At 43.7% G+C, this 144179-nt stretch overlaps 3 protein-coding genes across 4 annotated transcripts; 1 reads left to right on the top strand and 2 right to left on the bottom strand.

Moving 5' to 3' along the window:
- Positions 1–57311: 57311 nt before the first annotated feature.
- Positions 57312–69569, bottom strand: DYRK2 (dual specificity tyrosine phosphorylation regulated kinase 2). Its single transcript, XM_033952946.1, has 3 exons — positions 69225–69569; positions 68939–69060; positions 57312–62356 (listed from the first exon to the last, which is right to left on the bottom strand). The coding sequence occupies exons 1-3, from the start codon at positions 69271–69273 to the stop codon at positions 60755–60757; spliced, it is 1773 nt and encodes a 590-aa protein (XP_033808837.1). The 5' UTR covers positions 69274–69569; the 3' UTR covers positions 57312–60754.
- Positions 69570–85363: 15794 nt separating this feature from the next.
- On the top strand, positions 85364–135437 carry LOC117363360 (solute carrier family 23 member 1-like). 2 transcript variants are annotated; one of them, XM_033950942.1, is made up of 14 exons: positions 85364–85447; positions 85616–85681; positions 97987–98151; positions 101189–101346; positions 102951–103110; positions 105290–105471; positions 111668–111788; positions 114768–114924; positions 120390–120643; positions 125599–125763; positions 127202–127310; positions 128012–128107; positions 128339–128791; positions 135137–135437. In XM_033950942.1, exons 2-13 carry the CDS (start codon positions 85631–85633, stop codon positions 128539–128541), a joined length of 1821 nt encoding a protein of 606 aa, XP_033806833.1. In that variant the 5' UTR covers positions 85364–85447; positions 85616–85630; the 3' UTR covers positions 128542–128791; positions 135137–135437. The 2 variants fall into 2 exon arrangements, with proteins under 2 accessions (XP_033806833.1, XP_033806832.1); XM_033950941.1 differs by having other exon boundaries at positions 85440–85453; positions 135137–135436.
- A 5211-nt stretch (positions 135438–140648) lies between these two features.
- Positions 140649–143298, bottom strand: PPP1R3D (protein phosphatase 1 regulatory subunit 3D). The gene has a single exon (XM_033952708.1). It carries the CDS (start codon positions 142666–142668, stop codon positions 141928–141930), a length of 741 nt encoding a protein of 246 aa, XP_033808599.1. The 5' UTR covers positions 142669–143298; the 3' UTR covers positions 140649–141927.
- Positions 143299–144179: the final 881 nt, after the last annotated feature.

Raw genomic sequence — 144179 nt, 5'->3', positions numbered from 1 at the left:
ATTATCTGCTATGTAGCCTTTAGCGGACAGAAAGCTTGATTTAATATGATCGGCTATCTTTCAGTGAGAATATCTGCATTATTCTTTTTTTTTTTTTTTTTCCCAATTAACTGTTAATTCCAGGAGAAATACTGGAAACCGTGATGAAAGAGAAATTACTCGTACCACCAGGAGGCTAAAATTGATCCAAAACACTGTCGTCCGCCTCATATTCGGCCTAAAGAAATGGGACCACATCACTCCTTTCTACCATCAACTGCATTGGCTGCCTTTCGAATCCAGAGTCTTATTCAAATTCGCCTGCTTCTGCTACAAAACAGCTCTTGGCCTTTTACCTAACTACCTCAATCAGCATTTCACTTTGAATCCCACCAACAAGAATTCCTGCAGAACCCAGCTGTTCGTCTTCCCCTCCTTAAAATTATGTCATCTCAAAAGATTTCTTGACAAAACCTTTGCTTACCAGGCGGCTAAACTGAACCCCTGGCTAGCACAAATGGTACTCGAGGCCCCCACCTACCTCAGCTTCAGAAAATTACTCAAAACGCACCTTTTCCGAGAATAGGCCCTTTAACCCCTTTCCACATGCACCTACCCCCTTCCCCACTCTCCCCCGGCCCCCTTTGCTCCCCCCCTCCCCTTACTCGATCTCTCTCCTATCTTTCCTTTACCTTCCTTCCCTCCCTTTATTGCTGCTTGTACTTTTGATAAAACTCTGTATATCGCTCCCATGCTCCCTTTCTTTACTGCTGTAACTCTGTTCAAAATATTGTAAATCCGTGTGTCAGCACGGATCTTAATTAATGGATGTGAACCGCCGAGAACTTTTTGGGGTGTGGCGGTATACAAGAATAAATTATTATTATTATTATTATATAAAGAGGAGAAGGCGTGACCTCAGAAGCACCAGCCATTGCTGGATCAGTCGTAGGATTGTTAGAACTTTTTTTCAAAAGGGTTGTTTTATAGTGTGACTTAAAAAGGATGGGGCTGACGATAACAGGGGTCTTTTACTAAGGCGCGCCAGCCGATATGGCGCACGCTACATGCTAACGCGGCCATTATATTGTATGGACGTGTTAGCAATTAACGCACGCTAAATCAGCTAACACGTTTTAGTAAAAGACCCCCCAATGTTTGTAATTAACTGACTGAAGAGAATGCGCTGATGGGTTATAATTCCCAGTAGGGCAATGAGCGTCAGACCCCCACTTGGAATACTGCGTCCAACATGGGTCTCCCAACCTAAAGAAGGATATAAAACTGCTGGAGAGGGTGCAGAGACGAGCAACGAAGCTAGTAAAAGGTATGGAGAACTTGGAATACGAGGAACGACTTAAGAGACTGGGATTCTTCTCCCTTGAGAAGAGGAGACTGCGAGGGGATATGATCGAGACCTTCAAAATACTGAAAGGAATCGACAAAATAGAGCAGGGAAAAAAATTATTTACAATGTCCAAGGTGACACGGACAAGGGGGGACAAGTCCAGGACAAATGTCAGGAAGTTCTGCTTCACGCAACGAGTGGTGGACACCTGGAATGCTCTCCCAGAGGAGGTTATTGCGGAATCCACCGTTCTAGGATTTAAAAGCAAACTAGATGCACATCTCCTTACGAGAGGCATAGAGGGATATGGGTGACTAAAATTACGCCAGGTGTACACCTGGCAGGGCCTCCGCGTGTGCGGATCACCGGACTTGATGGACCGAAGGTCTGATCCAGAGATGGCGCTTCTTATGTTCTTATGAATAGCAAGATTCCGGAATCCCAGAGAGTAGCAACATTCCAGAGCTGAGATTGTGACATGGACAAGAAGACATGGACTGAAGCTAAGGGGGGGACAAGTCCAGGAAGTTCTGCTTCACGCATCGAGTGGTGGACACCTGGAATGCTCTCCCAGAAGAGGTTATTGCGGAATCCACCGTTCTAGGATTTAAAAGCAAACTAGATGCACATCTTCTTATGAGAGGCTTAGAGGGATATGGGTGACTTAAATTATGCCAGGTGTACACCTGGCTGGGCCTCCGCATGTGCGGATCACCGGACTTGATGGACCGAAGGTCTGATCCAGAGATGGCACTTTTTATGTTCTTATAATGCCTCATTCCACAATGCCTCAGAACCAACCTCATCAGTGATGTTAAAATGGAGTAGCAACATTCCAGAACCCAAAGAGTAGCAACATTCCAGAGCTCAGATTGTGACATGGACAAGAGGACATGGACTGAAGCTAAGAGGGGACAAGTCCAGGACAAATGTCAGGAAGTTCTGCTTTACGCAATGAGTGGTGGACACTTGGAATGCTCTCCCAGAAGAGGTTATTGCGGAATCCACCGTTCTAGGATTTAAAAGCAAACTAGACGCACATCTCCTTACGAGAGGCATAGAGGGATATGGGTGACTAAAATTACGCCAGGTGTACACCTGGCTGGGCCTCCGCGTGTGCGGATCGCTGGACTTGATGGACCGAAGGTCTGATCCGGAGATGGCAGTTCTTATGTTCTTGTTTTGGATGGCTTTTTCCCCGAGTTGTCTTTTGGCCCGAAATTAATTATACTTTCCACCTTGAATCTCATGTACTGACATAATGTATCTTTATTGTAACCCACCTGCACCCCATGTACTGACAAAACGTATCTTTATTGTAAGCCATGTACTGACTAATTGTATCTTTATGGTAACCCACCTGTATCCCATACACTGACAAAATGCACCTTGATAGTAAACCACTTGTATTGTAACCCACTTGCATCCCATGTACTGACAAAATATATCTTTACTGTAACCCACTTGTATCCCATGTACTGACAAAATGAATCTTTAATGTAAACCACTTGCATCCCATGTACTGACTAAACGTATCTTTATTGTAAACCGCTTCAAACTTCACGGTATAGCGGTATATAAGAAATAAATTATTATTATTATTTTGTTTGGGAGGAATTCACTTTGATTTAGTCTACTTTTTTAGCATGCTTTTTTAAATTTTAAATTATTAATTTATTTTTACAACAATAATTTATTATTTCTATAGTGCTAGCAGGCGCACACAGTGCAGTCCCTTCTCGGAAGAGCTTACAATCTAATTATGACAGACACACAGAGAGGAATAAAAGATGGTAGGGGACTATTGAGGGAAGGACAGACAGATATGTTGGTTGGATCAGTGTTTAAATGCAGCTCAGTGGCGTACCAAGGGGGGAGGCGGGAGGGAGGTCCGCCCCGGGAGCAGCCTTAGGGGGGTTGCACAGCTGGCCAGGGCCGAAAAATTCAGCGAATGGTGTTGAAACAGCTCCCTTTCTCCCTCCCTGCCCCTTACCTTTGTGGCGCTTTCCCACCTGCCCGACCGACCAACAGGCCCAGTCCGACAAACCTCCCTGCCCTGTGGCCACGAGTCTAAATTACCTTCTTATAGCAGCTGGAGTATTGAAGCAGCGTGTGGCTGCCGTAAAGGTCATCTCTGATGCAACCGGAAGTTGCATCAGAGACGACCTTTACAGCAGCCATATGCAACTACAATACTCGGCTGCTGTAAGAAGGTAATTTAGACTCGCGGCCACAGGGCAGGAATTTTTGTCGGACTGGACCTGTTGTCAGGAGGGGGGGGGGGGGGGGGGGAAGCACCACAAAGGTAAGGGGCAGGGAGGGAGAAAGGGAGGAAAGGTGGAGTGGAGAGGAAAAGACGCTTAAAGGAAATGGGTAAAACAGAGGGGGGGAGAAGGATGCTGAAAGCACATGGGGAAGACGGGGGGGGGGGAGAATGATGCTGAAAGGACATGGGGAAGACGGTGGGGGGAGAAGGATGCTGATAGGACATGGGGAAGACGAGAGAGAGAAGGACGCTGAAAGCACATGGGGAAGGCAGAGGGAGGAGAAGGACGCTGAGAGGACATGGGGAAGAGAGAGAGTGGAGAAGATGCTGAAGGGAAATGAGGAAGAGAGAGTGGGGAGAAGACGCTGAAGGGAAATGGGGAAGAGTGAGTGAGGAGAAGACGTTGCCAGCGAAGAAGATAGAGATGCCAGACTATGGGGGGAGCGGAGGGAAGAAGATGGGTGCCAGACCAATTTGGAAGGGGGGAGAAAGGGAGAGGCACAGTAACAGAGCAAATGGAAGACGCAGAGAGAAGAGAGACAGTGGATGGAAGGAATTGAATGAAAACATGAGGAAAGCAGAAAACAGGCAACAAAGGTAGAAAAAAAATTATATTTCTTTCTTTTTTTTTTTTTTTTGCTTCAGGATAAAGTAGTATATTTGTTGTGTTGATAAAAATTTATAAACAATGCTCTGCCAGCTGAACATCTCTTTCTCCAGTTCAGCAGCCAGAACTTTGATTTATAAGGAAGGAATAAGCTAAATATTGCAGTACTGAGGCTTGTATGGATGCTGCGGGGATGGTGACAGGGTGGTGAAGGGGACGGTGCAGTGACAGGGTCAGATTTTTTTCCCGTGTCATTCTCTAGTGCTCACATCAAAAGCTTCCCTCTGACTCAGCTTCCTGTTTCCGCTTTTGACTGAGCACTGCGTTGCCGATCTGAAGTTCTGTTGATGCCAGGGGTAGAAGGAGGCCCGTTCCCGATCTTAAGTGTCATCACGGCAGGGGGGGGAGGGGTTGCATATCTTGTTGCCAAAATTGGAAAGGTGAGGAAGGGAGAAAGATGGCCCTGTGGTGGATGGAGAGATTGAGAGAAGGAGGCAGATGATGGAAGTGGGGAGAAAGGGGAGAGAGAAGAGAGCAGATGATGGAAGTAGGGAGAAGGGGCAGATGATGGAAGTGGGGAGAGAGAGAAGAGGGCAGATGATGGAGGAAAAGGATTGAGTTAGGGAAATACTGGAGGGGGTGAGAGAAAGAGGTGGCAAGCTATAGGTAGACAGTAAAAAAAGGAAATTGATGAGAGGGTAGTAAGAACGTAATCTAGATGGATGCAGAAAATAAATTGAAAAGGAAAATGAGGGAAGAAAGGGATTGCAGAAGAGAGGTGTGGGAGAGGGAAGGAGAGGAGAGAGATGCCAGACCAATGGGGGTGAAAGGAGAGATGGAAGGGGGAGGCATACAGTTTCTGGAAGGGGCATAGAAGATGCCATATAGGGAGGGGCAGAGAGATGGCAGACAGTGGATGGAAGGAATTGAATGAGAAGAAGAGGAAAGCAGAAACCAGACAAAGGTAGAACAAAAATTTTCTATTTATTTATTGCTTTAGGAGACATGTGTCACTATTTCTGTGGTGTTGCATTATATGCAGAGTCCAGCTTCTTACTGGTTCAATTTAATCTTTGTCTATGTATTTCTATTTTATCACCCCCTTTTACATAACTGTGGAGAGTTTTAGCGCCAGCCGTGGTGGTAGCAGCTCTGATGCTCAGAATTCTATGAGCTTCAGAACTGTTACCACCGTGGCTAAAATCCACACTACAGTTTTGTAAAAGGGGGAGGGGTAAGTTTGTGATGACATTCCATACTAGGTGAAGGTGTTTTCTGTGTTCTGTGTGTTTGAAAGACATGGATTTCTGTTAAGATTGACTGCAGGATTGATCTGTACTAGTCTGGCTTGTTTAGTTTTACAATGGGTGTATTGATGTTGTACTGCTCACTGCAATATGTAAGATGCTGCCTTTTCCTAGATACTCATGTGTGACATTTGGCTTGTTACTAAAAATCATGTTTTTCGTACAGATGGGGGGGGGGGGGCAAAAAATGATGGGCCCGGGTGTCACATATGCTAGGTACGCCACTGACGCAGCTTCAAGCAAGTGGGCTTTTAGTCTGGCTTGGAATACTGCCAAAGACGTAGCCTGATGTAGCGAGCCAGGCAGGTTGTTCCAAGCATGCGGCACAGCAAAGTAGAAGGGACAGAGATAGGAGTTGGCGGTAGAGGAGAAGGGTACGGGGAGGAGGGACTTGTCTGACGAGCAGAGTTCCCGGAGGGGAGTATAGGGAGTAACAAGAGAGGAGAGATACTGAGGAACTGCAGAGCGATTTACAAATAACATAAGGCCCACACATTTTTCAATTTTTGGATATATTCATATAAACTTCCATTGATGCCTGCTTTTTGCTGCTTCTGTCCTGCTCAGTCTACCGGCATGTTTTGCCAGGCTGAAGGCGTAAATGCCATTTCGCAGTCCTTCATGCCTCGGATCAATCACCTGGCCTTGAGTGTGATTTCCTCTCTGATTTACGGGCCTGCACATACAGGGTCCTTGCTACCGCTACTAAGAAGTCTCGGACTCTGCTGGCCAGTCTGGATTCATTTCAGATTCCTATTGTGTCAGCTAGGGGGCCGTGATGTGGTTGACCGCTCTGTGCCTTGTAAAATTCTTGAGTGGTTGCCTTCTGTCCTCAGCTGGCCCCTGAGATTGTCGGCTAAGGACACTGCTCTCACTGTATCATCAGCTATGGATGCCGTGGTCATTATGTCAGCAGTCCGTTGAACACCTGTCTCTCTCTCTCTTTTTTTTTTTTTTTGTTTAACTTGTGTTAGGTCTCTATGTCTATGGGATAAGGCTTCAGTGATTTTTAATTTGTTCTCTGATTTCTCATTTGATGGGCTTTGTATCACCAAACCGTCACGATTTGTCCACCTGGATTTGCCTATTCTCATTGTCTGCATCTGAGCAAGGCTGCTTGAAGAGTAGAGGCCATCTTCCGCGAATTTTTAACTTAGTGTCTCTCTTCTATCAAATTGCGCTAGCAGTTTGTAGCATGGTGAGCCACGCTGCTCCTGATCTCATAGAGTTCCTATGAGCGTCGGGAGCAGCGCGGACCGTTCAGCGCGGCTCTCTCCACTAAAAATGGCTAGTGCAGTTTGATAGAAGAGGCCCTAAAGTCATGTGGAATTTCCTGTACTGCATTTTTAATTGTCAGTGCTTCCAGGGGCGTAGTAAGGGGAGGAGCAAGGGGGGGCGGTCTGCCCCAGGTACCATATTAGGGGGTGCCGACATCCTTCCTCCTCTTCACCTTGCCTCTTCCCATTCCTCCCTTCCACCATACTTCTAGTGGAAATTGTTCGCGGCGGTCGACATGCTCTTCGTGACCCCGTCGACTCTCCCGCTGATGTCGCTTCCGGGTGCCGCGCATAGGAAGAGCCGGCGGGGGTCACAAGGAGCACGTTGTTGACCGCTGCGAGCAACAACTTCAACTAGAGATACGGGGGAAGGGATCGGGGAAGGAGCAGTGAGGGGGCGGAGACAAAGGCCGGGGAGGACCACCGGCGCCTCAAGCGCTTCTCACCCTCGCTACGTCACTGGGTGCTGCCTTTTTCAATCTTGGAATCGATGGGGATCATTTTCACGAAAGAAAAGTATCTAGAAGGTGGCATAAACCGGCATTTGGACATTTTAATCGCCAAAACGTCCAAGTGCTGATGTTTGAAACTGACTTTTTAGACATCTTGCAGGTCATTTTCCCTCCAGTGCATTTAAATCTTAAGGGGGGAGGGTATGCTAGAGGCATGTTTTGGGTAGGATTAGTAATATAAATGTGAAAAATTATTCATAAAACGCCAATATATATATCGGGAGATTGTTGCTGTATCCCAATAGGGAAAGAAGAATAAATAAATAACAATTTAAATGTGAAATAAGGTCCTCAGTTAACACAAGCCCTGAAAATAGAGTTGAGAGCTGTTTAAAACCCAAACGGGTTAATCAAGCATGTTACATACCCGGACCTTTGTGCTCACGTGTTCAAACTGAAAGTGCAAAAATCACACACAATAGTTAAAACGGTGCTTATAATCTCTCCGATATATAATTTATGCAAAAAAGAATTGCTCCATGCTTTCTTATTAGGGCAGCCTAAGGACTTGGACATCTTGCAGGGATAATGAGGGCATTCGGAAAAATTGAGAGGGGACAGATTCAGAACCAATGCTAGGAAGTTCTTCTTCACCCAAAGGGTGGTGGACACCTGGAATGCGCTTCCAGAGGGTGTGATAGGACAGAGTACGGTTTTGGGGTTCAAGAAGGGATTAGATGATTTCCTGAAGGAAAAGGGGATAGAGGAGTATAGATAGAGGATTACTATACAGGTCCTGGACCTGATGGGCCGCCACGTGAGCGGACTGCTGGGCACAATGGACCTCTGGTCTGACCCAGCAGAGGCACTGCTTATGTTCGTATGTTCTTTTTGAAGATGTACAAGGCGTCATTTAGACGTTCAGAATTAGACCCGTTTTATAAGCACATAAGGGCCAAAAAGGTACCCGAACTCTCCCAATGGTCACTGACCCCTTCCCACCCCCAAAGAGGTGACAGAAACAGTACATACCAGTCTCTATGACAGCTGCTGATATTATGGGAAATCCTAGTACAGTAGCCTGGAGGGTGGTTTAGTGACGCAAAAACCAGGAGTTACCACCTACACAGACAGTGAAAGCAGAAAAATGACGAAGGTGACTGATCGATGTTCAATTTCCTTTGTTGAAAAAATGACTCGACACGGTCGTGTTTCGGCCCCAAAGGGCCTGCCTAAGAAGTCTATAATATGCAGACATGAAATATGAGTATGATAAATGAATGTACATATATATAAATTCATAATAATATGAAAACCCCAAAAATAAATAACATATATAAAACCATATGCATAAAATGTGTGGTTAATATGGACATAAAAGTACATGCGCAATATGTGACACATTCAAAGCGATTAGGTGACGAGTCATAAGCGCACGGGACAATCGCGCACTGACAAAGCTGACGTCCTGCATGCATTTGTCCGAGCGGCTATGTCGACGCGCCATTGTCCCGCGCGCTTTAGTCTATGTACCAAGCAATTAATACCATGAATATGCATCATCATATAAAAATATTTGAAACCAGTGGGATAAAATTAATAACATAAATATACCCAATCTTATGTAGAAACAAATTATTCAAAAATAGAGAATGGATGTGTATGAAAAGTATATCTATAAAACCATACATCTCTTTATTGATATTGAAATGTGTTAAAAGGAAAAAATACGATGCGAGTGAACAAACCACAAACATATTCCAAACTAGAGAATGACACGGTGACAAAATTCATCACCGTTCCCGTCCCCGCGGATAACCGCGGGAAACCATCTTCATGTCATTCTTTAAAGAGAGAGGGAAGAATCAGAGTATGAATGGCCACAACCACTGACCCGCAAGCTTTGCTTTGAAGAATGCTGGTGTAGAAGGACCGAGGTTGAAACAGACACTACAGAAGGACAGTCTCTGGTATCCAGAGCAGATCTTGTGATGTCATAATGCCTCATTCCACCAGTGCCTAAGAGCCAATCACATCAGTGATGTCACAATGGCTTCATTATCCTTGGCTCACATAAGAATCAGAGTATGAATGGCCACAACCACTGACCCGCAAGCTTTGCTCTGAAGAATGCTGATGTAGAAGGACCGAGATTGAAATAGACACTAGAAAATGACATGAGATTATTTCCCGCGGTTATCCACGGGGACGGGAACGGTGATGAATTTTGCCACCGTGTCATTCTGTATTCCAAACTTTCCACTTGATGTACCTGACTGACAGACTACAGCTGTTATCATGCTTAGTTATTTAAAATCTAAAAGCTTTATTTTGATCACAAAATCAAATGGGGTTTTTTTTTTTTGTATAAATCTTTATTAATTTTCAAATATTAACAGTGCAATACAATGAATTTAAACATAAACATTTCACTAAACGCACTTTAAATACACAAATAATTTGAAAACAATCATTTTCTCCCCCCTCCTCCCCATAACTAATAAAGTAGAAGCACATATTTCATTTCAATAATATAAATAGATTAAGTATAGCAAACAATAATACATTCCCCTCCCCCCACCCACCCACTCTGGATGTGTAAGGAAATCAGATAAAAGGAAAGATACATGACAGTCAATGGGCTCCACGCCATTTTGAATGCGTTACTATATCCCAAACATTCCGCGTTCATTCTTTCATACTTGCAACTAGAACATAAGTTTGCCCATCAGAAAGTGTAATTAAGTTGATCATAACTCTTCCAGTTACATGTTATCATCTGGATGGCTACTCCCGTCATTATTAAGAAAAGTCGGCTTTTATTGCGATCCAAAGATGGTTTAACATGTAATATAGTACCACAAATTATGGCTTCATAGGTCAGTGGTATCAGTGACCCAGGTACTACATTAATTTGACCCCCATATCGTCTTCCAAAAATTAAGTATCAATGGACAATCGAATATCAGATGATCCAAAGTCCCTATAACAAAATGACAATGCCAGCAACTGTCTAACTTTTGCAAACGAACTAGGGTTCAAAAAATCCTATGTAACAAGAAAAACCAAGTTTGTCTCATAGATGCTGACGCTGTACATTTCAACCTCCAAGTCCAAAATTGTGGCCATCGAGATGCAGAAATATACTGCTTAATCTCAATGCTCCAAATGTCTCTAAGACTATTTTTTTGGTTTCTTATTCAAAAATTCAGAAATTAATTTATACCACCGGGCGGCCTGATGTCCTAATAAATCTGTCTGAAAGCATAGGATCTGCAAGCTATAATAAGTTTTTAAGTTTTGCCCATCAGGGAATCCTTTCTGAATGTCCTGCTTCAACTGCAACCAGACTTTAAAATACCAAATGATTGTTGCAGTCGTGAAAAATCAAGCAGCCTTCCAATAGATATAACGTCATCTAATCTACGAATACCTGCCTGCATCCAGTTCTTCCATGAGATCCCAGCACTGCCTAGAAAATCAAATGTTTGTTGTTTTTTTTTTTTAAACTTAAATTATAAAAATATGTCAATTTATTAAAAGTTCTTATCAATTGTGATGAGCAATGAAGGCAAGGAAAATTAGAAACTGACAAAGAGCATAAAAACATGTTGCAAAAAACCAAAAGACAAAACACAAAAAAACCAACATACAATACCTGAATAAACAGAGAACTAAAGATCCATCAAATGGCGATTTACAACACCATGATCATATATTGTGTAAAAGACCATTATTGAAATATTAAACCAATGATAATAATCAAGGCAAATGTGTGTCACCAATATATTAATTACTCACAAGAAATTAGTACCTGGATTGTGTTTGACAATTTGTTACGTTCCGATGATGTCAACACGTTGCGACGGTAACTAGACTATATAAGGTTGTTGTTGCCATTTTGGCACTGTTTGAAAAGCTGTGACCGAATGCACTGATGTGAGTGCTGTACTATTTAAATTTTTAAAAAAAACAATGTTTCCTTTTGGGTTTTTGAATGTGAATATATTAATGTTTGTATTTATTTGTAGTGAGGATGTGTGTGGTAATGTCCAGGTGGCCCCGAGGCAGCGGATGCATGTAATTCCCGCGAAACGCTGGCCGCGTTGGCGAACGGACATGAATTGAGATTTTACTATTAAGACTCCAACAGTGAAGACTACTAAACCAATAAGATAAGTTTTTTTGGTCGAGTTTTTTTCAAATTTTGATATTACACACAGTATCTGATGCAGATTTTTTGAATAAGCAAATATTGAGTGGTGTAGGGTTTATAGTATAAAATAGCGATTAAAAAATAGTACTTAAAAAATAGTTTTAAAGGCCAATGATTGGAGCAGGAGTATTTCTACTACGCGGATTGTCTCAGTTTGTGACTGCATTGCTGTGCGTAGGCTCCATTTCTGAGGCCGTATAGGATGCCTTCTTAGATGAAGGCTTGACAATACTGTTGTGTATCGTTTGATATAGTGGTATTTTGTTATTATTTTTGTATTTGTGTTACATACCACTGGGTTATGCTACATTATGACAATTTAATGACCATAAAAGCACACAATCTTCTATTGCAGGTTCTCTAATGCAATCTAAAACATCTATAAAAACAACATGGATGAACCGTGTTGGGTCCAGCAATAAATTGTATTTGATTGTCGCTAACTTGAATGGGCCTTGGTGCTTTTTTGTTATCTAAATCTCAGTAACATAAGTACATAAGAATTGTCATACTGGGACAGACCAAAGGTCCATCAAGCCTAGTATCCTGTTTTCAACAGTGGTCAACCCAGGTCCAAAGTACCTAGCTAGATGCCAAGTAGTAAATCAGATTTACAGGACCACAGCGGAACATGATTTAGGAGTGATCATTAGTGATGATATGAAGGCTGCCAATCACGTGGAGAAGGCTTCCTCCAAGGCAAGACAAATGATTGGCTGCATCCGTAGGGGTTTTGTTAGCAGAAGACCTGAAGTCATAATGCCGCTGTACAGATCCATGGTAAGACCTCATCTGTTCAATTGTGTTCAATTCTGGAGACCACACTACCGGAAGGATGTGTTGCGAATTGAGTCGGTTCAGCGAATGGCCACCTGGATGGTCTTGGGGCTCAGGGATGCGGCGTTTTCATTGCCACCCCCGGCGTTATCTTCTGGCCGGCTCCCTCCTCCTCACTGCCGCAGTGTGCACAAAGCCACAAGCGGCGGCTCCTATACGCGTCCCCTGGCAACGGGGGAGATGCCTACTCCTTCCCGCTGCCATGCAATGCTCCATGACATCCCCCAGCAGCGGGAGAGATGCCCACTCCCTCCCGCCTCCATGCAACTCCCCCAACCCCCCTCATGCCTCCAATGACTCCCCCGCCCCTTCCCCCTTCCCTTGTTTTCGATGGATAGATGGAGGGATGCCTACTTCCTCTGGCCGGCAGGCCCGCCTCTTCAAAATGGTGGGCCTTCCCCTCCCCGGTGCATCTTGGGGCTTTGCTTAGCAGCAGGAGGGAGTGGGCATCACTTCTGGTGCTTGACTTCGGTGGCAGGTGGGAGTGGGCATCCCTCCTGCCAATCTATGATTTGGGGGCTTTTTTTGGTGCATTTATCCTGTGCATGTGCCGATCGCTATCACCAGCGATGGGCACATGCAAATTTAGCGAACCTTCGCTACTCTCCGGCATCTCCGCCAACCTCACTTGCATGCACATTTTATTCAGAAATGGCTTGCCTGTTTGAAATCGCTACAATAGCGGCTGTGACAGCAGCCCATCGGTTTATACCATGAAATTTTGAGAATTTAGCCTTCAGTCAGGTTTTCAGGATTTCCCTAGTTAATATGCAGGAGGCCTATTTGCATGCTGCCTCTATTGTATGCAAATAGATCTTATGCATATTCATTGAGGTTGCATACCTTAAGGATCGAGGTTACCCACACCTGAACTAAAGAGTGTGTCCCCCTAGGATTGCCAGTCATCTGGAAACATTTTTACCTGTGTTACACTAGTGAAAGTGTTTGCAGGTTGCACTGATTGCGTTTCTATTCAGTGCAAACAACTAATCCCCTAACATCAAGTCACATTCTCTTGAGCCCTATCTGGAATGTCATAATCAGCCATAACCACTGGCATTTTGTCAGCTCTCTTGATTTAGCTCCGGCACTAGGGAATGTCAAGTTGCTTTTCTCTCACTTGCTCCAACCCTCACATGCATTCTGCTAAAAATCTGAATGGAATTCAAGACCCTCGGAGCAAAGCACCATGCTATGTCCATGAGACAAGATAGAAATGTCCCCAGATACCTTTTCATTTGTTGCTAAGGGAACACAGGAACAAGTGCTATAAATATATTTACCAAAGAGATATAGAGAGAAACAGAGAGACATAGGGGAGGGAGAGAGAGAGGGGGGGAGGGAGGGAGGGAGAAACAGAAAGACAGAGGGGAAAAGAGAATGTTTGAGAGAAAAAGAAACACAAGGGCAGATGGGGGAGAGAGAGAATGAAAGAAAGAAGGAGAGAGGAGAAGAAACATGGAAAAACAGAGGGACAGAGAAAGAGATAGAGAAACATAAAAGATATAATGATAGAGGGAAGGGAGAGAATGAGAGTGAGAAATAAAATATAAAGACAGATGAAGATACAGAGAAAGAGAGAGAAACAAAGACAGCAAAAGAAACACAGAAATACAGAGGACAGTACAAATGATAGAGAGAAGGAGAACTACAAAGACAGGTGGAATGAGAGAAAGAGACAGAAAGTGACTGAGAGAAAAAGAGAAACATTAAAAGTCAGAGGGGAGAGAGAGAGAAAACAAATACAGATGGAGATAGAGAGAAAGAGTCTTTTTGACTTTTAAAACTGCTGTTATTTGTAAAAAGTAAACAGCCTGTTTCACTTTAAAGTTTCGAATATCATAAATTATTTTATACTTGAATTTTAATTTAATGCTTTAGACACTCAAGAAGTGGAAACAGCTCGAGCCAGACATTCTGTTCCCCCCGCCTGCTTTATAGAACGGTGAATTTACACTGTTCTAAAGGGAAATTTACAAGACACACAACATCCCTCTTTTAAAAGCGATACTAAATCATTCAGACAGTAGAGAAATCAATGGCAAATGCAGAAAATTGTTCTTTTTTTTTAATCAGAAAGAGAGGTTTAGCTGTAGGGTCATATGAAAGATGGTTTACCTATTTGAACAGAAAGGACGGGCCTCTAAAGCCTCAAGGTTCAGATGCTAGGACACCAGAGGGTTCTGGGACCAGACGGTTCACCCAGTGTTCTCCATGCTTGTGCGGGTCATAATGTTCAGCTTTTACAATAAATCAGTCCGTGTATGCAAGATGTTATCTCACAAATCTGCCTAACTCCATTCAAAAATCCTTAGTTAAGAGTTTTTTTAATTTTATATGTCCTCAGAGGGCCACCAAATAGTCTTCATTCAGGAAATACGATAATTAAGTGCTGAGGTCTTCATTATACAGCTTTTACAATAAGCATTTAAGGTTGTTTTTTTCATCAACAGACTCCTGCCCTACCAAGCTGCCACCAAAGATCCTGAATGGAACCCACTGGTCAGAGCATCTACTTCCTACATGCACTTCCACCCTAAAACCCCCAGGATGTCTTCTGCCACCTCCGTCGCACTTCAGTCCCATGTTGTAAGCTCTCCAACGATGACTCCCTCTTGAAAAGATTGCTTTTCTTACATCTGTCTGCATACTCGTTTAGATCGCTGACGCTACTCAGCCTGCCAATTTTGCGGTATATAAATAAAGATTTATGTTATGTTATGGTTTTGTTTTTGACTCTATCAAAAGAAAACTGAAATGTGTATTTTAAAATACGGAAGGCAATTTGATAACTGTGTGCGTGGGTACAAGGAAAGGAAACAGAAAATTAACGGACGCAAAGAAGAGTTGTGGAGAGTTGATGTCCAAGACGAAGGCTTTATTAAAACAGATAAATAATCCACAAGGGCACTATCACTTCTTTTTTCCTGTTGGCCATTCCTCCCCCTATATACCTGAGCAATCACCCACATCATGCTACTTGTTCACACAGGTTAATTGGATCCAATTGGGATTTGGCGTGTGCATCTGGCTGCATGTGGGATCTCTTGGGTGGTGAAGTTAGGGGGTGGGTCATTAGAGTGGGCAGACTTGATGGGCCGAGGCCCTTTTCTGCTGTCATTTACTATGTTTCTATTCTACAGTATAATCCTATAGCATGCAATTCCAAAAGGGAGCGTGGCCACGGGAGGGACGTTCCAAAACGTTGCACGTGTTATTCATCTATTTACCATTACCCTCTGTCTTCTTCCACTTAACCAGTTTCTAAGCCAGTCACTTTAGGGCCCATAGCAAGGTCACTCGGTTTATTTCTCAGTCACTGATGTGAAATTGCTAACATCTAAGTACACCACATCTGGCATCTAGAGATTTGCATATAATGGAAGCAGTTTATGCAAATTATTTTAATGCATATTCATTATGGATATCCTGAAAACCTGACTGTCAAGCAGTGGCATGCTGTCAAGGCCTTCAGGGAATTCACCCTACCCTCTAAAGGCCCCGAGGGCACTGCTCTGAATTTGATTGGTCGAGCAGGCAACAGGCAGATGCTGCTCAGCCAATCAAATTCAGATCAGTGCTGTCAGGGCCTTCAGGGGGTTCGGAGAATCCCCAGTCCAAAAGCCCTGCTTTTTTTTTTTTTTTGTTTGATGCAGTTGGACTGGTTGAGCAGGCTACTTACTTAACAAATCAAACTACATCAAGCAAAAAGTAAACAGTTTTAGAGCTGGGGATTCACTGAACCCCCTGAATGCCCTCACCACATGCCACTGCTGGCAGAGGGTACTCCGGGACCGACTTGGGAAACACTGCATTACACTATACTGTCCATGTGCTGTGAAATCCAGTATTATGAATCTCATATCCAGTATGTTGATTATTTTTAAAACATTTTTCTGTGGCTACAGCTGAGAAGTCTGAGAAATTCTGAAGATACAGGAATTGCAAAGGATGGATCGAGAGGATTCCCTCCAAGCCTCCAGCTCTGCTTCTGAAATTGCTCTTGTTGTCGGGCCACGGTGATCTTTCGAGAGGGACAAAGTGCATAAGGATTAATTTTTATATTTTTTTTTATCAAAAACTAATGGTGGGTTGCGTCCCTATATAGGTAGTTGGGATCTCTTTGAAGCAGTGTCGGGTTCAAACATCGACCCACCTTGCTATGTTTGGAATACAGAGCCTGGGTGAGATATATTGGGAACAAGTCCAGAAATAATCACAAGGTCTCAGTGCTCACATGTGGGGACTCCACGTCTACTGGTTTTCGTAGTGCAAGTTCGAAGCAGAGCTTCAAATGGGATGCACATCTTTTCCCAGCTGCAATCTGTAACAGAGAACCTCTAAATCTGGGGTGTCAAACTCAGTCACATTAAGGGGCCAAAATCCAAAACACAGGCTAAGTTGCGGGCTAGACTCCGCCCATCTGCACCCAAACTCCGCCCCCGTAATAGTACTAATCGTAACACCATTTTTTCCATTCATTTTTCATATACACACACACACACACAATATAATCGTATTAAGAACACATAATGGTTAACCACAAAATTACACTACACAAAGCACACTGTGTGCTTCTCAACATTCATTCCTACCAGAACACCTGGCCTTGGTCACACATGCAGAACGCAGATAACCCCATGCAAATAAGGGACCAAAAACTAAAATATATACAAACGAAACCCTAAGATTCAAGATTGCATGCAGTACAACCCCAGAGGAAAAGAAACAATGCATTTCTTCCTGAACAGTGCAAAATAGAGACAGCAGATGAAAATTTTCAAAATTGACACAATTCAATCCCTAAATGTTGCGACGTCAGGTTCAGGCGCAGGACGCGTCTAGGAGCCGCCGCTTGTGGCTTTGAGCACACTGCGGCAGTGAGGAGCAGGGAGCCGGCCAGAAGATAACACTGGGAGTGGCAATGAAAACGCCGCATCGCCCAGTAGGCCGCATTCGGCCTGCGGGCCTTGAGTTTGACACCTGTGCTCTAAGGCAATTATAACTACTTCCAGTGGCTATGAAACAGATGTTTATAGCACTGCAATGATGTGAGCTGATACATTTATTAATGATTTCTCTCTGTCCAAAAGCTGACAGTGTGTCACGTAGCCATAACCTCTCTGAAGAGAACAGCAAGCAAAGTTGAGCCGTTCTACAAGTTTCCAAGTTTACTGATTTTTGAAATACCGTCTATTGAACATTGGCTAAATGGTTTACAATCCTATATAATAAAACCCTAGCCGCGCATGCGCACTCCTACCTGCGTGTTCCATTTTCCCTGTTCCGTGAGATGTAGGTCCGTGGTGGCAGGAGTGCACTTGTGCGGGTCCCCAGCCTTACAGCACCTATTTACACTCGCCGGCAGGACTGGCTGCCAGCGCTGGACTCTCTGCTCTGGTAAAAGTAAGTTCTTCGCCTTGCCGCCCCCTCCCCCTTTCCTTCCCGCGGTCCCGACTCCAAACCTGCCGACTTCAGCAGCGTCTGCATCACTCTACACACGCTGCTTCGGGGCCGTAGAAGGCCCCGAAGCAGCATGTGTACAGTGCTGCAGACGCTGCTGGAGTTGGGACCATGGAAAGGGAAGGGACTACGAGAGCCGATCAGACTTCTAGCACCCATTAATGTAACAGGCTAAAATACTAGTAAGGTTTATAAAATCAAAGGTATAGTATAATGAAATGAAGAAAAAGGGAATTTTTTGACAAACAGATCATAGATGAAAAGTAGGAATAAACACCAGGGAGTTAAATTACATCGAGATGAAAATAAAATAAAGGAGGAAGGGGGGAGGGGGGGGATCGTTTCTTAGGAAGCGTTTGTGGTTCTCTGCCAAACTGTTGATGAAGAAAGATTTCAAGCGCTAAAGGCGTCTTTAAAAAGAAATGTTTCGACTTTTGAACGGAATGCGTCTACAGATGGGTCTAATTTAGGGGGGTCTTTCACTATGGCGTGCCAGCCGACTTAGCAGACGCTAAATGCTATCGCGTCCATAGAATATAATTTAGCGCGCCCTACATCGGCTAAGGGAAGAGAGTTCAAAAGCTGTTCAGGTAACTGTGATTCCTTCCCCTATTACTGTTTTTATTGCACTTTGAAACCCATCATTCCATGCTACCCACTAGGAGAACGCCAAGCGATGCCCGAGGTCCCATGTGACTGTTCTTAAATATAGCCTTTGCTCTTCACTGACAGGCAAATTCCTGCTCCCAGAACCAGGCTCCCAGGCTTCCCTTCACACACTCCTATTATGGTCGGAAGCTGCAGCCAATCAGCAGCTGAGACATTATTATAGTGAGTAAATGAGGTCTGCAGCACTGGAGTGGTTTTTAAATTATCTGGTTCACAGGAAGCAGAATAGCAGCAAACGGAGACAGAGAGAGAGAGGGAGGGAGGGAGAGAGAAGGGTCAAAGACAGAAAGACATGAACAGTAAAGGGGATGAGGAAAGGAAAAAGGAAGGGGATGACTGAGAGAGAGAGAAAGACAAAGAGAGAGAGAAAAAGAGAGACAAAGAAAGAGAAAAAAGAGAGAGAGAAAGAGAAAAAAGAGAGAGAGAAAAAAGAGAAAGAAAGAAAGAGAGAGAGAGAGAGAAAGAGAGACAAAGAAAGAGAAAAAAGAGAAAAAGAGAGAGAGAAAGAAAGAAAGAAAGAGAGAGAGAGAGAGAAAAAAAGAGAGAAAAAGAGAAAGAAAGAGAGAGAGAAAAAAGAGAAAGAAAGAGAGAGAGAGAGAGAGAGAGAGAGAGAGAGAGAGAGAGAGAGAAAAGACAGACACAGTACTGAACATCACTGTGACTTGATATCTGGCTTGATTGTTATTGCTACAAGACATTCATTCCCAGCACTCCACAGGCACAGACTTAGCTGTTTCTGTACTCAGGGCAGTTGAGCAGAATTTCACTCCCCCTTGCTTTCTTTTTGGGTTTTACTTGAGCTTGTGAAGGTGGGGGGAGGGTAGTATGGAGCAGTCGTTCTCCTCAGTCAAGGTGGGGGGGGGGGGGGGAAGAGGCGGCCAGCAGGCCTGTGGAGTCTCTGGACAGATGTATTTGGGATGACAAGGGAGGGGGCAGCTCAAAGTAGCTTCTCTGTACATTTCTTGTAACTCTGTAAAGATGCGCCATATCGACACCAAGAATGCAAGTAAATAGCCAGAAGAGCGACATATATGTATGTACGGATGTGCTCTATCCACATGCAATTAATACAGTCCATGAAATGGCGCCTAAAAGCAATGGTTTGAAGGTGGGCGGGGCACGAGCAGATCACGCAGTTACATGCATAAATCAGGTAGTATAAAGAAAAAAACAGCCAAATTAAAAAAGGTGATATCCTTTCTATTGGACTAACTCAATGCATTTTGTGATGAGCTTTGGAAGGGCACCCTTCTTCTTCGGATCAGAAAAAAGCAGATATTCACAAATATCAGTATATCTAAGGAAAACAGGAAAGCATTTTGGGGATAGGAGGAGGGAGGGATGGGTAGAGCTGATTTAAATGTTTTTGTAGTGGGAAAGGAAGCCCAGATCTCTGTTAAGTCCTGTCTGGTAGGTGTCACCATACCGTATCGTTTTGATTTCAAAGGTTTTACGTTCTTGGATTGTCTTAAAGTTCCCTTTTAGTATTCTCACCATAAAATCACTGGCGCAGTGGTCAGTTTTCCCAAAGTGTCGGATAGAGGTTGGTATTGCAATTCTTAATATGATATTGATGTAGGTATGTATTATTTACATGTGTCTTGAGGCATTCGTGCAAGTTCTGGAGCTGGTACAAGTGGCTGCACACATCTGCCCTGTTCTTCTTCTATCTTGATTTTATAAAATTGTTAAAGAATCAACTTTTTGATAGGCTGGTATCTTAATGCATTCTGCTTCATTTTTTCAATCAAGTTCCTTAGATTCAACTTGATGTATTTTATCTGTTCTTTGTATTACTTCTTTCCCTGTGGAGTGACGATGTTCCTAAATGAACTTTATTTGAAAGTATCAAAGTTCCAAAGGTACACTAAAATCATCCACATAAAATAATTCCATCCACATAAAAGTAAATCATCTACATAAGAGCCTTAAAGGACCTAGTCCGCTACGGATACAGGACCCAACACAGTCTGCGTTTCGACAAAAAGTCTTCTTCAGGGGGTCCCTGGGGGGTCCTATAAGGGTGAGTATGTGGGAAACAATTGTGTGGTGAGACAGAAGTGAGACACTGCTTGCATTTGCTCACCACACAATTGTTTCCCACATACTCACCTTTATAGGACCCCCAGGGACCCCTGAAGAAGACTTTTTGTCGAAACGCAGACCGTGTTGGGCCCTGTATCCCTAGCGGACTAGGTCCTTTAAGGCTCTTATGTGGATGATTTATTTTTATGTGGATGGAATTATTTTATGTGGATGATTTCAGTGTACCTTTGGAACTTTGACACTTTCAAATAAAGTCCATTTAGGAACATCGTCACTCTACAGAGTTTTTTTGGTTTTCTCTGGATTTTCTTCTTTGTGGATATTTTGGGGTCAATTCCTTTTGTTTTTTGCTACTTAGGATTTTAAAGTGTTTGAGGCTTGCTCAGATGAGGACGGAGCTTAGGCATTGGTGGAATGAGGCATTATGACATCACAATCTGAGCTCTAGAATGTTGCAAACACAAGCAGTGTCTCACTTCCGGCTCACCACACAATTGTTTCCCACGTACACACCTTTATAGGACCCCCAGGGACCCCTGAAGAAGACTTTTTGTCGAAACGCGGACCGTGTTGGGTTCTGTATCCCTAGCGGACTAGGTCCTTTAAAGGCTCTTATGTGGATGATTTATTTTTATGTGGATGGAATTATTTTATGTGGATGATTTCAGTGTACCTTTGGAAATTTGACACTTTCAAATAAAGTCCATTTAGGAACATCGTCACTCCACAGAGCTTTTTTGGTTTTCTCTGGATTTTCTTCTCTGTGGATATTTTGGGGTCAATTTCTTTTGTTTTTTTACTTCTTTCCCTGCCATGCCTGTATTTTCAGCATTATATTGTAAATGCTTTCTGTCTTTATCTGTTTTTAAGTCCATTATTCTAATTTGTATTTTATCTGTATCCCATGTATTAGCTCACCTTATTGTGAACCGCTTAGAACTTTTTCAGTATGGCGGTATATAAGAATAAAATTATTATTATTATTGTACAGAAAGTGGATGCTTATTTCCCTTATAGAATGGGCTGCAAATAGGAGGCCCTTATAGAATCACCCTTCAAAGCACCTGACACCACATCACAGCCTCTCTCTCTGTCTTTACATGCACTATAAAAAGTCTCTGTATCTAAGAGAAGAATCATCCTTAATACGACTTTTTATTTCTAAAAAATTTTACCGCCTATAACTAAGCGGTTTACAATATGAAACATTCGGAAGACAAAATACATAACAATATTTCCAGTACATCGTATTTAGCTCACTAAAATAGCAGAAAAGAACCTGCAGGACAATTCTCAGTAATTCAAGGCACAGGCCACGAATCGATTCCTCTTGAGGTATCTCCATTCCACATAACATACAGTTGTGATTTTTAACATTTTCTTAAACTGTATTCGATCAGGTCCTCAGAGGCCAGGGAGGAGGTTCCATCATTTTACTCCTGCCACAGACATCATTACTAGTCTCGATTTAACATACTGTCGAGGTCAATCTCACAGTACTGGAACACCTCCCACAAAGACTGATGCACAACAGACGGCACTTTAAAGAGACCCTTTGCGCCACTGGGAGCCATGTCCTCTACGTGGGATTCCCAAGATCAACCTCGCATTTCTATTGTCCTTTTAAGGACGCTCCAGAAGCTTCTTTCAACTTTTAGGAACGCTTTGAAAGCATTTTTTTTAGGAACGCTTTGAAAGCATTTTTTTTAGGAACGCTTTGAAAGCATTTTTTTTTTAGGAACGCTTTGAAAGCATTTTTTTAACAGTATTTTAGAACCCACCCCCTTCTGTGTACCTTTCCTGTTATATAATGTACATCTTGCCCTCTACCTATTGTGTCAAGTTTGTATGTCTGTCTGAGTTCAGTGTTTACAGTGAATTGTATAAGTTTATAAAAACTTTGTTTAGGCGGTTTAAAATTTTTTGGGGGATTAACTTGGAAAGTTGGCAATTGAAGAAAAAGAACCAAAGGTCTTTGGTGTATAAAGAGCCACCCCTCCCCCCACAGCCGGGATCAGCCATCCAGTAAAACTGCTGCCGCAACTGAAGCATTATTCCATACGGGATTAAAGTTTGAATTCTATAGGTGCCAACTGTAACTCGCCTTGAGCTACTGCTGTAAAAGGTATGAACTACGATTTGAGAAAAACCTCCATATAAAGCCTGCACCTCCACTTCTGTGACATACTCTTCATCGCCCCATACAAAAATAAAAATTCAAAGTAACTCGGGGACACAAATCGCACAAAACACTGTACAGACATGTACAATGTTCAACATCAAACAGACCATTCTGAGGTCGATATTCAGCTGGCAGAATTTCAATGCCAGGTATCGTCTTTAAATTTTTGAGTTTGCAGAGCTGGCTAGCACACAAGTGGTTAACATCAGTGTGGTGCGGTGGTTAAAGCTACAGTCTCAGCACCCTGAGGTTGTGGGTTCAAACCCATGCTGCTCCTTGTGACCCTGGGCAAGTCACTTAATCCCCCCATTGCCCCAGGTGCGTTAAATAGATTGTGAGCCCACCAGGACAGACAGGGAAAAATGCTTGCGGACCTGAATAAATTCATGTAAACTGTTCTGAGCTCCCCTGCGAGAACAGTAGAGAAAACTGAATAAATAAATAGTGTGAACAGAGGGAAAATACTTGAGTACCTGATTGTAAAAACCGCTTAGATAACCTTGATAGGCAGTATATAAAATCCTAATAAACTATAAACTATAAACTAAACTATTCAGCCTCTGATAGCCAGAGTTGGTATTGTGACATCATAATGCCTCATTCCACCAATAAGAGCCAACCTCATTAGTGATGTCACAATGGCTTGATTGTCCTATAGGTGACTCACTTTAACTACATTTTCATTTCTAGAGTGGTGCAGTGGTTAAAGCTACAGCCTCAGCACCCTGAGGTTGTTGGTTCAATCCAGACTGCTCCTTGTGACCCTGGGCAAGTCGCTTAATCCCCCCCTTGCCCCAGGTACATTAGATAGACAGGAAAAAATGCTGGAGTATCTGAATAAATTCATGTAAACCGTTCTGAGCTCCCCTGGGAGAACGGCATAGGAAATTGACTAAATAAAACTGGCTATGGTGAACCACAAAATGACAGGACTGATTTTTATGCGATTACCCTGGCTACTATAAGTGAAATTTCCACCCCTGGAATGCCCCCATGAAAGACAGTTTTGAGGTTGGCGCTATCTAGTTATTTTTAGTCCTGAAAATGGCTGCTTTGCCCCCAAACAGGCAATTTAATTGGCCAAGAGCCTTTTCTGGTCAGTTAAATTGAGCTGAATATCGACCCTTCTGTGTCTAAGGCCCAATGTATCCCAAAGTGCTCTTCCTGTTTATTTTAAAGCAGCTTAGATCTTATTTCTAAATGAGCTGCAAAGATGCCTGGGCACAGTACAAAACTTCACATGGGAGGTGATAATTATATACACAATGTACAACTATTGTTTTGTTCATTACAATGAACTCTGTCATGCAGTAATGCAACCTCGGCCCAGCATGCTAGAAATCCATGGAGAAACAGTTATTCCCCCTCCGATCCTAGAAAGATAGAAATCTGGCATAACTACTTCAAAGAGAAATCTTTAAAAGAAGAAAAATCTCCTCCCACCCTCTTGCTTTCTCTTCTCTCCCCTCCCGTACAGTGAGAGATTGGAGAAACTGGGCCTCTTCTCCTTTGAAAAGAGGATACTGAGAGGAGACATGATCGAAACATTCAAGGTACTGAAGGGAATAGACTTGGTGGAAAAGGACAGGTTGTTCACTCTCTCCAAGGTAGGGAGAACGAGAGGGCACTCTCTAAAATCGAAAGGGGATAGATTCCGTACAAACATAAGGAAGTTCTTCTTCACCCAGAGAGTGGTGGAGAGCTGGAACGCACTTCCGGAGTCTGTTGTAGGGGAAAACACCCTCCAGGGTTTCAAGACTAAGCTTGACAAGTTCCTGCTAAACTGGGACGTACGCAGGTGAGGCTGGACTCATTTTAGAGCACTGGTCTTTGACCTGGGCGCTGCTGCGTGAGCAGACCGCTGGACGCGATGGACCACTGATCTGACACAGCAGCGGCAATTCTTATGTTCTTATGTTCTCACCATCCCTCTCTCTTTCTCTCTATCCCTCCTTCCTCTTTCCTGCTTGCTCTCCCTCCCTTTCAGAATCAGATGCATTTATTATATGTGTCCTAGCGGAGTATGGAAAAGGCAATCAGAAGTTGTGTACAAGAAACGCAAGTAAATATCATAAGGGAAGACACTGCCCCACCACGTAATGTGCAACTTGTGAGGCACTCTCAAAGAGGGCTTGAAAGTCAAAACCTGCAGAAGTCAGGCCATTTTAACCACCCATTATTTAGAATGTAAACTGATACAGATACCAGTCCAGCGGTCCACCCAATCTAGAGCAGCCATACTGAGTCAGACTGATAGATACAGGACGGCAGATAGAGGCCAAATGGCCCATGTAGTCTGCCCATCCATATTGGCTAAGGTTCTTAACATTTGCATCTCCTCTTCCTATAGGCTAAGGCTCTGGCACATGCATTGTGAGGTCATAGAGCTGCCCATCTGCAGTAACCATTATCTCCTCCTCTCCCTATTGGCTAAAGTTCTTAACATTTGCATCTCCTCTTCCTATAGGCTAAGGCTCTGTGCACCTGCATTGTGAGGTCACAGAGCTGCCCATCCGCAGTAACCATTATTTCTTTCTCTATCTGAGAGATCCCAAATGTCTATCCCACGCTTTCTTGAATTCAGACACAATCTCTGTCTCCACCACCTCTTCCGGGTGACTGCTCCACGCATCTACCACCCTTTCTGTAAAAACGTATTTCCTTAGATTACTCCTGAGCCTATCACTTCTTAACTTTATCCTATGCCCTCTCATTCCAGAGCTTCCTTTCAAATGAGACTCGACTCGTGCGCATTTACACCACATAGGTATTTAAACGTCTCTATCATATCTCCCCTCTCCCGCTTTTCCTCCAAACTATACAAATTGAGCTCAGTATTTTGCATCCAACAGTGGTCAATCTGGATCAGAAGTACCTGGCAGAATCCCAAAGAGTGGCAAGATTCCATGCCCATTTTTCTTCCTGCTTCAGCGCACATGCTCTGTTCCTCTCCCACGCACTTGGTACCCTTTTTTTTTTGGGGGGGGGGGAGAGAAATGTATTTTAGGTGCCTTTGAATGAATTTATAGTAAACCCTACTCTTAAGAGCAATGTACATTTATGTCAGAGAAATGTGATAGCATTTTAGTTGTAAATTGGAGTTTAACTCATCCGTGTGAAAGCTCTTTCCCACCTGGATAATCCAGGAACAGCCCATTAGCAGTCCATTAGGCCGACAGTTCTTCTAATGTCTATAAGAGTAGGAAGAAGAAAGGGAAAACTATAGTGAGCTGGCTTCAGGTCAAAGAACAAGACAACAACGGGTTTTAGAAAACATTTCAACATTAAATTCATCTCACACTGAGACATAAGTAAATGGTTTTCCAGCACATGAGGAAGGATTGGAGAGGCTGTCAATATTGGTGGGTGAGGGCAGTGGGGAAGTGGAAAGAAACAGGAATACGAGACAAATAATCACAGATTGTACGAAGTTATAAGGGACGAATGATGTAAATGCAGCCCCACGCAGGAAATAAGAGTCTAGTTGTCATTATTAATAATAATTATTTTATTTTTATAAACCGCAATACCACAAACAGTTCAGAGTGGTTTACAAAAAAAGAGACTGCCTACAAACAGCGATGTTACAGAAAACAATTCAATGATACATCAACTAGAATATGAAATCATACAAATTTATCAAAGAGATAGATTTTTACTGTTTTTCTACAAGTTTGGTAGAAAATGCATTTGAGATAAACTCACTCAGGCATTTATTCCATTGGACCTGCTTGAAATGATGTTGTCTTATCTAGGAACCTGTCTGGTATCTCTGGAGAATTCAAGCTTCATCCAGAAGATTAGAAGGTTTGAATGAATTTTCTTTTATATTTTTGGAGTTTTTCATCACACAGAAGAGTTTGGGATTTTTCCCACCATCGGACCCTTGTAATAGGAGAACATTTGGATATAGTGGGTGCGAGACTGCAAATTTGTAGCAATCAGCAGCTGGATATCCATCAACTTCGGACACCGAGAGAAGTGATTCTGCCATACTTTTTTAAACATCATAGGGTTTAGACTCCTGTTTAGTTCTGCTCGTTGGTTAAGGTTTCGCTTTAGGGTTTAGGTTTCAGGAGAACCCAGTGCTGCTATGATGGTTCTCTGATTCACTGGTCTCCTTTTTCAAGTGACCGAGGGGTGAGGGGGGAACTGAGCACACTCAACACATTATAAAAGTATAGTTTTTTTATTATTTTATATTTTCATATTTATTCAGGCATAAGCATCATTATTGAATATTGTATAGACTCAAGGTGTCCTATTATACATCAAATTCCCAAGAAGTTAGTATTTATTTATATGTTCTGTCATTTTGTTCTTTATAATAGTCTCTACCATTTTGCCCAGCACTGACATCAAACTCACTGGTCTATAATTTCCCGGATCACCTCTAGAACCCTTTTTAAAAATAGGCGTCACGTTGGCCATCCTCCAGTCTTCCGATTCTATGCTAGATTTTAGAGAAAATTTACAATAGCTCTGCAAGTTCATTTTTCAATTCTATCAGCACTCTGGGATTTATACCATCTGGTCCAGATGATTTGCTACTGTTCATTTTGTCAAATTGACCCATTACATCTTCCTCAGTGAAGATCTCTCCTCTATGGCCTTGTCTTTCCTGAGAGCCCCTTTTATTCCTTGATCATCTAGTAGTCTTCTTTCTAAATGTTGATGCCAGCAGCCTAGTTCCACACTGGTTAAGGTGGAGCTCATCTTTGTGGAATAGGTTCCTCTTTCTCCAGTTTGTCATCCAGTTCCTAACCAAAGTCTCTTCTTTCACCATCGCCTCACTCAAATATTGAGACTCTGACACTCTGCCTGTCTCTTAGGTCCTCTGCCTGGAACAGGGAGCACTTTTGAAAATGCTACCCTGGAGGTTCTGGGTTTTAATTTCCTACCTAAGAGCCTAAATTTGGCTTCTAGAACCTTCCTACCACATTTCTCTGTGTCATTGGTTCCCACATGTACTAAGGCAGCAGACTTCTCCCCAGCACTGTCTGCCATATGGGATCAGACCAAAGGCCCACCAGGCCAATTGAGGTCACAAGTACCTAGAATAATCCCAAAAGGCAGCAAGATTCCACGTCTACAGAGATAAGTAGTGGCTTCCAGGAGAGGTGATAGGACAGAGTACAATACTGGGGTTCAAAAAGGGACTGGATGACTTCCTGGAAGAGAAGGGGATTGCAGGGTACAGATAGAGAGTTACTTTACAGCAGGGATCTCAAAGTCCCTCCTTGAGGGCCGCAATCCAGTCAGGTTTTCAGGATTTCCCCAATGAATATGCATTGAAAGCAGTGCATGCACAAAGATCTCATGCATATTCATTGGGGAAATCCTGAAAACCCGACTGGATTGCGGCCCTCAAAGAGGGACTTTGAGACCCCTGCTTTACAGGATATTAAATGAATTGGGTATGAACATTTTAGGTTAGGAGCACTTACAGGTCATGGACCTAGAGAGCGGGCTGCCGGGCGCGATGGACCCCCTGGTCTGACCCGGCAGGGGCAATGCTTATGTTCTTGTGTACCTGGTTAATAACGATTTATGGATTTTTCCTCAGCTTGCCAAACCTTTTCTAAACCCAGCTACACTAACTGCGCTTGTCATATGCTCCAGCAAAGAGTTTCAGAGCTTAGCTGTGTGTCGAGTACATTTAAAAAATACTTTATTTTAAATGTGCTAGTTAGTGACTTATAACATAACATAACTTTATTCTTCTATACCGCCATAATCAAACAATTTCTAGGCGGTTTACACAGAAGGCTGGACAATCAGCGAAAATGCAATTAATTAAAATACAAGTTTCCTAAAATATTCAATGTTTTATCTAGGCACAAGTGCTCTCTTCCCCTATGTGACCCGAAAACTGTACAATCATTTAAACAGCTATAGAAACTCAAGCAATTGCTGCCGGACCATGAGGTCTTTGTTAGATCTGCTGTGTAGCCTGCCAGACAACCCCAGCTGCACAGTTCTGGGTTTCGATTACTCTGCCTTTTTTCTCAGCAGTTCCTCGCCTGTGGAATTCCCTCCCAGTCATAATTCGTTCCGAGTTAGCTTATGTAAAATTCAGATCAATGGTTTGGTTTAGCATTTTTATGAGAGGATCGGTGACTTGGGATCCTCTTTCTTTTTGGAAACAAGATTCATATTATTACTGATTTGTTATTCTTTATACACATCCAGGTGGGAGGGGGGGGGTCAGGGTTGAAAGTTTGAAAGTGTTGGTTGTTGATTTTTGTTGAGATATGTTTTTCACTTTCTATAAGATGTAAATAAAACCAATAAACAGTTTTAAAAAAAAAAATTGTTTTTTTAGGGATCTTTTTACGAAGCCGCGTCAGCGGCTTTATTGCACGTGACTTTTTATCACGCGATAACCCCTGCGCTAGCCAAAAAACTACCGCCTGCTCAAGAGGAGGCGGCAGTGGCTAGCGTGGCCGGCAGTTTAGCGCGCGCTATTAAACGCGTTAAAAACCGCTAACGCAGCTTCGTAAAAGGATCCCTTTGTTCTTAGTTTTTTAGAGTTATAGATTACTTGGACTTAATTTTTCGATTGCTTTGCCTTCTCTTTGCTTTCCTATTTTAAATGGCGTTCTTTTCATTTCTTGTTTTAAGATTTTGCGCACGGGCTGTTGGTAAATCGAAGTGCAATGAAAACTTTTAATAAGAGTCCAGTTGAAGATTCTCTCAATCGTACGGCGAATCTTAGACCACGTTTCCCCCAAGGGCACTAAAGGAGGTTTTTTGAAATCTATCAACCCAGAAAATGTTTGAGATCTGAAAATAGCATGAAGTTGAATTTGGAGGGGAAGACGTTAGTCTCTCATGTTAAGATTGGGGCAACAATGCCGCCTGTGGCAGGTGCCAAGCTTTGGAATGCGCTGCCTGGTATTCTGCGATTTTGTGATGGGAGACTGAACGTTAAGAAAACGTTGACAACACAATTATTTGTCAACGCCTTCATGCGCTAACGCTTTACCGTCCTGTAAATGCTTTTATGGGGTTTTGTCTTTCCATTTTGTTGGATGAATTTGAAAGAAGGTTTTAATAACGATACTGTTAATGTTTTTATTGTGTTTGTCCTGTCGAAACATGTTTTCGTATTTCTAATATCATGTCATTTTGTAAACCGCATAGTTTTTATGCGGTATATAAAATTTTTAGATAAATAAACTTCCAGCATTTCATGTTACCCACTTTGCAATTCATTCGAGCAGTCCCAACGCTTGTTGTTGAATCGTTCAAGTCTAATACCTGAAACACTTAGGGGCTCCTTTTACTCAGCTGCGCCTGCGTTTTTAGCATGCGTTCAGCGTGCGCTGCATTGCTGCAGGCGCTAGACACTAATGCCAGCATTGAGCTGGCGTTAGTTCTTGGCGCGTAGCACGGGGGTTAGCGTTGCGCGCTAAAAACGCTAGCGCACCTTAGCAAAACGCATCACACTAGGCTGCGCTTCTGTTGTCTCTTCACTTTCTGTGGCTGGGGATTCCCTCGCTTGAAGGATCATTATAGTCAGGGCACCCACTCCAGGTGCTGGTTATGGACCTATTTTGAGCCTATTCTAGACTGAAAATGCCAGCGATGCATGTCCATTAAGGCTAGAGTTAAGAACATAAGAACATAAGCAGTGCCTCTGCCGGGTCAGACCATAGGTCCATCTTGCCCGGCAGTCCGCTCCCGCGGCGGCCCAAACAGGTCACGACCTGTCTGAATCACCAGAAGGGGCTCCCTTGCCACCTTGGTTTCTCATTGAAGTCCTATCTTCCCATCGAAGTCCTAACCCTCCGGTCTTGCCCATGCACGACCTGGTTGGCTTTCTATACTTATTACCTGGTTAGCTTTCTATACTTGTGTTACATCCCAGCACCTCTCTCAGTATCCCACGATCCCTTTATCCCTCAGGAATCCATCCAATCCCAGTTACCATATTGTCTTCCGGAAAACCCCAGATTCATGACTCCACCCCGCTTCCCCTCCAGCCCCGCACTGCACTTTTTACGGCCTGCTAATTTGGAGTTAACGTGGCCACTGGGCAGCACTAAGGGCTCTTTTACGAAGGTGCGTTTAGGGCCTTAACGTGCAGAATAGCGCGTGCTAAAATGCCCCGTGTGCTAGCCGCTACCGCCTCCTCTTGAGCAGGCGGCAGTTTATCAGGTAGCACACGCTAATCCGGTACGTGCGCTAAAAACGCTAGCGTACCTTTGTAAAAGGAGCCCTAAGACACTATTGCAGGACCTGCAAAACAAACAACTGTGAACCGTCCTGTAGGTGACGTAAATTTGCGGCCACTATGTGGTAGAGTCCAATGTTAAGCCGCTGTTTAGTAAAAAGGCTTCTAGGCGTCATTTTCTTGTTGTAAATTCTGTAACTGGGTGCCAGATTCAAACACCACTTGTCCATGGAAATGTACAGAATGCCAGCTCTGTTGTGGGTAAGTTGTACACTTGTACATGTTGCAGGCAGTGGCATAGGAAGGGGTGGGGGAGGGGCAGACCGCCCCGGTTGTCATCTTGGCAGGGGCGCCGGCATCTATCTGCCTTCCCACGACATGCAATAAATATCACACATGGTGAACATATCCTGACCTATTGGGGAGCAGATGTGTGAATAATAACACAATAATAACATACAGTGAAATAATGGTAAAAAAACACAAAAGCTCAAATAACATCTTCCATCCTCGTGGGAATCCTGTGGCAACTTCTTCCATACCGGCAAGAATCCCGTGAGTTCTGTGGGATTCCCGCAATCCCCAATACCGTGCAGCTCTCGAGTTAGGCGTTCTCCTCATCTCTACGTACTTTGCATTTTCCTACAGCAAAATGGTTTCGTTACAAGCGTAGTAACATAACATAGTAGATGACAGCAGATAAAGACCCGAATGGTCCATCCAGTCTGCCCAACCTGATTCAATTTAAATTTTTTTCTTCTTAGCTATTTCTGGGCAAGAATCCAAAGCTTTAACTGGGTCTGTGCTTGGGTTCCAACTGCCGAAATCTCCGTCAAAACCTACCCCAGGCCCATCTACACCCTCCCAGGCATTGAAGCCCTCCCCAGCCCATCCTCCCCCAAATGGCCATATATAGACCGAGCAAGTCTGCCTTAGTTCAATTTTTAATATTATTTTCTGATTCTAGATCCTCTGTGTTCATCCCACGCTTCTTTTAACTCAGTCACCGTTTTCCTCTCCACCTGGTCCTAGGCCTCTTTTTGTTTCACGTGAGTAGAATCGGAACAATTTAATCTCCAACTTTTTATAACTCCTTTCAGAAGCATTTTTAATGCCATAAGAATTTAATTGGATTGGAGGATTTTACAGTGCTAATGATTTATTTTCTGCTCGATTCAACTTATATTACTGTAACTCCCCACCAAGACTGTGTTGACTCCCTGGCTATTGGCTGCCTCGAATGGGTTTATAGGAGAACAGAATAGAATCGAGCTCGTGGGGATATAATTACACTGGGCTATAATCTATTCAGGAAGGACGGGGTGGGAAGAAAGGGAGGAGGAGTGACACCGCATGTGAAAAAATAATATGAAAGAAGCAGAATTGCAGGGCTTACGAGGTAAGCAGGAGGCATTGTGGGTTAATCTTGAAGGAGGGAAAGAAAATCTATTTATAGCAGCGTGATACGCAGACCTCTGTTGCAAGCAAAAGATATCGAGACATTCTCAATATTGCTACGAAAGGGCAGCTGCTATTTCTAAATGATTTCAATTTACTAGATTCCCGGCCGCAGTGCCAAGCAGAAGTAGAGAGATCCCAGATTATGTAAAGAGAGCTCTTCCAGCCACTGTGATTCTGGACCTGGTCTGATGACGATGCCAAGTAGGAGTCTAATCGATAAAAGAACATTGGAACCTAGAGTCCTTTATAGAATACTAACTGAACTGGGTAGCCACGGGCCTAATATATATTATTTATTTATTCATTTTTATTGCCCGCCAAGAACGGGTTACAAAGATGCATACACAAAGTTTTCAGGAACAGAGATACGCACGCTACAGGGTCAAGACACAAAGCTATAGAACAGGCCTGCACAACTCTGGCCCTCGAGGGCCGAATCCAGTCGGGTTGTCAGGATTTCCTCAGTGAATTTGCATGAAATCCAGTCGGGTTTTCAGGATTTCCCCAGTGAATTTGCATGAGATCTATTTGCCTGCACTGCTTCCATTGTACGCATATTGATCTCATGCATATTCATTGGGGAAATCCTGAAAACCTGGCCTGGCGAGGGCCGAAGTTGGGCACCCCTGCTATAGAATCAATAACTTGCAACTTATAGAGAATGTGACTAAGAAACGCATGCTTTGCAGAATCTAAGAACATCAAACCATAGAGTCACGAATGGGTATTAACATATCTGCAGTGAACGGGAGAAGAGCCGGTTGGCAGGCGCAGGTGTTCTGCGCTAAGGTTCGCTGAAGCAAGGTCTGTCAACGTTTGAGGCCAGAATTGATCCGGTCCATGAAAAGAAGTGTCTTTACTGCTTTCCGGAAGTGCAGTAGGTTATCAATCAGGTATGATCACTTATGTCACCCATAGAGCTGGTGTGATTTTTTTAGTACCCGAGTACTGCAGATAAATACACAACTTATTCTATAAGTTCTGTGTGTAGGCCCCGCCCTGGCTCTGCCCCTGTATACACCTCTCTCACACTATGCAAGTTGTTACAGCATAATGAAACATAGAAATAGACGGCAGATAAGGGCCAAGGCCCATCAAGTCTGCCCACTCCAGTGATCCTCGCTATCTATCTTTGCGGATAGATCCCACATGTCTATCCCATCTGGCCTTAAAATCCGCCACACTGGTGGCCTCAATAACCCGAAGTGGAAGACTATTCCAGCGATCAACCACCCTTTCAGTGAAGAAGAACTTCCTAGTGTCACTGTGCAGTTTCCCGCCCCTGATTTTCCACGAATGCCCCCTTGTTGCCGCGGGACCCTTGAAGAAGAAGATGTCTTCTTCCACCTTGATGCGGCCCGTGAGATATTTGAATGTCTCGATCATATCTCCCCTCTCTCAACGCTCCTCGAGTGAGTAGAGCTGCAAATTCCCCAACCGCTCCTCGTACGGGAGCTCCCTGAGTCCCGAGACCATCCTGGTGGCCATTCTCTGGACCGACTCCAGTCTCAGCACATCCTTGCGGTAATGCGGCCTCCAGAATTGCACACAGTACTCCAGGTGCGGTCTCACCATGGATCTATATAGTGGCATAATGACTTCAGGTTTACGGCTGATGAAACTCCTGCGTATGCAACCTATGATTTGCCTTGCTTTGGATGAAGCTTGCTCCACTTGGTTTGCCGACTTCATGTCTTCCCTGACAATGTGTTTATAGGCCACGTAAGTGTCCACGTATGCAGGTGTATGCTAGTATTCTAACAATTTACACCTATAGGACTGGATTCAGTAAATGTGTGAATGAGTAGGCACGGGGGGAAAATGCATGCTTAGCGCTACTCTATAATGTGCGCTCTGGGCTGAGTGCTTGTTCTAGAATAGTGCTGATCTAATTGGCTTCACATGAATACAGAATCTAATAAACAATTTATTACTCGCACTATACCACAAAGGTTCAAGGCGATTTACATTCAAAGAGGCCACAAAATCTACAGGAAAGTATATAATAGAAGTGACAGGCATGCAAATCTGCTCCATGCATTTTCTTTGGGGCTATCCAGGGGGGGCCCGATTGACCTAGTGGTCCTCCGAGACAGGGTTGGGGGACCACTGCCGTAGGTGGACATTCAGTTGAGGACAGATTGGGGGAGGGCTTTGATGGCTGAAATGGTTAAGATGGGCTGGGGTGAGATGCGGCGCAGTGGTTGGATCTACAGCCTCAGCACCCTGGGGTTGTGGGTTCAAACCCCGCACTGCTCCTTGTGACCCTGGGCAAGTCACTTAATAATCCATAGCCCCAGGTACATTAGATAGATTGTGAGCCCACCGGGGCAGATAGGGAAAATGTTTGAGTACCTGATTGTAAAAACCGCTTAGATAACCTTGATAGGCGGTATATAAAAACCTAATAAACTTGAAACCTGAAACTTTGATGGAAACTCCAATAGATGGTACCTACGCACACTACCGGGAAGGGCTCTGGTTCAGAAATATCTAAGAAAAAGGACAATTTTAAGTAAATAATCGATTGATTTTTATGGAGCATGTAGGGTTGGGCGGACTGGATGGACCATTCGGGTCTTTATCTGCCGTCATTTACTATGTTACTATGTTTAATAATTAAAATATAATCATAACATGAATATTACAAGAAGTCATATAAAAGAGTTTTCGAATTTCTACGAAACCTTAAATAATTGATATCAGTCCTAATGTAAACAGGTAGATTATTCCAAATTGTAATGGCAGCGTACTCAAAAACGGAGTTGAGCTGTTGTTTATACCGTAATCTGTGGAAAATGTAGCAATAAAGCACCACATAATCTGGTGAGAGAAAAAAAAAAGCAAAATCAGATTATCTGAAGAATCATACGATGAACTATGCAAGCTGATCAATTCGCCTCTCAACTGATTCTTCTATGCTAATGCAACACTTCAAAAATTAATCTGGGTAACATTTAGGGCTGCTTTTACTAAGGAGCGCTAGTGTTTTCAGCGCACGCTAACCCCCGCACTACACGTAAAAACCAACGCCAGCTCAATGGTGGCGTTAGCGCCTAGCGAGCGCGCTAATCCCGCTGGCGCAGCTTAGTAAAAGGAGTCCTTAAGAGTTCTTGTGATCAAACCATCCCTGACAGAATTCTCAACGCCGCTTAGATGGTTTTTAAGACCTGCAGTTCTGGGCATTTGACTTTTTTATTTAACGCCAGATGAATCCAAGGGCTCTTAGTCCCAGTCACAGGCGGAGCCCATCTTAGCTTCCCTGGAGCCTTCGACTGTTGTGGTGGCGGCCCTGCCTAGCAACAAGAGAGTCCCAAGCATAGCCAGTGGCAACGTTTTCAGTGACACAGGATTTGCAGCCAGAACAAGAAAAGAGCTACGCGAGGCATGGTCTGAAGTGCTTGACACCTGGCTGAGTGAGCAAGATGAAAATCCCGAGCCTAGGTATTGCAACAACTTGTGAATCTTCCAAATAAATACACCAAAAAGTCTATAGAAGGGACTTGGTTGAAACAGCCATGGTAAAGTGTACTTCACTAGGTAGCAGGTGTGAGAGGGGCTAATTCTATACCGAGAAGCTGGTTATAATCCCTATTTTAAGCTTATTCTATAAGGAAAAGCTTTCCTATGTAGAAACTTGGGTACATTAGGGTTTGTTTATTTATATCCCGCCCTTACCCAGGGCGGGTTACAAAAAATACATACATATAAATCAACACCAAATAATACAATACAACACACTCTACTTACAACAAACTAGGTAGGCAACCAGCACTCCAATTTCAATACATGCTTCAAGATCATGCTCCATTAATTTAAGGTTACCAGATTTTACTGAAGTAAAATCCGGATCCATGGCCACGCCCACCAGGACCCGTCCATTTCTGCCCCGTTATGTCCCAGCCACGTTCCCCCTCAACCTGTTTCAAGTTTTATTATTAGTTTCAAGTTTATTAAGAGATTTTTTAGACTGCTAAATCAAATATCTAAGCGGTTTACAACGTAATAGTACATAAAAATAAAAAATAAAAATGTACATCTTTATAAAAACAAGGGGTTCTGGAAAAATCCAAATATAAGAAAACACAATCATACGGATCTATGCAAACAATAGGGAAGTGGGGAAGAACTACAGTTTTTATAGAAAAGGTAAACATAAAAAGAAAGTATGGTAGGCTTGGGTAAGATAGCAGTTTACTTTATAATTGAAATTTTCAAAGATTTTAAGAGTTTAAGATTTATGAAATTTTTAAAATATGCAAATATTAAAATATTGAAATATTAAGACCTTGAAATATTAAAAAAATATTAAAACATTAAAGTATGCCCTTAAAAGGACAGTTATTGTCCAAAGGCGTCTTGGAACAAAAAAGTTTTCAGTTTTACTTTGAATTGTTTTAAGTCTAGTTCACTACGCAAATAATTAGGCATCGAGTTCCAAAGAGTAGGGGCTGTGATGGCAAAATTCACTTGTTCGGAGTCTGTGCAGCCTCAATCTCCGTCAATCCGCGCAACTTTGCTTCTTACAGAATTTCTCTTCCGGCAGCTGACCCGGAAGCCTTCCCTTTGATGCAAAACACAAGCACATTAGAGGGAAGGCTTCCAGGTCAGCTGCTGTCAGCGTGTAGGAACCGCTGCCAGCAGTCCGTGAAGTCAAAGTTCTCCACCACTGGGTGGATGGGCCAGGCCTACCCCATGGCTATGCCCCTGGTTATCACCCTAATATTAATAGTGGTTAAGAGGTTGTATAAAAACATGAGGGGAGGGGGCTAGAGTTTATTTAAATATGGGAGCCTATGTGCTGTTCCACTCAAAGTGGGAGAAAGCTGGATGGAAAGACAAGAAAGCAAACTGGATAGATCAGAATGTAACATTTGGTTCAGACCTTGAAAAAATCGCAAATTGCGTTCGCAAACGAAAATGAGACTGTCCCTTGAATGTGTTCCAAGAAGTGCCTTATGAAAAGACCTGGATGTCAGCAATCTCGGTAGCCAGCCCAAGATATGGAATGCAATGATTGAATCATTAATATTATGCTTTGATTTTGGATCATTTATTAAAAAAACTGTTGAAAACTCACCTATTTGTAAAAGCTTTCTATAAGTAAGGCGACGTTGGTAATTCTCTCACAAAGACCTATTTAAAACAAAGCTTTGAAGGAACGCCTCTCGTATGAGGAAAGCCTAAAAAGATTAGGGCTCTTCAGCTTGGAAAAGAGATAGCCGAGGGGAGATATGATTGACGTAGAATAGGTACAAGTGGATCAAGTTTTCACTCCATCAAAAATGACAGACTAGGGGACACTCGATTAAACTGCAGGGAAATACTTTTAAAACCAATAGGAGGAAATATTTTTTCACTCTGGAGCGCGTTGCCAGAGGTTGTGGTAAGAGCGGATAGAATAGCTGGTTTTAAGAAAGGTTTGGACAAGTTCCTGGAGGAAAAGTCCATAGTCTGTTATTGAGAAAGACATGGGGAAGCCACTGCTTGCCCTGGATCGGTGCAATGGAATCTTGCTACTCTTTGGGATTCTAGAATCTTGTTACTCTTTGTTAATTCTGGAATCTTGCTATTCCTTGGGATTCTGTATGGAATGTTGCTACTCTTTGGGTTTTGGCCAGGTATTAGTGACCTGGATTGGCCACCGTGAGAACAGGCTATTGGACTTGATGGACCATTGGTCTGACCCAGTAAGGCTATTCTTATGTTCTTATCATTTTAAGATTATTTCTTATATGCTGAATTCTGTATTTTTGGTATGTTATTCATTTTATGTCTATTTGTAATCTGCCTAGTTGATAGGCAGAATAGAAATGTTTAAAATAAATAAATAATAAACATAACATAAAAATCAGCTTCTATGCCACATAACTGTAAAGTTCTATGTGGTTTACAAAAGGTTACATAATCATACAGTTGAATATGGAATATTAATTCCCCAGAAACCTAAAAAATAAGAAGGTTTTCAATTGTTTCCTAAAGTGTTGGTAGGAAATAGAGGTCGATATCAATAGCTTGAAATCCTTGCTAGGAAAGAAGACGCTGATGGTACTTTTTAAATTTACAGTTCAGTGATTCCCAAGCCAGGTCCATCTATCCAATCAGGTTTTCAGGCTATCCACAATGAAAATTCAGGTTTTTGGGAATTTGATATATAGGCAGTCCCCAGGTTAAGAACGAGTTATGTTTTTAAAGCTTTTCTTAAGTCGGATTTATATGTAACTCAGAACGCATAGATTTTGCAATTCTTGTTGCCTACCTCTGGTCCCAGCTGACAAAAGGGCCGACTGTACCTACCAGTGCTCCCTCGAAGGTACGGCCTGCACAACCACACACTGTTCTTAATGTGACCATGTATCATTCTTGAATCTGTTGCAGGAGAATCGTAGGAGTCTAGGCCACTGGAAATACAGCTCAGTGAAATCAAATGATGCCGTGGCCGCGTTCTTAAGTACAAGTCGTACTTAAGTCAGGTGTCTGTAACTCGGGGACTGCCTGTTCCAAAGTGTAAATGAGAGAGTTGCATGCAAATCTCTCTCATGAACATTCATTGTGGATATCCTGAAAACCTGACTGGCGGGGGTACCACTGGGATTGATCGATTGGCCCCTGATTATGTGAAAGCATAATCCATCATTTATCTACAGACATAGCGGAATGGAGTGGGCGACTGGGACCTTATTTATGTATTTAAAAAACTTTATATACCACCTGGAGTCGCTGCGGTTTCCATATAAACATACATAAAGCAAAAATAAACCACAATACATATCACTCTTAAAAACAATATCAAAACACACAAAAAATAAAAGCTACAGATTCTTCAATAAGATTACATGTTACCAAAATTCCCAAACATTTTTAGCCAACACAGAGAACTTGTGGTCCCTTCGACCAAAAAGGGCTTCCACTGCTCCCGTCTCTGCTATTTCCCCACTCATGACTTCTGATCATCAATTAACATGCTCTTTCAGCTTCTCCCCTAATTAGCCCTTTGAGATGTGCTGGGTTTCATCCTTAATAACATGAATAATGTAAAAACATCCAGCAGGAGTCTAGGCAGTGTGTCTAATATGTCGCTTTTGCACTTGACCGCTGGCAGCCTGCTTCATTTATTTGCCAATTAATATCATCGAATGTGAATTAAGAGCTCCTGGAGAACCACTCGGTTCAGTTTGGCTAATGCACAAGAAGCCTAAAAGACAGGATAAGGCTTTTGATTTTCTTTTTGATATTTTTTCTTTAAGTTAATTCTGGAACATTCTATCATTTTTGTACCATCACCAAATTCCCCTCATCTAAAGCAACAGACTTAAGTGTTATATGGTTTTTGTTTAAGGAAACATACCGTGTTTTTATCATGGATATAAGGATGCTTCTAAGTGCCCATTTTTTGTGTTGGTTTGATGTAACAATTTGCCCCTGCTTCATTGAATTTCAGTCTCTATCAGCACGCCTTTCAGTGCTATAGCAATGAATGCCTTAGATCAGTGTTTTTCAACCTTTTTACACCTATGGACCGGCAGAAATAAAAGAATTATTCTGTGGACCGGCATCAGTCCTTGGACCGGTGGTTGAAGAACACTGGGCTAAGTCGTGGGCCAGACCCCGCCCATCTCTACTCAATCTCCATCCCAGACCCCGCTCCCATAATAATACTAATTGTAACACTATTATTATTATTACTAGTCTTTAGGCCTGTTACATTAACGGGTGCTAGAATAGATGTGTGTCTTTGTGTTTATTTTTTTTATTTTCTCTCTTGGCTGCTTTCTTTCTTTCTTTCTTTCTATCTCTCTTCCTCCTGCTCTGTCTTTCTTTCTCTTTCCTTGACTGTCCAGCCCTTCTCCCTTACATTAACGGGTGCTAGAAATATATATTTGTCTGTCTTTCTTTCTTTATTTCTGTCTCTTTCTGCCACTGTCTTTATTTATTTCTGTCTCTCTCCCTGCCCCAGTCTCCTTCTTCTTTTCTTTCTGTTTCCCTCCCTCCCACTATCTGTCTCTCTCCCTGCCCCCTATGCAGCAGCATTTCTCTCCCCCCTCCACTTCCCTGTGCAGTAGCTACATCAGCATTCCTTCCCCCTCCATTTCCCTGTGCTGCAGCATTTCCCTCCCACCCTGTGCAGCATTTTCCTCCCCCCCCCCCCACACACACACACACTTCCCTGTGGTCTCTCTGTCTGTGTTTGTTTTGGTATTTGTCTCTTTGCCTGCTGTATGTGTGTTTGTTTGTTTTCTGTGTGTGTTTGTGTGTGTTGGTTGGCAGGTTAACTTGCTTCCCAGTAGCGGTAGCAGCAATTTGGCCGGCCCCCCCTCTCCGCTGCTCCCCCTTCTCCCTCGCGGGTCAGTGGGGCTTCCTTCGCTCTCCCTAGCACATGCGCACTCGTGAGAGCCGGGTGAGAAAGGCCGCCGCAGCCTCGCGGCTTGCCCCAGCTGTGTAATTTCATGTTTTAGTTGAAAGTCGCCGCCGCAGCTCCTCTCTCGATCCCCACCTGGTGCGGTTCGAGAGAGAAGCCGTAGCGGCGCTTACCATGAGAGCTGGGTGAGGAAGGCCGCCTCAGCCTCACGGCTTCCCCCCAGCTGTGTAACTTCATTTTTTTAGTTGAGGGTGGGGAGTCGTTACGGGGATCACCGGCCGCCATCGCTCAGCCGCACCGTGAGAGCTGGGTGAGGAAGGCCGCCGCAGCCTCGCAGCTTCCACAGGTGGGGAAGCCGGGGTTGCGCGAGCGCTGAGCCGCACTGTTGGAGAGGCAGGAAAGGAAGGCTGCCGCTCTTCTTTGGCGGCTCCTGAACGAAGGCGAGTTGCAAGCGGCGCGAGGTGGAGAGCAGGGAGGCTGTGGTGACGTACTAAGTGCGCATGCGCACTCTCATATCCGCGACGGATCAGGGAACACGACTTTAGAGTGCACATGCGCGGCCTAGCATTTTATTATATTAGATTATTATATTTTCCATTCATTTTTCACAGATACACAATATAATCTTTTTAACAACACATAATGGTTAACCACAAAATTAAACTACACAAAGCATCACTAAATTCAAAAATAATTCCCCCCTTCCTTTATTGTCTCCCTCCCTCCATGCTATGCCTTACCTTCTGGCCTGCTCCTGCCTGGCCATTTTATGCCGCCCCCGGTGTTATCTTCAGGCCGGCTCCCTCTTCCTCACTGATGCAGTGCACAAAGCTGCGGGCAGCGGCTCCTTGCGCGTCCCGTGCCTCATCTGGAAGCCTTCCCTCTGACGTTGCAACGTCAGCGAGAAGGCTTCCGGTTCAGACGCAGGACGCGCATAGGAGCCACTGCCAGTGAAAAAGAGGGAGCTGGCTCGAAGATAACGCCTCATCGATCGCACCGTGGATCGGCGGTTTAAGAACACTGTTTTGGGCCTGATGCATGTGCTGTCCCTGTGGACCGGCAGGAAATTTCTGTGGACCGGCACTGGTCCACGGACTGGTGGTTGAAGAACAGTGCCTTAGATACCCCTCCCCATTTTATGAAGCCGTGTGGTTTTTTTATCGACAGCTGCGGCAATAAAAGTTCTGTTGCTCACAGGAATTCTATGAGCGTTGGAGCTTTTACTGGCATGGTTGCCAATAAAAAATGCTAACGCGGCTTCAAAAAAGATATAGCGGAACTAGAAAAGGTTCAAAGGAGAGTAACCAAGATAATAAAGGGGATGGAATTCCTCTCATATGAGGAAAGACTAAAAAGGTTGGGGCTCTTCAGCTTGGAAAAAGAGACGGCTGAGGGGAGATATGATTGAAGTCTACAAAATCCTGAGTGTGTGTGTGTGGGTTAGGTTGGAAGCCCTCCAAGAATATGAAAATACCTAGGGGCTCATAATCAAAAACCATAGAAGTCCAAAAAGCATCCTAAATCAGTACTTGGATGTCCTAATCACCAGGACTTCCAAGTGCCGATAATCAAAACCGTCTTTCTGTACGTCTAGCGAGGTGTTCCAGCCTCTGTACGTTCAGAGCATGAGATGGGCGTGGTGTAGGTGTTATGGGCGGGCCTTGAGCAGTCTCAAGGGCAGATTAGACATTGGCGTCTTGCAGTGATAATCATACATTTTGCAAGACATCCTGGATGGAACTTATGTGTTTGGAACTAGAGAATGACACAGTGACAAAATTCATCACCGTTCCCGTGCCCGCGGATAACCGCGGGAAACCATCCCCATGTCATTCTTTAAGGAGAGAGGGAAGAATCAGAGTATGAATGGCCACAACCACTGACCCGCAAGCTTTGCTTTGAAGAATGCTGGTGTAGAAGGACCGAGGTTGAAACAGACACTACAGAATGACAGTCTCTGGTATCCAGAGCAGATATTGTGATGTCATAATGCCTCATTCCACCAGTGCCTAAGAGCCAATCACATCAGTGATGTCACAATGGCTTCATTATCCTTGGCTCCCATAAGAATCAGAGTATGAATGGCCACAATCACTGACCTGCAAGCTTTGCTTAGAAGAATGCTGGTGTAGAAGAACCGAGGTTGAAATAGAGCTAGAAAATGACATGGGATTATTTCCCGCGGTTATCCGCGGGGACGGGAACGGTGATGAATTTTGTCACCGTGTCATTCTCTATTTGGAACTAGACCTATTTTAGAAGAGTCTAAGTGCCACAAAGGTGCCCAAACTGATCAAATGACCACCGCATGCATTAAGGTAAGACACTCCCACAGTGCTCACTGACCCCCTTCTACCACACAAAAATGAGAACACAAAGGTACATACCTGACTTTAAAACCGCAGCATCTGAGGAAGCTTAGTAGAACTGCACACAGGTGTCTTAAGTAACCTGTGGGGTGGATCAGCCTGAAGAGCTTGGTGGGTCTGGATAGAGCGTATGAGAAGCAGTGAAGTTGAAACCCCTGACACAGCGATCAGAGCGAAACGGAGGGTTCCCCGTCGGGTTCAGTGGCTGCAGGGCTAAGGAGGTGAAGGACTGAGAGATCCTGGATGCCGAAGCAGCTAAGTTGTGGTCTTTTTTGCTGTGTTCCACGCTGAATCCTGGACTACTTTGCTACAGTGCTGATTTACCCATTTTTTTCATGACTGAGGGCTGTGTGTTCCGGTGTGTTTTGTAACATCTCCCTGCAGGCTACCATAGAGCTTTATCTACTGGTTCTATATTTTGGAGTACAGGGTTAGCCTTGAAAGGTGGAGTTTTTTGCTAGATGAAGCTGAACTGAGGCTTTTTCTCCACTTTTCTTTTTCCCTGTTACTTCCTGTTGTGTGATTGGCTTGTGTGTGTGTGTGTGTGTGTGTGTGAAATTAAAGCCTGTTAGTGTTGCAGAGGGGAGGTTTGTTGTCCATATGGGGTTCTGATTTAGAGGTAATATTATTGGAGTTTAACTGACCCTATTCCTGAGAGTATATGTATTGGATGGACCCAGGCCCATAAGTCACTCTAACTACTACATTAATGGTGGAAAATGTCAGTTCACCAAACCCCCACAGAACCCTACTCTACTGCCATATAGGTGCCACCCGCAGCCATAAGGGCTATTGGGGTTGTAGACAGGTGGGTATAGTGGGTTTGGGGGGGGGACTCATCATAACCAAAACAGAGTTCTGGTAAGATGTTTATCTGGCACTCTTTATGTGAGGTTCACAGCAGTGCCCTCTAAGGTGACTCCACTGCTCTGTTGCCATGTTTGGGTGTTCAGTCCATTACAGGATTGGCCCCTCCCACATCCAAATGGTCTTGTTCTGGGCGTTTGGGACTTGGACAAAAATTTGTCCTGTTGCACGGGGACAGAGTTGCACGGGGACAGAAATCCTACCCATCCCCACCCGTCCCCGCCAGGATCCTCTCCGTCCCTACCCATCCCCACCAGGATCCTCTCCATCCCCGCCAGGATCCTCTCCGTCCCCACCCGTCCCCGCAAGGAATTACCTCCATCCCCGCCCGTCCCCACCCGTGAAAATGTGGTATAAAGATAAGACGTCCTGGAAGTCTGGGCGTCCCAATGGCCTGGACGTCCAGATATCTTTTTTTTTTTTTTTTTATCTTCTCTCTAGACGCATGGTGGTTTGCCTTTTGAAAACAGGCATTTTCTTATTGCCAACTTTGGACGTCTAGCACCATACGCCCATATCGGACTGAGACGTATGTTTTGAAAATGCCCCTCCATGTGTACCCGAATGAAACTACAGAGGAAAGCATGATCCAAAACCAAATGTTCGGCCGTAGAAATTGAGACTATACACCCTCAGGATCATAACTGAAGAATTGCTCTCTGGGGATTTCTAGACCAGGACAAACCCAACTTAATCCTTGCAGCCACAGTCAGTTGATAGCTTTCACAGTGAAATGAGATAGATCTCTTATCGACAACATACTGGCTTTGTGGAGCCAGGGAGAATTCTTTGCAGAGGGCAAAAACCGTTTGAAAAGATACTCCCGTCATACCTTGTCTAATTTAGCAATCAGATAAGGATGCAGCAGTTGGTGGCTGAGGGATGCACACTGCACAGACAGAGAATATTACTGATGGTTCTGTCAAAAAGAGCAAGTTAATATTTCCCAATAATCACTTTTGCAAGATGTTATCAACCTTGTTTCCAAAATCTGTTCTTGAGTTTGGACTTAAAAAAAAAACAACACCTTGTCTGTTTTACCCCCACATAATTATTCCTGATTTGTTCTTTACATAAGTATTGTCCCAGGACAGAAAAAAAAGGGCCATCAAGTCCAGTATCCTATTTCCAACGATGGCTAATCCAGATCACGAGTACCTGGTGATCTCAAAAAACTAAAACAGCTGCGTAAGCCCTGGACTTCCTCAAATCTACCCCAGTAACAGTTTATGGACTTTTCTTTCAGGAACTTCTCCAAACTTTTAATAAACCTTGCTATACTAAACGCTTTTACCGCCTTCTCTGGCAGGGCCCGGAAGTGATGTCAGAGACAGGCGACACTGACACAGGCAGCAAGTATGCTACTCACTCAGGGAAAATTTAAGAAGTACGAGGGGAGAGGCATGCACGGCGGGGGGGGGGGGGGAGGGGAGGTCAGAAAGGAGCAGGGGTGGAGAGGATAGGTGCCGTCGACCGACCTAGACTGCACCTGGGGCAAATACCCCCCCCCCCGACCCTCCTTATTACGTCACTGTCTCAACCTAATTGGTTATGCCCAGGCAGCAACTTATAGCCCCAAAAAGATACGTTCTTAAGTTATTTCTTAAACTGAGTTAATGATTTTTGAAATCTTAAATGAGTTGATAATTGATTCCAAAGTTCAGGTCCTTGTACAGAAAAAAATAGAACGATGATTAGTATCAGCTATTATTTGATGAAAAGAAGGTACAATGAGAAGATTATAATTAAAAGATCCTAGGGTTCAAGATGGATAATGAGTTAGAAATCGGCTTAGGAATTAAGGGGTTTCTGCAGCACAAATCTTGAATACCTCTTAATAAAAATGTTAGAAATTATCCTTTGAGAAACAAATAGTCAATGAGTGGCTTTTAATAAAGGAGTAACACGATCAAATTTACGATGACCACTAATAAGTAATTGCAGTGTTTTGAATAAGTGGAAGACATTTACGATCTCTAATCTTGATGCCTTTATAGAGTTACAATAATCTAAACAACTGATCACAAGAGAGTGAATTAATACATCGAGTGCAGAGGGAGGTAGTAAATTGCGAATGGAACAAATGAGTCGAAGTTTATAAAATGTACTTTTTATCACAGTAGACGTTCGAGTTATAAATCTTAAGACTAGAACTTTGCAGTGTGTAGAAATAGATTAATCCACAAATGAATGGGCCCAATGTTCACTATGGGGGGAGTTCTCAACACGGGCTGCCATTAAGATGCTATTTTACCGTCAACGCCACTTAACGCCATTCGCTTAAAATAGCCCAAGTTAGTGGTAAAATGACCAGTCTTAATGGTAGCCCACACTGATAACGCCCTTTCTCCCCCTCCCTCCAATTAGTATAAAGAGTTTCAGTCTCTGGTAGAGCTGAGATTGTGATGTCATAATGTCGCATTCCACCAATACCCAAGAGCCAATCTCATTGGTGATGTCATAATGTCTTTATTGTCCTCCTTTTTACAAAGTAATGATTTCAATTTCTAGAGACATTTCTCTTTTCTTTAAGGAGGAAAGTCATCACTATGGACTACCAGTAAGACGGGCTATTTTACTGTCAATTCCAGTTATTAGTAACTAACCTGTTTCCCTGAAAATAAGCCCTAGTTAAGATCAACCCCCCCCCCCCCCGAATATACCCAACATTCCCTGACTCCATCCCTGACACTAGTGCTTCCTGATTTGCTGAAAAATTCAACTCATCGATTCAGCAACCCCCACCCCTGCTGCTTTAGGAAGCCTCGAAGTGGAGGTACGTCAGTCTCAAGGTGGGAGGGTTGGTGGGGTTCTGCTGCACAGGGGGATGGGAGGGAGGGAGGAATAGAAAGATGTTGCACAAGGGGATGGGTGAGAGGGGAGGAAAATTGCTGCACATGGGGGGGGAGGAAAGAGGAAGAATTGGGGTAGAGGAGAGGAAGGCAGAGATAATCGTTGTACATGAAAAAATAAGACATCCCCGAAAGTAAGCCCTAGCGCATTTTTTGGAACCAAAATAAGACACTGTCTTATTTTTGGAGACACTGCAAGAACAGCACAAATTAGTAATAAAAATAACACAACTTTTAACGGTACCTCAGGTTAATTACTTTACCCTTAAACTAATTCTGTGTGCGCTAAAATTTGAGGCTCGTTACTGAACCAAATATAGGCTACTCCAAACCCCTCTGGTTCACACATATTGATCACTTGGCACGATTACAAATCAGCCAGAATACAACTATAAAAATTATTACAAACTCCCAAAAAGTTGGATCACGTCATTCCCCTCTTAAAAAAAAACCCCTCAATGGCTCCCAATATCGTACAGAACAACATATAAACCTTCAAAATGAGATCAAAATGACCTGTCTCTCTCGATAAACTGCTTATCCCATAGATCAAACGAGCAACACTTTCTCTCCGTTCCAATCAACACAAGAAACACTATGATTTTTTCAGTTACAGCCCCCCAGCTCTGGACTTCCCGACCTATTTACATCAGGGAGGAGACGGTACTTGATTTAAAGTCTCCCTCAAGTGTTTTCTTTTCAAGGATGCATTTGAAAGCTACGATTAGGGCGTTAGTAACACTCAGATTACTTTCTTGACCATCAGAGCTTCATAACTTTGACTTTCCTCTTTTTTACTGACCCTCCTTTTGTTCAAGGTTGGACAAGTTCCTGCTGAACCAGAACGAACGCAGGTAGGGCTGGTCTCGGTTAGGGCACTGGTCTTTGACCTGGGGGCCGCCGCGTGAGCGGACTGCTGGGCGCGATGGACCGCTGGTCTGACCCAGCAGTGGCTGTTCTTATGTTCCTATAAAATTGTAGTTCTTCCCTCTTTTCCAAATTGTGTCTAATTAGTCTAGTTTTTGTGAATGTCTAAACATACATGGTTTTTAACGTGTACATCACTTAGAAATACTTATAAGCGTTTAATCAAATTTTAAATAAAACTTGATCAAGTTTCCTTGTTAAGATGATATTAGAGCCCAGCTGCAGTTCCTTGTGGCTTAGCTCATCTCTTAGCTCAAGTTGGATGGAGCTGGGCCTTTGCGGTTTTTAGGTGGGCTCTGCCTTCACCCCATTCTCCCTCCTCCACACTATGCACCAACTGTTTCAAAATTCAATTTTCATCCCCATTTTTTTACCACTACACTTCATATCTGGTCCCAAACATGTTACATTGTCACATTTTTCATCAATGACCCTTTCTGTTGTCCATTCCAGGTACGGAATGGGACAATTCATCGCGGCACGTTTCAACTTGGCTGCGGATGAATGGTCACAACAAATCATCACATTGCGGGGAGGTAGCTTCACGGTACCCGCAGAGGGCAGCCGACGTAACAGATGTCGTAACTCCAGGGCCCATGATTGAAGGACGTGATGCAGCAGTTCTGGCGGCAGAGGGAAAGCATGATGATGTAATAGCTCTGGCGGCAGAGAGAGGGCATGGTGATGCAGCAGCTTCTCCTCCCAGGGCCTGGGCTCCCCGCTAGCCACTGCTGAGGTGCTGGATCACGAACAGGGAGGAGAGGGGGGAAGGTATAATGTGGAGGGGGGGACATCACCCCCCAAATGCTGAAATTGGATGATTCTTCGTACTGAAACCACCACAATGAATTGTGCTAAACCAGGGGTATCCAACCTGCGGCCCAAGGGCCACATGCGGCCCCGTGAAGTATTTTGTGCAGCCCTGGTCGAGGGCGATGCAGTGTTTTCCTCTGCTGCCCCTAGATGTTTACCGTCTTGCCGGCTCCCTCCTCTGTCTTGCTGCAGCATTTGCGCGTTTGTGCAGCCCCAGAAACATTTTTTTCAGCCAATGCGGGCCCAGGGAAGCCAAAAGGTTGGACACCCCTGTAAACCCTTCGAGGTATTCCCCACCCTCTCTGTAAAGAAATATTTCCTTCCCTTGGCTTCAGATTGTGACTTCAAATTCTACTGCCTCCTTTTCAAAGCTATTAATGGAGAAAGTCCATCCTACTGGAACAACCAACTAACTAAAGCCACCTCAACCAGGCACAGAAGAACCCACTCACTATTCACACATCCACCAACCAAAAATGTCAAACGTAGAAAACTATATGACAATCTAATAGAAACATAGAAAATGGTGGCAGAAAAGGGCCATAGCCCATCGAGTCTGCCCATTCCAAGTACCCGCCCCCCTGAATTTACTCCCTTAAAGATCCCACATGAGCATCCCATTTTCTCTTAAAATCCGTCACGTTGCTTGCCTCAATCACCTGCAATGGGAGTCTGTTCCAATGATCTACCACTCTTTCGGTGAAGAAGTACTTTCTGGAGTCGCTATGAAACTTCCCTCCCCTGACTTTCAGCGGGTGCCCTCTGGTGGTCGAGGGTCCCACGAGACAGAAGATATCATCTTCCGACTCGATGCGACCAGTGATGTACTTGAATGTTTCAATCATGTCTCCCCTCTCTCTTCGTTCCTCAAGTGAGTACAGTCGCAATTCTTTTAGTCTTTCTTCGTATGTCAGATCCTTGAGTCCCAAGACCATCCTGGTGGCCATTCGCTGAACTGACTCGATCCTCAGCATGTCCTTACGGTAGTGTGGTCTCCAGAATTGGACACAGTAGTCCAAGTGAGGCCGCACCATGGATCTGTATAACAGCATGATGACTTCAGGTCTCCTGCTGACAAAACCTCTACAGATACAACCCATCATTTGTCTTGCCTTGGAGGAAGCCTTCTCCACCTGATTGGCAGCTTTCAAGTCGTCACTAATGATCACCCCTAGATCACGCTCTGCCGTGGTCGCAGCTAAGGTCTCACCATTTAGTGCATAAGTTCTGCGTGGATTTCTCTTGCCCAGGTGCATTACCTTGCATTTTTTAGCATTGAAGCCCAGCTGCCAAGTCGTTGACCATCGTTCCAGCAGCAGTAGGTCCTGTGTCATATTATCAGGTAACAAGCTTTCGCCTACTATGTTGCAAATTTTGGCGGCGGCGGCGAACAGTAATACCTTTCCTCTAAGTCCATGCGTCATATCACTTATGAATAAGTTGAATAGAATCGGGCCCAAGACCGAGCCACCAAAGCAGCAAAACTAGACATACAAATCACCAATCTGCTGTCTTTGACCACAGACTACAAAACCTTCAAAAAAGAAACTAAAACTCTACTTCGGAAACTAAAGAACCATGTGGTGGAAGGAGACGTACACAGATGGATCAGGAATTGGTTGGCGGGCAGGAAGCAGAGGGTAGGAGTGAAGGGCCACTACTCTGACTGGAGGAAGGTCACAAGTGGTGTTCCGCAGGGGTCGGTGCTTGGACCGCTGCTATTCAATGTATTTATAAATGATTTAGAAACAGGGACAAAGAGCGAAGTAATAAAATTCGCAGATGACACCAAGCTATTTAATGGGGCTAGGACTAAAGAGGACTGCGAAGATTTACAAAGGGACCTGAACAAACTAAGGGAGTGGGCGACGAGATGGCAGATGAAGTTCAATGTAGAGAAATATAAAGTCCTACACGTAGGAAACAGAAACCCGAGGTACAGCTACACGATGGGAGGGCTGTTATTGAGTGAGAGTACCCAAGAAAGGGACTTGGGGGTAATAGTTGACATGACAATGAAGCCGTCGGCACAATGAAAGCGACTAGAATGCTAGGAATAATCAAGAAGGGTATTACAAGCAGAACGAAAGAAGTTATCCTGCCGTTGTATCGGGCGATGGTGCGCCCGCATCTGGAGTACTGCGTCTAATATTGGTTGCCGTACCTAAAGAAGGATATGGCGATACTCGAGAGGGTTCAGAAGAGAGCGACGCATTTGATAAAAGGTATGGAAAATCTTTCATACGCTGGAAGATTGGAGAAACTGGGGCTCTTTTCCCTGGAAAAGCGGAGACTTAGAGGGGACATGATAGAGACTTACAAGATCATGAAGGGCATAGAGAAAGTGGAGAGGGACAGATTCTTCAAACATTCAAAAACTACAAGAATGAGAGGGCATTTGGAAAAATTAAGAGGGGACAGATTCAGAACCAATGCTAGGAAGCTCTTCTTCACCCAAAGGGTGGTGGACACCTGGAATGCGCTTCCAGAGGGTGTGACAGGACAGAGTACGGTATTGGGGTTCAAGAAGGGATTAGATGATTTTCAGAAGGACAAGGGGATAGAAGGGTATAAATAAGAGGATTACTGCACAGGTCCTGGATCTGATGGGCCGCCGCATGAGCGGTCTGCTTAGCATGATGGACCTCTGGTCTGACCCAGCAGAGGCACGGCTTATATTCTTATGTTCTTAGCACGACCAGCTACTTTCCAATCTCCACCTACCACACTCTCTACCCCTTTCAAATCTAAAATGTTTCTAATTACCTAACATGTATCACATCAAGTTCCCGTAAATTCTTATATAATTCCTATGCAATTCTTATAATAATTCTTATGTAAAGTTACAATTCTTGTAACCTCCTGAGAAATCTTAACTAATCCACCTTGAACCGCAAGGTAATGGCGGAATAGAAATCACTAATGTAATGTAAAAATCCACTCTCGATAAACATTGGAAAGTTTCCCTTTGCGAGAACAGTTTGTGCTTCCTCCTTCTCTCTCTTATTTCATCCTATCTACCCACTTAATTATTACACTACATGTTCCTCAAATGAAGTATTAGGTATCCTCTATCATTTCTGCCTGTCACATACCCCCAGCACGAAGCTGCTTTTGAAGGACAGCTGCTGTCACTGAGAACATCATGCCCATTAGTGCAAAGATGATAACTGACTGGTATAAAAAACTTTGGCCCAGAAATCTTCCCAATGTTGAGGTTTTTTCCCAAGTTATTTAGCCTAAGCAGTATTCAGTGCGAGTAGCAAGAGCCCTTTCCTGTCCCACCTTATTAGATTCAGAGACAAGCTTTTAAAGAACTTTCAAAATGACATGCCAGGGTACGCAGTGGCCCTTTCTGGCATTCAGGTTTACCTGCACAGGCTGTCAAAACAGCGACGAGGGTAACATAAGGAAGCGTGCCCTTATAAAAAGGTGGAAAAGGCATGAAATGGAGATGGTTGGGACCAAAACAGCATGAGAATTCAAGACAGCATGGGAAAACGTTCCTTAGTGATAGGTGGGGAGAGGGGGAGACAAGCATTGTTAGCAGTATTACAGCAAGTTTCATCAAACAGGATGGACTTGGAAGCCTTTATTTGACATCTCATCTTTATCAGAGGATATTGGAGCTATGGGTAAATTCATGCATCAGCCTTAGCAATTCTTGTGGTTTTATAGGCAGACTGGGGCAGCTTGTTAAGAGGTGCAGTTTAAGGTTATTTTCATTTGTTCATGCTGCTACTACTAATCACTTATTTAGCGCTGAAAGGTGTACACAGCACTGTACATTTTGCCATTTATAGACAGTCCCTGTTTGGAAGAGCTTACAATCTAACTTGGACAGACAGACATGACATGTAGGGCGTGGGATGCAGAACCCAAGGTAAGAGGAGTTAGAGTTGAAAGCACTCTTGAAGAGGTGGACTTTTAACGTAGTACTATAAGAACATAAGGGTCAGACCAATGGTCCATCATGCCCAGTAGCCCGCCCTCACGGTGGCCAATCCAGGTCACCAGTACCTGGCCAAAACCCAAATAGTAGCAACATTCCATGCTACCGATCCAGGGCAAGCAGTGGCTTCCCCATCTTTCTCAATAACAGACTATGGACTTTTCCTCCAGGAACTTGTCCAAACCTTTCTGAAAACCAATTATGCTATCCGCTCTTACCACATCCTCTGGCAACGCATTCCAGAGGTTAACTATTCTCTGAGTGAAAAAATATTTCCTCCTATTAGTTTTAAAAGTATTTCCCTGTAGTTTCATCAAGTGTCCCCTAGTCTTTGTCATTTTTGACGGAGTGAATAATCAAGTCGACTTGTCCCCGTTCTACTCCACTCAGGATTTTGTAGATTTCAATCCTATCTCCCCTCAGCCGTCTCTTCTCCAAGCTGAAGAGCCCTAACCGTTTTCGTCTTTCCTCATACGCGATTAGTTCCATCCCTTTTATCATCTTGGTCGCTCTTCTTTGAACCTTTTCTAACCCCACTATATCTCTCTTGAAATAAGTAGACCAGAATTGAATGCAATACTCCAGGTGAGGTCACACCATGTAGTGACCAAAGTAATCTGACCTAGCAAACTCTGCCATCGTATACCCTGTGAAATAATCTTGCAAGGACAACAGAAAAATATCTGCCTGCTACTTGCACAAAAGGGGGGGGTATATTAGAGATTTTGTTTTCCCAGGATTCTAAAATATGCTTTAGTGGTCTCTTCTATGATCAATTTAAGCAGCAGCATCTCAATTTTGTTTTGTTCCAGGGATATTGTTCCCTCTTGGAAAATCACATCAGATTCTTTTTCAGTTAAAAGGAATTATGACCTTCATCTTACAAATGTAATTAGTCTCTTGTAACTGGAGTCCTATGCTTAACTTTTAGTAAATTTCCTGATGGGCAGTTATTGGTGAGCAAGTTGATATCTTCCCATTTTCAATCTTGGGCATGAGAAAAGGTGAACTGAATGCGAAATGTTTCATTATAAAATGTGAAATGCTGAAAATGCTCTCACAAATGTCCAAATAATCTAAGAAAGCCTTTCTTTGAGAGGACCAGAGCATGATTATTCTCATCTTCCCTCTACATCACGGTGCCACCACTGCAAATTATAACACTCAAAGCCCCTTGCTGATACGGGAAATGTCAACCACTGATCCCATGTCGGTAGAAAATGAAAATGAGGAGGAAACCCCCACACACACACACAGAAATTAAGTGTGCACTGTTTGCAAAGAGGGCACTCACTGCACATCTGCAAATCATTTCATAAAGAGTATGGGCTCATAGTCGAAACTTAAACACATCTAAAAACATGCCCAAGTCGACACTGGGACAACCTAAAAGTGCCAATAATTAAACCGACTTTCTAGACGTATCCAGGGACTTTTTAGGCCTCTGAATGCTACTGATCTGGAGGAGTGGTTAAGGCAGTACTTGGGCGTAGAGGTCTGCTCGGGAACAGGGATTGCGGGAATCCCGTGGGTCCCGCGGGAATCCCCCCTAACCCATGGGACTCCCAACGTGGACCCCCCCCCCCCTCTGGACCACGGGACTCTCACGGGGACCCCCCTCTAGCCAACGGGACTCGCACGGGGATGGAAGGCTTTGGAAGCAAGGTTCGTCCATATAATATAATGGACACGTCAGCCTTAGTAAAAGAGGGGGTTTATAAGTTAATTACCTGAACAGAAAACAAAAAAAGGATTCCACCAAAGAGATTCCACAAGGAAAACAGCAGCGCAAACACAAAAGAAACTGTGGAATTGATGATCCTGTCAGAAGTAATTGCTGCTTTTTATGGGGACGGGCGGGGATGGAGGTAATTCCTTGCGGGGACGGGTGGGGACGGAGAGGATCCTGGCGGGGATGGAGAGGATCCTGGTGGGGACGGGTAGGGACGGAGAGGATCCTGGCGGGGACGGGTGGGGATGGGTAGGATTTCTGTCCCCGTGCAACTCTCTACTTGGGCGGGATGTTGGCTGACCTAGACTTAGTTGTCCTGCAGGGGTAATCTAAGGTTTCTCAAGACTTCCTGGACGAAACTTAAACGTTATGAGTTACACGATGCAAAAGCAGGTTTAAGTGCGAGAAAGGTATCCAAAGTGACCAGATAACTACTGCAGAAACAATGTAAAGACACACATACACTCCCCCAGTGATCACTGACAACCTCACACTGCCACAAGTATCAGAATAAAACCAGACATACCTGTCTCCGGAACATCAGCACCTGCTATAGGAAAGCCTAGTAGAGCTGCACACAGATGCCTTAAGTAGGAGGACCCAGGCTCATAAGTCACTCTAACTACTACATTTACAGTGGAACATGTGAACCCACCAAAACCCTACTCTACTGCCATATAGGTGCCACCTGCAGCCATAAGGGCTTTAGGGGTTGTAGACAGGTGGGTATAGTGGATTTTGGGGGGCTCATCATATCCTATGTTTCTGCAGTAGTTATCTGGTCACTTTGGATACCTTTCTCGCACTTAAACCTGCTTTTGCATCGTGTAACTCATAACATTTAAGTTTCGTCCAGGAAGTCTTGAGAAACCTTAGATTACCCCTGCAGGACAACTAAGTCTAGGTCAGCCAACATCCCGCCCAAGTAGAGAGTTGCACGGGGACAGAAATCCTACCCAATCCCGAAATAAATCCTTCTCTTGGTGGGACGAGATGGGCTCAAACTACAGATAGCAATAAAAGGTGTTGTTCAGTAAAAGAGCTCTTTAAGTTGAGATTTTACCATGCGGTAGATATAAATTTAATGCAGCAGCTCCTCTCATATTTTTTATTGCAGATTCTGCATTAACATTCAGATTAACAAGCAGTGACTGCGCTTGATTACAGCGAATGCAGGTAGCCCCTCCTATTTCAGAGATCGCGCATTAACTTTAAAAGACTTCTAAAAGCACACTTTTTTCAATTGGCTTTCTCAAATTGAATAATTGAGTTTGGGACTGTAATCTGTATTAATATAGTGATTAATTTCAGATATGGAATTAATTTGTACGTATTAATTATGGTTTATTGAGGCTTGACTATTTTTATTAGAACTGTTATTACAATTATTATGATGGAGATGTTGATTGCTTAGCATTTTAGAAAAAAACATTTTTTAACTTTTGCTTTTACTCTTCTCTATCCTATTTTTAAATGGAGTTCCTTTCTTCATGAATAGGTATTATGCATTGTACACTGCTTAGATCCATTTTTGGGCTGTTAAGCGGTATAGAAAGTTTTTCGTAAACATAAACTCTGTGTTAGGCCATTATAGGGCATTAACTGTCAAACGACTTCCACACAAAGCCTATACACACTGGCTATATTGTTATATGTGAAGCTTATATCCAGTATGAAATCAATACGTTCCTCACAATATATCACCTGGATCCAACGTGTTCTATTCAATATATGATTTTTTTAGGACGCCTCAGCCCCACCACTCCACCGCTGTAATGATTTGCTACTGCGGGAAGATTCAGTGGTGCCTCATCATTGGCTGCCCATATTTTAATCAATTTTATACCCGTGTTTCAAAAATATTCAAAATGTCTTCAAAAAAGGACTTAGTAGTATAGATGTTAAACTTTGTAAAAGTATAAATATTTACTTATCTCAGCCAACCTGGGAGCCAGACCCGACATGTTTCGCACTATATCAGTGCTGTTTCAAGGGTCTCCCGGGGCTGCCGCTGTCATCCGTTTTCTTACAGAAAACGAAACAGGAGTCGGATGACAGCGGCAGCCCCGGGAGACCCTTGAAACAGCACTGATATAGTGCGAAACATGTCGGGTCTGGCTCCCAGGTTGGCTGAGTTAAGTAAATATTTATACTTTTACAAAGTTTAACATCTTAAAAAAAAAATCATATATTGAATAGAACACGTTGGATCCAGGTGATATATTGTGAGAAACGTCTTCCACAAGCACTCTTCCCATGCCATGCCCCCAATACCAAACATTTAGGGCTCCTTCTACAAAGGTGTGTTAGGGCCTTAACGCGCATTGAGCTGGCGTTAGTTCTAGAAGCGTAGCGCGGGTTTAGCGCGCGCTAAAATCCTGCGTGCGCTAAAAACGCTAGCGCACCTTAGTAAAAGGAGCTCTTGATACCCAGTTGCTAACTGCAAAAATATCGCACAGCCCCTTAGCATGGCTCTGCTCTAGCAAGTAAAGTGGCAGATATTGTATGACACTACCAGGAACAAAATCTTTTCAGTCACAGCACCTACAGCCTGGAACTCCCTGCCTTCACATCTTCGGGAAGAGATCCTGTTAGATAAGCTTAAATCCAACTTAAAAACTTGCCTTTTTAAAGACGCCTCTGCTCAATAATAATTAGAGCGCAAGTCAAAGGAAGAGCATTCGCCCTGCCTCACGCGCTGAGCCTTTTTTGGTCTCCTTTCCATTAACAATTTGTGTTTCACCCTTAATCCTTTCGTCTCCAATTTGTCAATTTAGAGCTCCTTTTACAAAGCCGCGCCAGGGCCTTAACGCGCGCTAAAATGCCGCCATGCGCTAGCCGCTACCGCCTCCTCTTGAGCCGGCGGCAGATTTTTGGCTAGCGGGCGCTAATCCAGTGCGTGCAGTAAAACCCCGTAGCGCACCTTCGTTAAAGGAGCCCTTAATCTACGTAGTCAATGTTTTCCCCTTGATTTTAATAATTATAATTCTGTGAACTGTTTAGACGATTTTTTTTAAGCGGTTTATCAAACTTTAAATAAAACTTGATCCTAAGTGTACAGGTTCATCAATATGAAAGTTACAGAAACCCAATAAGTGTGTGATGTTGTATTTGAAGGTCTGTGTTTCAGAAACGAAGGGAGAGCGAAAACTAGGACATAAAATTTTATTCTGAAATGATCTCTGGCCACAATAAAATTTAATATTCACTATAAATTCAAATTTCTGTCATCAGCTGTACAATCCATACAGTATCATAAAACTGGCCACTAGGATAAAAACCCACCACAACATGTTTCATGTTTCAGTGGTGACAGCAGCTTCTCACAGTAAATGTACAGAAATATATACACAATCAACAACATTCAACCCAAGTTTTCACATATTTTCAGTATACACAGTTGCAGCATATTACAGTCACGTGTCTAAGTTGTTGCTTAATAAAAACTCAAGCTACTGCCCAGACATAATTTTTGCAGTTGAGCCGAGTGATTACAATCACTTTCCATAAAACATTCTGTAGCAGAGATGTAGACACAACAGTTCACAAATGAAACTGGGCAATATTAAAATCTGATTTTTAAAAAGTGTTCTTTCTAGGAACTAGAAATGCAAAATGGATAGCATCATTAAGAGAATGTGCCCCAATCTCTGCTCTCTAGATTCCAATAGGGCCCAACGTGACGTCAATCCGCCCCAAACCTCTTCGTCAATGAAAAGAGGCTTAAACGCCTTGCACCCAAAAGGTAAAAAGCCCTGGCTACCTCTACAGAGCCAGGCACATAGAAAAGGAATGCACTTTGGTTCCTACCAAATGCCCTGGGATCGATCACATTATAAAATTAAAACAGCTCGAGGTAAACCTTACAAAGAGAACCAATTTCTTGCTCCACTATCAGAATAACTAAAAAATATCTGCTTAAAAATCAGTCAGGTGTGAAGATACTTGTAACAAATAGCATCTTTAACCCCCTTAAGACATTTTCTTTTGATATACAGCTGGGCTCTGCTCGTCTTATCGTGCATATTAATTAAACCCTAAACGTCTCAATTACGTTGGGATTCAAAGGGTTAAAGAGGTCAAATGTTTGCCTACCACATGGCATTTGTAACAAAAGGCACATTGTTAACACTAAGGGCACAACTGATCTTCTATGGTCGATCGACTCAACTTCTGGGTCTGTTGCACTGTAGTAACACACACACTTTGCCGGTAATGAACACTACTGGTGCACGAAACTGAGCCAAATGAGATTGTAAGCAAAGACAAGACAACGCTGGGCTGTCACTCCGTCCATAAATAGCTCAGACATCCCTAGACAATGAGAACCTGTGAGACGGGGCGTCGTTTCCAAGCCAACTGCCAGAAGCCCAACCATCAGAGCCCTTATTATTAATCACAAAGCAAAATGCAACATCCTTTTCGGGTTACATTGCAAATGTACTACTGTACAATCAAATCAGCTACTTAAGTAGAAAGAAGTTCCACAGTACTGAGATTGTAAAAAAAAAAAAAATAAAAAAAAAGGTACTGCACACTATATGCAGGTCTAAAAGGATCCGGTGGCATTTATAAATAAAATCTATCACATGTTCATTATTGTCTAGTACCACTGACATAAAAACAAGAAATTTAGTGCTTTTATCCTTGACCAAGAGTCTATTGGACATTTTCAATTTATATTTACATATAGGAAAGATTCCAAAGTTCAATCCCACTTTTTGAAAGATGGAATTGCCACTTAAACTTTCCCGATTCATTAGAGAACCAGGAGAAATAAATTTCACCAAGTGCAGAAAGATTTCCAGTCATAAAAGCAACCGAACACTTTTATCCTTTCCAAAGTTTTGGTATAGTAAGGCCCTTGGAGTCATAAATTAACGGACACTAGGCTGCCAAAAGCCACTGCCAACCCCACACCACTTTGTGCCATACCAAGCTTGCAAACCACAGGACAAGCCTCTGTACAATTTCCTCAACAGGTAAGGGAGATGAATGAAATTCTAGGTCTTGAAAAATTAAAGCAAATAGCAAAACACCGTTATTTTGGCAAATATTGAAAAATCTGCATATTATATTTCCTGAGCATTCGCTGTGGTCCCAAGTCAAACCTTTTCTGCAGCCAAATTTGCAGGCTTTTGCAGGGTCCTTTTGGAGAGTTGAACCAAGTCCGAACAAAAGGTTTGAACCAGGCACAAGTGTTTACTTCACCCTGGTGTTTCTTCCCCAGTCATCAGCTCAACTGAAATATTTAAACCAAATATTTTTAATGGCTCAAACCTGGAGAAAGCTAGAAATTTACTGGACCTCAGTGGGGACAATGCTTTAAGCATTTAACAATTTTTGAGCTATTAACTACACTGCTCAAATCTAGGCCTGAAAACCTATTTTGTTAGGGAACGCGCTCAAAAGCTTTCACATTCTTAGGATCCACAAGTTCTCCTCCCCCATGCCCTATCACAAACTGTTTTTTTACTTTCAAATTACCAATGCATACCTCCCAATGATGTAATCCTTGGCTAATGTTATTAATCCAATGCTACTCAAACCTTGTTGTACAAAGTTTACGTATGTAGACGTTGAAAACAATGTCCACCAAGAGTTCAATATTCTAAAAGCATGTCAGCACCTTCAATAACCTAAGCTCTAACTTGCATGTTTGATTTTCTCTTAGGAGAGGGGATGCAGCTACTGTTTACTCGTCTGTGTTTGCAATGTAAGTAACTAGACAGGATTAAATCACAGTCTTTCAAGGGCCTTGAGCCCAGGACAAACCTGTAGCACCACAGACTCCAACCAACACAGAACCTTACGAGCCTTTAGAGCTATGCAAAGAACTCTTCTCAGCAGTTCTAAAGTTACCATAATAAAACCTGTATCCTGTTCTGTATATTTATGTACCAACGTGCGATTAAAAAGCAAATGTGAAAATGTTTGACCACTGGGCTTTGCGCTGCTGCCTTCTGCAATGCACCTCATTCGTTCCACACTTTGCTTAGCATTTTCAGCATGTGGAAAGCACAGCTAACTGGCTAGTGTCAGCTTCACGCTCCCTTCCACGCCACGAAGGTTCTTCAGCCCCACTACTCAAGTTTAAGGTCTCCCGAACTTACTGTGCAGAAAGTGGCATATCCAACCCATTGCCATACAATCGCACTTACACACAGCATGGCAAACAATGGTAGAGACTGGCAGATTTTAAGCTCTCCCTCTCTAAGGAAAAAAAAAAAAAAAAAAGACGACTGGAAACCTCCGGAGGCAAAGCAGTGAACACTTGACATCAAAGTGTGGACAGTCTTGTGGCAGACATCAGTGGGCTGCCACCGAGTTTTATTATACTGCCACCTTAAAGGCAGTAAAGGCTATTCCTACTCACAGGACAAGTATTTCAAAATTCAGTATAAAAAAAACCTTAAAGCATAGCCCCCATGTTTTATAAAATAAAAACATCTTACACTTGAAATGTGTTCTGAAAAGATAAAAATGAGAACAGTAAACTACGCAAGTTCAAACAAAAGCCTTAGCTACTTTTGCGTCTTCGTAAGGCTCAGCAATGTGGTTCTCTCATATTTACCGGCCTTCCACTTCCCATAATCAGCTAACCAGTTTTGGCAACACTGTCCTTTGCTGAATATTCCCATTTGCGTCAGTCATCTGTACCAAATTAGTTCGTAGTTTTGAAGCTGAGTTTGACGTTGGAGGTAACTTGGAAATCGAAGTGATAGCACCACTACTCTCTGTTATCCTTTTTGCTGATGTCTTTTCCCCGCTTGGAGGCTTTGGCAACCGTCTCCGTAGCCAGGGATGCCGCAATGCCTGGCTGGGTGTCATACGGAGAGAAGGATCCCATTCCAAACACTGCTTCAAGAAGTCCAGAAAAAGAGGATCGTCGCAGCCCTTTAAAGCAGTTACCCAATCTCTGCTCCCCGGAGGGCCTCGCAACTTTCCTCTCCGGGAGCGACCTCCGTTAAGTACCACAGAGTTATCAGGCAAAGTTGTAACAGTGCAGTATCGGGGATAACCCTTAGAGCTCACAAAATTCTTAGCTCGTTTTGAGGCATCTAGTTGTTTTTGGGATGGCATGCCCAAGAGCTCAATCATGCAAGCCAGTTGGTCCCCTTCATCTTCCCCAGGTAAGATGGGATAACCTGTCAAAAGCTCGGACAGAATGCAGCCCAGGCTCCACATGTCAATGGGCATACCATAGCGAGCACCAAGGATCACTTCCGGCGCACGGTAAAATCGGGACTGGATGTAGGTGTAAACCCGCTGATGCTCATAGCAACTGGAGCCAAAGTCAATGACTTTAATACCACTTCTGCCCTGCTGTTTCAACAGTATGTTCTCAGGTTTAAGGTCACAGTGAATAATTCTGTTCTTATGCAAGGCATCCAAGCACTGTAAAATTGAGTGGGCAAACTTGCGAACCAGTGGCAGGCTGAAACCCTGAAATTTGTTCTTCTTTATTAGCTCATAAAGATTCATGCTCAGCAGTTCAAATGTCATGCAGATGTGGTTGCGGAATGTAAAGTTCTCCAACATGTGGATCACATTCATGTTGTTATCTTTGTCCTGCTTCCTCAGGTGTTCCAAAATTCTAATTTCTTCCGCAGCCTGACGGTGGAATCGCTTCTCATTTCTCACCATCTTCAACGCCACGTGCTGATGCATTTTGTGATCATAGACTTTCACAACTTGCCCAAAGCTTCCTTTCCCAATAACTTTCAGCACCTCATATCTGTAGGCTAAGTGGTCATGGGGAACCTGCACGTAAGATCCCTGATCGTCATCATAGCCACCATTGTTGGGACCTCCAATCACACCCTGCCGTTTCTTTGCATTTGGTCCCAAAAAATATATTTCTGGGTAGTTGAAAATTTCATGATGTTCAAAGGCCGACAGCTTTTGCATGTATTGCTTCATTGCTTGTTCTGGTGTCATCGGAGACGCTTTCACCTTGCCTGCCCCATCCATAGACTTCAAAGAACTGGAACTTCCTTGTCGTCTGTGGGCGCTCTCCAGTGGCCTATCCGGAACCACTGGCAATCCTGTTCTACTTATGCTGGTAAGTCCATTTGGCTGTGTGGTCAGAATTGTCCTCTTGTTGCTGTTATCCTCAAACAGCTGCTGAACCTGGATCTGTCCGTGGTTACCAACGTGCAGGTGGTCATTCATTGTGTTCTTACTACCGCCAGCCTGTAATTGAAACAAGGTATTTGGGGGTTAGAAAGTTAGGTTTTTACAAAACTAACTTTTACATGAGGCAACATTTCCAGTTAAGAAGAAATAACAATGTAAATAAATAACACCACACAAATAATTTTACATCTTTCTGACAGCAAAAAGTTACATTTGCGCTCACAATGGGAGGGGGAAGGGATGCCATTTTAAGCTAATCAGGGTCTCAGACCCTTCTCAGTGCATTCCAAGATGCACTGGGAGGGGGGAAAGGGTGGCCCTATTGGCAGGAGGGAATGGGCATCTCTCCTGCTGATTTTTCAACCAAAGATACAGGGTGTGTGGAGGGGTGCTTTTTTGTTGGGGTTTTTTTTTTTTTTTTTGGGGGGGGGAAATTGATGGGTAGGAGAAAGAGAGGGAGGAATCCGGGTTTGGGCTTGGCGGTAGGGGAGGCTATCTTTGGAAAGGAGTTGGGAGGGGCTCAGTAGAAGGGAACTGGGGAACAGAGGAATCACCATCAGCTGAGTCAGCAGGACTTCCCGAAACGCCTGCCGGCTCAGCTGATTGGGGATTCCCCTGCTGTGATCAGCTGATAGCAAGCTGTGAACTATTTAGATTTTTAATTTTGACATTTCTGACAGGGTAGGACAATTGGTAGATGTAGGACAATTGGGTACAACTGGTAGGACAAAAATTGGAACGACAATCCTACCAATTGTTGGGATCCCTTTTACAAGAGAGTAATGCAGAATGATCTCTGGTTTAACAATAAGATTATATTTTACATTGTCTGACAATTTACATGTTGCATCAACATGTTTATGGAATAAGAATAATGCAAGCTAACAAGGAAGCATTTTAGCCTTAGAATTTCACCGTTATGTTGTGCCAGGACTCTCAAACTGAGTTTTATTGACCAGCTTTGCTTTTACACTAAGGGCTGATCTTGCTGATGTAGTTATGGGGTAAAGATCAGAAGCTGTAACCCTGTTTTAATTCACAGATCACCACAACATGCATGAGAAATTAGCAAGTACACATTAGAAGTCAGAACTCTTCACAAAGTCAAACACTCATATGAACTTCAGACTGGTAAAAGCTGTTTACTACTACAATTCAAATATGTATTCGGAATTACTTTATAAAGATTTTTGAAGTGCAAAAGCCTATCCGTGGCTCATTTCGAACCAGAGAAGCTGTAAAAAGCAGAATCTGAATGGGTGGTGATCTTTAAAGGACACTGTAAATGTGAAGGTCACAACCAACCATCTGAATGTGACACTCTGAAGCTGCAGCATGGCTCACAATACCCACTAGACTGTACTATAATATAGGGAGCATTTAAAAAGAATATATAGACCAGTTACAGTACATGTCATGCACACTATGGGAGATGGAGATAGGGATGTTATAGAAGCCAGAATCTGAGCCACTGCTCAATAGTGACGTCCCTAATGATTACCGTATACATTCTTGAATATAAGTTGATCCTAATATAAGTCAAGACCCCCCATTTTCCCCCCAAGGAGGAAAATGGTTGACTGATATAAGACAGGTGGCTTAATAATCAAGTGTCCTGCCCTGCCGGGATTTGCACCTAGCACTCCCTCCTTCCCCTCCCTGTCAGGCACTGCACCCAGCCCCCTTCCCTCCCTCCCCCATCAGGCTCTGCACCCAATCCTCTTCCCTCCCTCCCCTGCCAGGCTCTTCACTGTCCCCCTCCCACCCAGGCTCTACACCCTGTTTCCCCTTCCCTGCCCATTGTACCTCCTCTCTGCTGATATCCTGCACGCCACCGCACCTTCCGTATGACCTGCGTATCTGGAATCCCTGGTGGTCCAGAGGTGTAGTGGGCAGGAGGGAGCTTTCTGCACTCCGACCCTGCTGCTGAGCTGGTCGCTGCTGAAAGTTCTGGCCGTTCAGCTGTACTGAGCAGGAGCGTGCTTCCCGCACTGCTACGTGGCGCCGAGTGGCTTCCTGAATGGCTGTGGTGAGTCACGGAGAGCCTGGCAGGGCACTTGAATATTAACCCCACTCCCCCACTTGGTGTATATTCTAGGTCAACCTTTTTTCCTCCTTTTGGGGGGGGGAAGGTTACCTTGGTTTATATTCAGATCGGCTTATATTCAAGTACATACAGTAAGATCAACACTTACTCCAACACCAACTCCTACCAGCGTAAGACTGCATTAACGGTTTCTGATCTGACCTCTACCAAACACCCACAGCCACTAAAATTGGTCCAAAAAAATAAAATCTAACCTCCCCTTACACCAGGGTGGATTTGATTTAAATAACTATTCGGAAGGCCCATGACATTATGAATGGATTAATGGGATTCATTTACCAGAAATTCAAACATTGCATGAATATACAGCCTCATGCGCTATAATAATCTCCACCCCATTTCTTATGAAGCAGCACTAGAGGTTTTTAGTGCAGGCTAGTGAGGTAAGCGATCTGATGCACATTGGAATTCTATGAGCATTGGAGCGTTTACCGCGCCGGCCTGCCCTAAAAACCTCTAGCGCAGCTTGATAATAGGGGCCGTTGGTTTTAAGTTTTTCTTTTTTAAAAGATTTTCCAAATTCAAAATAACTTGAAGAAAAAAAAAAAAGATATGCATAAAAGACAAAAATTCTAATGACTGCAAAAATAAAATAGTTATCTAGATATACTTCCTAAGTAGTCCTCAGACGAGGAGAATCAGAATTTTAAAGTATGTATCGTTTCCAATAGAAAATGACAGGTTTAATTAAGTTCTTATGAAATAGAGACTTTCAAAATACTGAAAGGAATCGACAAAATAGAGCAGGGAAAAAAATTATTTACAATGTCCAATGTGACATGGACAAGAGGACACGGACTGAAGCTAAGGGGGGGGACAAGTCCAGGACAAATATCAGGAAGTTCTGCTTCACGCAACGAGTGGTGGACACCTGGAATGCTCTCCCAGAGGAGGTTATTGCAGAATTCACCGTTCTAGGATTGAAAAGCAAACTAGATGCACATCTCCTTACGAGAGGCTTAGAGGGATATGGGTGACTTAAATTACGCCAGGTGTACAACTGGCTGGGCCTCCGCGTGTGCGGATCGCAGGACTTGATGGACTGAAGGTCTGATCTGGAGATGGCAGTTCATATGTTTACAAACAAGGGCCCTTTTATGAAGAGTATTAGGCACTTAGGGTAAATTCTTAGACACTTAAAGTTAACCTATTCTATCCGGGTGCCTAAGCGTGAATTCTATAAGGGCAATTCTGCGTGCAACTGCCCTTATAGAATACTAGCGTGCCTAACTGATGTCAGTCAGGTGCTCATATGCTATTCTATAAAGTCTGCACATTAATTCCAGGCATACGGTCCCGGCCTGCCCATGCCCCCTCTACCTTGTCATTGGGTGTGGACTTTACAGAATGACGACTAAGGGCATGCATATGCCCAGATACCAACTGGTGCTAATTTGTGGCACTTTCAGCTTGTTAAAGCTAATTTAATGCCTTTGCCCACCTAAATACCCTTATTCTGTAAACAACTGTGCAAAGTTCAGCAATAAACTTTCCTTAGTGTGCACAGACATGTTTTGAGAACCTGGGAACTAAAGTGCAAATTGGCACACGTCACCTGCTACTGCTTTTGCATTATTTCTACAATTAGGGCATAACTACAGTAAGCAGGGCAAGGGGAGTACATTGCCGTCGATGCCTCAACAGAAGGCGCAACCAGGGTACCGTGAATGAATGGCCACATTAAATCTGTGTGCACCACACTTCAATTTCTTGTATTAAGGCATGGTGGCTGCAAAACTTAGGCTCTCTTTTACTAAGCCGTGGCAGAGGTTTCTACCGCGGTCTAAATGCTCCAACGCTGCTCTGATGCCGATAGGAATTCTATGAGCATAAGAGAAGCATTGGAGCATTTAGTGCTCTGGGCCGTGGTAGAAACTTCTACTGTGGTTTAGTAAAAGGGGGGATTAATGCATTATAGTAAAAATACCCCCTAAATTAGGAGAGAGAGGCTCCTTCACTTTTGCAAAAATCTTTTTGTTTAGGGCCATACAAAAATGTCCCCACTGCTGAAGTACTTAACCAAACATTTATATGAAAAAATGAAGAGGAAACCCTGTCCCAAGAGTTAAAAGTTCTTGGTGCATTAACAAAAACTACTTCCTCCTATCTTGTGTCCTAATTCCATGCCAAAATCCTTCTCTCTCTACACACAAAAATAACTTCAAAACTCTTCCAAGTCTGAGTTCAAGACAATAAAGTACTGAGGTGGCCCCCTGAGACCTCCTCCTGTACAGGCCTTTCCAGAATCTGAGTCACAGATGATTAGCCATTCAAAGACAGAAGACATCAAATCCTAGAAGGATAGCTTCAGCTGGCATTATCAAGACATCTAATTTCTGCTGAAAGTCCACTGGAGGACTCTGGGAAGCTTATAAACCTGAAACGGGCATGACCAATCTGAATGTCCAAATTCCCCCAAATTAACCTTGATCGCTGCAGAGCTGGCAGATTACAACAGAAGGACCGTCTGGACCATTCAGGGAAATTATTGTGCATAGCCTTGCATCTATTAACAATTCTTGCTTTCAGACTAACTTGCAAAAAAAGAAGACCCCCCCATTGTCAAATTTCTCCAAGATCACAGAAGTGGTCCACATAGCCTCCATCAAAATAATTTGCCCAAGATGGTGAAGTACAAACAAGGAAGACAGGATACTCCTAAATAAGGAGATATCTTACAGGTAATGGCACAATGTGTCTGGCAGCTGGAATCCATCCTCAAAGTTGCCAAACTCCCGTCTCCTGCAGGTTTGCTGACCATCGGGATCACTGTCACAGTCAACATATCAAGGACCAATGCCTTACTTTTTAAAGCAGGATGCAGTTACTTGAGCCCTGGGGCTCAATGATATACCACTCTTGGACCCAACTCCATCCAAGGCTGTCTCTGAGGATTCAACTGCTCCATAGAACCCTGGAAAGAAGCCTGAGAAGGTAAACCTCCATTCTTCCCCTCCCACTTCCTTTTCTTTCAGCAGAACAGTAAACAATAGCAGAGGGGGAAAAAAAACTTAAGTTGAGCCAAAAATCAGACGCTAACAATTATGCGCCATCCTGATCTCCCCTGCAGGCCTGGTTTCCTGATTTTTCATCGTCTCTAGTGTTTTGAAGTTGACCAGGAGGGATCTGATAGGACAACTGACATCACAAAGGAAACCTTTCTACAAAAAGTGAATGACTTGGTGCTCTCCCCCCCCCCCCCCAAAAAAAAAAAAAAAGATCCAACTATGTGTGATCTCAGCCATACAGCCAAAAATCCAGTCAAGTATTGGAGGAGTGTGTGGTGCAGTGGTTGGAGCTAAAGCCTCCGCACCCTGGGGTTATGAGTTCAAATCCCGCGCTGCTCCTTGTGACCCTGGGCAAGTCACTCAGTCCTCCGTAGCCCCAGGTACGTTAGATAGATTGTGAGCCCACCGGGACAGACAGGGAAAATGCTCGAGTGCCTGATTGTAAAACCGCAGTATAGGCAGTATAGAAAAATCTAATGAACTTCTATTGGTTTTAATGTTTAAGAGTTGTAACCAAGTTATCTATTTCACAATTAGCAACAAGGCAGACAAATTATTTTCTGTCACTGGTTAATGATTAGCTGTAAGATTTACAGTTATGACAATCGTACGTTCCTTAACAGTAACCTTAAGAAGGATTTCACATTTAAAAGACCTACATAACTGGAAATTTCAGCCTCTGGTCACAGTTCAAAATAAACTTGCAACAGCTCATCAATACTTCCCTTTCCAGACATCGCTTTCCAACAGATTATTCACTGGCTATAAAACTGCTGATTAAGTGACCAGGCAGATTTGTAACCTTCTTATTGTTTAAAGTCATGTCATTCTGGTGAAACAATTTAAGGCATAGTTTGTGTTAAAAACTCAGCGGAAACAGCATGCAACAAATTAAGGGTATACTGGACCATGCAAAACTATATACACAAAGCAAAAAGAGTGTCCTGAAAAATACTCAGGGATTTCACAGTGCAATAAAACAGCATATGTGGAACCACAAGACACCTTGGGGCTTGCTGTGTCCATACATAGTGCAAACATTCCCAATCTATCTAAGGTCCTCCGAGATACTGTCTCCTTCATGTCAAGCTGCACATTCTTCCCAAAGCGCCCTATGCTTCTATAACCCATGTGTTACATATGGGAAAGAACTAACAGCTGGAGCTACTTATTTCATGAGGCTGGTCAGAAGAGCCACCTTTATTTCTTGGCTTTACTCAAAACTGAATTTAGCAGATACACGTTTGCCCTAATGCAGTTAAAGCTGCACAAAGTCGAAAAGCCCAGCCTAGCTCCGGTAAACGCTGGCCTTAGCATGCAATATACAATACCGGCCTGTCCTTGCACTGGGATCCTCATTCAGAGAAGAAACCTGGTCTGACTGGCTGGCTGTACCTTGCACATTTCCTTCTATTAATATCAGGCTCTGGGAGGAGGGAGTGAAGGGACATTCCTGGTGGCTTAGGATGTGATCACAGCAGGAAACGCCGATTTTTTCCCCTGCACATAAATCGTTGCTCTTACCGCGTTACTGCCGGTCCTCAGCGGAGGCAGCGCCACGGGCGACGGCGGTCCAGTCCCCGCTCCGGGTCGCAGAGTCCCAGGGGAGGACGTGGCCGCTAGTCCGGCACCGTCACCTCCCCTGCCTGCACAGAAAGGAAAACAAAAGCCATTGGAGGCGAAAATGCAAAGTCCCTCTTAGCCCCCCATTGCATTGCAAGCAGAGCGAGAGGTTTCGGCGGCCGAATCCTTTCGGAACCAAGCGCCGAAACTCACCTCGCTCAAGTGGCCCATCGGGGCTCCTCCTTACCCGCGGGGTGGCCGGCGGCAGCGCTGGCCGAAGCTTTCCTGGCTAACATGGCCGCGGGAGAGGGAGGGAGCCGCGCTCCTTTCGCCTTCTGCAATCAGCTCCAGGGAGACTCGCCCTCCCGACCGCCACTCGCTAGCCGGCCCCGGCGCCCCAGAGCCACCCCTCGCCCGCAAACACCATCCTGGGGCCGGGAGGGAGCCCCCGACCCGTCAGAATCCCGACCTAATCCCCGCTTGACCCTATCCCAAGGAGAGCGCGAGAGCTAATCCCTTCCCACCCAGGGACAGAGTGAGATCTAATCCCCGCTTGCCCCTATTCCAGAGAAACCTAATCCCTTCCCACCCCAGGGGCAAAGTGAGATCTAATCCCCGCTTGCCCCTATTCCAGAGAAACCTAATCCCTTCCCACCCCAGGGACAAAGTGAGATCTAATCCCCGCTTGCCCCTATCCTAGAGAAACCTAATCCTTTCCCATCCCAGGGACAGAGTGAGATCTAATCCCCACTCCTTCCCACCCCAGGGACAGTGAGATCTAATCCCCGCTTGCCCCTATCCCAGAGAAACCTAATCCCTTCCCACCCCAGGGGCAAAGTGAGACCTAATCCCCGCTTGCCCCTATCCCAGAGAAACCTAATCCCTTCCCACCCCAGGGACAGTGAGATCTAATCCCGCTTGCCCCTATCCCAGAGAAACCTAATCCCTTCCCACCCCAGGGGCAAAGTGAGATCTAATCCCCGCTTGCCCCTATTCCAGAGAAACCTAATCCCTTCCCACCCCAGGGACAAAGTGAGATCTAATCCCCGCTTGCCCCTATCCTAGAGAAACCTAATCCTTTCCCATCCCAGGGACAGAGTGAGATCTAATCCCCACTCCTTCCCACCCCAGGGACAGTGAGATCTAATCCCCGCTTGCCCCTATCCCAGAGAAACCTAATCCCTTCCCACCCCAGGGGCAAAGTGAGACCTAATCCCCGCTTGCCCCTATCCCAGAGAAACCTAATCCCTTCCCACCCCAGGGACAGTGAGATCTAATCCCCGCTTGCCCCTATCCCAGAGAAACCTAATCCCTTCCCACCCCAGGGGCAAAGTGAGATCTAATCCCCGCTTGCCCCTATTCCAGAGAAACCTAATCCCTTCCCACCCCAGGGGCAAAGTGAGATCTAATCCCCGCTTGCCCCTATTCCAGAGAAACCTAATCCCTTCCCACCCCAGGGACAAAGTGAGATCTAATCCCCGCTTGCCCCTATCCTAGGGAAAGCTAATCCTTTCCCACCCCAGGGACAGAGTGAGATCTAATCCCCGCTCCTTCCCACCCCAGGAACAGAGTGAGATCTAATCCCCACTTGCCTCTATCCCAGAGAAACCTAATCCCTTCCCACCCCAGGGACAGAGTGAGATCTAATCCCCGTTCCTTCCCACCCCAGGGACAGTGAGATCTAATCCCCGCTTGCCCCTCTCCCAGGGAAAGCTAATCCCTTCCCACCCCAGGAACAGAATGAGATCTAATCCCCACTTGCCCCTATCCAGGGAGAGCTAATCCCTTCCCACCCCAGGGACAGTGAGACCTAATCCCCGCTCCTTCCCACCCCAGGGACAGTGAGACCTAATCCCCGCTCCTTCCCACCCCAGGGACAGTGAGACCTAATCCCCGCTCCTTCCCACCCCAGAGACCCAGAGACAGTGATACCTAATCCCCGCTCCTTCCCACCCCAGGGACAGTGAGACCTAATCCTCGCTGCTTCCCACCCCAGAGACTGAGTGAGACCTAATCCCCGCTCCTTCCCACCCCAGGGACAGTGAGACCTAATCCTCGCTGCTTCCCACCCCAGAGACTGAGTGAGACCTAATCCCCGCTCCTTCCCACCCCAGGGACAGTGAGACCTAATCCCCGCTCCTTCCCACCCCAGGGACAGTGAGACCTAATCCCCACTTGCCCCTATCCCAAGGAGAGCGTGAGACCTAATTCCCGCTCCTTCCCACCCCAGGGACAGTGAGACCTAATCCCCGCTCCTTCCCACCCCAGGGACAGTGAGACCTAATCCCCACTTGCCCCTATCCCAAGGAGAGCGTGAGACCTAATTCCCGCTCCTTCCCACCCCAGGGACAGTGAGACCTAATCCCCGCTCCTTCCCACCCCAGAGACTGAGTGAGACCTAATCCCCGCTCCTTCCCACCCCAGGGACAGTGAGACCTAATCCCCGCTCCCCTATCCCCAGAGTGTGCGAGTCCTAATCCCTCCCCCGCTCGGCCCGGGGACTCCGTGTTACCGTTGGCCCGGTTGCTAGGAGAGACGGAACCGCGCGCGCGCGCGAGCCAGAGCGCGGCCTGAGCGCGCCTCCCCCGACTCCCCCCCCCGAATGACAGCGAGCGACGGAGAGGGAGGGGGGAGGGAGGGACCGAGAGCGCCGGCGGCGGAGGCAGCTGCAGCCGCTAAACGGAGCGTTCGGGGCGCCGCCACACTCGCCTCACCCGCCGCCCTCGCGCTCCCCGCTGCCATAGGACGAACGTAGCGACGCACTGGGCGTCACGGCGCGCGCGCGCAGGCCGCGCGAGGCGTCCGCCGGGCCTCTGTTTGCCGAGGCCCCGCCCCCTTTGCTTCGGAAAGCAGCGCTCGAGCCCAGCGTCCTGTCTGCTCACCTCAGGGGCTTTGGGGGCCTGAATCTGTATCCCACAATGCACCAGGGCGAGGCGGTCCCAGACTCGAATGCCTGCAAATAGAACTTGCTTACCTGTAGCACTAGTTCTCCCAAGGCTAGTGCAAAGCTCATAACATAACTTTATTTTTCTATACCGCCTTAATCAAAAGAATCCACAAAAGAGAAAAAAACTGGACAATCAGTGAAATACAAAATAGTAAAAAATGAACACAGCTTGTGGTATAAGAGACATTCAAAATTCCCATCTACTGTACTATATAGGGTTACCATATGGCTCCAGAAAAAGGAGGAGGGATTGAGACATCCAGGTTTTTCTTCTGTTGAAACCAATGGAAGTAAAACCCGGATGTGTCAATCCGTCCACCTTTTTCGGGAGCCATATGGCATTGAAAGCAGTGCATGCACATAGATCGCATGCATATTCATTGAGGAAATCCTGAAAACCCGACTGGATTGCGGCCCTCGAGGAGGGACTTTAACACCCCTGTTGTAGAGACTCAGCATTAAAGATAGTTTTTCACAGCAACTTGTGAACTGCATGTATAATTTGCATATATTTGCTTGAGGAGAGAGCTGTTGACTGAAAGGCTTCTTTGGATCCGTTTAGGGCCTTTTTGAAATTTGGGGCAGTAGTAAATGGGAGAGAGGCCTAGAAAACCTGTTAAAAATGAGGTTGCAGCTTCATTTGATTTCACTGAGCAGAATTTCCAGTGGCCGAGACTCTTAAACTCCTGCAGCAGATTCAGGAATGATACATGGCCACATTAAGAACAGTGTGTGGTTGTGCATGCTTAACGTGACCATTTATTTTTTTCATCAAAAGGGGACATCTATTAATTGTCAGTCCCGCCCCCAATCCCACCCTAGCCCCACCCCCTCAATCCTATCCCCAATTTCTTCCATTCATTTTTCATATACACATAATATCTTATTAATTCATAATGGTAACCATAAAATTAAAAACAACAACAACTACAAAACACACTATACCCAAAAAAATGTTAATTATCATTTATATTTGGGGGAGTTTCAAAGATGTCAAGGCAGATGACTTTAAAATATGCAATGTCACCTCAGTAACTATAGAAAAATAGACCAATATAGTGCAAAATATAGACAGCAGATATAAATTCTCAAAACTGACACATTATGATCACTAAATTGAAAGTAAAATCATTTTTCCTACCTTTGCTGTCTAGTGATTTCATGAATCTCTGGTTGCGTTTCCTTCTGACTGTGTATCCTTTCTTTCATTTCTTTCTTTATACACTCAGGCCCAACAATTGTCCCTTTCTATTCTCTCCCTCCTTCCTTCCTATGTCCTTAGTGCCCCTTCCTATGTTCTTAGTGCCCTCAGTGCCTCCTTCCTATGTCCTTAGTGCCCTCAGTGCCTTCTTTCTTACCCCAGTGCCTTCTTTCTATGTCCTTAGTGCCCCCAGTGCCTCCTTCCTATGTCCTTAGTGCCTTCAGTGCCTGCTTCCCATATCCCCTTCACTGCCTTCCAGACTTTGTCCCACCCCACCCCCGAAGCCAGCCTGCCTGCCTGCCTACCTACCTCCCTCCCTGACGCGCCAAAGCCAGCCTGCTTGCCTACCTACCTCATTCCCTCCCTGCTTGTTTTATTTTTAAATAAGATATATTAACTAAACGTTTGGATACGATTTAAAAAAAACCCATAACCTATATAAGCTAATGTATGTTTGTTTGCGGTTTCTCCAGACTTTTAACTACCCCTTATGAACCTCACTCACAATTGGGTGCAACCACTGCTCCATTTCCCCTTACCCCCCCAAGGAGCACACGTGATAGAGGAGCGCGGACCGAGGGCCCTATATGAAGTAAAGGGGAACGTTCCTGTTCACCAGACAGCAAAGGTAGTGTAACTTGGCGAAGTGTAACTTGCATGTTCCCCAGCCACCCATGGGAAAGGGAACTCCAGGCCCAAGCAGGGGCATGAGGCGTCCACGGCTCCGCCCCCTGCCCTGCCAATTCAGTCGTGGCTCCCTCATGGGGGTTGAACTGTGTGTACGGCGAACATGCAGGGGCCGTTGGCCGTATTCTCCTTCCGCTGTGACAGGTCCTTTTCTTCGCCACTGACAAGCATGGCACCTATGTTCTTGCAGAAGGTTTTCCACTGAAGGGGCAGCCTGGTGCCCCCCCTGCAGCGGTGGCGGTGCCCTTCGGTCTGGGGCTTCCTTTAGTTGAGTAGTGGGGCGGGGCGGTGCATAATAGGAAAGAGACAGGAGTCAGACAGTGTGCTTGAGGCAGGGCTGGGGGAGAGCAAGGAGGCGCTGGGAGAACAAGATGTGTCTAGTGTAGCCAGTGTTGTAGGTTTCTTATCTAAGAGTTCTGGCTTTGGCGTGTCAGGGAAGGGAAGCGATCGCCTGTCCCATTGACCCCACGCAAAGCTTCGGGACGTTGTCTCTGAAAACGGGACATTTCGGCGTCCCGAAGCTGTCCGTGGGGACAATGGGACAGGGGATCTAAAAACGGGATGGTCCTGTTCAAAACGGGACATATGGGTTAGGGTTAGGGTTGTAAGGTGCTGTACCTTAGACTCGCGGAGGTGTCAAAGTTTGTCCTCGAGGGCCACAATCCTGCCAGGTTTTCAGGATTTCCCCAGTGAATATGCATGAGATCTATTTGCATGCACTATTTTCATTTTATGCTAATAGATCTCATGCATATCCATTGGAGAAATCCTGAAAACCCAGCAGGATTGCGGCCCTCGAGAACCGACTTTGACACCTATGCTTTAGAGGGAACACTGGTAGGGACAGTTGGCTAAATCTACAAGTACTGAGTTACATACAAATCTGACTTAAGAACAGCTTTAAAAACGTAACTCGTTCTTAACCTCGGGACTGCCTGTATTACCTTTATCCCTTTTGGTGATTCAGATGTATATTTCATTCTTTTTGTTGTAAATTCTATTGTGAATTTTTGTGACTGAACAGTATATCTTCCTTAATGATTGACATGTACAGTGACACCTAGTAAATAAATGGTTTTGCTTACTACTCATTGCTAACAGTACTTCCAACTAGTACTGTAATGGAGAAGCACACCAGAACCAAATGCTGTGGTACAGTGACACCTTGTGGATAAACTACAGAATGCATTTTGTTGACTAATTGTCTCATAGTGATTAATTATTTGGGGGTTTTGTTGGGGGTTTTTTTGTTGTTTTTTTTAAATACTTAGTTTAAAATTGTTATTCTTTCTAAACCGATCCAATGTTTGGGTACCCCTGAATTTAAACTGCCTCTTTCCTCTCCCCTTCAGGTCAGAGATTAACACAGAGACAACACAAAACACATACGCAGGCATACATACACTCATTCACAACACATATGCAGGCACACATGTAGAGGGAGGTAGATTGGCCTCTGTGGGCAGCAGTGGTTCTGATTTCTGCCTCCTCCCCCATCTTTCTCTCTCCTCTTTCTGTCAGTAGCAGTAGGGCATAATATCTGCCTTGAAATTACATACCCATGAGAGTGTCCCTCCAAAACATTTGAGTCCTAGGCATTGCCTAGTCTGCCTATGCCTTATTCCTGCTCTGTAACCAATATACATGCAATCTGTTCAGAGACAGGGAGGGTTAAATGTATAGCAGAGCAGACAATCTGTGGCACCAACCCAAGCCAGCCAATGAGCTCGTGATGTTAGAGCTGGAAGGAAGGAGAACTTACAGCATCAATTCTAGAAATGGCATCGATGGGACGACTGGCTAGGCTCAGACTGAACACAGACCATCCTTATTCAGAGATTAATGCATGTTAAAAGCTGGATTTCTTTTGACTGTTCCTCAGACCGTCCTCACCCTTCTTTTCAGTCCCATCTGATTATTGCACCATTGTCTTACTTCACTACCCCAAGTTCTTATTTTGGGTGGCTATTTCTGATTCATCTCTCTTTCCCCCCCCCCCCCCCATCGTGCCCATTGAGAGGTTTCCTTGTCTCAGACTCTGGGAGCTGTATTGCCCTCAGACTTATCGATGCCAGCATGTAAGTTTAAACTGGAACGAAGCTGAAATCTGATTTCAATGCCAGCTTACTTGAGTGCAACAAGCACTTAACCTCTACACCACTACTGTACTTCTTGTTTGAGCTCTTGATAGATTTGGAGTTATCAGAGTGCTAGGGAAGTAGGATATGTGAGAATCTTCTACAAACATAGATACATGATGGCAGACGAAGCCCAAATGACCCATCCAGTCTGCCCATTCTCAGTAACCATTATCTCTTCCTCTCTCTATTGGCTAAGGCTCTTAACATTTGCATCTCCTCTTCCTATAGGCTAAGGCTCTGTGCACCTGCATTGTGAGGTCATAGAGCTGCCCATCTGCAGTGACCATTATCTCTTCCTCTCTCTAAGAGATCCCACGTGCCTATCCCAGGCCCTTTTGAATTCAGACACAGTCTCTGTCACCACCACCTCTACCGGGAGACTGTTCCATTCATCTACCACCCTTTCCGTAACAAACTATTGCTTCAGATTACTCCGGAGCCTGTCACCTCTTAACTTCATCCTCTGCCCTCTCATTCCAGAGCTTCCTTTCAAATGAAAGAGACTGGACTCATGTGCATTTACACCACGTAGGTATTTGAACGTCTCTTATCATATTTCCCCTCTCCCTATTGGCTAAGGCTCTTAACATTTGCATCTCCTCTTCCTATAGGCTAAGGCTCTGTGCACCTGCATTGTGAGGTCATAGAGCTGCCCATCTGCAGTAACCATTATCTCTTCCTCTCTCTAAGAGATCCCATGTGCCTATCCCAGGCTTTCTTGAATTCAGACACAGTCTCTGTCTCCACCACCTCTTCCAGGAGACTGTTCCACGCATCTACCGCCCTTTCTGTAAAAAAGTATTTCCTCAGATTACTCCTGAGCCTATCACCTCTTCTCAGAAGCCCAAGGCTGCTTCTCTTTTGGTTTGAATCATAGAAACATGATGGCAGATAAAGGCCAAATGGCCCATCTAGTCTGCCCATCCATAGTAAATCACTGCTTTGTCCAGGTTATCCCAGCACCTTCTTGGAAATCTTGCCTAGTCCTACTAATCCACAAGAAAGATTTTGCATACTGTGCTCAGATGTTGGAATTCCTCCCCTTGGGATCTTCACCAAGGCACTAATTATTTGTTGTTTTGATAAAAAAAGAAAGAGACAAAAACTTGGTTCTTTAGTCTGGCTTTCACCTGGTCTTACTTAAAATGTTTATTTCCATTGTTTCTTGTTATTTTATTCTTGTACTAGCTGATTACCCGGCGTTGCCTGAATATTTATGTATCCCAGTCTTCCACAGCACAGCTGCACTTCCTTATATGCTGTTGAATGACTGTGTGACATCATTCCCCATGCTTCACACAATTGGTCAAAGAAGCTCCATCTATATACTGTATATAAAATCTCTATATAAAACATGTCACCCCCTTCCCACCCCCACAGTATTTTCCCCCAGATAGTAAGTGATATGTATACCAAGTTTGGTTGAAATCTGTCCATGCATTTCAGAGTTATGCTGGAACATACATACAATAGTTATATCCAAATTCGGGCACTCTATTCAATAATAGTGATTGTATCCCACAACTGAATAATACAATATTGAGGGAACATAAACTTCATAGATCCCTAGTTTATAGTACCCCAAAGTGGTTTATATGATCCTCTGGAACAGCACTGAGAGTTCAGTACATTTCATTACTCTAAGCTTTACCTGTTAGATCGTCATCAGACCATAAGAGAGTATCATTTAATAGATTAATTTCATTTAAACGTTAAATAGTTTTAAAAAGTCAGTTTTAAATAATTAAATAGATAGAATACATTCTCTTTCATATATTCTCATCTATTGTATCTTGACTAGTTAGTACGTAGCTTTTCATTCATGTGGTCTAAATCGGGGACATAACATTCACCGACATGTTTCGCTAATAAGCTTTTTCAAGGTGAAATCCCTAAAAACGAACAAGAATGTTCTATTAATCAATTGCTATAAAAAAAACATCAATATCAAGATAGGAGTTAAACCCACCTCTGATTTAAGTCACCAGATCCACGAAAACGGCGGCAGCGTTTTTTTTAGAATTGTTTAAATCCTCCCTGGATTCAGTCAGCTGATCTCCCTGAAATGATGGGGCGAAAAGTGACTACATGCATGGGCAAGTATGATGTAAAGGGTTTGGAGCAGGTGAGTTTGTAAGTGGTTCTGTTTTTGTGGTATTTTGCTATTTTTCAATATATCTAATCTAATCTAATCCTTAGGTTTGTATACCGCATCATCTCCACGTTCGTAGAGCTCGACGCGGTTTACAGTAGGAGAAATAGGAAGGAACTACAACAGAGGGTTAGAGGTAGAAGTGGGAAGAAAATTTAGAGGACTTGGGATGCCAAGATATAAGAGTTTCCTTGATTCCTAAGTTGGAGGGAGACTTACATTTTTTTGAGAAAAGCCAGGTTTTCAGATGTTTGCGGAAAACTTGGAGAGAGCTCAAGTTCCGAATATATATTTTAACTTAACATAGTAACATAGTAGATGACGGCAGATAAAGACCCGAATGGTCCATCCAGTCTGCCCAACCTGATTCAATTTAAATTTTTTTTTTTTTTCTTCTTCTTAGCTATTTCTGGGCGAGAATCCAAAGCTTTACCCGGTACTGTGCTTGGGTTCCAACTGCCGAAATCTCTGTTAAGACTTACTCCAGCCCATCTACACCCTCCCAGCCATTGAAGCCCTCCCCTGCCCATCCTCCTCCAAACGGCCATATAGGCCATACATTACTTTTTGAATTTATTTTCTGTATTAAATCTTATATACTGCCCTTTCTGATTAAAAGATATTCAAGGTGGTTTACAAATAAGTCTGATCCCTCAGTTCCAATTCGAAATCTAATTTAATCTATATTCCACTGGATCCTCAGTACTTCAAAGTGGATTACGGTAAATAAAATGTTACTAAAAGTAATAGAAATTACCACATTGAGGTTATAAAATCATCATCACATGATACATCAAATTGTACTGTGCATTCCAGCAAATTAAGGCCCTCTTTTTACTAAGCCATGGTAGAGGTTTCTACCACAGCCCAGAGCGCTAAATGCTCCGACGCTGCGCTGACATTCATAGAATTCCTATGAGCATCGGAGCAGCTTTGTAGTATTTAGTGTTCTGGGCCCAGTCTGCCACTGCTTATTAGTAGAGGGCCTAACAAAGCTTTAGATTACTCACCCATCCATAAATCACACAAATAAATCATTTTCTAAAATGCAAGTGGATTTTTCAATAATCAGACTTATCTTTCAGAATTACGGGTAAAGAATTCCAACCTATACAGTTTAAGATGAAAAAGCAAAACAAAATGATTTTAGATCTTAAATTTCTTGAATCCAGAAATATAAGATAAAATGCTCATAGGATCTCAAAAACCTTGTATTGGTTAGAAGTTAAAAAAAAACCAAGTGCAACATGTATAATGGAGAAAAGCTGTTGACAATTCTATACACAAGACATCCTACTTTGAATAATATTCAGGGCCCCTTTTACAAAGCTGCAGTAGCAATGCTGCTATGTTACATAAGTACATAAAAATTGACGTACTGGGACAGACCGAAGTTCCATCAAGCCCAGTATCCTGTTTCCAACAGTGGCCAACCCAGGTCCCAAGTACCAGGCAGAAACCCAAAGAGTTGCAACATTCCAGAGCTCAGATTGTTTGTGATGTCATAATGCCTCAACCCACCAATGCCTAAGAGCCAACCTCATCAGTGATGTCACAATGGCTTGATTGTCCTTTACTTGGCTCACATAAGAACATAAGAATTGACGTACTGGGACAGACCGAAGTTCCATCAAGCCCAGTATCCTGTTTCCAACAGTGGCCAACCCAGGTCCCAAGTACCTGGCAGAAACCCAAAGAGTAGCAACATTCCAGAGCTGAGATTGTGATGTCATAATGCCTCAACCCACCAATGTCTAAGAGCCAACCTCATCAGTGATGTCACAATGGCTTGATTGTCCTATACTTGGCTCACATACAAACATATGACTTGACACACTGGGACAGACTGAAGGTCCATCAAGCCCAGTATCCTATTTCCAACAGTGGCCAACCCAGGTCTCAAGTACCAAGCTAGATCCCAAGTAGCAAAACAGATTCTATGAAGTGACTTGAGGAGAGGGGTAATGTGAGCGTGGCAGCTCTCGCAGAATATAAGTCGTGCGGGAGAATTTCTGCAAGGATTGAAAGGGAGAGAGAAACATAGAAACATAGAAAGGTGATGGCAGAAAAGGGCTACAGCCCATCAAGTCTGCCCACTCTACTGACCCACCCCATTAAGTCTGAGTGCTGCTCGACCCATGTAGGGATCCCACGTGGATGTCCCATTTATTCTTAAAGTCGAGCACGCTTGTGGCCTTGATTACCTGCATCGGAAGTTTGTTCCAGTGATCTACCACTCTTTCTGTGAAGAAATACTTCCTGATGTCACCTCTAAATTTCCCTCCCCTGAGTTTGAGCGGGTGCCCCCTTGTGACCGAGGGTCCCTTGGGAAGGAATATATCGTTTTCTACCTCGACACGACCTGTGACGTACTTAAAAGTCTCAATCATGTCACCCCTTTCCCTGCGCTCCTCTAGAGAGTACAGCTGCAATTTGCCCAGTCTTTCCTCGTGGTTGAGATGGTTGAGCAGAAGACCTGAGAGAAGCAAATTGCAGTAATCTAAGTGAGAGGTGATGGAAGTGTGGATAAGGGGCTTGGTAGAGTGCTTGGAAAGGAGAGGTCAGATTTTGGCAATATAGAAGGAGCGCCAGGCTTTAGCAGTTTGTTGAATCTGAGCAGAGAAGGGGGAGCGAGGAGTCAAAGATAACCCCAAGTTTGCGAACTGAGAAGACAAGGAGGAGAGTATTGTCCACAGAGATGGGGAAGGGGGAAGTGGGTTTAGGCAGGAAGATAAGGAGCTCAGTCTTAGCTATATTCAGTTTTAGATGGCGGCGAACTACGGAGTGGTACAAATTAACCGTGTATTTAGGACAGTTGAAAGATCTGCAAATATTTTAAAAAAACACTTGTTTTGCATACTTTATGGAAATTGCGAACTATCAAACCATATTTTGAGTTTTGTGCTTTTAGGCTTTTGGTTTAATCTTTTGTTATTGAGTCTTCTTGACTACTGTAACATTATTTACTTGACGATCACTAAGAAAGACAGAGTGTTCCCTCTAAGCTGAGCAGGTGTCCTCCAGCTGCATTGCTACCACTAGGGGGTGGAATATTTTCAGTCGCTAAGGACAGGTATGTTCCCTGGAGTCCTGCAGAACTTGCCTGTCCCTCACAATTGAAAAATGTGACAGTAAAACAGCACCCTCTATTGGTGAGACTGTGGGTGGAGGACTCCTGCTCAGCTTAGAGGGAACATTTAATTTTTTTGATTCAGAATACAGCAGTCAGACTGATTTATGGCCTGAAGAAGTATGACCATGTCACGCCGTTTTATTGCGAGTTGCATTGGTTGCCAATGGAGGCCCGTGTTTTGTTTAAGTTGGGTTGTTTTTGTTATTAGGTCTTGTATGGGACTGCTCTACTCTACTTGGTTGACAGATTTTCTATAGCATCGCACAAACTTAGTCGGAAATTCCACGCCTTGTTCAATTTTCCTTCCGTACAGGGCTGTAAAAGTAAGAAATTTCTTGACCATACTTTGGCATTTCAGGTAGCTTCCCATGATAAAGAATTTCGATCATTACTGTTTACTGCCTTTTCCTACAAACACTTTAGAACTCAACTGAAAACTTATCTTTTTTCAAAATATTTGGGTAAATAATTTATTCTGTTCTTAATGATATTGTTCATTGTTTATAGTCTTTTGTAAATAGTGTTGAAATTACGGTTACGCAGTTAATAAGCACGATGCTATGTTATAATGAAATATGGTACTTAGTGTGAAAAGGAAGCTTTGTGCTCTGTTCCATCAGGTATAGTATTTGGTGAGATGTCTGGGTGTGATAGGCAAACAGCTTTGCTAATTGTTTTGTATGTATTTTAAATGTTTAACTGTGTATATATATTTTGTATAAAGGCGGGCTAGAAATAATAATAAACCAAACTAAACTTTGAGCCTAATTGGTGACACTTGTAATCCAAATGCCAATATAATTAATAAGTCTAAAAGCTAATAATGTCTTCACTTGTATAATCCATGAAATATATCAAGTTGTGCACCTCGGTGTCAGGTCAAATGCGCGCCGGGACAAAGGCGCGCCCAGACAATTGAGCGCAGCGCGGAGGCGCGCGCCGCTCAAAATTACTGTTTTTAGGGCTCCGACGGGAGGGCTTGGGGGGGGAACCCCCCCACTTTACTTAAGAGAGATCGTGCCGCGTTGTGGGGGCGTTGTGGGGGGTGTGGGGGGTTGTAACCCCCCACATTTTACTGAAAACTTAACTTTTTCCCTGTTTTTAGGGAAAAAGTTAAGTTTACAGTAAAATGTGGAGGGTTACAACCCCCCAAACCCCACATAACACCGGCGCGATGTCTATTAAGTAAAGTGGGGGGGTTCCCCAACAAAAACCCCCATCGGAGCCCCTAAAAACTGTAATTTTCTTTGGCGCGCGCCTTTGTCTTTCGCGCCGTTGTCTATGAACCGTGCACCTCAATAGTATCCAGGAAAATGGTCTCCTCGCCAATCAAGAGGTCTGGGGGTTCATAGACAATGGCGCGAAAGACAAAGGCGCGCGCCGACAATTGAGCGCAAGACGGAGGTGCGCGCTGAAGAAAATTACAGTTTTTAGGGGCTCCGACGGGGGGTTTTGTTGGGGAACCCCCCCACTTTACTTAATAGACATCGCGCCGGCATTATGGGGGGTTTGGGGGGTTGTAACCCTCCACATTTTACTGTAAACTTAACTTTTTCCCTATAAACAGAGAAAAAGTTAAGTTTTCAGTAAAATGTGGGGGGTTACAACCCCCCACAACGCCCCCTCAACGCGGCGCGATCTCTCCCACGCCCACCCATCGGAGCCCTAAAAACAGTAATTTTGAGCGGCGCGCACCTCCGCGCTGCGCTCAATTGTCTGGGCGCGCCTTTGTCCCGGCGTGCTTTTGACCTGACACCGGGTAGATGGGTCTGGGCCAGGGGTAAGCAATTCCGGTCCTCGAGAGCCACAGGCAGGTCAGGATTTCAGGATCTCCACAATAAATATGCATGAGATAGATTTGCATCTCAAGGAGGCAGTGCATGCAAATCCATCTCAGACATATTCATGGTGGCTATCCTGAATATGACCTGGCTCCGGCTCTCGAGGGCAGTAGTGATTGAATTTTTAACAATGTGACCATGAGGTTTATCTTGGGAGTGAAATGTGCAGTGCTCAGACCACTGTTTCATTCATTTATTTCATGCATACATAGTCGTCAAAATGTACAACTGTGTTTTCTGTGGCCACATGCAGGTTTTCTAATCCAGTGCTGAACTAAAACAGCATAATTTCTTTATAATGTCACTGGGGTACTAATAGTTAAATATTAGTGGAAGTCAGAAAAATATTAGAGTTCAAATAAAAGAACTGTCTTCTCATTCAAATTGGTAACCAAACTTCAGGATTGCAACCGTCACGTTTGAAAGTCACTCAGAGGTATAGAGTTCTTCAAGAAGAGAGTTGCGCCCTCTAGTGATGAACCAAAGTATATTTTTCAGTCGTTGCAACTTTATTAGTTCTGGTTACGCTCCAAGTTTGATTACAAAAGTAAATAAATAAATAAATGTCTTTACAGTCTTTCAAACGCTTGTATGAAAATACTTTGTTTTTTCTTATCTTTACAAATCTTTTCAAATGAACATCGCTCTGTGAGAAAATTGAGAGCAGCTTGATAACTCAGTTTATAACAGGTTCGGGGTCTCTATGTGGCCCCGTTTTGATTCCTTCTTCAGGAGACCCTATTATATGTAAACTGAAAAACTTTTTCAATGCTGATAGAATGCTTCAAGTTTGCGATGTGGTAACATCGTCAAAAGAACGCTGTCGGTGCTGTGAATTTAAACTCTCTTCTTGAAGAACTCTATACCTCTGAGTGACTTTCAAACGTGACGGTTGCAATCCTGAAGGTTGGTTACCAATTTGAATGAGAAGACAGTTCTTTTATGAGAACTAAAACAGCAGGCAGTTGCCTTTTATTTATTTAGTCAATTTTCTATACTGTTCTCTGAGGGGAGCTCAGAACGGTTTACATTAATTTATTCAAGTCCTCAAGCATTTTTCCCTGTCTATCTAATGTACCTGGGGCAAAGGGGGATTAAGCGACTTGCCCAGGGTCACAAGGAGCAGTGTGGATTTGAACCCAGAACCTCAGGGTGCTGAGGCTGTAGCTTTAACCACTGCACCACTCTAGAAATGAAAATGTAGTGAAAGTGAGCCAAGTCTAGGACAATCACGCCATTGTGACATCACTGATGAGGTTGGCTCTTATTGGTGGAATGAGGCATTATGATGTCATAATACCAGCTCTGCTTATCAGAGGCTGAAAACTTTTCACACTATTCATTCAATTTTCTATACCGTCCTCCCAGGGGAAGCTCAGAATGGTTTACCTGAATTTATTCAGGGACTCAAGCATTTTTCCCTCTCTGTCCCGGCGGGCTCACTATCTATCTAATATACCCGGGGCATTGGGGGACCAAGTGACCTGCCTAGGGTCACAAGGAGCAGCGCGTGTCAGAACACACAATCTCAGGGTGCCAAGGCTGCAACCCCAACCCCTGCACCACACTCTCAGACGTGGAGGGGCATTTTTGATAGGACGTATAAGTCTGACATTGGACGTTTTGAGCAGGACGTCCACTAACCCAGGAGAAAAAAATGTCCATTTTCAAAGCTGCCAAGCGTCTATCTTATTTTTTTAATTCAATTTTCTATACCATTCTCCCAGGGGAGCCCAGAACGGTTTACATGAACTTATTCAGGTATGCAAGTATTTTCTCCTCTGTCTGTCCTGGGGGGCTCACAATCTATCTAATGTACCTGGGACAATGAGGGGATTAAGTGACTTGCCTAGGGTCACAAGGTGCAGCGTGGGTTTGAACCCACAACCTCAGGGTGCTGAGGTGGTAGCTTTAACCACTGCGCCACACTCTCCCCCTTTGGAGGTGGCATTGTAGTGGACTGGCTCTTCAGCATGCCAACCTGCACTGATCTCACTGGAAGGCAGATTCAGGTGTTCCAAGGTCTTCCACGTTGCACATCATTGGTTAGGAACGACCCTGCGGTGCCTTCTGCGCTTGTAAGCCACTGGCAGCAACTTTTCCAAAGGAGGACTTATTTCAGACAATACATAGCACCGGTAAGGAAGAAACAGCCTCTTATCTGCCTCAGAGAGTTATCGCTTTCTATCTTGCTAACTGATTTGGCTTTCAGTCAGTTTGAACATTTAAAGGCAGTCTCTTCCTTGGGGCTGCGTAATTTGAAAGCAGCCAATCAGCTGAGAAAACCAGGAAAAAAAAAACCTTGACAGTGAGCTTTTTATTGGAGTGTGGCAATCCTGTAAAGCCCTTAGCTGGGAAACTATCAGAGGTACAGGTAATCCTCAGTCTCATTCTCACCCTGCTCTCTTCCCTGGAGGCATTGGCTGATCTTATTTCCAGGGCATTTTCTTTTGGTTTCTTTGTTTTTATTAAGCTTGATGGAATAATCTCTTCCCACCTGCTTCCTCCCCTCTCCATTTTATCTCATTCTGTGAAGATAAAAAGTTCAGCGATGCCTTCATCAGATGAACAGCGTAATGGGCTGGACAATCCCGTTTTTACGGTGAGTCAAAAGGGTGGTTTCTTATTTGAAAAGTGCTAATAATGTTAGTCTGAGTAATACATAAATTGACAGATGACCCATTTTTAACAGAGTTTTAATCAGAGGAGCAGAAGGAATCTGTTTCTCTTCTTACCAGTAACTCTGTGTCCTATATTACATCCCTCGCCGCCCCCTCCCATAATGGTGCTTCTCGATGAACTTACAGGGAAATACTTTTAAAACTAATAGAAGGAAATGTTTTTTCACTCGGTGAATAGTTAAGCTCTGCAACGCTTTGCCAGAGGTTGTGGTAAGAGCGGATAGCGTAGCTGGTTTTAAGAAAGGTTTGGACAAGTTCCTGGAGGAAAAGTCCATAGTCTATTATTGAGATAGACATGGGGGAAGCCACTGCTTGCCCTGGATCGGTGGTAATGTTGCTAATCTTTGGGATTCTAGAATCTTGTTATTCTTTGGGATTTTGGAATCTTGCTATTCTTTGGGATTCTGTATGGAATGTTGCTACTCTTTGGGATTCTAGAATCTTGTTACTCTTTGGGATTCCAGAATCTTGCTATTCCTTGGAATTCTGTATGGAATGTTGCTACTCTTTGGGATTCTAGAATCTTGTTACTCTTTGGGATTCCAGAATCTTGCTATTCCTTGGAATTCTGTATGGAATGTTGCTACTCTTTGGGATTCTAGAATCTTGTTACTCTTTGGGATTCCGGAATCTTGCTATTCCTTGGGATTCTGTATGGAATGTTGCTACTCTTTGGGATTCTAGAATCTTGTTACTCTTTGGGATTCCGGAATCTTGCTATTCCTTGGGATTCTGTATGGAATGTTGCTACTCTTTGGGATTCTAGAATCTTGTTACTCTTTGGGATTCCAGAATCTTGCTATTCCTTGGAATTCTGTATGGAATGTTGCTACTCTTTGGGATTCTAGAATCTTGTTACTCTTTGGGATTCCAGAATCTTGCTATTCCTTGGAATTCTGTATGGAATGTTGCTACTCTTTGGGATTCTAGAATCTTGTTACTCTTTGGGATTCCGGAATCTTGCTATTCCTTGGGATTCTGTATGGAATGTTGCTACTCTTTGGGATTCTAGAATCTTGTTACTCTTTGGGATTCCGGAATCTTGCTATTCCTTGGGATTCTGTATGGAATGTTGCTACTCTTTGGGATTCTAGAATCTTGTTACTCTTTGGGATTCCAGAATCTTGCTATTCCTTGGAATTCTGTATGGAATGTTGCTACTCTTTGGGATTCTAGAATCTTGTTACTCTTTGGGATTCCGGAATCTTGCTATTCCTTGGGATTCTGTATGGAATGTTGCTACTCTTTGGGTTTTGGCCAGGTACTAGGGACCTGGATTGGCCACCATGAGAATGATCTACTGGGCTTAATGGACCAGTAAGGCTAGTCTTAGGTTCTTATGTTCCCTCCAGCCTAAAGCAGGAGCTTCCAAGACATGCTCCCCAGGTGGGAAGTACTATTCTTAAAATCATACCGAGAGATCCAATATAAAGTTAATATGCGACTTTACATTTCACCAAAGGGCCAACAACTTACCTATTCTTGAAATACCTAGGCAACGAACCGGAACATTAACCCCCCTCGTAACATCATCACATAACTAAACTTGCAAACTGTTAACCCCAACCCCTAATCACTAACTATGAACACTCAACTCAATTTACGGAATATTTCTACTTCTGTGCAAACAGCTTGGCACTTCCTGGCCTCGCAACACACAAGCTGTTGTTAACATTATTAATATTATCAGATGTAGACTGCTTTACTCTTTAATTCATTGTACGAGATGTACACTGCTATACTCTTTAATTCATTGTACGTAAAGTTTCTCTTTATTGTATTGAAATGTACACTGCTATACTCTTTAATTCATTGTACGTAAAGTTTCTCTTTATTGTATTTACATTTTCTTTTATTGTATTCACAGTACGTAAAGTTTCTCTTTATTGTATTTACATTTTCTTTTATTGTATTCACAGTTTCTTTTATTGTAAACTGCCTGGAAGTCGCAAGATAGCTGGCGGTATATAAAAATAAAGTTATTATTATTATTATGTAAAAATATGACTCTGGGGCATCCAGGGGATGGACCACCCCAGGCACCATCATAGTGGGGGCGCCAACACCTCTCCGCTCCCCCCATGCCACACTCGTGCCCTCCCTTCCCTGTCCTCCTCTTTACAATCTTTGCCAGCGTGAACAACTACTCTAGCCTAATGTTTGCACTGGCCTGGCTACCTCTGAAATGACTTCCAGGTCACGGGGCCAGGAAGTGGCATCAGAAGGATAGCCAGCACGAGTAGCAGGCCGGAGAAGCTGCGTGCGCTGGTGAAGATTTTAAAGAGGTATGGGGCTGGGAAGGCATGAGTGTGGGGTGGAAGGTGCAGGGGGTGGAGAGGAGGCTGCGTTGCTACCACCCTGGGCTCCTCCTACCCCTCACTACGCCACTGGCCCCGAGAGTGATCTTGAAAAACTGGCTGTCCTCAGAGCGATCCGCCCTACTCCAACGGAGATCATATGCGACAATAGCATTAACCACGGAGAGGCGTAAAATCCTAAACTGGGACTCCTCGTTGAGTTGACGGTTTCAAGCACTATGGGAGCTGCTTTGGATGACATTAACAAGCACTGCACAGAGCTGAATTTTGAACTTCTGACTTATCCCCCGTTTTACTGAGGTGCACGAACCGATTACTGCGTCCGTTGACTTTAGAGCGCGCTCATCGGTGAGCGCACCTTAGTAAAACAGGGCCTTAGGGTGTTCACGGTGGAGTTAAGTACGATTTAAACTTTGGGATTGTAAGTCGGAGTGCACGAAGACCTTGTGCTCCATTTCAAAGGACACTTTGGGGCAGATTCTGAAAAGGACGTCTTATAGTTAGGCGTCGTTTAGACGTAGTTTCATAGTTTATTTCAATTTTTGATTAAACGCTTATCCAAAGGTACAAAGTGTTGTACATGGTGATTAAAAAGAGCTGGGAGACACACATTTTAAATAATCAGACATAAACGTACTAAACAAACATACTTATGACATAGAAACATTAGGAAAAAAAGGGGAGAACTAAATTTTCTTAGAAAGAGTACATAAAAGGGAAAGACAATAGAAAAGGGGGACAAGTTAAGTAAATACGTGTGTAAAAAATCAGTTCTAGGCATTTTTAAAAAGTAAGCATTTTAGGCTGCTTTTGAATTTCTGCAAGTTTTGTTCGGCTCTGAGGTATAGAGGGAGAGAGTTCCACGTTAAAAGGGGCAGTGACTGAGAAAATGAGACAAATACGACGAGTAACGATTATCTTTAGGGCTGGGACACTAAGGGAATGCTGTCAGGCTGATCTTAAAGTTCTGGGACGGTCTTAAAGGATCAGTGGTCTGTCTATGAACGCCGGGGTATTGGTTTGCATAGTTTTAAAAGTCAAGAGGGCTGTTTTACAGGTAATCCTATGTAAGACAGGCAACCAGTGAGCTTTTTGTAACAAAGGGGTGACGTGATCAAATTCTTTTAGAACCCGAAATAATTTTAATAGTTGTGTTTTGTATAAGTCAGGGTTGTCCAATGTCGGTCCTCGAGGGCCGCAATCCAGTCGGGTTTTTAGGATTTCCCCAATGAATATGCATGAGATCTATTAGCATATATAGAGATCTCATGCATATTTATTGGGGAAATCCTGAAAACCCGACTGACTTGCGGCCCTCGAGGACCGACATTGGACACCCCTGGTATAAGTTGAAGAAGTTTTATATCTTTTAGACACAGCCCTTTATATAATGCGTTACAATAATCAAGCTTAGAAATTACAAGAGAACGAATTAAAACATTAAGAGAATTTGCGTCAAGAAGGGGGGGACCAAAGATCTAATCATTCTAAGTTTGTAAAAACAGTTTTTTTTTACCAGTGCACTGATTTGAGGACAAAATGGAAGTTTATTATCAATAAGAATACCTAATATTGTTGGCTATATAGGCGGACGCCTCCAGCGCACCTAAATAACGCCTAAGTCGCGTCCACCTGAAACAGGCATGTTGTTTTAACATGCTAAAGAAGAGACTCTATTTTGCACTTTGAATAACTGGACATCGGATCTGATTTGGAGAAGAGGAGACTTAGAGGGGATATAATAGAGACTTACAAGATCATGAAGGGCATGGAGAGAGTGGAAAATAAGAGAACGAGAGGGCATTCGGAAAAGTTGAAAGGGGACAGATTCAAAACGAATGCTAGGAAGTTCTTCTTTACCCAACGTGTGGTGGACACCTGGAATGCGCTTCCAGAGAGCGTAATAGGGCAGAGTACGGTACTGGGGTTTAAGAAAGGATTGGACAATTTCCTGCTGGAAAAGGGGATAGAGGAGTATAGATAGAGGATCACTGCACAGGTCCTGGATCTGTTGGGCCGCCGCGTGAGCGGACTGCTGGGCACGATGGACCTCAGGTCTGACCCAACGGAGGTATTACTTATGTTCTTATGGGAGAAGAGGAGATAGTGAATGCTGTGGATGGACCATTTGGCCTTTATCTGCCATCATGTTTCTAGGTTTCTATAACCATAAAGCTCTATGCCATCACAATGCAGGTGCAAAGAGCCTTAGCCTATAGGAAGAGGAGATGCAAATGTTAAGAGCCTTAGCCAATAGGGAGAGGAGGAGATAGTGGATGCTGTGGATGGACCATTTGGCCTTTATCTGCCATCATGTTTCTAGGTTTCTATAACCATAAAGCTCTGTGACATCACAATGCAGGTGCAAAGAGCCTTAGCCTATAGGAAGAGGAGATGCAAATGTTAAGAGCCTTAGCCAATAGGGAGAGGAGGAGATAGTGGATGCTGTGGATGGACCATTTGGCCTTTATCTGCCATCATGTTTCTAGGTTTCTATAACCATAAAGCTCTATGCCATCACAATGCAGGTGCAAAGAGCCTTAGCCTATAGGAAGAGGAGATGCAAATGTTAAGAGCCTTAGCCAATAGGGAGAGGAGGAGATAGTGGATGCTGTGGATGGACCATTTGGCCTTTATCTGCCATCATGTTTCTAGGTTTCTATAACCATAAAGCTCTGTGACATCACAATGCAGGTGCAAAGAGCCTTAGCCTATAGGAAGAGGAGATGCAAATGTTAAGAGCCTTAGCCAATAGGGAGAGGAGGAGATAGTGGATGCTGTGGATGGACCATTTGGCCTTTATCTGCCATCATGTTTCTAGGTTTCTATAACCATAAAGCTCTATGCCATCACAATGCAGGTGCAAAGAGCCTTAGCCTATAGGAAGAGGAGATGCAAATGTTAAGAGCCTTAGCCAATAGGGAGAGGAGGAGATAGTGGATGCTGTGGATGGACCATTTGGCCTTTATCTGCCATCATGTTTCTAGGTATCTATAACCATAAAGCTCTGTGACATCACAATGCAGGTGCAAAGAGCCTTAGCCTATAGGAAGAGGAGATGCAAATGTTAAGAGCCTTAGCCAATGCGCTTCCAGAGAGCGTAATAGGGCGGAGAACGGTACTGGGGTTTAAGAAAGGATTGGACAATTTCCTGCTGGAAAAAGGGATAGAGGGGTATAGATAGAGGATCACTGCACAGGTCCTGGATCTGTTGGGCCGCCGCGTGAGCGGACTGCTGGGCACGATGGACCCCAGGTCTGACCCAGTGGAGGCATTGCTTATGTTCTTATGAATGTATGTCAGTTGTGGATTTTTTTTCTGACAATGACTTATTTTTGAGGCAGTCCTTAATTGTGATGAGCTCCTAAAAACTGAGGCTTTTTCCCCTCCTATTATATATCTATAGTTCTTTATTATTTGTGGTATGCCACGGGCCCGGTTGTGCAAGGATCCTACATTGTTTTTCTATAATGCAACGCAATGCGAAGTCACCAATATGTGGAGGAAGTCACCTACCGGATATGAATTCATAGCCAGTTGCAAGCAAATGCACATAACTTTAGGCATTGTTTGAATATCAAACCCCAAATATCTAGTGACAGAAAAGGAAGGAGAATGAAGAGCAAGTGGAGTGATATGAAAGATCAGTTCATAGGCTAAAGAATCTAGAGAGGTAAATGCTGAGCTGGAGAAAGGAGTGACGGCTTGGTTTGTGTCATCTACAGTGTGAATCAAAGGCTCGGGTCGGGCTTATTGCATTCATGAAGCAACAGGTGGTTTTTAATCAAAGGGCAAGAAGAGTGTAGTGGGTCTCGATTGCTTAATCGGGGAGATAGATAGATATATGCTGGCATACCTTCTTGCCTGACAATCACTGCACCTGCACTTTGAGCTAAGGCTCAAAATCCAGAACTCCCTTCTGGTCAGATGAGCACATGGGATGTCAATTATTACTCTAATAAGAACTTATTTATGTAAATATTTACAGGCCACAAATATCTAGGTCAGAGGTAGGCAATTCCGGTCCTCGAGAGCCAAAGCCAGGCCAGGTTTTCAGGATCTCCACAATAAATATGCATGAGATGGATTTGCATCTCAAGGAGGCAGTGCATGCAAATCCATCTCGTACATATTCATTGTGGATATCCTGAAAACCTGACCAGCATGTGACTCGGAACTCCCTATTTAAGTTGAGGTAGGAGGTCAACAGCTTGATGTCAATCAGTAGGCTGTTCTGATGGAGCAAGTCGGATGGGGCCTTCTTTGAAGGCTGTTTCTAGGTAATTTATGGTAATTTGTATTATGTATTAATATACTTTATAAAACAGCAATAGTGTTAATGTTTTTGTAGTGAGATATTATATTATATTATATGTTTTTTGATAGATAATCTCTTCCTGAGGAAGCACAAGGCGAAACTCGAGTAGAAGGGAAGATGTTTGTAATTTTTGGCTTCCAGAAGTTATTATTTATTAGCACAAACACTTTATGACACCAGCTGCTTATTAAATGACCATCGGAGAAGCATAACCACCACAAAGATAAGTTTATTTTATAGTAAATGGATGTTGGGTGGTACAGACATTAATAGGTCTGATGGCAACTGGTATTGTGTGTCTTTACACTAGAACACTAAGGTTGTGGGACTGAGCACTAATTCATTCTTTGGTCATTTCAAAAATTGATTACTGCAATGCCCTATTTAAGGGATTGGCTCTAAAGGAAATTAGGCGTTTACAGATCGTTCAGAATGCTTCTATTAAACTTATCATGAAAGCTAAGAAATTTAATCATGTGACCCCGCTACTTAAAAAGGCCCATTGGCTTCCAGTCGCTCATCGTATAATGTACAAATTAAGTCTGCTTACCTTTAAATCTCTGGCATTCAAAACCCCAACTTTTATTTATAAAGTTTTGATTCCTTATACTACATCCAGATTACTGCGGTTGAATGACCAACACTTATTGGTCATTCCCTCTCTTAAAATTATCAATACATGGCGGCAATCCATTTTTTCCGTTACAGCTCCACATACATGGAATTCCCTTCCAATTTACTTAAGAGAGGAAAAACACTTGGAAAACTTAAAGAGTTTTCTTTTTAAAGATGCATTCAATGAATAAATGGATTGCTTATACTCTTTTTTGTATTTTTTATCTTCCCAAAATTTTTTGTTTTTTCTTTCCCTTTCCTATTGTTTTTAACCTTAATTGGTTTTCTTTATAATCAGATTGTATTTCTTTCCTAGCCTCTCCTCATGTTTTAATATGTTTGTATAAGTTGGTTTTTTATCATGTTTAGTAGACTTAGTCTTTTTTGTTAGTTATGTCTGTTTCCCCTAACTCTGTAATTTTACTTATTTGTACATCGCCCAGAATTTTGAATAGGCGATTAATCAAATTTAATAATAAACTTGAAACTTGAAATTATTAATTAATTCTTTTAACTTTTAAATTGTGATATGAATATTGTCATATAGAAACATAGAAACATGAGGGCAGATAAAGGCCAAATGGCCCATCCACAGCATCCACTATCTTCTCTTCTCCCTATTGGCTAAGGCTCTTAACATTTGCATCCCCTCTCGCTATTGGCTAAGGCTCTTAACACCTGCATTGTGATGTCATAGAAACATGATGGCAGATAAAGGCCAAATGGTCTATCCAGTCTGCCCATCCGCAGTAACCATTATCTCTTCCTCTCTCTAAGAGATCCCACGTGACTATCCCAGGCCCTCTTGAAATCAGACACAGTCTCTGTCTCCACCACCTTTACTAGGAGACTGTTCCACGTTTCTACCACCCTTTCTGTCAAAAAGTATTTCCTTAGATTACTCCTGGCTAAGCCTATCACCTCTTAATTTCATCTTATGCCCTCTCATTCTAGAGCTTCCTTCATCCAACACCTCGATGCCACATTACCCTGAGCTCTTCATACCCACTGTCCCAGAGAGAAAGCAGTTGTCTTCAGAAGAAAGCAGCAAGTCAGAGAATAAGGGAGATGATGTAGACCCAGTTTATCAATGATGCAGCTGGTGAGAGAAACCCAATACTATTCAAAACAAAAAGACCTTAATGACTTGATCAAAGATCTTGGTCTCACCGAGTCCAATGCCGAGCTTTTGACATCTGGGCTCAAGCAGTGGAACTTGATGAAAGTACGAGGTCTGTTCAAAAAGTTCCAGGGCTGATTTTATAAAAATTGACTAAACAATCTTACGACTTATTCCACAGGATGCCCTTCAAAGTACTCCCCCTTCCTTACATATACACTTTTCCCAATGTTGCTTCCACTTCTGGAAACAGTCCTTAAACGCATCTTCAGGAATTGCCCAACGTTGCCTCGTCAACTTTTCCAATGGTGGCAAATCGCTTTCCGTTCAGCGTGTATTTAAGTTTAGGAAACAAGAATAAGTCATCAGGGCCCATGAAAGGAGAGTAAGGTGGCTGGAGAAGAACTGACATCGCGTTTTTTTGTGGTTGCTCTTCTGATCATCGGCCATCAACCGTGGAACAAATTTTCCCGCAATGTGTGAGACATCCCCAACTTCTCTGTTAAAATGTTGTAGCAGGAACCAGTGGAGATGATGCATTCCTCTGCCATCTGTGTATGTGTCTGTGTCAACGTATCTTCAAGTGTTGACTTTGTGTGTGTTTTTCAAGTTTAAGTTTATTAAAAAAATTTTTAGACCGCTTATTCGAGTTTCTAAGCAGTTGACAGTGTAAAATTGCATAAAAACGAGTTATAAAATAACAATAAAACACGAAATGGGGGATACAGACTAACATCCTAACATACAGACCGCTTTGATCAAAAACATATGAAATGAAACAATAGGACAGTGGGAGAGAACTACAATTGATATAGGAAAGGAGAAACATTAAAGCATAAAACAATAGGAAAGGAAAGGAAAAAGGAGGGGAGTTTGAAAGAAACAGACCCCCGACTGTTGTGTTTCAGGGTATTAATGTTTTTATGCTGTAGCTAATGGAACTACTTCTCTCACATAAATGCACTGGGCTGTGTTTTGAGGGAGCTTTATTTCTCTGGAACCCCCCAGTCTGATCTGGTTCATGTTATGTTAACATTTCAGTTATGCTGTGCCCGAGGGACAGTACTGAAAAGCCTAAATCTAGGGGACAAGTGAGAGGATAATTGGACCCTGCTTGGCAACCCTGCTGGTGAATATTTAGATTGCTAGGAAGGACAGTGAGGGAAATAAAAATCGGAAGCATTTTCACAGAACAACATTTTACTTGCAGAAATGGAATCTGGGATTATTGCCCAATCTGTGTAGTTAAAAGGACTTTTACCTGGGAGAAGGGCAGGGTAATGAACTGCACATGTGATTTTGTATCAGGAAATCTCTGTGGAATTGTTTCCCAAAGAAAAACATACACCCAGAGAAAATGGGAACGACCATTGGCAGGAGTTAAACCAAAGCAAAAGCCTGAGGGCAATGTTGTTTTGATTACCGGCCCAGACCCTAAAGGCCATAGCACCAGTGCAGCGTCCGCTTTTGATTTTGTCCCCTCCTTCTTAAAATTCACAAGGAGCCACTAATGCTATCTCTTGGGAGAAGCCCCTCTGTTTGTCTTCAGTCAGGCTTCTGGAAGAGTTCTTTAATGTCACATGTTTGCGTTGCTGCTTCCTTGTTGGCTTTGAGACCTTGCCCTTCTTGTTAAACCATCTCAACTCTGCCAACTCTCCCAACTTAACTTTTGGTGATTAAATTTTCCCTACCAATCTAAGTCAAGTTGAGGAGTGGCAGCAAGAACATAAATGACTCTTGAACAAAGAAAAATATGTTATTGTTTGCTCCGTGGCTTCTATGACGTCTTCCATCCATTACTCTTTTTGGCGATTACACTAGGGGTAGACAATTCCGGTCCTTGAGAGCCGGAGTCAGGTTTTCAGGATATCCACAATAAATATGCATGAGATAGATTTGCATCTCAAGGAGGCAGTGCATGCAAATCCATCTCATACATATTCATTGTGGATATCCTGAAAACCTGACCTGGCTCCAGTTCTCGAGGACCGGAATTGCCTACCCCTGCCCTAGTTGATAGTTTCTGTTATTTAAGGTGTCATATTGGACTCCTCTTTTCCTTTTCTCCTGCAAATTTCCAATTTCACCGAAATCTGCTTTATTATCTTTCGTCAACTTTGCGCAATCCGGCACCTATTCAACGATAACTCTTTCCGCGCTCTTATCATTTCAATATTTGTATCCCGTCTAGAGCAGGGGTAGGCAATTTCGGTCCTCGAGAGCCGGAGCCAGGTCAGGTTTTCAGGATATCCACAATGAATATGTACGAGATGGATTTGCATGCACTGCCTCCTTGAGATGCAAATCTATCTCATGCATATTTATTGTGGATAACCTGAAAACCTGTCCTGACTCCAGCTCTCACGGACCGGAATTGCCTACCCCTGGTCTAGACTACTGTGACATCATTTATGCAAGTCTGCCTCACATCACCTATAAAAAGCTTCAGGCCCTTCAAAACACAGTCATTAGACTACTGTTTCAAGCACACCATACTGACCGCGTAACTAGGGTTACCATCTGTCCAGGAAAATCCGGACATGTCCTCTTTTTAGAGGACTGTCCAGCTACCCAGATGCTTTTTTTAAAAAATGGGGGAGTCTCTACAGGTGTAGCTGGCTCACCTGACTCCCCCACCTACCTCCTCCCTGACCACTGCATTGAATCTTCAGGCAGCCGCGGATGCCGTCCCGACGCACGAACAGGTTTAAGGGGGGCAGGGCGGGATGGGATGCAGATAGAAACATAGAAACATAGAAAGATGACGGCAGAAAAGGGCTATAGCCCATCAAGTCTGCCCACTCTACTGTCCCACCCCATTAAGTCAGAGTGTTGCTCGACCCACGTAGAGATCCCACGTGGATGTCCCATTTATTCTTAAAGTCGAGCACGCTAGAAGTGGGTGGGCCTTGGGACAATATCTGATAACCCTAGGAATAGATAAGCCGATTAATATAACATAACATAGCATATCTGCTGCATTTGTGGTTAAGTGTGAGGTAATGACACTTGTGTTAACTGCAAGGACATCCACTTCCTGAAAAGACATTTTTCATAAAAGCTGTTTAAGAAGACAATAAGCATTCAGTAACAGTTAACAGGGCACAGTATTAAACAGCTAATGTTAGTAATAAATAGACCTCTAGGGGTTAAGACTTGGTTGAGTTTGATGTAGTAAGTCTGCATGTACTCTGTAAGTGCAATAGCCCAGTGGCACCCCTCCCCCGCCCTCTTTTCTACCCCCCCCCTCGCTCCTTCCCGCCCCTTTCCTTACCCCTCTTTAATTTTCCAGATGTGAGCAGACATCCGGATTTCCCCAGACACGTCCTCCTTTTTGAGGACATGTCTGGGGGGGCCGGACGGCTTTTCAAATCCCGGCACTCTGGGTTTTGAAAAGCTTCGAAATCGCATCGGACAGGAGTAAAATCTGGTAACCCTAAGCATCACGAACTTGCTGCCCATATCGTGCTGGCTCTCCCTCTGACCCGGAAGTGACATCAGAGAGAGCTGACACCAACGCGGGCAGCAAGTTCATGATATTGTTCACACTAGGAAAGTTAAAGAGGTATGTGAACAGGGAAGGGGCACACGCACACGCGTGGCAGGGTGTGTGTGTGTCAGAGAAAAGGATGGGGGTTGCTGGCACCTCCACCAAGATGGCGCCCGAAGAGGACCGCCCCCCTCTTACTTCACCACTGCAATAGCCAGCTCCTGGTAGCCTAGTGGCTCATTCTGCTGGCTGCAATCTTTAACTTGTGGCCTTGTATAGTAGGGTACAGTTTTCTTTTACTGCTCATCCTTTTGTGAATTGCTGTGCTCTTCATTGTCAAACCATTCCTCTTATTGCTTCCACAGATAGACGATGAGAGTCACTACCATACTGTCACCGAATTCACCATCAACAGCATCACGGGACAAAAAGCAAAGGAGGCACCAGCCAAAGGCAGAAAGCGGAACAAGCTGGCATATACTGTTACTGATGTTCCTCCCTGGTATCTATGCGTCCTTCTAGGGGCTCAGGTGAAATGGGGAAAGGCAAGGAGAGGGGGAGGGTGGCATACTCCTGGGATGGCATTGCGTGTTATTTGCACTTCAGGACTTCCGTTTCTCTAAAAAAGGTCATCTCCAAACTTGCTCCCAAGTCATAAGCAAACGCCATCAAGTGCGAACCGCTTACTCAACCGCTAGGAGAGAATCAGTCAGTCCCAATGACCCTGTTTTGGTGGTACTCTTTGGGCCTGACCGATTCTCTCCTAGCAGTTGAGTAAGCGGATCGCACTTGATGACGTTTGCTTACAACTTGGAAGTTGCTGTGATTGGCTTGCAAATCTTTGCTGAATAAAGAAAGAGCTTCAAGCATGTACAGCGAGGTTGGGATATCCAGAGAAGTGTGAAGAAAAATATTTTCAGAGTGCTATAAAGAATCCAAAATACAATACCTTCACATTTGACCCCTGATGTAGGCTCGGTGGAGCCAAAACACGGACCGTGCCGGGTCGAATTAGTTTTTATCAATAAAGATTTACCATAAGGAATAGCTTCAACTCAGAGTGTTTCTCATTCACCCCCCCCCCCCAGCTGTATTTTTCCCCTTTTACTCTCCTTTTTGGAGATCTGGTTCCTCCTTCTTCGTACCATAGGCGGGACCACAGGCCCTGTCACAGAGCTGAAATGTGCCTGCTTTGCAGAGCTTAGCTATGGGAGGTCACCTTTGCCAAGAATCAACTCTCAGCTGATGGAATGCTGAACTCTCTCATTCTCAGTTTGCCATTGATTAAGCAAGATTTTCTTTTTTATCTCATTAGTCAGCAGTGCTTAAGAGGTTTTAATGACTGCTTAGTATCTAAGTACAGCGTGGATAACATTATCACTATGGTTGATGATTGATTGAGTTTAATATACTGCCTTTTCTCGTAAGGCAACAAGTTCCACTTACAATACTACCCACTTCTTAGCAAATTAGAAAATGTTCACACTTTTCCTTATGTACTTCCTAATATCATAACAGTTCTTGTGTAATCCGCCTTGAACCGCAAGGTAATGGCAGAATAGAAATCATTAATGTAATGTAATGATTCACAAAATATAAATAAAGAGAAGGGAACCCCCTTCCAAATATCTACGCCAGTGGTTCCCAGACTTAGAAACATGATGGCAGATAAAGGCCAAATGGCCCATCCGCAGCATCCACTTTCTCCTTCTCTTCCTCTGATTGGCCCGGATGCCTAAGGCCTCTCCTATGGGGTGTCCGGGCCAATCAGAGCCCTTGAATCTGGGGAGGGGCCTTTTACAACCTGGGCCAATCAGAGCCTCAGGCCCCTCCCCGGTGCATCCCAAGATGCACTGAGGAAGGGAAGGCCCATTTTAAATGGCACAGGCAGCTGGGAGGAGGAAGTCTGTGTCCCTCTGGGTCATCTATTTTGAGGTGGGGGGGAGAGGGGTGTCTCTTGCCAGTGGGGGAGAGTGGGTATCTCTCCAGCTGTGGGGGGGGGGGAGGAGAGTGAGAGAGTGTAGACTCCTGCTGCAAGGGGGAGTCGCGGCCGTGAATTTAGGACAGCAGGAGAGTGTGGACATCTTTCCCACTGCTGGGGGGGCAGTTGGATGACAGTGGGAGAGATTGAACATCTCTTCCCCTGTTGCTCTGGGTTGTTTGTTGTTTTTTGGGGGGGAGGTCATGACGTGTTTTTTCTGCGCATGTACCCATTGCTATCACCAGCAATGGGCACATGCAAATTTAGCAAATCTTTGCTCTTGTCCGCTGACCTCATTTGCATGCACAATTTTTTGAGAATGTCTCGCTTTTCTAGATTCGCTATCAAAATGTCTGCGTTAGCAGACCGTCATTTTTTAACGTGGGTTTTTGAGAATCCTGGCCTAAGGTAGGCAAAACTTTCTTTGTGCTGTAGCTAGTTGGTCAAGGCCTTTGGGCTGCAAGTGGCTTTCCTCTCACGTGAAAGGTTATTGGTGGGGAGGCTAGGATCCAAAGACAAGAATTTGAACTGATTATAGGGTTTTTATACCCCCTGACAAGCTCCCTCCAAACTCATCTCCCTTGATTGTACAACTGGATGCAGGGAAAACTCTTCTCTAGTAACCAGTGATGTCATAGTACAGTAAAAGTATTTTATTCTAGAAGAACCTCTAGGTGTCACTGCAACCACCCTTCAAGCAGGTCTCTAAGGTCTCTGTACAGACAATAAGACATCTGGTCAAAATCTAATCAGGTATTTGTCTGTCTCCTGAAGTTACCTCAACCTCTCTGGTCCTACGTCATCCCACCTCTCTCCCCCTCCTTCTCTGCCTCCCCAGTCCAACATCTTCCTTTTTCATTTTCCTCCTCTCACCTTGCCCAGCATTGCTCCTACTGTCTTCTTTCCCTTCCAATTGTCGAGCATTATACCTCTCTCCCCTTCCCCCTAGTCCTGCATCACCTCTTCCCTCTTCTCCCACTCACCCACACAGAATCATCCACTCTCCCTTTCCTCAATCTCCCTGGTCCAGCATTGCCTCCCTCTCGCCCTCCTCCCTCCCCTAGTCCAGGATTTCCCCTCAAACCCATCTCCTTCCCTTTTGCTGCCATGGCTACCCTTCTAGACCAGGGATGGGCAACTCCTGTCCTCGAGGGCCATAATCCAATCAGGTTTTCAGGATTTCCCCAATGAATAAGCATGAGATCTATTTGCATGCACTGCTTTCAATGCATATTCATTGAGGAAATCCTGAAAACCCGACTAGATTCCGGCACTCGAGGACCGGAGTTGCCCACCCCTGGAAAGCACTGGGGGGGAGGGCCTTCAAGCCCAAGTGTTTGTGATGGCTCTGCTGATGCTGCCCCCTCTGATGCAAACAGGGAGGATTACTATATTAATTTTCACTTTGTTTCTACATTCTGTTAAATGTACCGTACTTATGTCATCAACTTCTGATCAATGTTTGACATCATCTACAATCAATTTTGTTCAATGGAAAGTTAAATTTCTCACCCTTCGTAATCTTATGTATGATATAAATTAATAGGAATGATGGCAGCTCTGTCTTCTCCTTTTCCGGTCCTCAGCATTACTTGACAGCTTTGGGTGGGATTGTGGCCATCCCTCTGATCTTATCCAAGGAGCTCTGCCTGCAGCATGATCCCCTGACCCAGAGCCACCTCATCAGTACCATTTTCTTCGTTTCGGGGATTTGCACCCTTCTTCAAGTCACCTTTGGAGTCAGGTAGGTGAAAGCAAAACTAAAGTAAAATTGCCGCCCCTCATCCGTCCAGGCAGGTTAAAAAAACTGTGAATTTAATGTGCCCAAGAGACAGGATGCTACTGGAATGGAGGAGAGACCTAGCGGTTGGTGTACTTCTTCCTATACCGAATCCCTTACAAATATAATATAATCACTTTTTAGTGATGTCCTCTGGACTTCCTTCTTTCTTGTACAGTTTTTTTTGGTTCATTATATTTCACGGAGATCTCTTTGTTCATCAAACCAACATCTTTAGAGCGTTCCTTCTTTTAGGCAGTTATTCCTTGATGTTCACAGATTCTTCATTCTCAGTTATGGTCCCTACTCTTTGGAACTCTCTTCCCATTTATCTCCGAAGAAAAATCGTTCCCTACATTCAAGGCTCAATTAAAGGCGTTCTACTTCTCTCAAGCAGTTTGCTTGTAGGATATAAGTGGTAATTAATAAATAAATAAAAATATATATATACACTCTAACTTCTTTTTTACTTTTTGTTTTTTTTTAGTAGGTTATATTATGGCTTCCCCCTCCCCCACCCTTTTTCCTAACTTCCCCTGAAAATTTTATTGTAATCTAACCTTATTATTTTTTCCTTTAAATGTAATGGAGTTTGATTTTGTATTGTATGATGCCCTCCTAGTGACGCAGGCAGCGAAACTTGACCCCACTATCTCTAACCTGCTGACAGCAACAAGAGACTTTAAATCATTTCGAAAAGATCTCAAAACTCTGCTATTCAAAAAATCTTTAGAGTCCTCTTAACTCTCTTTATCTTTAGAGCTCTCCCTCCCTTCCCCGCAACCTCTCCGATGTCTCCCTCCCCTCTTGCTATCTTTCCCAATTATCCCTCAAAGCCTCTAATATGCATCCAACCCATTTTGTAATCTCCTGGAAATGTTCAGCCATCTTCTAATGTAATCCGCTTTGAACTGCAAGGTACAGGCGGAATAGAAGTCACTAATGTAATGTAATGTAATATTGTTTTACCTCCCCACTTAGATTTTAACTTTGGTTTTATATTTGCGGTATATAAATTGAACTTGAATTTGGCCAGCGTTCCAGTGCAACTGATGGTCCTTGTGACCTTAAGCTAAGTCGCTTCAGTAGAGATAGCAAGATTCCCCAATAACTTCAAAGGAGATAAAAGGCTGTCCATAAACATAGCTTGGCAATTGCTTATCCAAAAGAAATTGGGGTTGAGGACAAACGCCTCCTTCCACCCTCTCAAAGATTTAGAATATGACCTCAACAAATCCCCCCTCCCTGAATTAGAACTGTCCCAATTAATTTTCCAGCCTCTTTCCCGCCAGAATTGAAAGTTGTGACCAACGGACTTTCCCGCCAATACTCAAATTTTGTTGGTTTTTTTTCCTGCCAAAATTCAAAGTTGTGACTAATGGATTTTCCTGCCAGGATTCAAATTCCTTCAGTGACGTTCATTGTCTTTCTAATTTCCATGTTTCAATATTTCACTTTCTCTCTCATTGGTGAAAGGATTTCCATTACTTCAAACTCCTCTCAGGGCTCCATTGGGTCCACCGTGAATTCAGAATCTTCCTGGTTTCCATCATCCTTTCTATTTTCAGGTTACCAATTCTTCAAGGTGGAACATTTGCGTTCTTGACCCCCACTCTGTCGATGCTGTCCCTTCCTGTATGGAAGTGCCCTGAGTGGACGCAGAATGCCAGCCTAGTGAATGCCACTTCGCCAGAGTTCATTGATGTCTGGCAGTCAAGGATGAGAGAGGTAATCTTCTCAAAGGACTGTGTTTTCATTCATAAATGTAAGGCAAGGCCAGTTCGATGACCTAGTAAGTAGCAGGCGGTGTTCTTTGGTTCTACCTCATTTTCTGTCTGAATATTTATTAAGTAGTACATTTAAAATAAATTGGAAAATATTTCTTCACTCAATGTATAATTAAACTGGAATTCATTGTCAGAGTATGTGGTACAAGCAGTTAACTTAGCAGGGTTTAAAAAAAAATCTGGACACGTTCCTAAAAGAAAAGTTCATAAGCCACATTCTCCAGCAGTGAAGGAAAGAGTTTAATAACACATTGAATGAAGGGCTTTTTCACACAGGAAATACTGGGGCAATTATATAAAGAAAGTGCTAACATCTGTGTGCCAATCATGTTTGTAAACAACAGCACATATATGCATGTAAATGCCAAAAATCCACCTAAGTGCTACCCTGTAAATACTCGAGTATCTTCTGTAGGGTATATTTGACAGGTGGGTAGAGTCTGGTCAGGTGGGCTTGCCCCTGGGTGGAGTCTGGGCGAGGTGCCAATTTCAGCATGTAACTTACAGAATACTATAACTTATGTGTGTATGTTCAGCAGCTGGGCTGTGTAAGTGCTAGGCTCACCCCGACCCACCCATGCGCCTCCCAGGTCACATCCCCTTGCAATGGTACACTCTGAAATTTGCACACAGAATTTATAGAATCCCAGCTAAAGACAGTTACACACAACTGTAGATTAGTGACGAGAATGTGGTGAAATCAGTTAGCTTAGCGGGGTTTAAAAAAGGTTTGGATAATTTCCTATATGAGAAGTCCATAGGCCATTATTGAGATGGACTTTAGGAAATCCACTGCTTATTCTTAGGATAAGCAGCATAAGATCTGTTTTACTACTTGGGATCTAACATGGTACTTGGGATCTGGGTTGGCCACTATTGGAAACAGGACACTGAGCTTGATGGACCTTTGGTCTGTCCCAGTAAGGCAAACTCTTATGTTCTTAAGTTCTAGCTAATACTTGGCCATTAATGCCAATTACCAGCTAATTATTAAGTTACGCACACCTGACAGTTGCATGCACAACTCTGCGTGCAAAGAAGAGACTACAGTACTTGTATGCTTCTGTTCTGAAAATTTGGCAAATTCCGCAGAGTGAGAAGTGTATACATACTCTTCGCCCACAGCGGCAGATTTAAAATTAAGACAGCTTCTCTGTTTCATTGCTTTTAGGAATGGGGGTGGGGAGAGTGACAAAATCATCCTAATCTAATCTAATCCTTAGGTTTGTATACTGCATCATCTCCACGGTCGTAGAGCTCGACGCGGTTTACAGTAGGAGAAATAGGAAGGAACTACAACAGAGGGTTAGAGGTAGAAGTGTGAAGAAAATTTAGAGGACTTGGGATGCCAAGATATAAGAGTTTCCTTGATTCCTAAGTTGGAGGGAGACTTACATTTTTGAGAAAAGCCCGGTTTTCAGATGTTTGCGGAAAACTTGGAGAGAGCTCAAGTTCCGAAGAGGTGAGGTAAGGTTGTTCCAGAGCTCAGTGATTTTGAGGTGGAGGGAGGTCCCTAGGTTTCCTGTGTGGGAAATGCCTTTTAGTGAGGGGAAGGATAGTTTTAATTTGTGGGAGGATTTGGTGGTATTAGGGTTTGAGGAATTCCAAGAAAGAGGGATAAAGGGAGGGAGGATACCATATAGGATTTTGAAAGTTAAACAGGCGCATTTATAGTGGACCCTGGCGATTATCGGAAGCCAGTGGAGCTTGGCCAGGAGCGGGGAGACATGGTCAAATTTACTTTTAGCGAAGATGAGCTTGGCCGCGGCATTCTGAATCCGTTGGAGTCTGTGGAGGTTTTTCTTAGTTAGGCTTAAGTAGATAGAGTTGCAATAGTCCAATCTGAGTTGTTGAATATATTTGCTGGTATGTGTAGTGGGATTTGTGATTTTGTCGAAATTGTTCCCCTTGCTAATGACCAATTTTGGTGTCCTGTAATCTGCTTTGGGGGTCTTGTGATACAAACCAGATACGTACATAAAATAATTTAAGCACACGTAGAAACTGGAGATGGCTAGAATTACCCTCTTAGAGTTCATCAGATTTAAAAACTATTTGATGTGACTTTTTAAAACTTGTAATATGTTTTCTGATTCATTTTTTTTTCTCTCTCTCTCTAGCTTCAGGGAGCCATCATGGTGGCCTCCTGTTTCCAGATATTTGTAGGGTTTTCTGGTCTGATTGGATTTCTCATGCGCTTTATCGGCCCTTTAACAATTGCGCCAACCATCACTCTGATTGCGCTGCCACTCTTTGAGACTGCAGGCAACGACGCTGGAGCCCACTGGGGAGTTGCAGCCTTGTAAGTTTGGGGGTAGAACTCCTGCGGATTAATAAAGGAGATGAATGGTGCTTTATGACACGATGGGAGGTGAGAAATCTGATAGGGTTGGGTTGGCTAGCCGATTTAACAAGTGCTAATATTAGCATGTCCATAGAATATAATGGGTGTGTTATCCGATTTAGCCCACGCTAAATAGTCTAGCACACCGTAGTAAAAGACCGTAGTAAAAGATCCTTGCGGGGATGGGTGGGATTTCTGTCCCCGTGCAACTCTCTAGTCTGATCGAGACTTTCAAAATACTGAAAGGATTCAACAAAATGGAGCAGGGAAAGCAGTTATTTACAATGTCCAATGTGACATGGACAAGAGGACATAGACTGAAGCTGAGGGGGGACAGGTCCAGGACGAATATCAGGAAGTTCTGTTTCACGCAGCAAGTGGTGGACACCTGGAATGCTCTCCCAGAGGAAGTAATTGCAGAATCCACCGTTCTAGGATTTAAGGGTAAACTAGATGCACATCTCCTTAAGAGTGGCATAGAGTGATACGGGTAAGGGTAAATTAGATGCACATCTCCCTTGAGAAGCATACGGTGATATGGGGACTAAAACTAGGCCAGGATACACCTGGCAGGGCCTCCGCGTGTGCGGATCACCGGACTTGATGGACCCAGGGTCTGATCCGGAGATGGCAACTCTTAGGTTCTTATGTATCAAGATTCCGTGCAGAATCTCAAAGTGTAGCAACATTCCAAAACCCCAAATATTAGCAGCATTTCGGAACCCCAAAGAGTATCAAAGCTGAGGGGGGACAGGTCCAGGACGAAAATCAGGAAGTTCTGTTTCACGCAGCGAGTGGTGGACACCTGGAACGCTCTCCCAGAGGAAGTAATTGCAGAATCCACCGTTCTAGGATTTAAGGGGAAACTAGATGCACATCTCCTTAAGAGTGGCATAGAGTGATACGGGGAAGGGTAAATTAGATGCACATCTCCCTTGAGAAGCATACGGTGATATGGGGACTAAAACTAGGCCAGGGTACACCTGGCGAATCACAGGACTTGATGGATCCAGGGTCTGATCCGGAGATGGTAATTCTTATGTTCTTATGTTCTTAATATTTGCATGTCCTCTCCCTATAGGCTAAGGCTCTTTACACCTGCATTATGATGTCATAGAGCCTTATGGTTATAGAAACATAGAAACATGATGGCAGTAAATGCCAAATGGACCATCCAGTATTCCCATCTGCAGCATCCTCTATCTCCTCCTCTCCCTATTGGTTAAGGTTCTTAATATTTGCATGTCCTCTCCCTATAGGCTAAAGCTCTTTACACCTGCCATATGATGTCATAGAGCCTTATGGTTATAGAAACATAGATAGGGTAAATTAGATGCACATCTCCCTTGAGAAGCATACGGTGATATGGGGACTAAAACTAGGCCAGGGTAGACCTGGCAGGGCCTCCGCGTGTGCGGATCACCGGGCTTGATGGACCCAAGGTCTGATCCGGAAATGGCAATTCTTATATCTTATATGTTCTTATATACCGCCTTAGTTCAGTGCTGAGTTCAGTCCTAAAAGCGGATTTTTATGGTAAAAACCACTAACAAAGTACGATCTGAAGCCTGATTTTATTGATCAGTGAATGTCATAAGTCGATGCCTATGAAGTAGAGAATGACACGGGGGACTAATTTTTCCCCCTCCCTGCAAGTTTTGTCTCTGTCCCATTCCTGTAAGCTCTGCCTTAACCGCACAGGCCTCAAACACTTATGGTTTTAAAGTATTTGAAGCTTGTGCAGATGAGGACGGAACTTGCAGGCATGGGGCAGGGACAGGAAAAGAACTCGCGGGGACGGGATGGGACAATGAGTTCCTGCGGGAAGGGGAAAAAAATTGTCCCCCGTGTCATTTTCTCCAAGAAATGATGACTGAAATGGGATATACTGTGCAGTTGCAAATGTAACAGCATGACACAATATACCTTCGTATGCAATAACTCGAATACAAACTGGGAGTGAATTAATCAACCTTCTAAACAGGTATGTTTGAAAAAACAAGAAAAAGGGACCTCAAACACCCAGAGATATCTTTTTATTTTATTTTTTTAAATTCTTTATTCATTTTACATCTTACAACAAGTGTATCATAAAATAACATTTAAACTTATACAATATCACTTGATTCTCTATCAATTTAACTTACATCATAATATTTAAACCCTCCCTCCCAATCCTACTAATTCATATGTAGTAATAATAATAATAATAATAAATTTATTCTTCTATACCGCCACAATCTTGCGACTTCTAGGCAGTTTACAATCAAGATAGCTGGACATTCAGCGAAATACAATATGCAGATAATCAGAGGAAATACAGAGAGCAGAGACTTTAAGAAAGCAAGAATATAGAAATACAATTTTCTGAGCAAGAGTATAAGATGTACATTTTGGTAGGTAATGCCCGACAGGATCTGTTTGGAATAAATAACAACGAAAAATTACGATAAGATGAAGATAACAGTTTATATGTATCACAGTACCGTGAAATTCAGGTGGGCTAAGGAGGGGGGTAAAGGTAGGGGGTAGGGGGGACCGTTATTGGGGAGAGAGAGGGGAGAGCGGGTCAATTGTTTAGGTATTTCAGGAACAGGTATGTTTTTAGGCGTTTCCTAAATTCCCCGGAGGTAGTGGGCGAAAGCAGTTGATCTAGGTCTTTACCCCATAGGGCTGCTTGGTGAGAGAGAAGGTGTTCGTGGTGTTTTTTCAGTTTGCAACCTCTAACTGGAGGGGAAATGAATTTTGAGTGTGTTTCTCTTGCGTTTGTTATTAGAAAATGAGAAAAGGTCCGTTATGTACTTGGGGGTAAGTCCATATAGTACTTTGAAGCAGAGGCAGGCGAATTTAAACCTATTAATCTAATCATTTAATATCAAATCAGAAATCCCCCCCCCCCATACTTTGCAATTATACCTATTAGGGAAAAATGATAGTCCAATAACTACTCATTACAATGAGAACATAAGAAGTTGCCTCCACTGGGTCAGACCAGAGGTCCATCGCGCCCAGTGGTCCGCTCCCGTGGGGCCCATCAGGTCCATGGCCTGTGAAGTGGTTCCTGATCATTTCTATAACCTACCTCTACTTCTATCTGTATCCCTCAATCCCCTTATCTTTTAGGAACCTATCTATTAATGGCCTCCAAACCTCCTGAAAGTTATTAAAATTACCTTTCTGCAAGGCTAACATTCTTTCCATCTTGTATATATGACCAAAAACTATCATTTAATCTATTCCAATTTTTCCAATTAAATGTATTACATTACATTATTGACTTCTATTCCGCCCCCTACCTTGCAGTTCTGGGCGGATTACAAGAGAGACAACTGGACATTTCCAGGAGAATTACAAAGAGATATCTGGATATTTTCGGGAGAATTACAAGAAGATTGGTGAATTACAATTTAGGGAATGGGATACAGCAAGGAAGATTGGGCTGTTTCCAGGGGGAATTACAAAGAATCATCTGGGCATTTCCAGGAGAGTTACAAGAAGATTGGCGAAATTACAATATAGGTGAGGGGAATGGGTTACAGCAAGGAAGATTGGGCTGTTCCAGTAGATTTACAATTTGTGGTGATGTACAGATTAGGGGATGGTGCAGTTCCTGTATATATACAATTGGGGAAGCAGCAGTTGTCGTGCTTGAGGCTTTGGTGAGTAAGGGTAACTGGTGAGGGGGAGGGGTTGGGGGAGTTACCCGGAGGGGAATCCAGGGTTGGATTTATGACATCTGTATAAATTTTTTGTATAAATGTAATCCGCTGAATGGCGACTCCTGTCATAATAAGTAATAGCTTATTATTCTTTGCAGAAATTTGACTTTTCTTCCTCATTGACATTCCAAATAATATAGTATCTTAGGATACAGCCACAGGATTTTCCAACAAATTTATTTGGCCCCAAACCAATTTCCAAAAAGCCAAAATGAATGGACAATAGAACAATAAATGATCGAAAGTTCCCGCTTCGAGATGACAATGCCAACATCTATTAGACTTAGAGCTATCTGGTTTTTGTAAACGAACAGGGGTCCAGAAAGCTCGGTGCAACAGAAAAAACCAAGTTTGCCTCATAGATGCCGACATTGTACAACTCATCCTCCAAGACCAAATTTGTGGCCATTGAGATGCGTTAATTTGATGCTTAATCTCAATGCTCCAAATGTCTCTAAGACCAGTTTTTGGTTTTTTATTCATAAATCCAGAAACCACTTTATACCACTGTGTGGCCTGGTGTCCCAGGAAGTCCACCACCGAGAGACATCTAACCAGGGGCATGAATACTATCATAGGTCCATCCGTTTCACATGAAATAAGAAACACACTGGACTCCTTTTACTAAGCTGTGTTAGGACTTTAAAGCATGGAATAGCGCAGTGATTCCCAACCCTGTCCTGGAGGAACACCAGGCCAATCGGGTTTTCAGGCTAGCCCTAATGAATATGCATGAGAGATTTGCATATGATGGAAGTGATAGGCATGCAAATTTGCTTCATGCATATTCATTAGGGCTAGCCTGAAAACCCAATTGGCCTGGTGTTCCTCCAGGACAGGGTTGGGAACCACTGGAATAGCGAATGCTACAATGCCGCGCATGCTAGACGCTAATGCCAGCATTGAGCGGGGGTTAGCATGTGCTAATCTGCTGTGTGAACTAAAAACGCTAGTGCACCTTATTTGGCTAATCCTATTAATGAGCCTTATATGGCTTAAAAGTGGCACTGAAGAATGTTCATTATCTGATCTGGCCTCTGGCACTTCTATATCAGTGTGTTTCGAATTTCTTTGAGAAAAAAATTGTCCCTGATGAAGCAAAAAATGTGAAACGGTTGAGCTGCCATTGGATGGGTTTAAGCTAAGTGCTTTCACGTTATGCCAAATTGCGGGAAGGGTTTAAGCTAAGTGCTTTCACGTTATGCCAAATTGCGGGAAGGGTTTAAGCTAAGTGCTTTCACGTTATGCCAAATTGCGGGAAGGGTTTAAGCTAAGTGCTTTCACGTTTTGCCAAATTGCGGGAAGGGTTTAAGCTAAGTGCTTTCACGTTATGCCAAATTGCGGGAAGGGTTTAAGCTAAGTGCTTTCACGTTATGCCAAATTGCGGGAAGGGTTTAAGCTAAGTGCTTTCACGTTATGCCAAATTGCGGGAAGGGTTTAAGCTAAGTGCTTTCACGTTTTGCCAAATTGCGGGAAGGGTTTAAGCTAAGTGCTTTCACGTTTTGCCAAATTGCGGGAAGGGTTTAAGCTAAGTGCTTTCACGTTTTGCCAAATTGCGGGAAGGGTTTAAGCTAAGTGCTTTCACGTTTTGCCAAATTGCGGGAAGGGTTTAAGCTAAGTGCTTTCACATTTTGCCAAATTGCGGGAAGGGTTTAAGCTAAGTGCTTTCACGTTTTGCCAAATTGCGGGAAGGGTTTAAGCTAAGTGCTTTCACGTTTTGCCAAATTGCGGGAAGGGTTTAAGCTAAGTGCTTTCACGTTTTGCCAAATTGCGGGATGGGTTTAAGCTAAGTGCTTTCACGTTTTGCAAAATTGCACATGTACACACACTGGGTGTTTTCTGTATTGATATTGGCATAAAATTGTACAACAAAAAATAACAAGGTTTTTTTGGACCTATGATAGTATTCATGCCCTGATAATGATACAGGCTGGTTAGCCATGTCTGGGTATTTGAGGTCCTCTTTCCTTGTTTTTATTTAAACATACCTGGTTCAGAAGGTTGATTAATTCACTTTCAGTTTGTATTCGAGTTATTCATTTGAACTGAGTGAAATTTTTCCCCAGCGTTTTGTATTTGGAATTTTGCTTCTTATGCCCCTTCTTCAGTCAAACTAATGATGGGGAAATATATTTTCGGAAAAGTTGACCTCTCAAACCAAACATCCAACACAATGAAGAGCAGTCAGGAGTCACTGCTAAGTGTTTTGTCTACCTCCACCCAACCAATCTACGTATCTCACAAACGACACTTCCCACCATGAGATTGCAGGTATGGCAAAGAGGTGCTACAATGAAGGTTGAGTAGGGGCTTAAATGGCCACGATGAACTATCCTACACCAGTGCTGCTTCCTTTCCTCACGATTTCCTGGACGTGCAAAGGTCATTACATACTCTATATGCTGACTGTACTGCATATTCTTTTCTCATTCTAGGACCGCCTTCCTCATTGTCCTGTTCTCTCAGTATCTACGAAATGTGCCCGTCCCAGTTCCAACGTACAGCAAAGCAAAGAAGTGCCACTTCATCAAGATCTACCTCTTCCAGATCTTCCCTGTGAGTGGCTGCTGATTCAATGCTTGGGGCGTCCAACCTCGGCCCTCGCCAGGTCGGGTTATCGGGATTTCCCCAATGACTATGCATGAGATCTATTTGCATACAACGGAAGCAGTGCAGGCATGCAAACAGATCTCAAGCAAATTCATTGGGGAAATCCTGAAAACCCGACTGGATTGCAGCCCTCGAGGACCGACGCTGGACAATCCTGATCTATGCAATCTCAGAGCAAAGAGCTGAACCCATGAAATTCCAGCACTCCAGGCACGCTAGTGGTCCGGTGCTCCTGGGCAAGAAAAATAACATTATTTTTCCACAAATAATATAGTCTGCAGATTTCAACACAAGCTGCTACTTGACTTGCATAACAATGAGATGCTTTGCATACATTTGCATCTCATTATTATACTGCCAGCAGTTACAGTTGCTTATATTCTGCTAATCTAATATAATAAAATGCTAGGCCGCGCATGCGCACTCAAAAGTCGTGTTCCCTGATCCGTTGCGGACATGAGAGTGCGCATGCACGGCCCCGGCTGCGGCGGCGGCTTTCAAATTATAAAAAAAAAAGTACACAGCTGCGGTGGCCTTCCTCACCCCCGGCTCTCACTGTGCATGGTACCGGCTCCTCTCTCGAACTGCACCAGGATCGAGAGAGGAGCTGCGGTGGCGGCTTTCAAATTTAAAAAAAAAGTTACCGCAGCGGCACGAGTGCGCATACGCGCTAGACAAGCTTCCCTGCTCTCTACCTCACAATACGGAAGTTTCTTTAGACGCTGACGATCGCCTCCACAAGCCTGCTCCCAGCCAGCCGACGATCGCCTCCACAAGCCGGGACTGGGGCACAGAGAGCCTCCTTCCCCCCCCCCGGAGCGAACTGAAAAACTGACCCCGCCGCCCAGGACCCAAGTCCTTTGCCACCCCCCACTTCCCTTCCCGCGGGCCCGACTGGCGATTTAAGCAGCGTGTGCAGCAGTCTTCACACGCTGCTTCGGGCCCTTCTATTGCCCTGATTTGCTCTGCCGCGTCTCTGATGATGTCATTAGGGACGTGCCAGAGTAAATCAGGGCAGTAGAAGGACCCGAAGCAGCGTGTGAAGACTGCTGCACACGCTGCTGGAATCACCAGCTTTGTAGTCGGGACCGCGGGAAGGGAAAGGAGGGTAGAGGAAATGCTAATGCTGCTGCACAGGGCACCCGTTAATGTAATGGGCTTGCTTTCGGGAGGGGGTAGAGACAGAAGGGGGCCACGGAGAGACAGTCAGGCATGGAACAACAGATAAATACAGGTAGGCAGGGGGCCAGGGAGAAAGACAGAGAGACATACAGAAAGAAAGACAGGGGGCCAGGGATAGAGACAGACATAAAGAAAGACAAACAGACAGGGGGCCAGAGAGACAACAGATAAATACAGGTAGGCAGGGGGGTCAGGGAGAAAGACAGAGACATACAGAAAGAAAGACAGGGGGCCAGGAAGACAGATAGAATAAACACAGACAGCAGAGAAAGAGAGAAAGAAACCTCCTCCTCCCCAGACAAACACTAGCCAAGGATAGAGAGAGAGAAAGAAAGAATGACAGACAGGAGGCCAGAGAGACAGACAGAAAGAAAGACAGACAGACAGACATCTATTCTAGCACCCGTTAATTTAACGGGCTTAAAGACTAGTTCCATAAAAGTTCTAAGCAGATCATATTAAGAGTAACTAGACCAGTGGTTCCCAGCCCTGTCCTGGAGGACCACCAGGCCAGTCGTGTTTTTGGGATAGCCCTAATGAATATGAATGAGAGATTTGCATATAATGGAGGTGACAGGCATGCAAATCTGCTCCATGCATATTCATTAGGGCTATCCCAAAAACCCAACTGGCCTGGTGGTCCTCCAGGACAGGGTTGGGAACCACTGAACTACATCATACGTAGTGGTGTAGCGAGGGAGCATGGCGCCCCGCCCCTGCCGTCTTATCCACCCCCCAATCTTTCCCGACCCCCGCTGCCACATACGCACCCCCTTCTCTTCCCCCATAACTCTTTAATTTTCCTTGCGGAAGCAGCATCATGAACTTGCTGCCTGTGTCGAGTCTTCTCTCCCTATGACATCACTTCCTAGGTAGAGACGAAAGGGCTGCTTCAAGTGCGACTTTATTGCTCTAAAAACAAACGTCAAGACTCAACACAGCTTGTGTTTTGGCACAACAGAATATATCAGCAGTTTGACTCCTGAGGAACTTGCCGAAACGCAGGCTGTGTTGAGTCTGTTGTTTGTTTTAGAGCAATAAAGTCCCAGTTGGAGCATCTCTTTCATCTCTACTTTTGTTGGTTGAGACAATTAATACAAACATGGAGGAGATTCGGCAGTATCTATTATTATCTCCCTCAGCGATAAACTGAAAGAAGCCATTGGTTTCCCAATCCTACAGAAGGGTTAGACAGAGTTGGCAGACTTGTGACTTACGCTACTCTCTCATTTGCCTTTTAGAGGCAGATTGATTAAGAAGGCAGTGGTGATTCAATTTGAGGAGGATTTAGAAAGTAATCGCTTAGCTAAAAGGTTTGATTCCATACAGTCTGCATCAGAACCAGCTGGCTATACCTCATCCTGCTACGGCACCTTTGGAATTCACGCAACATTCTGCAATTTTCTTCTTGGCACTATTTGGAACAACTCTTCCTCATGATCTCAGATTGGAGTCTAATTATAAGGGGTTTAAACCAGTACTAAAAACATGCTTTTTGAACAAGATAGGGATGTTTTTCCTGAATACAAAATGGGCTGTGTTTATTCTCCCTGGTTGCAATGTACATGACTAGGGGGTAACAGTGTCCGTGGAAGGCATGAAGCTGCATTGAAAGTCACAGTCAGGAGAGAGCCAGTTTGGGTTTCTAGAGTCAAATGAAAGCCAGAGTTGAGTTTGTAGCTTTGACAGAGGGTGAAGAAGGTGCCTATGAGCTCACAAGGCTTTCTTTGTACAACCGCACAGGTACTTTTTGGGATCTCCATCTCCTGGATCCTTTGCTATGCACTGACCGTTTATGACGTTTTCCCCACTGATCCCCAGAGATATGGATATGGAGCTCGTACTGATGTGAAAGGAGAGGTTGTATACCAAGCCCCCTGGTTCCGTTTCCCCTACCCAGGTACAGCACACTAACTGGTTCTGCTCTGTTGTAACAACTGTGGAAGGAAGTCTCTGCAAGAAATGTTTGCTACCTTCAAGTTTCAAGATTAAAATGTCTTGATATACCGCTTTTACATACCAAAGCGTTTACATCTTTACTGTATTAAAAATTTAATTAAAAATCGGGGAAACAGACAAACCAAACTAAAAGTAACTATTGAGACAAAAATTGAAACGAAAAGAGAAAGGGTAAGGATACTTATAAGTACCTATTTACAAGTGCGTACTTATAAGTACCTATTTATAAGAGCGTACTTATAAGAGCGTACTTATAAGAGCGTACTTATAAGAGCGTACTTATAAGAGCGTACTTACAGGGTGCTTATGATTTATGGGCCCATGATCTGTCCTCGCCTAAAGCAGGAGTCCACAATCTGCTTCCCTTCCCACTGCCCTCCCCGAAGCCACCGGAATAGGGGAACAGGCCAGCGCCCGAGGTCTTAGCTCTCCCTACATATTTTCCCCAGCTCGCTGCCTGGTTGGCCTGGAAGTTCCTCCCCAACGTTAGAACTGATGTCGGGTGGCGTGAATTGGTCGGCCCCGCGCTGGGGAAGATAAGCAGGGAGAGTTAAGACCTCGGTGCTGGCCTGTTCCCCGATTGCGGCGGCAGCAGCCTGTTCCCCGATTGCGGCGGTGGCAGCCTGTTACCTGATTGCGGCGGTGGCAGCCTATTCCCCAATGGTGGTGGCTTGGGGGAGGGCAGAGAGAAGTAAAGAAAGAAAGGGGGGGACAGGGAGACAGAAAGAAAGAAGGGAAACGGGACACAGACCGAAAGGGGCATGGAGAGAGAAAGACAAAGAAAGGGCAGGCATGGAGAAAGAAAAAAAGGGCACGGAGAGAGAGAGAGAAAGACAGACATATAGAAAGAATGGGGGCATGGATAGAGAGAGAAAAAGAAGGGGGCAGGGTGAAAGAAATAAAAAGTTGGGGGAGGGAAGGAGATAGATGCCAGACCAGGGGAAAGGAAGGAAGGAGGGAGGGAGAGAAAGGAAAGTAAGAGATGTCAGACCATGGAAATAGGGACAGAAGAGAGAGATAGAAGGGAAGGTAAGACATGGAAACGTAGATTTTGAAAAGAAAGCATAAAAATTGAATATTAAGTTAATGCCAAAGAGGATAGTGATTGAAATGTGTCAGTTTTGAGAAAGGAAAGATATTAAACTTTAAATGTGAGGGCTGCAGAAAAAATAGGGTACTTGGAGGGCCGCAGAAAAAATAGTTAATGGCAATTTTGCATAAGGTAAAACTCTTTATAGTTTATAAATCTTTCCTTTAACTGTTAAAGGAAAGATTTATAAACTATAAAGAGTTTGACCTCATGCAAAGTTGCCATTTCTTTAATAAGACATTAACTATTTTTTTCTGCGGCCCTCCAAGTACCCCCAGATCCAAAATGTGGCCCTGCAAAGGGTTGGAGTTGGAGTCCACTGCCTTAACTGTATCCATGACATCCTGTTTGTCTTTGGGAAGCAGAACCGAGATTGTGATGTCATAATGCCTCATTCCACCAATAAGAACCAACCTCATCAGTGATGTCACAGTAGCTTGATTGTCCTGTTCTCCCCTCTGCCCTCCAACCCAGCCAGCTGATTAACTGTTCCCCTTAACTCATTGGTCTGAAACTTGCAGCCCGGGGCCACATGCGGCCCACCAGGTCCTATTTTGAGGCCCTCGATATGTTTATCCTAATCACAAAAGTAAAATAAGAGTTTCTTGATTTTATGTCTCTTTAGCTATAAATAACAATATTATTATTAAGACTTAGCCAAAAGGAAAGATTTATAAACTATAAAGAGTTCTATTGTCATTTCTTTAATAAGACATTAACTATTTTTTCTGCGGCCCTCCAAGTACCTACAAATCCAAAATGTGGCCCTGCAAAGGGTTGGAGTTGGCGACCACTGCCTTAACTGTATCCATGATATCCTGTTTCTCTTTGGGAAGCAGAGCCGAGATTGTGATGTCATAATGCCTCATTCCACCAATAAGAGCCAACCTCATCAGTGATGTCACAATGGCTTGATTGTCCTGTTCTCCCCTCTGCCCTCCAACCCAGCCAGCTGATTAACTGTTTCCCTTTAACTCAGTGGTCTCACACTCACGGCCCACCAAGTCCTATTTTGATGCCCTCGGTATGTTTATCCTAATCACAAAAGTAAAATAAAACAGTTTCTTGATCTTATGTCTCTTTAGCTATAAAATTACAATATTATTATTAAGACTTAGCCAAAAGGAAAGATTTATAAACTATAAAGAGTTTTATCTCATGCAAAGTTGTCATTTCTTTAATAAGACATTAGCTATTTTTTTTCTGCGGCCTTCCAAGGACCTACAAATCCAACATGTGGTCCTGCAAAGGGTTTGAGTTTGAGACCACTGACTTAGAGCAAGTATAGTATAAGTACTTATAAGTACGCACCTTGCATAGGCACCTTACATAGGCTTCAATCTAAGCTCTACTTCCACATAATAGACTTATTAAGAAATGGCCTTTGCGATATCAAGACTCAAGAGCAGGTTTTTTGATTGTAATCTGTAATTTCTAACCTGTGAAAAAATTTTTTTGAGGCTCATTGAATTTTGGGTTATAATTGTATCATATAAAAGTTTGATTTGATTTTTAATGACCATGTTTAACCTGTTTATGCTGATTTTAGAACAGAGGAGTTTGGTGGGGCGATTCCCCACACCTAATGTGACCATTTATTTTTTTCATCAAAAGAGGACATCTATTAATTGTCAGTCCCGCCCCAATCCCACCCTAGCTCCGCCCCCCCATCCCCCCCCAATTTCTTCCATTCATTTTCATGTACACATAATATCTTATTAATTCATTATGGTAACCATAAAAATTTAAAAAAACTACAAAGCAGACTATACACATAGAAAATGTTAATTATTTATATTTGGGGGGTTTCAAAGATGTCAAGGCAAATGACTTTAAAATACGCAATGTCACCTCAGTAACTAAAGAAAAATAGACAAATATATTGCAAAATATAGACAGCAGATATAAATTCTCAAAACTGACACATTTTGATCACTAAATTGAAAATAAAATCATTTTTCCTACCTTTGCTATCTGGTGATTTCATGAATCTCTGGTTGCATTTCCTTCTGACTGTGCATCCTTTCTTTCATTTCTTTCTTTCTGCACTCAGGCCCAACAATTGTCCCTTTCTATTCCCTCCCTCTTTCCTTCCTATGTCCTTAGTGCCCTCAGTGCCTCCTTCCTATGCCCTTAGGTCCTCTTCCCATTTCCTTAGTGCCCCTTCCTATGTCCTTAGTGCCCTCAGTGCCTCCTTCCTATGTCCTTAGGTCCTCTTCCCATGTCCTTAGTGCCCTCTGTGCCTCCTTCCCATGTCCTTAGTGTCCCCAGTGCCTCCTTTCCATGTCCTTAGTGCCCCCAGTGCCTCCTTTCTATGCCCTCAGTGCTCCTTCCTATGTTCTTAGGTCCTCTTCCCATGTCCTTAGTGCCCTCAGTGCCTCCTTCCTATGTCCTTAGTGCCCCTTCCTGTGTCCTTAGTGCCACCAGTGCCTCCTTCCCATGTCCCCCTCACTGCCTTCCAGACTTTGTCCCACCTCCACCCCTGAAGCCAGCCTGCTTGGCTGGCCCGGAATGTCCGCTCCGACGTCAGAATTGATGTCAGGAAGAAGGCTTCTGGGCGGTGATTACCAGCAGCGGCAGCAGGGAGGTAAGAAGGAGAGCAGGAGGCGGGTTTAAATCGGGTGCTGAAGGGAGGCTTTTTTTTACACGGCAGGGAGGGACAGGAAGCGATCGCCTGTCCCGTTGTCCGCGTGCACAGCTTCGGGACGCTGTCCCTGAAAACGGGACATTTCGGTGTCCCAAAACTGTGTGTGAGGACAACGAGACAGGGGATCCCAAAATGGGACGGTCCCGTTCAAAATGGGACATATGGTTACCCTATGTATGCACTTACAAAAAAAACAGAGAAAATGAAGGCAGATAAAGACCATGGGCTAGATTCACTAAACTTACCGATCCTGTAACGATGGTTGCAAAACCGGTTTTACTAGTTTTGCGATCATTTGTGTTCCCCGATCCAATTCACTAAACTGCTGTCCGATGAATCTCCTATCCGATCCGATCCACCCAGGCAAATGAATAAATCCCCATGCAAAATAGCCAAGCGATTGATTCACTAACATCGGGTTTTACGATGGCAGGAGGGAGTTGGCATCCCAACTGCCATATTTTTGAGCGCGGTGGGGAGAGCGTCAATGGCAGGAGGGAGTCGTCATCCCTCCTGCCAGTTTTTGGGGTTCGGGGAGGGGAGAAGGGAGGGAGCGCTATGTCAGGGGGAGGGGGAGGCTTTCTTTTTTCTTTCTTTTTTATTGGACAGATATTTTGCATGTATAATGCATGCAAAATATCTGGCCAATTTAAAAAAAAAAAAGAAAAAAAGCCAGCAGAAGTCCTGACAGCAGTGACAGGAAGCTGCTTCTCCTTTCACTACTGTTAGGGTTCTGTCCCGACTCAGATAGTGAATCAATCGATGTTTAAAAATCGGCCAGAGAATTGGCCAACAGCAATTGAGTCACTATCTTTAGTGAATCTGGGTCCATATGGGCTATCTAATCTGTCTATCCATGACACCTACTCTCCCTACCATTGACCTAGCCAGACAGACAATATTGGGTGGGCCTGAGCCCAAATGGGCGGGCCTCTCTCTTTCCCTTTCTTGCCACTCCCCTAGCCCCTGCAACCTATCTTTTCTTCTTCAGGCACTGATTTGTTTCACCACTTAGAAGAGCATAGCAATCAGAATGATGAGTAGCATTTAATCAGATTGAAGCAGAAAAAGGCAGTGGGCTTTGATTAATTAATATATTGACTGATAAGGGACCAACAAGTTTGCTAAATGGGCAGGAATGGCAGAAAATACAACCTTATGACTCAGAGAAAGTACCTTCAAATGAATACAAAGAGTAACTGGAAATCAATGTAGTTGGAATAATATGGTCTTATCTCTCAACTCCTGGCATTAACCTAGCAAGAGAGCAAAAGGAAACCGAAAACAGCAAAATAAGTAAATAAAAGAGAAACTAACATGCCAGGGCATGTACCTCACAAATAAACCATGATTAAAGCTATGTTGCATACCTTAATATAGATTTATTGTACAATACATGGATTGAAAAGTGTCCTTTCACAAAGACTCATGCAGACATCACTATCTGAAAGTCCATATCAGTCTCACTTCCTCAAAACTGTTGGGCAGAGTGGATGGACTACACAGGTCTTTCTTTGCCATCATCTACTAAGGGTCAGGTTTCCATTCACAACACCCTGCCTAAGTCAGTTAAGATTCCAATGCAGGGCGGTCAGCAAGTGCAGTGGGCCAATGTTATTGGGTCTGATGGTCATCCTAACCTGTGGATTTTAACATCTTCTCTTTGCAGGCCAGTGGGGAGTTCCAACCATCAGCCTGGCAGGGGTGTTTGGCATTCTAGCTGGTGTAATTTCATCCATGGTGGAATCTGTAGGAGACTACTATGCTTGTGCCAGGCTCTCTGGAGCCCCACCCCCTCCAAAGCACGCAATCAACCGTGGTATTGGAGTTGAGGGTATTGGCTGTCTCTTGGCCGGAGCCTGGGGTACTGGGAATGGCACAACCTCCTACAGCGAGAATGTGGGAGCACTGGGAATCACTAAGGTAATTATGTCATTAGTGAATGGCTGAAAGACAAGATATGACTCCAAGAAAAATGTTCTATAGTAGCATTTCTAGCATTGTCTACTTCAAGACTTTCTTCTCTTTTGCATTTGAAATGTGTTGAAATAGCACGTGGTTCAGTGTTTCAAAAGCGTATAAAAAAAGGTGACTTGAATCCTCTTAAGAACATAAGAACATAAGCAATGCCTCTGCTGGGTCAGACCTGAGGTCCATCTTGCCCAGCAGTCCGCTCACGCGGCGGCCCAACAGGTCCAGGACCTGAGCAGTAATCCTCTATTTATACCCTTCTATTCCCTTTTCCAGCAGGAAAATGTCCAATCCTCTCTTAAATCCCAGTACCGTACTCTGCCCTATAACGTCCTCCGGAAGCGCATTCCAAGTGTCCACCACACGTTGGGTAAAGAAGAACTTCCTGGCATTCGTATTGAATCTGTCCCCTTTCAACTTTTCCGAATGCCCTCTTGTTCTTTTATTTTTTGAAAGTTTGAAGAATCTGTCCCTCTCTACTCTCTCTATGCCCTTCATGATCTTGTAAGTCTCTATCATATCCCCTCTAAGTCTCCTCTTCTCCAGGGAAAAGAGACCCAGTTTCTCCAATCTCTCAGCGTATGAAAGGTTTTCCATCCCTTTTATCAGACGTGTCGCTCTTCTCTGAACTCTCTCGAGTAACGCCATTATTGACACTGTGCCATCTTGTCATGCCATGAAGTATCAATTTAAGTAGGGTTACTAGATTTTGCATCTGGAAAAAAAGAAGTCCGAGAAAAATCTCGATAAATTTAAGGACGGTCTTAAAAGCTTCTTATTTAAAGATGCTTCCGATTGCTCAATGATTTCAGGGTCCTTCCATGTCAAATTTTATTTTACGTATACTCAACATAGATATGAGCCCTCTCATTTCCCTCTTGTTTTTAACCTTAATTGTTCTCTTTTCTTTTAAAATTGTATTTCTCCCTGCCATCCTGTTTAATGTAAGTACTATCATGTCACTAATAAGTTTGTTAATTAAGAACAAAAGCATTGCCCCTACCGGGTCAGACCAGGGGTCCATCGTGCCTAGCAGTCCGCTCCCGTGGCGGCCCACCAGGTCCATGACCTGAAAGTGCTCCTTAACTAGGATGTTTATATCCCATTTACTTAATGTCCCGTAAGTAACCCTCTATCTGTATCCTGCTATCCTCTTTTCTTTCAGGAAGTCATCCAGTCCCTTTTTGAACCCCAATAATGTACTCTGTCCTATCACCTCTCCTGGAAGTGCATTCCAGGTGTCCACCACCCTCTGAGTGAAGAAGAACTTCCTAACATTCGTCTTGAATCTGTCTCCTCTCAATTTTTCTGAATGACCTCGTGTTTTTGTTGTCCCCGCTAGTCTGAAGAATCTGTCCCTCTCCACCTTCTCTATGCCTTTCATGATTTTATAGGTCTCTATCATGTCCCCTCTAAGTCTCCGCTTTTCGAGGGTAAAGAGCCCCAGCTTGTCCAACCTTTCGGCATATGAAAGGTTCTCAATGCCCCTTATCATCCTTGTTGCTCTCCTTTGGACCCTCTCGAGTATCGCCATATCCTTTTTAAGGTACGGCGACCAGTATTGGACGCAGTACTCCAGATGCGGGCGCACCATTGCTCAATACAGCGGCAGGATAACTTCCCTCGTTCTGGTAGTAATACCTTTTTTGATAATGCCCAGCATTCTGTTCGCTTTCTTCGAGGCTGCTGCACATTGTGCCGCCGGTTTCATTGATTTATCCACCAATACCCCCAGGTCTTTTTCCCCCAGTACCCTCCCTCCCATCGTATAGCTATACATGGGGTTCCTTTTCCCTATGTGCAAGACCTTACATTTCGCTACATTGAAGCTCATCTGCCATCTATTTGCCCATTTTAATTTTTAATCGTCAAACACTTAGAATGTATGATTAGCGTTTTATCAAATTTTAATAAAACTTGAAACTTGATGCATGGCCCCGCACTGTTCTTCCCCTGGCCCCGCCCCGCCCCTCCAAACCAAGCCCCAGGCAAACTTCATCGCTTCGGGCCAAGTCTGGAGTGCACCTGTGCATGCATAGATGCAATGTGGTCATGTCGTAATAGGGTCCTTTTACTAAGGGGGTTAAATTTTGCATTTATTTTGCTTTACTGCAAGAATTTTGTGTTTAATGCAACGCCTTTTAGGGGACCTGTCCAGCATTTCATTTGCAGGTCACACATTAAAATGTCCACTTCCCTGCAACATGGATGAACTTAGCGCACACACACACATCCCTAGTTGGGAAGCGCTAAATGGATCCATGCTAACTGCAAAATTGCTGTGCAGTTCATGGTAATTACTACACAAAAACTGCTATATGATCCCTACTCCAACTCTGCCCATGCTTTGCTTAGTTACATCCCTAACACAAAATAGTCTTAGGGCCAGATTCTGTATAGGACACCTACATTAGGAGCTTTTTAGGCCAATTAGCAACGCCTAATTTCAGAATCTGTGCATTGTTTTTTAATTGGCACGGTAATTGACCATGCCAGTTTTCAGCCAATCAAAAAAATATTAAATTAACAATTATGAGTCTGGTGCCAAACTCTTAGGATACTAGCGACGCCTACCTAAGTGCCTTTATGAAGAGAGATCTTATGGTCCCTATATGTAGAACCAAATGGAAGCACTTTTGCTCCACCTAATGGTGACATTTCATACTGCATCTAGCTTAAAGGTCCACTCACTACAAGCATCGTCCATACTAGAAGTGTGAACGATATAGCTTGGCCGGCCCTTGAGGCTTGCGGTAACCGGCCCACGCTTACAATATTCTCTCAGCGTGCTTCCCCAAGAGGGAGGAAGACCCTGTTGTGAATAAACTATCCTTTGTGAAAAAAAAAACAGAATGGCCTCACACAGGTAAGTTATCAAATAAGGAAATCTAATTTATTGTGTATCCGAACAAGTCCAAACAAAAAAGGCATGAAGGATAACAGTCTCAAAAAGGTAATGGCAAAAAAAATAGTGCAAGCAAAATCATACTGTGTTTTCCAGCCTGGTCTGGTTAATTCTTCCAAAGTTCTTTTACTAATGTCCCAGGTCTAGCAGAGTCTCTGGCAGTCTTTAACTCTCAAAAGTCTTCCTTGCAAATTGAAAAACAAACTATGGCACGTGGCAATGTGCAGCACTGACTTTTCAAATGCAGTGGCAGAAGGCTGGCGGATTTGCCAAAAACGGCTCCTTGTTGTAAAGAGCAAATAACCCGCAAACCCTCCGCTAAGGTGTTGGGCAAATCCTGCCCCAGCCTTCAGGTTATTCCCATCTTATGGGAGATACTGCTAAAGCTGTTTCACTACAGTCCAGTTATGGCTTGCAGCAGCCATCTTAAACCAAACCCTTCCAAGCACACAAAATACTGGGCTGGTATGTTCAGGACAAGTCTTAACTGACCCGCAGAAAATAACATTTCAACAATGAACTCAAAAAAGAAAAGTTCCCCCTCCAAGCCAGGAATGCCAAACATAAATTCAAACTTGACTCACTTCCATTTCCTCAATCAAATCCACCTCCGGTAAGGCAGTCCAATCCATAGCTTCTGGCTCAGCATTTACCAGCGTGGTTTCTTCTGGCTCTGAGTTCAGCATTTCTACCTCATTTGGTTCAGGAGGAATTGGAGGCTCCTTCTGCCTCCCTCCTTCTCCTCGACAGCCAGCTTTCCAAATGCTGCAAAGCTGCTGTACCACGCCTAGTCCTACTCGGGGGCCGGACTTCTTTCAGCTGAGGCTGCCTTCTACCCTGTTTAGCCAGCTTCTCACAAAATGGAGGATTTAAAGGGGCCCTATCAGTTTTCATCAGGCTATGTTCTGCAGCAGGTCTGAACACAGCCTGTGCTTCCTGGTCCTGTTCCTGCCTATCAGGGACACAATGATTAGCCAGGACTAGTTTCAGTGGACGTTTTCTCCGGGGTTTAACTGGCACAAGGCCGGCATTGGGCTCGGGTTTGTGATAACGGGAACGGGGATCGCGGGAATCCCCCCCTAACCCACGGGACTCCCACGGGGATCCCCCTCTGGCCCACAGGACTCCCATGGGGACCCCCCTCTAGCCAACGTGACTCCCACAGGGATGGAAGGCTTTGGAAGCAGGGTTCGTTCATATAATATAATGGACATGTCAGCCTTAGTAAAAGAGGGGGTTTATAAGTTAATTACCTGAACAGAAAACAAAAAAAGGGTTCCACCAAAGAGATTCCACAAGGAAAACAGCAGCGCAAACACAAAAGAAACTGTGGAATTGATGATCCTGTCAGAAGTAATTGCTGCTTTTTATGGAGACGGGAGGGGAGAGAGGTAATTCCTTGCGGGGATGGGTGGGGATGGAGAGGTTCCTGATGGGGACGGGTGGGGATGGAGAGGTTCCTGATGGGGACGGGTGGGGATGGAGAGGATCCTGGTGGGGATGAGTGGGGACGGAGAGGATCCTGATGGGGACGGGTTGGGATGGAGAGGATCCTGACGGGGATGGAGAGGATCCTGGTGGGGATGGGTGGGGATGGAGAGGATCCTGGTGGGGACGGAGAGGATCCTGGCGGGGACGGGTGGGGATGGAGAGGATCCTGGCAGGGACGGATGGGGACGGAGAGGATCCTGGCGGGGACGGGTGGGGATGGAGAGGATCCTGGCAGGGACGGAGAGGATCCTGACGGGGACAGGTGGGGACGGAGAGGATCCTGGCGAGGACGGGTGGGGACGGAGAGGATCCTGGCGGGGACGGGAGGGAACGGAGAGGATCCTGGCGGGGACGGGTGGGGATGGAGAGGATCCTGGCGGGGATGGGTGGGATTTCTGTCCCTGCGCATCTCTCTAGTCCACACACCACAGCTAAATGTTATGAGTGGGATTACTACACATTTCACCCAGAGAGCTCTGCCATCTGCTTCCCCTCCCTCTACCTTTTGCAGGTGGGAAGCCGGATGGTTATCATTGCTGCTGGAGTCCTGATGATCCTGTCCGGCATATTAAGCAAAATTGGTGCTGTTTTTGCCACAATCCCGACACCCGTGATTGGAGGAATGTTTCTAGTGATGTTTGGGATCATTGCCGCTGTCGGCATCTCCAACCTTCAGGTAATTTAGCTGTCCCCAGCGCTGCTTCACTTGATGCACTGAGCTGGATGAATTTACAGTGGAAGCAGAAGACCTAGTGCTCAAACCGGACAGCTCCCTCTACAACAAGGATCTCAAAGTCCCTCCTTGAGGGCCGCAATCCAGTTGGGTTTTCAGTATTTCCCCAATGAATATGCATTGAAAGCAGTGCATGCACATAGATCTCATGCATATTCATTGGGGGAAATCCTGAAAACCCGACTAGATTGCGGCCCTCAAGGAGGGACTTTGAGACCCCTGCTCTACAAGCAATAATGTGAACTAGCTGCATTCGAGCATCACTCTAAAACAGGGGTTCTGAACCTACTGGGGATGCACTAAAGTCAGTGATCATCTCTAAACCTGCTTTCATAGCTGTAGCGATGATTGCTGATAAATGACCCCCCTTGATTGACCATTTTATGATCCGGCCATGCAAATTAGCTAAAACCCCATGCAAAATAGCCAAGTGATTGATACACTAACATCGCTTGGCTATTTTGCATCGGGTTTTAGCAATCATAACAACTGATTGCTCTAGACCTGTTGGTAACTGTGTTACCGACAGATCTGCCTGGGTTTTTTTCTTTTTTTTTTTCAATGGCACAAATATTTTGTATGTATTACACACGCAAAATATCTGTCCCCATAAAAAAAATGAAAAAAGTCCCCCACCACTGCCAACAGATCTCCCCGACCCCCAACAAACGCGCTCCCCAAACCTAAATAAATGCAGGAGGGATGCCCACTCCCTCCTGTCATCCTGATTCACTCCCCCCCCCGTGCAAAATGGCAGGAGCGATGCCCATTCCTTCCTGCCACCAGAGACTCCCTCCCTCTCTCCCCTGTCCTTTTTTAAGATGGGAGCAGGAGGGGTGCTCAGTCCCTCTTACTCCTCCATGGTTGCTGTCTACAATGCTGGGCCTAAGGCCCTGATAGGCTCAGATGCCTCAGGTCCCTCCCCTTGGGAGGGGTCTTAGGCATCTGAGCAAATCAGGGACTTTCTTAGGCTCCCTCTGCATCCCAGATACAAGGGGGAGGAGAATCGGCCAACAGCAATCGAGTCACTATCTTTGGTGCATCTAACCTCAGACACATCAGGCCAATTTGTTCTTCAAGACACCCACACTAAAACATGCACGGAATAAATTTGCATACATTGCCTCCAATGTATGCAGATCTATCTCATGCATATTCGTTGGGGGTATCTTGAAAACCTAACCAGCTGGATGTGTTCTGTGGACTGGGTTGAGAACTCCTGCTCTAAAAGTTTTAGTCTATTCACTTGTTTGAGAGGAAACTTTGCCCAGGTACTTTCTTAGTGCTGTGTGTTATCTCATATATAGGCCGCGTGTGTCATTGTGTAGTTACTGCAAATGATGGTGAAAGGTTTCTAGTGTTGCATAATGTTTCCCATTAGTTTGCAGATATGAACTCTTCCAGGAACATATTCATCATTGGATTTTCTATATTTTCGGGTCTTGTCATTCCTAGCTGGGTAAACAAGAATTCCAAACTTCTGGAAACAGGTAGGGGAAAACAGCAAGATGCTAGATTTGATCATCAGACTTTGGTGGCAGCTTAATATATTTTTTGGTACCATCTCACTTATCCTGTGAGAGGTTCCAAGACTCTACCTGGTGTGGTTGCTTCTTGAAATAGCTCTCCATGAGATAACAGTTAAAGTCTAGGTGATGGTGCTCTCCATGAGATAACAGTCAAGGTCTAGGTGATGGTGCTCTCCATGAGATAACAGTCAAGGTCTAGGTGATGGTGCTCTCCATGAGATAACAGTCAAGGTCTAGGTGATGGTGCTCTCCATGAGATAACAGTCAAGGTCTAGGTAATGGTGCTCTCCATGAGATAACAGTCAAGGTCTAGGTGATGGTGCTCTCCATGAGTTAACAGTCAAGGTCTAGGTGATGGTGCTCTCCGTGAGATAACAGTCAAGGTCTAGGTGATGGTGCTCTTTGTGAGATAACAGTCAAGTGCCAGTAGTCTTTGATGTAAATATATCCAATCAGCTCAATGGATTTTCATGCTGAAATAATAACCACTCATGGGACAGGAATCCAGTAGCAGCAGGGACTTAATATTCTATTTTAAAAGTCAACTATACAGTATGTATACAATGTGATCCTTATAAATGTACAAAACAGATGCCTCCCTGCCTAGCCAACAAAATGTAGCTCACAGTCTGTAATTCTCTTGTGATTTTATTTTTATTTAGGAATTATGCAGCTTGATCAAGTGATTCTAGTGCTTTTATCCACTGGCATGTTTGTGGGTGGTTTCTTTGGATTTCTGCTGGATAACACTATTCCAGGTACGTTTCCCCTCTACATTAGCAGTGATCCAGAAGTCTGTACCAAAGCTGAACCCAGTGAACTGCTATATAAGGATATTGCATGGCAGTTCAATAGCAATGACAGTACCAGGGTGGAGTAATTATTTAATATAGTATACTTGACACGACACAGCTGAAGCATGATGTAAGTGTTGCAGATTTGTTCAGTAAATTCCAAGAAAATGACCTTTACTTTCTGTCTTACACTAGGAACTAAGGAAGAGCGAGGAATCCTGGCCTGGAGGAAGGTCTGTGGGGATGAGTTTGATGATATTTTGGATGCTGGAGAAGTCTACAGTTTTCCATTTGGTATTGGCAGCAAATGTACTAATTCCTGGCTCCGTTATCTACCATTCTGCCCAACATCCACATCCCGAGGCCCTCAGACACAGGAACCAAGCACTGCTTTGTAGAACTTCAACACAAAGTCGGACAATAACCCATTGTTGGCCGCCAGCTGAAATGTAGTAATCAAAGTGATGCCTATTCTGGAGAACTCTTAAGTACCAAGATTTGATACTATTATTTATAAAGTGGCTGAAATAAAATTGTGATTTTTTTTGACAAGCATGGCCATGCTTGAAATCTGCTCCTTACACAGAAGAGGGCAGTCTCTTGAAGCCGATGGATGAAGAGATCCGAGGCTGCATGGTTTAACCTGAGGTAAGTCTCATCAATCAAATCTGATTAATCTCTTCAATTGGGCAACCAGAGAGCTGGATTGGTGGAGAGTCCTAGCCATAGCATACTTAGATTTCAGTATGGCCTTTGACACCTTTCCACATTGGCAACTTATAATTAAACTGAGCACCTCTGGTATGGGCCCAAAAACAACTAACTGGCTTAGAAGCTGGTAGAGGGAAAGGCAACCAGGGGCAGTGGTAAATGGAGTTCGCTCCAATGAATAGGGGGGTGTCCCACAGGGGTCAGTCCTTGGTTCAGTTCTTTTCTCCATCATAAGCTTTTACAAAATTGGTAAGTGGTCTTTGTCATAAATCATATGGGGAAAGACTTAGAGAACTTAATATGTATACTCTGAAAGACAACAGGAGGGGGAATATGAAAGAGATGCTCAAATATCTCTGTAGCATTAATGTACAGGAGCTGAATGAAATGAAATGAAATGAAAGAAAAATGCAGAAGGAGGGCATAGGATGAAGAGGTGATAGGCTCAGGAGTAATGCAAGAAAATACATCTTTACAGAAAGGGTGGTATATGCGTGGAATAGCCTCCTGGTGGAGGAGAGCAAGAATTCAAGGTAGCATAAATTGGGCATGTGGGATCTCTTAGGGAGAGGGGCAGATTGGATAGGCCATTTGGACTTTATCTGCCTTCATGTTTCTACATATCACAGCAAAATCTGCAAGAAGGTGGACACATGGAAAGTGTGGATAATGAGGAAGGGATCTGGTGAAGCTTTAAGACTGGTATAGAGCAGAAGTCTTGAAACTTATCAAGAGAAAGGCCACATGGGGCATGGGGATTGGGAGGGGAAGCATATTGGAGTTTGCTAAGTGGGCTTTAGAATCTCTCCTTGAACTCTGCAAAGCTTGCTGTCATAATTTACCATCATCTTCTTCTTCAGTGAGCTGAGTCTGGGAACCCTGACATCTGCTGCCTTTGCCACGGTTGCATTTGAAAAGGCCAAGCTTCCTGCCTGGGCTGGATTCAGTTAATAGCAGGAAAATTAAGACAGGCTGTGAAAATGAGTTCTGGGGGGCTCCCGTTTAGAAACCAATGGGTGAGGGCAGTGTATGGTAAAATGTGATTCCAGGTGTGCCACGAGATGCCAGGTAGGCAGTCAGCCGGTACCATCGCCTCTCCTCGCGTCTTCCCTTCCAGCACCTCCCACTGGCAGCTTAGGGTCCCATCTGGAGAGCCTTCGCACATGTGCGTGGCATCATCGTGTCGATGTCCGCGCACTCCTGGATGCCTCGAGCTGCAGCCACCATGTTTAGTGTGCCGAGGCTTGGCAGTTTGCGAGACACTGGGTTAGGGTTTGACTATTCATATTTAAGCTATAACATTCAAGGTCACACATTTGCGTTGCAAAATCTCAAGACAGCGGTACGGGGGGGGGGGGGGGTTGAAGTTCTTCTGTGCATAGAGAGCAGGATTTGTGGGTGATAGTATCTGATGATTTTGAAGTGGCCAAATAGGTAATTAAGGCAAAAAAAAAAAAAAAAAATGGAAACATACTTGGGTGCATAGATTAGTGCATACTAAGGGCCTAATTCTGGAAACGGTGTCTACCACATCAGTCTCAGGTTGGTGCCACGTCCAGAATTGTGTCCATTTTTTGTACAGATAACTTAAATGTAAGCCAGCGTTTCACAGGCCTATATTTTAAGCCATCGGACACGTGCCTACGGACGCCTAAGGCCACTTCCAGCATAAGCCATGCCTACGCTGGCCTTAGACATCTGTAGACATGCCTAGGCGCTTTTGTATTTTCACAATAGCACAACAATAACTTTGCCTAGGCGCTTTTGTAGGCACAAGTCGGATGCCTACGTTATAAATGTCATTCGCCTCATTGATTTAAAATAAAAGTGCGGCCTGATTAGTCGTTACACGGTGGTAGGATGCCATTTTGAGAATCAGGCCCTAAGTGCTAAGACATTCATTATATTCCTATGGGTGTCTTAGCATTTAGCGTGTGCTAAATCGGTTAGTACCCCTTGATGAATTCCTCACTTAAATGCACAGGAGGTGAACCTCTTTCAAGGAAATGAAGCTGTAGAATGGTCATGTGATGAAGATGAGAGACTCAAGGGTAATCAAAGGAAATATTTCTTTTCAAAAAGGGTGTTAGATGCATGGTACAATCTCTAAGTGTAGGTGGTGGGGAATAGAGAATGACACATGAACAAATTTTTCCCCGTCCCCAGAGGAACTTGGAATACTGCTACAAAGCTGATTTTTGGAAAAAATAAATTTGACCATGTGACCCCTTTGCTCCTGAGTCTTCATTGGCTCCCGGTTGATCTTAGAATTCAATTCAAATGGGCCTGCATCTCTTTCAAAATTTGATATGGCATTTTTGTTCTCCTCGTTCCCTTATTATGGAATGCTTACAGATTTTCCTTTGCAAGAGGCAGCCAACAATTCAAACTCTCCCTTCCTTCCAGAAAAGGAATTAAAGGAGTTAAGATCTCTTAAACTTTCTCAACTATGGGATGTGCCTGCTTCTCTTTCAAAATTTGATATGGCATTTTTGTTCCTCTCGTTCCCTTATTATGGAACGTTTACGGATTTTCCTTTGCAAGAGGCAGCCAACAATTCAAACTCTCCCTTCCTTCCAGAAAAGGAATTAAAGGAGTTAAGATCTTTTTAACTTTCTCAATTATAGAATGAACTATGGAACTATGGGATGTGCCTGCTTCTCTTTCAAAATTTCATATGGCATTTTTATTCCTCTCGTTCCCTTATTATGGAATGCTTACAGATTTTCCTTTGTAAGAGATATCCAACAATTCAAACTCTCCCTTCCTTCCAGTAAAGGAATTAAAAGAGTTAAGATCTCTTAAACTTTCTCAACTATGGGATGTGCCTGCTTCTCTTTCAAAATTTGATATGGCATTTTTGTTCCTCTCGTTCCCTTATTATGGAACGTTTACGGATTTTCCTTTGCAAGAGGCAGCCAACAATTCAAACTCTCCCTTCCTTCCAGAAAAGGAATTAAAGGAGTTAAGATCTTTTTAACTTTCTCAATTATAGAATGAACTATGGAACTATTGGATGTGCCTGCTTCTCTTTCAAAATTTGATATGGCATTTTTGTTCCTCTCGTTCCCTTATTATGGAATGCTTACAGATTTTCCTTTGCAAGAGGCATCCAACAATTCACTCTCCCTTCCTTCTAGAAAAGGAATCAAAGGAGTTAAGATCTTCAGTCAATCCTTGGCTTTTAAACTTTCTCAACTATGGAATGAACTATGGGATGTGCCTGCTTCTCTTTCAAAATTTGATATGGCATTTTTATTCCCCTCGTTCCCTTATTATGGAACGTTTACAGATTTTCCTTTGCAAGAGGCAGCCAACAATTCAAACTCTCCCTTCCTTCCAGAAAAGGAATTAAAGGAGTTAAGATCTCTTAAACTTTCTCAACTATGGAATGAACTATGGGGTGTGCCTGCTTCTCTTTCAAAATTTGATATGGCATTTTTGTTCCTCTCGTTCCCTTATTATGGAACGTTTACGGATTTTCCTTTGCAAGAGGCAGCCAACAATTCAAACTCTCCCTTCCTTCCAGAAAAGGAGTTAAGATCTTTTTAACTTTCTCAATTATAGAATGAACTATGGAACTATGGGATGTGCCTGCTTCTCTTTCAAAATTTCATATGGCATTTTTATTCCTCTCGTTCCCTTATTATGGAATGCTTACAGATTTTCCTTTGTAAGAGATATCCAACAATTCAAACTCTCCCTTCCTTCCAGAAAAGGAATTAAAAGAGTTAAGATCTCTTAAACTTTCTCAACTATGGGATGTGCCTGCTTCTCTTTCAAAATTTGATATGGCATTTTTGTTCCTCTCGTTCCCTTATTATGGAATGCTTACAGATTTTCCTTTGCAAGAGGCATCCAACAATTCACTCTCCCTTCCTTCTAGAAAAGGAATCAAAGGAGTTAAGATCTTCAGTCAATCCTTGGCTTTTAAACTTTCTCAACTATGGAATGAACTATGGGATGTGCCTGCTTCTCTTTCAAAATTTGATATGGCATTTTTATTCCCCTCGTTCCCTTATTATGGAACGTTTACAGATTTTCCTTTGCAAGAGGCATCCAACAATTCACTCTCCCTTCCTTCTAGAAAAGGAATCAAAGGAGTTAAGATCTTCAGTCAATCCTTGGCTTTTAAACTTTCTCAACTATGGAATGAACTATGGGATGTGCCTGCTTCTCTTTCAAAATTTGATATGGCATTTTTATTCCCCTCGTTCCCTTATTATGGAACGTTTACAGATTTTCCTTTGCAAGAGGCAGCCAACAATTCAAACTCTCCCTTCCTTCCAGAAAAGGAATTAAAGGAGTTAAACTTTCTCAACTATGGAATGAACTCCCCTTAATTCTGAGGAGCCCCAGTTTTTTCCAATCTTTCCATAAATTTCTAAAAACTTTTCTATTTGCCAAACATTTTGAAATTAATTTCTTTTTAAACCTTTGTTTTTACTTTCTTTAGTTTTTATTTAATCGTTGTAAACTTTTAATGTTTATTTAATTGTTGTAAAACGAGTTGAGCTTCCTTAGGTATATAAAGGTGAGCTTTAGTTTAGTTTCCCTGTGTCTGCCCCATTTCTGTAAGCACAAGCCTCGGACACACAATTTTAAAGTGAGGCTTGTGCAGATGAGGAAATCTTGCAGGGATTTACAATGTATTTGTTCAGTTTGCTATTTTATACTTATGACATTCAGAGCTTTTAAACAGTTTCTCTTCAGTGTCTTTATACTTATAACATTCAGAACATTTAAAAGATTTCTCTGCAGTATATATCTTTATACTTATGACATGCAGAACATTTAAATGGTATTTCTTCAGTATGTGTCTTTATATAATATTGTAAAGACAAACCATGTCTAAAATACACATCACATTCAGAACATTTAAAAGATTTCTCTTCAGTAAATGTCTTTATACTTATGACATGAAGAACATTTAAATTATATTTCTTTAGTATGTGTCTTTCTACTTATAACATTCAGAACATTTAAAAGGTTTCTCTTCAGTGTCTTTATACTTATAACATTCAGAACATTTAAAAGGTTTCTCTTCAGTGTCTTTATACTTATGACATACAGAACATTTAAATGGTATTTCTTCAGTATGTGTCTTTATATGATATTGCAGAGATAAGGCATGCCTATAATATATATCACATTCAGAACATTTAAAGGATTTCTCTTCAGTATCGTATACTTATGATATTCTGAACATTTAAAGGGTTTCTCTTCAGTGTCTTTATACTTATCACATCCAGAACATTTAAAAGATTGCGCTTCAGTATATGTCTTTATACTTGTGACATGCAGAACATTTAAATGGCATTTCTTCAGTATGTGTCTTTATATGATATTGCAGAGAAAAAGCATACCTAACATAATATATATCACATTCAGAACTTTTAAAAGGTTTCTCTTCAGTGTCTTTATATTTATCACATTTAGAACATTTAAAAGATATCTCTTCAGTATGTATCTATTGTGACAAACCCAGGTCCATTTCGGGTTTTGGCCAAAACAAACCCGAATCCGTCCTGAGTTTTGCCCCAGTGATCAGGAGAAAACACAGTGTACCTAGATGCAGGAGAGCTGATCAGGTGACTAACCAATTAACTGAGCAAGCTGACTTCTGCTCTGAGAATGATATGGAGGTAGGAGAGGCAGGGCAGGAAAAGATTAGGAGGAAAAACTACACTCCATGCAGACTTGCTCCTGCCGCTGTCAGAAATCTGAGTCAATTTGAACAGCCAGTTAAAACCAGGACTAGGGAGAAACCTGCCTGTAATAGCAGGAAACAGGCTAGTGTGTGGAAAACCCTTCCCCCATCTTCTCAGAGGGGGAGTGGCTCTCCACAGGATATAATGTGGCTCCTGAGAATAGGAAAGAGTACACAGGAGAGAGGCATTCCGGAGAGTGGAAAGTTGGGGAGAGTGAGTCTCTCTCAGACTGGCCTATGGTAGAGGCAGAGGAGTTGTCTCCTACCGGGAATCCTAGGGAGCAGCCGGAGGAAGAAGCTATGGAGGTACAGGCAAGCCATGCAAGCACTGAGACCCAGCCATTAGCCATGGAAACACAGTAAGCATGAGAGTTGGGTTTTTCCTACTGCTTATACCTCCGTGCTGCCAACTAAACTATAGTTTGTGTGAAGTAAATTTAGAAACTCTCTTGGAAAGCCAAACTTGGGGGCTTTCTCTGAAGCAGTAAAGTGTGAGGTTCTAGCAAACATATGAGTGTTTGTTTTCCCTGGATTGTTGCCAAGCTGAGCAAGTGCGTTGCCTTCCCTCACAGCTGTGCCTGATCACTGCAGCAACGTTTCAGAGAGAGAAACGTAGGCAGGATGCTGAGTTTTGAGCAGAACATATGATTTTGTTTGATATGGACTATTTGATAAAACATACTTGTCTAAAGCATTACTGCTCTGGTGAAGAGGACTGTGTTACTCACCTAATTAAAGTCCAGAAGCAGGGGTCTGTACTCAATGCAGTGCTGGCCAAACTTTAACTTCTTGAGTGCATTATTTGAACCTTTTGTCATATTTTCATGCAATATAAGTTTACACTGAACTGCAAGGCTGAAGCCTGTATTTTTGATTTATTTAACCAGTGCTGGAATAAAGCTATTTTTGTTTTGCCATTTCTGACTTGAACTCTTTTTACCTTGCTTAGTCCTGAGGCAGATATTGTGCTTATAGTAAGACTTGAAGGATTTCCTTGGTATTTAGGGACACGCTGAATCAGAATTTTGGTCACATACCCGTGTGCTCGCTGCGCCTACAGGAGCACGGGTGTGACACTATATGATATTGAAGAAAAAAAGCATGTCCATAATACACATCATATTCAGAACATTTAAAAGATTTCTCTTCAGTATATATCTTTATGCTTATGACATGCAGAACATTTAAATCGTATTTCTTCAGTATGTGTCTATATAATATTGTAAATACATTTCACATTCAGAACATTTAAAAGGTTTTTCTTCAGTGTCTTTATACTTATCACAGTTAGAACATTTATACAAGAGGGGCGCTACCTTAATACTTGCTAGCAATTAATGCCTGTCTGTTTTCCAGCACATGAGTTATTATTTGTTGTATTATGTCATATGTCAATTTCAGAGTTTCTGGAAATACGAGTGGATTTCCATTTATGAGCGCTCTCTATAATTATCAGTATAAAGAAAGAAGATTTATTTTTTCACTACTCACCACAACGATTTCAAACCTTATTCTTTGTCTGTGATCAAAGTTTAAGAAATGAGCTATGCTTCCTCTTTTTTTTTTTTTCCGTTCCACAAACATACATAGCTACTTCCTGGTTGATGTGTCTGTGTTTAGGGACACTGGAAAATGTAGTGCTCTATTTCTTTAACTTGAAATTATCAGCAGCTATTTTCTCTTTGTTTTTTTCATTATTCATGTCTCTACAATAACTGGAACATATTGCATAGGGTTCTTATGATCCACTCCTATCCCAAATGGTAATATTAATTAATGTTGTGCTAACATACCGAAGTGAGAATAACTTCTGCTTTTTATTTCTTAAGTCCCAAGCCAAGTTTTCGAGTGTTTCAACAGAGAAACATAGTCTATAATGTTAACCCATTAAAGATTGTTCACTTCTCGTTAGAAAAATTATTTGTCTAACTTTAAGCAATGTGTATTGTTCTGTTTGTTGTTTTTTTTTTCCTTAAAGAAATATATTATGAGCTAAACAACCATTTATGCCTATGCCTTTTATTTTACTTTTTAGTTTTATCATTCTCACTTTAATATGATTCAATATAACTTATGTGGTAATATGTTTAAATTTATAGCAGTGCCATTCTTTTTATTTAGGTCAGATTCCTTGCTATATTTTAATATATTTTTACATCATATGCCACTGTGGCTATGGTTCCTTTGGGTTGTCAGATATACTTCAGATATACTTATTTGATTTGAAGCACATAAATTTTAATTTCTGTTTTTTTAGTGATACTACTTAGGCATAGCTGGAAACAAACTAAACAATATATAAATATATTTCATATATTTATTTCTTGTTGATTGTGATTTGCTTCAGTAAGACGACTACCATATCAGATGACGCTGTTTGTTACATGAGAATCTTTTGAATGAAATGTTTCTGATATTACAGTTGCAATTTTGCTATTAGTGACTTATTTGCACACCTATGGACTAAGATATTTGAGATATCTTTGCTGAGGATTTTCCACTCGTATGAGATCCAGATGATGGATGAGCCCCACTGGAAGGACCTTGTTACCAGAGAAGGAATATGATGAGTGCCTAGAAACCCTAAAGACTTACCAGCAAAGACTTATTGACTGTTGCTACTAATGACCGGATGATCTTTATGGCTTTGAATTTCTACAGGAGACCCTGGCAAGCAAGTTATGAGAAGACAACCAGAGCCTGGGACCAACAAGATTTGAATAATGACCAGACAACAAAAGGTAGAAAAACTAATTCTGTTTTCTGTTTTGTGATTACAATATGTCAGATTTGAAACGTGTATCCTGCCAGAGCTGGTGTTACACCGCAAACGTGAGCTAGGATTTAACAGAGAGAGGAAAAGTCTTTTTTGTTTGTTTTTGTTTACACCACAGCGTCAGTGTGGTTAGAAGAAGGCAAAGGGGGTGAAGAGGCTATAAAATAAACCCACCAGGATGTTTTGGAAAAAAAAACACCCAATTGGGCAGGAAAATCGAATCGAAAAACCAATTCAATAGGCTGAATCGAATCAAATTTTTTTTTTCCTGAATTGGGCAGCACTAGTGTGAACATCTAACTCTGTGCATAGCAAGTATTTCCCAGTATTTCTTTCATACCCAGAACCTCTGCTATGTCTCTTGGAATTACTCTCACCCCCGATACCTTCACCTGCTGCTTCTCTCATCATTCACCATTCTTTTACTGCTTCTCCCACAATTCAATCTCTCCATTGTCCAATTTTCTGATCTCATCACAAAGATCTGTAATGTGTTTCTTCATCTTTGTCCTGACCTTTTGCATCTGCTGACAAGAGTAAAACAAGAAAATTACATCTCTACTGAGACTCTCTTCTATGGCATGGCTTCTTTGCACTCTGAACCCATTCTAATGTAGAGACAGCTAAGGTTCTGCCTGTTGAATCAGGATCCTTTAGTTGTTCTAGCACAGTAAAACAATTCTAACCTGTAAATAGAAGAAGAGATGCAGAAAAATAAATGGAGGAAAACTGAAAAGAAAAGGCTAGTCAGAGATGAATGTAGGAGAGGAAGTGAATAAGAGAAGAGGCAGATAGACTGAAGACCCTGGAAAGAAAATTAAGAAAAGACAGACGAAAGCAGGAACTGGAAACTAGGATAAACATGAATAAAATAGCCAGACAAAGGTAAAAAAAATAATTTTATTTTTAATTTCAATAACACAAAATGCAGTTTTACAGTAAATTTACACTGCTTTCTTTTTCTTTTCAAAAGAGTAAAATGCAGTTTCTCTTTCTCTGGTGTTGAACTGCATACAGCATATGGCTTCTTGCTTGATTTTTGTCTACATTTATTTGTTTGTGGTTGCGTTTTCCTATGTAGGGGCCTTGTTGTGAATGTTAGCTTTGGGATATATGCATGACAGATATTTGTATTATGTTTAGTGACTTACAAGATAGCTGATGGAGAGGGAGGGTGAGCAGTCTTTATAGATCGGCTCACCATGATAACCCTAATTTCCAACCTCGGTTTATATTCCAGTCAACGCTTTTCCCCCTTTTTGGAGAGAATAAAGGATACCTCGGTTTATATTCGGATCAGTTAACATTCAAGTATATACGGTAAGTAGCTGCCCAACAGATCTCAGTGGAACTGCCTGAGACTTCACCCAGAAAGAGATGATGCTCCTGGTCGAGTGGCCTTGAGAGAGACCGGTGGCTGCTTTTCGCAGGCAATGTACACTGAAGAGATGGCTATGTGAATCTGTCTAGCAATAGAGGCCTTAGATCAGGGGGGCCCACACTTTTTGGGCTTGCGAGTTACTTTTAAAATGACAAGTCAAAATGATCTACCAAATAAAATAAAAAAAAAAACAAAAAACACAAAGAAATGTGGGACGGGGGACACAAACTTTGGGGCATACCTTTTTGGTCCTGCCCCATTATCCAGCGCTTCTGGAGGCGCATCATTTCTTACATGTCAGGGTTAATTGGTAGAGCCTTGCGCAGTACCCTGGCCCACTTTGTATTGGACTTGCCAGAGGCTTTTGGCCATTTGCCAAGGGGGCACCGAGCTCTCTGTAGGAAGATGAGCGTACTGGCCAGGAAATGTATTCTTCAGTGCTGGACGGTCACAGGCCCTCTGGCGTTTTGGCATTGGTGGAACCAGTTGCATCAGTTGGCCTGGGAGGCAAGAGATACCGGAGGGGCTTGGAAGCAGATGATGATGTTCTTGAATATCTGGGAGCCATATCTGCAGTCCTTGCATCCAAAAGGACGCAGTGAGGTCTTAAGATGGGTGTCCTAATCTGGGTGCTCAGTTTGTTGGAGAGAACACTGAAGAGTAATAGTGGGGTGGGGTGGAGAGTACCGCTGGGGGGAGGGGAGGTTGGGGGATCTTGGGGTGGGGGGATGGGAGGTGTTCTGAACGGTTTGGTCTTTTGGCCACAGGCATGTTCTTTGAGGATAGGAGGGGGAAGGGGGTGGTGTGGCTTCTATGGGGCTCATAAGAGTCCAGGGCCTCGGAGTGCCTTTCCGTTCACTTTGGCCTCGCTAGGCATATGTGAATTAGAGAAGGGGGGGGGGGGGTTCATTGCTGTTTCCCCTTTTTCTCTATATCCTTTGATTTACTGTTATTTATGATGCATCATTGTTTGTACTGAGTACCTTGTGTGCCTTTGCTGTTGTTTGCCTCAATAAAAATTGTTTGAACCTAAAAACACAAAGCACATTGTACGCAGAGAAAATGTTAATTATCATTAATATTCCGGGGGTTTTTCAAAGAGGTCAAGGCAGATGACTCTATGCACTGTCACCTCAGTAACAACTATACAAAAATAGACAAATATACCCCCTCCCTTTTTACTAAACCACGAAAGACCGATTTCAAATAAAAACTGTTGGCTGAGCCCCAGTTGTGACCTGTACTGAGTGCTGTTGGAGAGTAGAGATTGAGGATTGTTTTGTCCCCCCCCCTCCCCCGCCAACAGGCAGACTTTTACAGCACACCTTTGTAAAAATAATCCATTAGTATATTCATAGTAAAGAAAGCCTCCAGGGACTGAACTGTGCAAGAAGGGGGTACACATGTGGTATATGATATAGCCTGGGTGAAATTCTGCCCGAATATACTATATGTGTAGCTGAATATTTACAAAAAGACAAACAGGAGAAACTGCCTTCACAACAGTGAGTGGCACGAAAACAACAACGAAGGAGACCAGATGGTGTTTGCTGCAATTGTTGCTGGCCATTCCTTTGGTCTTTTTAAGTGTTTTTATTGCAATACTTGGGACATTTGGATTAACATATCGTTGGTTTTATCATTCAACGCCAAGACTCCTGATGCAGGCCTTCTTGGGCCGAAACACGATCGTGTCGCATCTGTTTTATAATAAAAAGGATTGAGCACTATCTGGTCTCCTTCGTTGTTGTTTTCGTGCCACTAGCTCAGGGGTAGGCAATTCCGGTCCTCGAGAGCCGGAGCCAGGTCAGGTTTTCAGGATCTCCACCATGAATATGTATGAGATGGATTTGCATGCACTGCCTCCTTGAGATGCAAATCTATCTCGTGCATATTTATTGTGGATATCCTGAAAACTTGACCTGGCTCTGGCTCTCGAGGACCAGAATTACCTACCCCTGCACTAGCTGAATATTTACCTCATTGTGTCTGTCACCACCTAATAACTTTGGAACCACTATACATCACGAAATGTTCACCCATCTCCTTCCTATTCCAGTCAGCGCATTTAGGGGTCAACTGTCAACGCGCCTTCTTTGCTGCAAAATCCATGGATGCTTTTTGACTGATATCTTTGAAAATCAATGTAACCAGAAAGTATAGCAATGGGAACAAAGTATTTGCAAACATTGGCCCCAGCTTTTTTTCTGCCAAACACCTCTATCTAATATGACACAAAACAATATCTCGTGGCTTTTTTAGCAGGGAAAAAGGTGGACAATTTTCTGAAAACCTTTTCCACAGTAGACGGCTATTGAAAACTGCCCCCCTTCTGACTCTAAAGACCCCTGCTATTCAATAGTCTATCGGTTGAAGTTTTTACAAAAAAAACCACCTTTTAATTATCATTAGAAATAAACAACTGATAGAAATATTCAGGCCAATATTTAAAGCAGTTTAAACAGGCCAGGAGCGTCTGCTGCCCACTTAAATCGTTTCCTACCACCTCAGTGAGGATATTCAGTGGCATTTAACCAGAGAGTGCTACGGAATATACCCATAGACATCCCAACCAAAGTGGGCAGCTCAGGTGCGGCACTGGGGTGGAGCCTAGGGATATGTAGGTGCTGGCAATATTCAAAAGCGGCACCTGCATAGCTAAGTGGTTTAATTTAGGACAGTCAAAAGCGTAGTAATGGAGGTACCAGAACTGAATAGCGGGTGGCACATGTAGAACTTATTTTTCCTTTTAAAAACCCTCCTTATCCCCCACTGGCACTGATAGTGGAGGTTAATTTAGCCTGCAACAGCATTAAAAACCACTGACCATTGGGAGGGTGGGGGGGGGGGGAGTCTAGACACAATTCAGCCACTGCAACAGATGGATCTCTGATGCCAGGAGTCCTACCGAGTTAGACTGCTGGAAAGATTCCCATCCATTTTTTCACACTGTTACCGGTAGCTTGAGCTTTATTCATTCTCATTTTTTTTATACCATTGCCAGTAGTTTGGGTTTTATTTGGGGTGCAGTGTTTTTTTCCCTACACTCTTGTTGCTGTTTTTCTTTACACTCTTGGCAATAATTTGGATCTTATTCATGCTGTAGTTTTTTTTTTTTTTAACATTGCTTAAGGTAGCTTGACTAGCGTACTTTTTATTATGTTCATCCTCTCAAACCACCATTTAGGCACTCGCCTGCCAATCAGTCAGATAAAGTGGATCCAGCTTTGCTCACTGTCCTTCGGCATGCTCAGGGCATGGCTCCTGGACATCAAGCTATAGTCCTTGCCATCATTGTTGTCCCAGTACTCCTTGCCCCCAACCCGGTACTTGACAGCAAAGCGAAGCACAGAGCCCGACTGGAGCAGGAAGGGTGGCACAGGCAGGCAGAAGGCAAAGAGGTCAGTAGCGCCACTACCGCTTTGCCATACGGCGAGCACTTCTTGCTGCTTCCGCCACTCACTCACGGTGTAGCGCACTGCCACTGTCTTCTGGAAGGCCATGTTCAGCACACGCACAGTGCCTGCCACACCCAGCTCCTGCGAGCTCAGCACACGCTCCAGGCACACGCACTGCCGCTGCAGTCTGGCCTCAAAGTCAGCGCAGTCGGCAGGTTGCAGGAAGTTGGGTTCCATGTAGCAAAAGGGCAGCTGCAGGTCACCACCGTAGCACAGGGCTGAGTTGATGGCTAGCCGGGTTAGGACGTGCAGAGGAATGGAGGGGTCTTCGGCAGTGCTGAATACCTTCACCTTGGCCAGCTCCAACCCTAGGGAATCGGCGAAGCGCACCTGCGGGCAGTGAGGAAGGCACCGGGTGGCACGGCGCCTCTCTGGGGAGGTGGGCAGGGAACGGGCTCGGCGCCGCTGCCCTATGATGGGTCGCATGTGTGGATCACAGCTGGTGGCAGAACCACGGCCCAAGCCTCGAGGCAGCTCCAGCCTTGACATTGCTCAAACTGCCTGCTGTACGAGAGTCCCTGTAACACCTAGGCTACCGCCTGAAAGTGAACTTGAGCAGGATAAGTTTCAAGCAAGGTTCACAGTAAGCTGGCATGGACCAGAGATAGGACAGGATTCCTTTGGTATTCCAGGTCTATGAAAACAGTTTTAGAGACAAAATCCACCAGGGTAAAAGGATGGCTGCGTTTCATTCCAGTCAGTCATTATAATTTCCTTGTACACTGTAAATAATATTTTCTGACTCCTTGAGACCCTGCAATGATTCTCAATTTACTTCCACAAAATATAGCCTGGCTCTGCCTGATATAACCTGCTGCATAAAGTAGAAAACCTTTACAGAACTGACCCGACACTTCTGTTTCAGCAAACCTGGTCCAGACCCTTATGGTCAATCGTCCTCCGACAGCTGCAGCCTCTAGTAAACCTCTCTGTCCAACGAATGCTTTACTTGCAGGTCCCCTCCTCACGATCTCTTGGCAGCAACAAACAAAAGCCAAGCTCAGCAAGCCCCGACCCCACAATCCAGCACCGCTGTTCCAAGTTCTTGATCTCTTTACACCACGATGTCTGGTGCAAAGAGTTCAATCCAGTCCAGGTTTTACCTAGCTGCTGCCTTCACGTAAGAGTTCAGAAGTGTCACTGCCCGTCGCATCAGGATTGCATCAGAAAGCTTCCTGCTGCTCACTGGTCCCCTCCCCCTTTCTGCTCTGCCCGGGAGGGGGGGGGGCGGATTTCCTTAGGGACTCGGGGGAAAGGGGGTTTATATGCTACTCCCCCTTGAGGGATGACATCATCCTTGGCTGCTGTCCATTTGATTTGCCAGTGATAGTACAAATAAGAGCTACGGCCCAGATACTTGGAACATGTAGCAACTGTTTCATTTCTAAAAGTAATGCAAAGTTGGAAATATCTCAAACGGAAGAAAAACATAACCTAACATAGTAGATGACGGCAGATAAAGACCCGAATGGTCCATCCCGTCTGCCCAACCTGATTCAATTTAAATTTTTAAATTTTTTCTTCTTAGCTATTTCTGGGCAAGAATCCAAAGCTTTACCCTGTACTGTGCTTGGGTTCCAGCTGCCGAAATCTCTGTTAAGACTTACTCCAGCCCATCTACACCCTCCCAGCCATTGAAGCCCTCCCCTGCCCATCCTCCACCAAACAGCCATATACAGACACAGACCGTGCAAGTCTGCCCAGTACTGACCTTAGTTCAATATTATTTTCTGCTTCTAGATCCTCTGTGTTCATCCCACGCTTCTTTGAACTCAGTCACAGTTTTACTCTCCACCACTTCTCTCGGGAGCGTATTCCAGGCATCCACCACCCTCTCCGTAAAGTAGAATTTCCTAACATTGCCTTTGAATCTACCACCTCTCAACCTCAAATTATGTCCTCTGGTTTTACCATTTTCCTTTCTCTGAAAACCGAGAATGAATTTTAACATCCTACTCCCCAATTCTGAAATAAATATGCTGTAGTCTTCACTTGCCCTG

The sequence above is a fragment of the Geotrypetes seraphini genome, chromosome 7, assembly GCF_902459505.1.
Source record: "Geotrypetes seraphini chromosome 7, aGeoSer1.1, whole genome shotgun sequence".
NCBI lineage: Eukaryota > Metazoa > Chordata > Amphibia > Gymnophiona > Dermophiidae > Geotrypetes > Geotrypetes seraphini.
Note: the sequence above shows the minus strand (reverse complement) of the source record. Positions and strands in the feature narration are given on the sequence as shown.

What these genes read in the sequence shown, in the direction of transcription:
- DYRK2 (XM_033952946.1), bottom strand. Translation starts at nt 69,273, where the DNA reads ATGTTAGCCAGGAAAGCTTCGGCCAGCGCTGCCGCCGGCCACCCCGCG. An exon ending in TGCCGCCGGCCACCCCGCGG is followed by an intron (nt 69,061 to 69,224) that starts GTAAGGAGGAGC and finishes CTTTCTGTGCAG; the next exon opens with GCAGGGGAGGTGACGGTGCC. An exon ending in TGAGGACCGGCAGTAACGCG is followed by an intron (nt 62,357 to 68,938) that starts GTAAGAGCAACG and finishes TTTCAATTACAG; the next exon opens with GCTGGCGGTAGTAAGAACAC.
- PPP1R3D (XM_033952708.1), bottom strand. Translation starts at nt 142,668, where the DNA reads ATGTCAAGGCTGGAGCTGCCTCGAGGCTTGGGCCGTGGTTCTGCCACC.
- LOC117363360 (XM_033950942.1), top strand. Translation starts at nt 85,631, where the DNA reads ATGCCTTCATCAGATGAACAGCGTAATGGGCTGGACAATCCCGTTTTT. An exon ending in TGGACAATCCCGTTTTTACG is followed by an intron (nt 85,682 to 97,986) that starts GTGAGTCAAAAG and finishes TTGCTTCCACAG; the next exon opens with ATAGACGATGAGAGTCACTA. An exon ending in GTTCCGTTTCCCCTACCCAG is followed by an intron (nt 114,925 to 120,389) that starts GTACAGCACACT and finishes TTCTCTTTGCAG; the next exon opens with GCCAGTGGGGAGTTCCAACC.